This window comes from Apis laboriosa, unplaced genomic scaffold (genome assembly GCF_014066325.1).
Source record: "Apis laboriosa isolate Shangri-la unplaced genomic scaffold, ASM1406632v1 scaffold11_cov152, whole genome shotgun sequence".
Taxonomy (NCBI): domain Eukaryota; kingdom Metazoa; phylum Arthropoda; class Insecta; order Hymenoptera; family Apidae; genus Apis; species Apis laboriosa.
Genome location: NW_025221020.1, coordinates 4705595 through 4849773, shown reverse-complemented (window position 1 = coordinate 4849773; position 144179 = coordinate 4705595). Strand labels below are relative to the sequence as shown.

Below are 144179 nucleotides of genomic sequence, written 5' to 3'. Positions count from 1 at the left end.
TTCAATTTATCAATTAGAAGTTTGGAATGGACGATCGGCCCCCTCGTCATTAACACCGTTTCAGGGAAACGGTTTCTCTTCTTCCCTATGCCTCTAATTCCTCGTCCGATGCACAGACGTTGAGAAGAATGGATGCTCTTGTACCGTTATCCGGCCAAGAGTTAGCGAACATTTCGGAGGGCGGAGGGGAGGGGAGGGGAGGGGGTACGAAAAAAATGGGAGACCATTAGGTAATCAGAAAATCGTCGCTGGTAACGCTGGTTCTAATTCCTTTTCACTGGATAAGAATAGCACTATTTTTCATATTTCCATTTCTAGCTACCCCTCCTTCCCCGCATCCCGCTTAATTTTCCTACATTTCTCCTCTCCGAGGGCCACGATTATTTATTATACAGGCAGTTTATTGGCCAATATTTTACGTAATTGACGATTAGAACTGAAATATTTGGTTTTCGAAATGCGATTAACGTGCATGTATATAATCGCAATTAACGATCCGGCAAGATATTTAATCGTCCATTGAATAAACGAGAAAATTAGTTATTCGATAGCCAATTCAGATTAACTGTCGATCGATTATTAAAATTTTTTAATATTCATTCATTTAATATGTTACACTTTTCGTCGATTAATTAATTTCAAAAAAAAAAAAAAAAGAAACGTCACAAGTGCATCTTTTCAGAAACGAGATTTTACAAATTAATAATACATTTTTAAAGATCGTACAAAGTTTTCCGAAATTAAAGATTTTATCATTCTCTTCTTCGAATATCCCATTTAACTCGCCTACACGATTTCATTTACTTTTTCGTTTCATTTACTCCTTCGCAAACGTGAAGAAAAAAAAAAAATCTCCCACGAGAACGATTAAATGGCGAGACCAAAAGGTATTAAAAAAAAGACATAGATCGTTAAAAAAAAAAAAAAAAAAAAAAAAGTTCCGTGAAAACGGAAGAACGTTTCCTCCGGCCAATAAAACGCCACGTCGAGGGAATCGCGATTTAAACGAACCTACTCTCTTTCCCCGAACGAAAAAACTCCCGTTTAAAGTGCACGGTTGCATACCGGCTTAATATCGTCGACGCGTCGCGATGCCTTTTGAAAGCATGCGAGCCGCGAAGACAAGTGCACGGTAACGAAACGAAGTCGGTTATCTCGCGTCTTCGAATGTGTCTTGTGCACGATCGAAACGACTTTTCCGAACTTATGAACATTTTGCTTCGTTACTTTAATATTTAACACTTTAATATTTGCCTTGTATACTTCACGGCCATTCAATGAGCCAAATCAATGTTCCAAAGATGAAATTAGCTATTATTCCCGACCGGTTGACTTAATAATTCGATAATTCGATCGATAAATTCCCCCGTATTTGCCGATGCAACGATTATAAACTGGGACGGTCAGCCAGCTCGTAGAAAATTCGTGGCATCAGCCTCGAAACTAATCTAACGGGCGAAACCATTCGAAGCATCGGCACGTTCTTCTCAAACCATCTTCGTTCCAAAAATGAGCTACGCCCACACTCGCGACACACTCGATTTCGTCGTGAAGACGTGAAAAATGGAGAAATTCGTGGCGCACGTGCGAGAATTAATTGGAATTGGACGGAGCGGGACGCCTCTTCTCGGTTTCTTTGTGGAGGAAGCATTCGTTAGGCGATGCGCCGCAAAAGGCTTTGTGCATTCCAACGAAATCTGTCGTTCGTTACTCGTTATCTGACAATTATTATTAACGTTTGCATTCAGGCTTGGCTCGACGGACCAGTTGAACGGAAACCGCGTCGTCGGACTTGGAACAAAGAGCCGCGTCCTCGACTTAACTATTTCGATCGCCGCGTTTCTTACGTTCCTTTCGAGCTACGAAGGGATCAGGTGGGGGGGGATGGAAGCTATCCTCCTCGTACATGAATAATTTTATTTGTTTTTCGCTATTTCGATGGATCGTCGATCGCGTTGATTAAATTTCGATTAGGTTTGAACGAAGACACGTGACGAATTTCGTTCGTCAGAGGAGAAGAAAAAAAAAAAAAAAGGAAAGGAGTTTAATTAAAGTGGAGATGGCTCGAGCGCATTTGACGTCATTTTACCGAAATACGAACAGAGAGATGATTTCGATGTCCGTACTCGCGCGTAAAGCCCTATTCGCGGCTTCGTTTCCCGCGAAGATTTGTTTCCTCCTAACGGACAGCTACTTCTCACGTAGAGGCAGTAAGTTATATATTATGCGCATAGGAATGCAGGCTACCGCTATTATTGAGGATTTATATATATTTCGTTCGAACGTGTCTCGAAAATTTCAACGTGGCCAAACACGGAACCGAGATCCGTATGAATCTCCAGTATAGAGTGCTTTCCTATGGAGCTGTTCTAGCAATTCATAAATAAATCCTGTGCTGCTGTGCGATACGTGAACGTCATTTCTGATTTGATCGCTCGATCGAAAAAAACTCTACGTTTAATTGTTTTCACTCGTCAAATACTCAAAGTTTTCGAAATTTTTAATTATTCTCAGAAAAATTCACCAATAATCGTCCGCAACCTATCCACCTTTATCATGTCATTTTATATCTAAATTCCCCAGTATAAGATATCTTCCTATCTTCTAATAATTCATAAATAATTCTTGCGTTTCTGTGCAATAAATGAACGTTATTTCTGATTTGATCGATCGATCGAAGAAACTCTACGTTTGTTTTCACTCGTGAAATATCTTATTTTTGAAATTTTTAAATTATTCTCAGAAAAATTCACCGATAATCGTCCGCAACCTATCCGTCTTTATCATATCAATTTATATCTAAATTTTCGATTAACACGAATCTCCAATATAGGATATCTTCCCATGGAGCTCTTCTAATAATTCATAAATAATTCTTGTGCTTCTGTGCGATATGTGAACGTTATTTCTGATTTGATCGATCGATCGAAGAAACTCTACGTTTGTTTTCACTCGTCAAACATCTTATTTTTGAAATTTTTAATCATTCTCAGAAAGATTCACCAGTAATTATCCGTCTTTATCATATCAATATCGTTTTATATATTCGTTCTCGATTAATTTTGGAACCCTTACGGCGTCTTATTAGAAACACCCGGATTAATCGATTTCCATCACCGTTCGTTAACTCTCATAGCTCCTGTCTAGATTCAATAATGGAGGATCGGCGTTGTCGGACCGCTTTGAAACGATCCATTCTAAATTAGCCGGGCGGAGAACGCAATATATGTACACACACCGAAACGATATATCGGCCGACGATTGTTAAATGAACGGGTGCTCCGTTTCGATGGAATCGTATCTACCGCCCGTTTCCCGTGCCGGCGATGAATTCCGCGATGAAACGGCATCGTTTCAAGGAACAAAGGAGAAAGATAAAAGGCAAAACGTACCCGAAACGCATCCCTCAGCTCCTGCTCTTCCTGATCCTGATCGGTGGGGGCGGTTTCATTCGCACCTATGTTGCTCACGATTTCCACGAACTCTTCGAAGCTGACATTTCCATCTCCTGGAAATAACAAAAAAACCAAAAAACAAAAAAACGTATCATGCACGTCGCTCCTATTCTGTTTTTAGATGAATTTTCGTTTTCTTTTTTTTTTTTTTTTTTTTTCCTCTCATATTATTCTACAAGATGGCTGCCATTTATCTCGCAACGCCAGTCACCCAGAATATCTCCCATTTTTGCGTTTCTGTTTTTATTGTTTCTTTTTTTTTTTTTTTTTTTTTTTTTAATAAACAACACTCTTTATACGTACTTTATACGTATATTTTTTTCATAAACACGAGCACGCTATTCCTTTTGCCTCGATAAAATCTTTCTTTCTATTCGAGGGAAAGATTTTATTATTCCCTCCCCTCCCACCCTTTTTTTTTTATTTTTCAGCCGCTATAAGAAAAACTACTTGTTTCGAGCGGTAGAAGAGTAGAAAGAGTGATGATGAGAGAACATAAGCCGCGACATCGAGGGATTAACGAACTTTTCGACTCGGATGCGAGCGCGGAACGACGTTCTCAAACAAAAGCTGCTTTCCACCTTTTTTTTCGCATGAAAATCGCATTTTCTATTATTTGCATTTTTTTCTATCCCTTTTCTGTTACGTACCATGGGATATCTTGGGACCACGTGTGGAATTTTAAAGGGTGGAACAGAAAGGAGAAAGAAAGATTCCCTGGACAAAAGTTAAGAATTCCAGATAATTCCCGTGGGAATCAGGTTCGAATAAATTCCGACTGGAACGCAAGAGAGTCTAACTTGGTTTTTCAAGGAAGTGACAATTTTCCAGGAATGAGAAATCATTGATGTCAGAAGTTTAAATTTTATCTCTTTTGTCTTTAACCAAATAACTATTTCTTCGCCGAGAAATGTCTTTCTTGGCAATTATCTTCGAGCAAACAATCGAGTACTGTGTATACAGACTACGTAACTCAAGCTAACTGTTGTCACAAGGCTTAGATACTGAAGGTGGAGTTAAAAGATGGAAGAACGCGTGAGAACGTGTTGTGTGTACCTAATCTATTTGTCTCTCGTTTGCCAGGGGATTATTTATATCGCAATATTTCATCCAAGTGACATTTAATGTAACTGAAGATTCGAGAACAAAATTTCAATCTTGCGAGATGAATTTAACTATCATATCTAAGAAACTGCAGCTATGAATTAGAAATTAACTAACCTTGATGATTTATGAATAACCCTGAAATATAATCTGTCACCAACCTCTTTATATTCCTGGCAATGTTTTGTCTACGATAATTGCATCTAATTTTATAATCGAGTCTAAAAATACGTGTCTATTCGTATGGATACCTTAATTATCCTTAAAAGATTTACGCAGCGATGTAACTGTCCGAAAAATAGTTTGAAAACTATGGAATAAGCATAAATTTTATTTCCATCGAACGCTATTCCGACTCTTAATTTTATCTAATAATAAAATTTTCTCTCAATAAAAAATTTCGAAAATTATTCTCAAGTGGATTCTTCGGAATATTAAACAATATTCTTGAGAATTGTCCACTCGTAGTTTAAGAAAAATCGTTGTCTCGTCACATCGAAAGAATAATAGTTATCTCGTACGTGGAAACATGTCTCATTGGTAAAACCGAAGGAAACGTTGAAACGCAATCCATAAAATTTACACACGCGTCTTCTTCGAACTTGTAGCAGTAAATTAGTAACGTGGATATCGTTCAAACAGAATCCTTCATCCTCTCCCTCCCCTTATACGATCCAAATATTATTCCATCGTAGTATCTCGCGACTTAGACGCGATTAACTCTTGTATCTTATGGAGGATTTCGAACGCTTCTATATATATATATATATATATGTACATGAAGCGTGCGTAATCGCGTGTCTAACTCGACGTTCATTTGAACTTATGCACACGAAGTTATCGCGGCACGTTTACAAAGATAAGCAACGTTCGTTTGTACGAGCGATTAAACGTCCCGGCTAGGCGTGAAGAATTACTCTTAACGTCCTTCGCTTTTTTTTTCCACGACAAATTGGATTATCGCCATTCGAGATTCGAATGGAAATCGGAGGATTCCTTTTGTTCCGCCAACTGGAAACCTTTCGAAATCGACAAAACTGTTATCGTGTTTCCGGCTAACCTGTTCCAATTAAAAAAAAAAAAAAAAAAAAAATCTACCCGAAACACGCCGCAAAAAAAAAAGAAAAAAAGAATGGAGAGAAATGAAACATGGCCTCTTAACGATATGAAAATTATATTTTGGATTATACACATATTTGATACGATTAATGATTTTTCGCAATTTGTTTAATTAACGCAGAATTATCAGCAGAATTATTATTGATGAGTCATATACGCGCAATCGCGTAATTCTTATCGCCAATCACTCATTCATTTTTAAAATATATATATATATATATATATATATATATATATAAATACAGCTATTTTTATTTAGTTTTTTTTTTTTACGACTTGTTACTAAAAAAAGAATATTGTAATTCAATAAGAAACAGAAATGACTCGTCACAAAATCCGACGCGAAATCTAAATCTGAATCGTTAAGTAGGCGAGGAAATTTTAATTGGTGGATCATTAGGACATTTACCACGAGTTAGCAGGCTGGTAGACTCTCGGGTGTCGCAAAACCGGGCCCTTAAACCAGCTTGTCTTTGGATAAAAGTCTGCCATGCCAGCCGACTTTTGCACCCACTTGCCGTTACGTTTATTCCAGCTTTTTTTTTTTTCTTTTTTTTTTTTTGAACCACGCGTTTATGCTCGGACGCATTGGTATGCGCGTGGCACACATGGACCCGTAAAGTACTCTTGGTTTACTTATCCCGGAGTTTGGACGGGAAATTTCAGGAACGCGGCCAACGACATAATCAGAGTAACCGTGCACCACTTTGGAATCTCTCGACGAGTCTTGAGATTCCCCCGTCCCAGCTCGCCGAGTTCATCGACAAAGAGCGTGGCGGAAAACCGTGCTCTCCTTGAAAACTAGTCGCTTCGCGATCCTCAGCCACCTCTCACGGAATAAATTAGAGCTTGTGCGCAGCGTTTCCTCCAAAAAAAAAAAAAAAAAGAAAAAGAAGAAAAAAAAAGAAACGCTCGGCCGTACCCCTTAATTCCTTTTAAAACTTATATTTCATCTGTTGTCAAAATTGTTTACCGGAGAAGAATTATTTTATTTTATTTTTTTTCCTTTTCTCTCTCTCTCTCTCTCTCTCTCTCTTTCTCTCTTTGTTTCGTTTGTTTTCGACGAATATATAGATTTCGATTCCTTTCATATTTCATCGGGGGATTTTCTGCAATTTGTAAACTGCGTTAAACTCGTGAATAATTGCGAGTGAACGTGTCGCGGAGAAAAAAAAGAAAAAGAAAAATATGGAGAAACATAGTTGTACGAAGGTGCGATAGCAACACCAGGGATTACATCCGTTACAGATGCAGAAGCCGTAAATTTAAAATTCGTCGCGCGTTTCTAGACTAAGGAAGGATCGGCACATATAAACGGTAACGAAACGGATGGCGGTTGCACGAATAAACCGCAATTCATTCAACCGCATTTCCCTCGCATCTCCCGCAAGAAAAACGTGAAGAAGAAGATAAAGCGGGAATTGTTCAATTGCTTGTTCGTGCTTGTTCAATTTGTTCGAACCGTGAAGAACGGTTGCGTTCCCTGTCCATATCCTTGATATTAGCCCGGAATCGAGATCAATACATATAAAACCGTGCTATTTATTGGAAACGTCTAAATATTATCGTACGTATTATTATTATATCGTTTAGAAAAATTGATAACAATGATAATTCGAACAAGATAAATTATTGAGATAGGAGGATAGCTTCATCGATACGTTTCAGGGCGCGTGGCTTCTCAGGAAGTGACGTCAAAGGCGAACAGAGGAGGATCACGCGGAACCTAATACGTCTCTGACGGATCATGGAATATGCAGAGACCGTGCGCGTCTGTCCGGCGAACATGCAAAATTGCAATGGAAGGGATGGTTGTTTATTCAACAACGTCACACAGGATCAATTTGTCCGTGCAGTTAGTTAGAATTTTGATCGTTTTGTAAATCGAATCCACTCACGTAGTCGGTATCGATGGTGGTTCACTTTGAAAGAGTGATTCTCGTTTTGTAGGAAATCGAAACTCTACGCGCTCTCATACCGTACCGTTTCCATGTATGTACATAAGCTGTGTGTACGTTAGACGTGTATAATAGTTGTACACGAATGTTTTGCATTTCGAGCGAAACGTTTTAATCCTTCCTTTCCATGCGTTCAACAACGCAACGTTCGTTTGGAAATATTTCGCGATATATCCGTATTGATAAATGTTAGTCACCTCGGATGAAACGGGAAATTTAGATGTCGTCGATAAAGATAACGGTGATTCGGCGCGCGTCGATAACGATTCATCGATCGAAAAACCATCAAACGAATCAATTTTAATTGTGATTCGTTCCCCGGCCCGTCTGTATTTCAAACCTCTAAAAATAACACGTTACACGAAGCGTTTCAAAGCGTGGACAAAGCTAGTGAAAAATCGAGGTAGTCGTTGTTTGGCCGCTCGATTTGAATTTTCTGCGTATTCACGTATTTCCAATAAAAATGAATTTTCAAGAATCTTCGTACACATTTTGTAGTATCTTGATACTAGATGAAATTTGCGAAAATACATATGCGCGTTATATACAAAGTGTTGTGATATTAAGGCGAGATTTCGTTCGTTTAACAATACGGATCTCGAATTTCAAAACTCTCGTTCAGATGAATCAGCGTGCCGTGACAAGTATCTTGGAAATTAACTTGGACGAAGTTTCGATGCAACGTTGTGCACGCGCAGAACGTTATACAGAATAGAGAGACGAATATACTCCGCGAGCGAGCACTCGCTTACCCGCGCCCTTTTTCACCGATTCATTTAAAATTCTCGCCAATTTCCTACCCCGAATACTTTGAAATTCCACTCGCAATTTCTACTTCAAACTCGCAAACGCGTCAACTTTCCCTTCCACGTAATGACAATAGCAAACAACAGCGTGCAAAGCCGTGGAAGCGCCGTACGAAAGTTTCGACGTGATAAATTGATTCGCACAGGTCTCTTCGCGGATTAAAAATAAACTCGAAATCTGGAGCTGGAGATTCTCGTTTTCAATCCCTGGGACCAATATTCCTCCCTTCGTGACTGCAATTTATACGGAACCAACCTCCAAGCCAATTTCTCACGACCGCTAATTCCCGCGTAAACCTGGCGGACTCGTACGATAACAGGGATGGCGAAAATCAATTTGCGCCTCCAACTTTCTCTCACACGTGCACCGTTTCATGCACCGTGAATAACGATCCGTGGCTTCGAGTTACACTTCGAGCCACCACCGTCCATGATCCGTGCCGATCGACCTCCGCGACGCACGCAACAACGTCCGACACACCGATCGACGTGGCATCGTAGTTCGATTGACGTTCGATGCGTGGAATGGTGCGCGCTGGATCGTGGTAAGTCGAGACCGGCGGAGAAGTGGATCCATTCAAACGAAGCGATGGATGTCGGATCGAAGCGATGTCATCGTCGGTGGAATCTCTCTATCTCTCTCTTTCTATATATATATATTTTTTTTCTTTTCTCCGTTTTTGTCGATGTGTCCGTGCGCATTTTCCTTTCTTTCTTTTTTCTATTTCTCTTTTTCTCTTTGCGCGCACACAGGCAAACGTATTCATTCGTTGATACGAGATGTATGAGCACTGGTCTCGTTTCGCGTGCCTACTTCTAATTACACGTGCATCAGCTTCCGAATATCGAAATTCGAATTCGGTGTTGGCGAAGTATCGCGCTAAATCTGGGAACCAGACGTTGAAACTGGAATTCTTCCATTGTGCTTCCATTCTATAAGCGGGAATTGCATAAGTGCCATTGACCAAATATTGATAGTTACGTTTGCGAGTGGCGAGACGAAAGACAAATTCTCGTTAAATTCTTCAGCGAGAGGTGTAACGTGTTTAGAAACGGCAAACATTATTCAATTAGTCCTCGCAGCATGTGCAACGGTTCGTACAATCCAACTTGTAATCAAGCGCTCCTCTCGAAGCCTCCCAAAGCTGACGGAGAGAAACTGTTCGAAAAGTCTGTTGAGACGGCGACGAGCAAATAAACGATAAGAAAATAAGGAGTCTCTCTCTCTCTCTCTCGTTGCAGATTTCGTATCGAGATCAAGATTCAAAAGATTGGAGTCAAATCGTTACATCGATTCGTTGCGTACGCGTTGTTTATTCACCGGATCGTAAAATTAATAAAAATGGTGTGCGAACGCGATCGAGCCTTTCACGAGCGTCACACACGTTTCCTCGGCGCAAAGCTAACCGGCGTAATAACTTGGCGACACACGTCACATAGAGAGGGGAAATTTTACGCGCCGTAAACACGATTCGCAATTGACCACGACAGCTTTCGGATTCGTTACGGCAAATGGGCCAGCGTGGCGTTTGTTTAGGCGTGCGGGTAATTTCGCGGAACAATTTCCGTTTTTAACGAAGGCTTTTCACGGTTACGGCTCAAGTACGCCATTTTTACTCGATTCGTCGCGATTTGATTAAGGTGAAATCTCCCCCCGCCTACGCTACGTATTTCTTTGCGTCGATTTTAAATCTTCGAGTAAACAGTTAGAATCTCATTTCACGATTCTAGCGTGATATTTGACGAATGAACAAGCACCGAGAAGTCTGGAATAATTTGGATAAATGGACAGAGTCGAAGATTTTTAACGTATTCTCGATCTTTTGGTCCGAATAAATATATGAATATATTCTTAATAATAATGATATCTCGAAAGACTTTTATCGCAAAAGCAGAGAATCAACGACGAGGAGATTACCTTTTTGGCGAAGGAGGAATCAGCAACAGGTATCGATGCCCTTATATGCATCCCATCGTTGAGAAGAAGCGCGGTGAATCCGCACTAAGAGCAACATGTTCTCTCCGCGCGAACAATATCCACTTTCGTTTCGATCTTAGATTCGGTTCATGGTGATCGCGTAACATTTAAAAAAAAAAAAAAAAACAAGCATAGTTCAATTTTCAACAAAATCCTCGTCTTATTTTGCTATCCTCGTCTAACGTAACAAACTGAAAGGATAAGAAAAAAGGGAAATTTCAAATCGCTTCCTAGGAATGATCTTAATTCTCCACCATTTCATTTGGAAAACGTAATCAATGAAACGAAACATCTCTTCCTCGCTACTGACTCCCAAAAAACTATGTGGAGTTCGAGGCGAGAAGTGCATTCCTAGCACCGAGGAATAATTCTCGAAAATTACACGCAATTAAGACGTCGCTCGAACATAAGCGTAACACAATTACAGTTCTAGGAATCTCGATCCAGATATCGACTTCTTCCACTGATCTGTATAGCATCCGTTCCACGGATCCAAGTTCGTGAAACAACGTCAACAAAGCCGATTTCGAGAGCGTGCAAGGAGACTCGTCTCATCCAATTCGAACGTGCCTCTAATGAATTTAACCACGTGGTCGGAAACGACGTTACGAATTTTAACGAATCCTGGCCCCTGGTCGTATTCCTCGATGCGCCGCGTGCACGGTTTCGTTTTCGCTTGCAGGATCGTTGAATATTAATGGGAAGTTTTCGATTAACACCACGTCCGAGGGTGGCTTTCGAGAGAGGCGATGCATTTCGTTCGCTTCGCTTTCGCGATACACCCCTGTGTCCGGGTTAATAGAATAGCGTGCTATTCACCCACCGTTCAAAAATACAACGGAAAATATTTGGAGCGCGAAAGAAATGCTTACCGTCGATGTCGATCTCCTGCAACATGGTGCGCAGCTCCTCGGCCCTCGCGAATTGCCCCAACGAGCGCATCACCCTGCCGAGTTCCTCCTTCGTGATGCTTCCGTCCCCGTCCTTGTCGAACAGTCTGAACGCTTCCCTGAATTCTAAAAACAGAATAAAAAAAATTCGACGCGATTAAATAAATGTGAACCGATGTTACCGATCGAGACTCGAGTTTTCGTTCCTTTCACTCGTGGCGGGATAAACAGGCGGTCGTTCAAGAATGATTCGGGCGAGAAGGGAAGATTAAAGGCGAGAAAAAGTGTTTAAGGGACGTGTCACGGAGTGGCGCGCAGTGAAATTTCCTTCCGGTCTTAATGCATCGTCGTTCGAATAGCGCCGCTATACTTTAATCCAAGCCAACTCAAGGTTCGTACCATATTTAAAATTCTACTCTACGCACGATATTCTCGTCGTTGGAATAATACTCTTAAAGAATTCCTCTCGTTCCGAATCGAGAATAGATGAACGAGCGAAATATGTGTCTCGTGGTTAATTATGTCGGCGGGGAGGGGAGAACGATCGAAATGGAAGAAATCAAAGAATGAATTGGATGAGTCGCGAGTTACGAAGACGAGTCGAGGAAGCCCGATCTCTTTTTCCTTTGATGAAGGATTGGAAGGAAGGGTAAGGGTCATCGGGGATGATTAAACGATCCGATCGATAACATCCCGCGATGTTTGATGCTTGCCACGATGAGAACGATGAGGGAAAGGACAAGCTTGGTCGGACTTGGATCGTCGGTGCTTGACTCGACCGTTTAATAGCCTCGTTTCACGGCCCATTGATTTTGTACGTACCGGCGGGGCTATGGTTTTCCTATAAGCACATTCTGCACCGGCGTATCTGCACGCGCTATTGTGCTCGAGCGAGAGACAGAGAGGAAAGGGGAAGGGAGGAAGAGAGGGAAAGACAGAGAGAGAGAGAGCGCGATTTTGCGCTAATGGATAACGGAGAGAAGAAAAACCGCGGGGGAAGGGGCGACGACAAATAGATGCTGCTTAACCCGGTTACTGGTTTGTGCGGTTTTCTGATTTTTCCTTCCCCTCCCCCTCCATCCCGTTCGTCCGTTCTCTTTCTTTACTTTACGTTTTTCTTTTACGCGTGCAAAAAAAAAAGAAAGAAAGAAAGAAAGAAAGAAAGAAAGAAAGAAAAAATAAAGGACGAGAACGATTCGAAAACGAAGTTGGCAGATATAACAGATGGAATGGAAATTAGAAAAGAGTCGAGGAATAGAAAGACGGAATGATTTCTCTCGGATGATACGTGTAATTTAAAAAAAAATAGCGCGGTAAAAATTTCGAGGATATCGACCGACATAAATAAGGGGGATTAAGCCATTAGTTTCTATGCTTCGAGGAAAATCTTCTCGTTTGCCCGAAACGGTAAACTTTCGTCATTCGTTTCCTGGGGAAAGTAACGCGAGCAATTTCTCTCGAACATATCGCGGAATGTTTTTCGTGAAAAATATATCTATCGATATCTGTATATGTATCTATGAGTAGACTGCGGATTTTTATGCAGCTGAAACGTGTTCAATATTAATATATAGAAAATAGGATATAAATATCACGAATTAAAATATATTCAGAAGATAGAGGAAAGAATGCTATTGAAGTTTTCTGTTTTATCTCGGTTTGTTGCCGAGATATTAGGATTCAAAGTTTGCATAATACTTAAGATGGCGCGAAGATTATGAATAGATCCTAGCGACCTAGTGACCTACAATTTTTCCTGAAAAATTTTCTATGTTTTCTAGAAATCGCGTATCACGCGTTTTTCCCAGAAATTATGTCTGTCACTTGTCCGAAGTTTGGGATAGATAATTTAATGAAAAGAAACGCGAGTTTAAGCAGATAATAAATAATTAAAAATTCTCCTTTCCAACGATCGCTCGTTCGATGACGAGAAATCTCGTTTTAAAATTTTAATACACTTTTAATCGAGCTTCAAAGTGAATTACGCGACAATTTTACTGTTTATCTATTTATTAAGATATTTTAGATCGATTTTTAATTGCCAATAAATAAAAAAGAAAAAAAAAACAATGTCAAAAATACTTTTACTTTTACTTCCTTTTTTTTTTTTTTTTTTTCTTCTCCATATCAATCAATTTTTGAAATATTGCATACCTATTACGACCCTCTCTCTGTATCAAATATATATATTTTTTAATTAAAAGTTTACGAAGCGCATCAGTGAAAAGGGTCAGGCTTAGACGATCGTATTCCCTGTCGAAAACAAACGGTGAAAACCATAGCAGTCAGTTCGAATTCTAAACGAACGTACGTCACGATACTTTTGATTGCTTGTGACGTAAACGTCAAAAAAAGCAGTTGCCACGGCATCCAACTCGCAGTTAGAAATTTAGTCTCTCCGCGATCCACTTGTCAACGATATATATATATATATACGATACGTATGACGAGGAAACTGCTCGTTGCGTTTCGTATATTCGAAGTTTCTCCCCTGTTTTGACAGAGCTAACGAAGTGGCGGCTTGTAACGACGATTGAATATGCTATACGTATATGTATCTGATAACTGAAACGTGAAACGATTCTTTCCAATTTGCGTGCAAAACATAAGCCGCGTAACATCGTTCTTTTCGGAATTTCTTTCATACGAAATGTCTCGTATGAGGGATCATTGATTAATTAAAGGGGAAAAAATATGTTACATTCGATGTCTCTATCTATCCCCAGTGTTCTCTGTTTAGTATTATAATTTTCAGTGGAAACACAGTTGTTGAAACGCAACAACGCGAATACGCGAAGTGTATGTTAATTAAATTGATAGTAACAGGTCAAAGTGATATGAATAAATATTTGAAAGACAATGATACTTGCAATTCAATTTATAAACAATAGATTGTGATTGTCAGTGCGTATCAGTGAATTTTCATTCTCGCGGAATGGATCTAATTATGAATATAACGAAATGAAAATACTCGCTAATTAATCATGGCAAATGGCAGAGAAGTTTTGCGAACGCGAATATTTAAAATGGAAACAATTTTATCATCCCCGCGAATTCGACTATAAACTTACATCGAGTTTATTTAAAACGCATAAATTCTGTAATACGATTTAAAAAAACATTGCTGGATCATGATATTTATTTCTGATAAAATATCCTCAATACATGTAATTCCAGAAATAATATTCCATAGGATTCGTACCGTTATCGAAATATAATACAGAAGAATGAATCGTGAACGGATATTGTTAGGTTTCGCCAAATTGAATTTGTATTAAGCGTTACCCCCGTAATATCACATTTTACGCTCGAAATTTAAACAGAAAATCTTCATTTCGTTTGTTTCGTCCATTAAAATGAAATGAAAAGCAGCTTCGATTCGTAATTAACGCGAATCTCTTTCATTTCCTTCAAAAAAAAAAAAAAAAAGAAAAGAAAAAAATCCATCAAATAATTAGATTGATTTTAATTAAAAAAAAAAAAAAAATCTGATCTTATGCGATTACTAATAAACTCTTTATGAGAGCAACTATCTCGTATCCGATTAACGTACTAATCTCACTCACCTTTCATTTGAGATTTGGATATATTGCTCGGTATCTTGGTGGACGACTCAGAGGCGGATTTTTTCGGCGACGCAGGTAAGGAGAAGAGGACGTTGGTCGACAATTTGTTGGCCTCCGTGGACGAGGAGGCCGTGGTGAGGTGCGACGTGGTGGACGACGTAGCCGGCGTGGTGGTCGTACGGGGTTGTTGGGCCTGTTGCCACTGCCACCGGCATTGCTGCTCCCTCTGCTCTGTCGCGGTGGACGATATCGACGCCTCTGATTCCGCGGGCACGAATGGCGCGGCCATTGACGTGACAGTCATCGTGGACGTGGACGTGGACGTCGGTGTTGTCGGCGTGGTCGTCATCGTCATCGTTATCGTGGCCGTCGACGTCCTCGGGGAACAGCTGCTCGTCGTCGTCCCTTCTTGCCCCTCGCTGTTCCCTACCGTCCCGCTGCTCTGTCTCGTCTGCGAACAATTTTCGTCCCCTACCTCGTCAAACACCATAATTTACGCATTTTTTCGTTAACGCGCTGTGCAAATTTTAGAAAGAATGAATTCTCGCCAAGGAGAGGAAACGATTAGCACGAATTCTCCAGTCTCTCTCTCTCGAGCTAACGAAACTCTCTAACGAAATTTTTTCGGAGAGGAGGTTTTTGTACTCTGATTGCTCTTCGAGGAAGAACTGGAGGAAGGGAGGAAAAAGAAAATAGAAAAAAAAGGGAAATCCTTACGAGTTGCGAAAGCTGGTTCGCAATTGTGAGAGAAGGGTAAAAAAAGAAAGAAGGAAAGAAAGAGAGGAGAAAAAAGAATCGTGATTTAAATCGTTTTCCAATGGACGACTATGGATCGGGCTAGCCACAGGTGGCACACGTAACGATGGACACGGTTCACGACACGGGGAAAACAATGGGACGAAGAATGGGATATCGAATCGAGCGAGAGAGAAATTATGTTTCCTAACCGAGCAGAGACCATCTCTCTATTGGCTATCCCTTTTTACGAATCTCTCGATTCGTTCGCCAACGAAACGCGTCGTCGAAACATCGGATTTGGCCGGGAGAGCAAATAGTTCGGTTCGAGTCTATTGCTAGGCTAGAGAACTAAGACGGAATTGGTCCAGGTGGAAGTGGAGCGAAAAATGCGCACGAATCCGAACGGTAACGATCGCGAAATGTCAGGTATTCGTAGTTTCGTGGCTATAAACTTGCAGACACGTACCGCAACCGTATCATCGTGCGAAGTTTATCGGTCGTGCGGCTTAGAAGCACAACCACAAACGTGTTTTCGCGCTGTTCTCGGTAATCGTGTCACGCCTTGATGGCCGGCTTGACGTTCACCTCCTCCATACGACGATATATTGCCGGCAATATCAACACCCAGTAATTGATGGGAGTAATTGATGCGGTCCGTATCAACCGATCAGATTTCGACACGAGGATCTCTCTAAAACTATTATAAGATAATTATATAGATAATTTGCCCGATTTGAGTCGATTTTCATTTTGATCCCCAATTGATCATTCTCTGGGAGGGGAGGGGGTAAACGATAAATTTTAACTTTCTCTTGATTTTTAATCTTGTAAAGAAATTAAAAAAAAAAAAAAAAAAAAAACAAAAATGGATAAGTCGGCGAGAAAGTTTGTCAATTACGATTTTAATTGAAGTGTGGATTTAATAACCGCAATGAAAGAGCTTAACTTTGAGTCGAATTGATTTATGAAAGGAGCATGGCAGAAAATGGTGGAGTGTATTTCGAGCGGCAGAAAGGAAGTTACGAAGGCGGTTAACTCTATTTAAAGAATACGAAGCTCCGTGTTACTCGGCGTACGATAAAAGGATCTCTCTTTTAGACGTAGTAGAATATCGACATAATGCATACACGTCACGACGATAAACCTGGGATCAGACTACTCGTTGCAAATTGCCGTCAAAACGAGAAAAACATAGCTCGGGGGCGCGGATCGATCACAATCTTTCGGTAAAATCAAGCTTGCTACACGCGACCGCTATAAATTTCATATTCTCGGGCAAAGAGAAACGGGTGCTCGTAATTTTCGCGAATATTCTCGCGATAGAGCTCGAAATAGGAACGAATTAAATTTTTTCTTTTTTTTTTTTTTTAAAGTTTGCCCAGATTCCGAGGAGAAATCAAAATTTCGATTCGAATGACAAGGACAAGGAGAGGGACGTTCGATTTATTGAATTCCGCGCAGCTTTAACGGATCCTGGCCAGATCTGAAAAATTACACGGAACAGTATCCGTGAGAAGAATTTTCGAATTTCAAAGCGAACCGACGGAGAAAGTTTGAAAATTTCTTTTCTTTCTCTTTTTCCTTCTCCCTCTTCTTTTTTAATAAGTGAATTTTACTTTAACAAAAGGCCACGAATGAAAACTCTTCGCTCGAGGTTCCATCGTTGCAAAAGAGCGGTGATAAAATCGAATTCTCGTTAACTCGTCACGCGTTGGCCGATCGCTCGTGACAGTTTTGTGTCCTCCGAATTTCGACGATTCCTCGGATCGTGCGCCGATTTAAATTACATTTCATCGCCGCCGCCCATTGTGGACAACGTGAACGTAGACTATTTTCCCCTTTCCAAAGGGAAGGAGGGGTACAAATTCCATCCGAACGCGAATTTCTCGTTTCTGCCTCGTCTTGGCCGACCGCACAAAAGGGCGTGTCTTCGATACCTAATTATAAAAGCGGTTTCCATCCTTCCCCCGTAATCGCTCGTTAGCCATTCCTTCCTTTTTTTCTCTCCCCTCTCCCCGATTAACCCGATTATCGGACGGTTGTCTTTAATTAGCCGCGTAATTAAAATTCCTTTGGCCGAAACTCGAAAAGCAAATCGATGCAAAAAATAAAGCGTGGAGAAGCAACAAACGCCGGTTATCTCTCTCCGCGAAACCCGTTCCTTCACTCGAGCGATTAATGGCCTCAACTAGAAACTAGAAAATGGCAGGATCGAAAGAAGAATTATCGGTTGCCCGTTGCAATCTATCATGCAGATAATTCGATTACCCGTCTCCTTTCGAAGCCAGATGGTCCAGTTGCAGGCCAGTCGGTTAATGAAATAACAGGGGACAGGGCGATACACGCGCAAGTTCCATCCGCCAGACACGGAAATTGCATTGCCACCGATCTTCCAAAACATCGTTTCTGCCGGAATTAAGGCGGAAGTCGTGGGATTCGCCATCAGTTTTCTCGTCTCGATCCGTCTCGAAAGCGCGGCCGCGTCTCATTCACGTATATTGAAGCGGCGTGATGACACGCGCGCATCGTTGATAACCTTCTCGACACACGGACCGCTCTCCGATTATTTCCTCCCCCGTGGAAACTCGATTAGCGACAACGACTGGACTAATCGCACGACAAGTCGGAGGATCTCGTCGATGAGGAGACGTATCACACTCGTGCCTGTTATCGTCCCCTACTTCGTTTCGAAAGAGTGGCGAAATTCTAGTGGAAGGGCAACGCTCTGACTCGTATCGAGCCCCGCAATAAACGCTTAATTAACTCGTCTTAGAGGCGAGCAACCTAACGAGATGGCGAACGATTCGACAACGGGTGCTCGATAGAGGGAAGGAAGGGAAGGGAGACGATTAGATGGACGTGGGGGGGAGGGGTAAGTTAACGATCCCCCGAGGACGATGCACGAATCTTGGCGCAACGATCGTCGGAATGCGGCGGCGGCGGCGGTGATTAAAAGAACGCTTTCTTCGAATACCGATGAGAAAGGTGGCGCGCAAAATGGAATTTCTGATGATATCGCGGTTGCTTGGGGAGACGCTCGCGCAATTTTCTGGGTTAAGACGTTTAATTAAAACGCGCGATCGGAAACGGTGTCGGCCGGAAATTGTGCGAATTTCATCGAATTGGCGCGAATTGGGTGGATCAAAGTAAACGAACGAACGTCATGGAAACGTTCGCCTCGCCTCGCCTCGCCTCGCCTCGGGCGTAATTATTCGCCGTGGTTAATCGTTCCGTTTCTGAAATCGCGTCAATTAACGTGGTTAACAGGGTTTCACGTGAAACGAACTTCTAACCTGTTGTTGAAACAGACGTTGCGCGACGGAGTTGAATCGGCGAGTATCGAGTCTGAAGAAGAACCGAAGTAGAGATGAATCGTAGAATTAAAGCAACGCGCGACGAGCGTATCGCGGCGAAGGTGGAGGGAAAGCGTTGGAGATGCGAGGCGGTCGATGAGGGATAGAAAGGGGGATAGGAAGAAGGAAGTTTTCGAAGGGTTGAGTCGGTGGCGCGATAAGACTCGGCACTCGATCACTCTTGTCTCGTATTTTGATTGAACGAGAAACGAGAAAACTTCGACTGACTTGAACGCGCTGACGATTTGCATGCGACTACCGAGTCCGTGCCAGCCTGCATACGGGAGATAGCATTTTATGCGGCTATTAAACGTTTAATTTTTTTTTTTTCTCTCGCTGGAAAAAAGATTGGCGGAACTATCGAGACGCAAAAGTTACGTTAGTTTCTCATAATTGATCTTTGGTAAAAACGAGGAAAAAAGTAAAATGTTGCGATCGATTTCGAATATTCGTAAAATTTACGTAATTTTATGCTTCCCCTGTAAAAATCAACACCCTATTTCACAGATCATATTTAACGAAAAAACAAAAGAAGCGAAGGTAGCGTATCATCGATAGCGATTTATCTTTAATCGGAATGCATATATTTAAGAAATTATACACTCATATATATATATATATATATATATATATTCGACGAGAAATTTCATCTCGGATTAGTGCAATTTGTAGACGACGTGTACGCGTGATTACCGCGTCTTGCGAAATTTACATAAACGCAAACTGCTACGACAAGCTGGTATCTCGTGGTAAGCGAGTAAGCAACTGCCTGCTCGACATTATTCGATCAACGAGTCGACCACCGATTCCCCGAGAATTCCGCCTGCGCTGACCGCGTCTGGCAGAATCTTTCTAATATTCAAGAGCGAGATAACTAGATAAGACACAGGCCGAGTATATCAGCGGTTAAAGTACCGCCGTCCCATCCTCTCTTGTCGCTCAATCTTCTCTCCCTCCGATCGTTTTCCATTCTACCACCTTTTACGACCTACCTCCTTCAAAATAACGTCGAAACCTGTTTCTCGCGCGCGCGACGGGGCCAACGAACCATTTCTCTCCAATTCACGGGGAGGTGTTGGGCAATTTGACCAGTACTCGGTGCTAATAATAATAGGGAATTACCAAGAATTAACCGATTAATCGGCAAGCTGGAAAGGGAGAGAAACGCGTTGAGGGCGAACTCGTTAGCGTTGCGGCTGACCGCCCGTTTACGACCGATTTCGCGCGACACGCAGCCATAATTCAGCTTATGAGAAAGGAAATGATGCCGAGCTGCCGATATTTCTAATCCCTCGAATCCCGCAATTGGAACGTCGGTTTCGAGTCCTCGATCCGAAAGTTTTCCAATGGGAATTCGATTCATTATTTCGTTTATTTACGTTTACTTTTCTTTCTTTTTTCTTTTTTTTTTTTTTTTTATTACCAAAGAAAGATAATTCTATTCGATAACGAAGGTTATCCGATAGCGATCGATCGAAGGAAAACATTTTACACCTCACCCCGGTAAGGGTTGAAAGAACAGTTATCGCGATTTTCTTCAACAAAGATTTATCTTTCGACGATACATTTCTTGGAAGATGAGATGAGAGGAAAACGAGGTCGAGATCGAAAGAAAACACACGGCCTATTTCATACCTTCCCAAGATTTTTCCCTCTGTCTCTATTACCGCAATCTTTCTTTCCAAACGATCGTTATTTCTTTTTAATAAAGAAAGCGTTTCGCGAAATTCGATCATCGATATACGATAATTTATATTGTTCGAAATAGATAGAATCGAACAAAAAAAAAAAAAAAGAAAAAGAAAGAACAATCGCGGCTCGAGTAACGACGATAAATAATAGACGGATAGACAACTCTCTCGTCATTCCGCGCTTTTAAATCACGCGCTTGTTTCCTCCTGTATTGAATAGCTTGATTATTCGCAACGGATCAACGACACCGTTCATCGCCTCGTCCATTAAATCCTTTGTTCCGTTCGGACGCGTATCTCGCGAGCCGAATAGCGGCGAGGCGAATCGAGACAGGAATACATGATCCGGCCTCGAGGTCGGCGACAAACGCGAGCCCCTCGAAACACGGCCCACCCCGGCTGGGTGACGCATGGGCCTACGTGTCGAGTGCGACCGCATACTCGGAGGAATTTAGCGTCGCTTCGCGCACGTGGATTCGACGATGTTCGCCGAGTGTTTTTGTGCTTTTCGCACGGGGCTTGCGCGTGTCGCGATATTTCCTCTTCGGGAGCTTTCTTTTTCTTTCTTTTTTTTTTTTTATTTTACGCGGCGAGGAATACGTGTTTCGAGGCGCGGCATGCTTTTTCGAAAGCAATCCAACTCGACTACTATACCACGAATCGCGAATCGAACGTGCGTTGAGAAAGGGAGGAATGGGAAAGGGAGGGCGATGCGGCTGGCCCGATGACGCGAAGAGCGCCGCAAGAAAGTGATTAAATTTTCTCGTTTAATCGTTCCTCGTTCATCCATCTTCGAAACGTCGTATCTCGGGTTTCAAATTTGTTACGACTAACGAGAAGCAAACACTCGCGTCGAAAAAGGAGAAGCGTCTCGCGATCTGGAGGAGTCTGTCAAATTCTTGGGTTATTATAATATTTCGTTGCTCGCACGATCCGAAAATGAAGTACTTGAGCGATACCCGAGCACTTGAACGAGATAATGGGAATAACAAAAGGGAGTAACAAAATGTAATGGTTGAGCGATGGAATTTTGAATTTCACCTCGTTGGGAAAATTGCAAATCTGGAGGAAACACGATTCGATGTGACTGCGAGCCGACGAGGTTAGATCGAGACGGGGATTTACACGTGGGCACGTTTCACACGGAAAGAGAAACGTGCTCGATTTTTGTCCGGTATCCATCGGATCGGTAAGGAAGGGGAAGAAAATTTGGAAATCTAGCTGAATCAGCGTTTCTTATTACGCGTGCTTGCTCGTTCTTTTAAGTTAAGGATGCTCGGTCGTCGAGAAAACTCGTTACCTCCGTCAAATTGTACCCGGGTAGCTCGCGAAAATCGGGGACAATGCAATTCGACGCTGAAAACTGAAAAGGAAAGGACGACTCTGCTTATCGGTTAATTACAGAGTACGCTGTTGCTTGCTCGTTAATCGTTTAAAAGTGCTACGATTACCGAGAAGATTTTTAATTGTTAGCTGAAATCCTTTCTTTAAAGGATAAAGCTCGAGAAGGAATTCGCTACTCGCGAAGGAACACCGAGGGATCGCCCAGGCAGTTATCAACTTGTCCCATCCTTGGGATAACGTGCTTTTATTTTTCAAGTTTTGCCGTTCCTTCGAGCTACACGACACGTTGCATAAAATCCGAGACGTTCCTTCCTTTACAACCACGCCACCGTGGTTAAAGCTCCCAACAGATTTACCTTTACTCGATATTCGTGCTCTCGTTATTAAACAAGAAAGGCGTTTCGCGTTTCTTTTCCCCGCCATTATTCTTTTACGATTACACCTCGGCCAAAGAATTTTCACGGTCATAACGGCCGAACGTTACGTTCTTCCCGCCCCCTCCCCCCGGATGGCCCTGTTATTTTCTTCTGCTGTTGCTAGAAATAAACCTTCATTATCATTTCCCGATAAAAGCGGCACGAATTCCGAGAGAAAAGCAGTGAAAAGATCGTCGCGCGGTAAGCCACGATACACGGGAATGTTTGCATATTCAATCGATGGGCATGCAGATGAAACGCCGCGCATCGATTGGGACCGAGAATGGGTGAATGAAAGAAGTAAAAAAAGAAGAGAAGGAGATGAAAAAAAGTTCGAGTTAGGTTTCGTATAAAAAACGTAGGTTGAAAAATATTGATTCGACACGACTCGAAACGCAACGAAAATCGATCGGCCAATTTAATTTCACGCTGTTTTGAAAGAAAAGAAAAGAGAAGAAAAAATAAACAAGAGCGCGGATATATATACATTCTACTCAAAAAATTCCTCTTATTCCTCTTGTTTCCTCTCTTCGCAACGACGACGAGGCAGAGCGGAGACACGACTCGTCGTGTCGAAATTACGAAATTTATTCTCGTTATAAACGAGATCGATGTCGCACACTGTGTCTTAATTTTAAAATATTGCCGGTGGATGTCGCCTTATCGCGACGTCCTTCGCGTTAATTGACTCCGATCTATCTCGCGTTTTACTACTCGAACAATAGCTGACATTTACGAACGAACGGTGGTGTCCGTCACGTTAACGATGGACATGCCGGTTGCCTAGCTTCAGGGGTTTGGCTCGACAGTAGTTTAAAATTAGAAAGTGCCGGTCTGCCGCGTACGATCGGTGTACAAGCTACGTAATACATCGAGAATACGCATAGCCCTCGGGTAACATCTTATCAATGTTTCCAATATACTCCATGTAACAACGCCTCAATAGTAGATTTTGATAAAGTGGATCATGATTTATCGAACGATTCTTTTTTTGCTTCAGTTCAAAGACATGGCGCGCTTTTTGTTGGTCGATTTGTTCGTCCTCCGTGACGAACGATTGCAACGCGCGATTATTAGCGATCGCTCAACGCGAGATGAAATACGATTATGCGCATTACGAGGATCATTCTTCGAAACTTTGCACCGTTCTCCCGCGAAGATAACGCGAATTTTATGACGCGTTTCAAATCGCGTAATTTTATCAGAGGGTGCAAAGGTAGACGGAGTTTAATTTACGAAATTGACTTTGCTTTTGCGCATTTCTCAACGAGTTACGTAAATCATTAACGACCGGCCCGAATGCTCGTATATTTTATTTTAACAACGATAAATGGCCAGTCGCTATGATGAGCTATATCTTTACGGTTATATCGATGTTGTGTCTTTGTACTGGGATTCCCGCGATTAAAAATATTCTATTTACGAGATACGTATTCGATAAACGAGGCTTATACAACCTCGTCTTTCAATTTATCGCGATTCCTTTCCAATTTCACGTGTCGTGATATTACAAATAAAGATAAGTATCGCGAAAATAAATAATAATGTTTACAACTCTACTCTTAATCACCGTGATCTTTTATATCTTATCTTCGACGCAAGTACTATAATGAATGGGAGGATATTTCGTTTCCCTCGTAACAAACAGTTTAAATACATTTATCGATTAAACGTCAATTTCATCGCGTAATTACAAAATTCACTTTTCTCTATGAAACTCTATATAATATAATAATAACAATAATATAATAATAACAATATATATAATAATAATAAATCCACCATAGATCTCTGTTACTGTTACAAAACTCTTTCCTTTTTTCTTTTTTTGAACGATTAAATTTGAAAAAAAAAAAAAAACAAATAAATAAAACGGAGTATATCGACAATTTCTCAATTTCTCTCTGTTGAAATTAAAAGAAAAAAATTGCACGTTCCCGCGAAATCCTCTCTGTCTGCTCCTTTCCGAACTTTTCGTCTGGCGCAAGAGACACATAAATATAATTTAATTTCCACTTTTCCCCGAATCTTATTGTTCCACCGTAAAGCCTTCATTATTCGGGAGACGCGAAATCCCTGTCCCCTTAATTTTCCAGGTCCCCTTGCATATTCCTCGCTAATCCCCCGACCATCCCCTCCGTTTTGATACGGATAGTCGCAGATTTTTCCATCCGCCCCCTCGTTTTCCAGAAACTGGGCGCATGCACCGAGTTGGGCAAGAAAGTTTGGAACAATGAATAGAGTTACCATGCGAAGTTACCGCGAGACGTCTCCTCGCTAGCAGTCGTGGGAACGATACTGATTTAAATACCGGCTCGTTTCCCTAATATATTCCGGTATCGCGGTATAAAAGACAGCCGGGTATTTGCTAAAATGGATGACGAATGAGAAGAATATCTTGCTGTCGCGATTCCACCATTCAAGTTTGTTGTTGGTATTGTTACACGCTAGTATATACGCGAGAAAGCTACTCGAAAATCATAGTGTTTCGGGAAGTTGTCCTTCCCGACCATTGGATATTAATGATATTGGGCAAACTAATTATCCGAACAAATGCGAGAACGTGACGCGGTCAATTAGAATACACGGTACTAAAATAGCACCATTGCTGCTGCTGCTGCTGTTGCTGTTGCAAAATAATTTATAGAGGGACAGTGTTCGATCGACTCGAAATAAATAATTCTAGCTCGCCTTCCGTTTCCGTTTCGTTTTAACCCGGATCTCTCTCTCTCTCTCTCTCTCTCTCTTTCTCTTTCTCTCTGTCTTCCAATCGAAAACACCTTTGCGAGTTTGATTAAACGAAATTCGTAGCGGAGAAAAAAAATAATAATGGAGGAAAGAAAGAAGTTATTCACCGATATACGTTCGATGATAAGCGAAACGAAAGAATTTTTCATCCCGAGAAGGAAGGATCTTCGAAATGGAAAAATTGAATTTCGCGGGGGAAGGGGAAGCTCGCGGGCAAGAAGTTACATCGAGCGCTCGAACAGTCGAAATATTTCGGAGGAAAGTAGAGTTTTTGGCGGAACACGATGGCGAATATCGATATCGAGTTCCGAGTATCGAGGAGATTCGATCGATCCGTGGATTTTCGTCGCGGTTTACCGTATACACGTTCTCGAATAAATCCAGAACCGTTGGTATCGAGATCTTTGTTGACTCGAATTGGATCTAAATCCAATGGAACAAGCATCGCGAAATCTGGCTAGGAAAAACGCGAAGAAACAAAGCGATCGGCGGAAGAATGAAATTTACGCGTGGAACGAAAGCTTTTGTATTTCGCGGCATGAAGAGATAACTCGGCAGGTTATGAGAATCCATGAAATTTATGAGTCGATATCAATTAAACGCTTCGTCCTCGTAAACGTTACATCACGTCGAGTTTTATCTCGTTTTTATCGTTTCCAAGAATATAAATATATCGTGGATCATTGTCATCTAACTCGATCGAATGAAACATTTTTTACGAGGGGTTTGTTATTAAACGTGTTCGCTCTAATCGAAACATCTATTATCAGTGTTTTGATTGTCGATAAAAAACAGTACAGAGATAACACGCCAGAGAAGGAAAAAGAATTCGAGATATGTGATGTCTACGGTGGAAGAAACATCGAAGATGTTATTCTCTTACGCATTTCACCAGTGCCATTCTTTCTTGCTTTTGATTATTCGTTACGGGACGCAATAGGGAATGATAAATGGAAAGAATGGAAGTGGAATAATGGAAAGAATAGTATTACGTATCTAGCTTTATTCGGGAGGAGAAGAGAAAAATTAACGCCATCGTAAATTGTACATATTGTAATTTATAATGTAATCTGTGAAAAATTATTCTCAGAAAATATATTAATTCATTCGACATAGAAAAAATATTTTTGCATAATTATACCACGAAACACTCCTTTTTTCTTTTACGTCACGAATTAAATCGAGTTGGATGTATTGGAATGGACCACTAGAAATTCCTCTTTTCACCATAGAAATGAAATAGATATATATATATATATATATGGGAAACGAACGAATTAAAACAACAAAACGTTCATTTTATATATATATTTTTTTCCTTACAAATTATCGTAAAAAATGAGACCTGCCTAACTAAATTCGACCTTCCACACTGCTTTTTCATTTTCTATCTTCTCGCGAGCGCGTCCCTCCCTTTTCTCCGTGTCGGTATAAAAAGAAGCGGTTAAAACATAGTAAAACGCATCGCAAATGAATGAAAGAACATTCAAGTGTGCTGTCAAAGAAGAAAATGATATATGATTTCCAGGAATCACGATAATAACCAAAAGATAAAACCGTGTACATACTACGATATATATATATTTTTTGAATATCTTTTTTTTTCAGAAAACGTGCTCGACTTTGATTTTTCCCCTTTTCCCCATTTTGAAACCCGGTAGAGAAAGAATCTCCAACCCGCATATCACACAAATCGCGAAAGATATTTTTCCTCCCAAATTCCTAAATACACATTTCATTAATTTGAGGGAGATGAAGATCCGGTGGCGTTAATAAGTTGGCTCCCCTTGAGCAGTTCAAACACTACGGTCATATAATTATGAACTAACGGTTCGGTTACTTCCCTGGCTCATTAACATTTTCAAAGTAAACGTGCGCGCTTTGCGGTGACTGCGGAACGATGTCATCGTCGAAACGATGGCGGTGGATCTAACCCGGTTTTTGCGCACAATGCTCGGACAGGATCGCGCCACTACTCCTTTCTACGCGTACCGATGTCCAATTACACGTGGCTAATGCGTGGCTAATGCATTAAACATTATCGACCGATAATCTTAATAGTCGATCGATACCGAATCGAACCGAAAAACAAACATTTACATTTCTCGTTAACGTTGCTCCCCTTCCTTGATCAATTATAATTCACACCGGGCGGATAAATTTTGGACGGATGGGAAAAAAGATGAAAATAAACCGTATTCCGTCGAAAGCGATATTAAAATTTAACGACTGGCCTGGATCTATAATGTCGTAATTCGCAGATCGGTTAACCGAATAATTGATGGAAACTGATTCGACGAGCGTGGCACACGGAACACTGGACCTTCCAGGGATTTCAACGCGCGGGAAAATCCTGCTGAGATTTTCGATGGATATTTGGAGAGACGTTTGACAAAATTTCATTCTGACTGGAATACGATTTGCATTTCAACCGTACCCGCTTGTTGATTGATAATTGATCGAATGCGTGTCGTAGCGCGATACGATTTCCAAATGGCGTGATATTATGTGAAAATTCGCTTAAAATGTCGATCGAATATGTCGTTACTATATAGAGAATTTAAATATATATTTCGTGATATCTTGATTGATCCTTTAGTAGTAATCTTTTTTAGTAGAAAATTGTTAGATATCTTTGATCTGGATGTATAAAAGATAGATCAACAAATTATCTTAACCGAGAGAATTGTTCACAATCTCTGGAAGAAGCGGAGAGAAGAACGTGACATCGAAGCATAGAACTAAAGTACTCGATGAAATGTTTAAAACACGCTCGAGGGTAGTTTCTACTCGAGCAAAGTCAAACTTTGGTAATTTTAAAGAGGGGAGATCATTCCTCTCCATCTATCCGTAAACGTAACACGTGTCCGCTGAGTTCAAATTCAACGCATAAGACAAACAAAAAGACGGAATGGTAATCTAATGGTAATCTAATATCGTGCATCGTACTATAAAAAAAAATAAAAAATAAAAAAATAAAAAAAAGAAAGCGAGACAAAGCGTTGGATACGAAGTATCAAACTCGGGTTAACAAAATCGCAACGGCGCTTCAAGTGAAACAACACAATGCTAATCTCGCTCAGGAAGCGCGACAGGCTGACCCGTATCACTGTGTGGCTCGCGTAAACTGATAAAGCGGCGAACTTTACGGATGAAAGCGTACGATGGACCTTCCACTTTTCAACAAACGTAGCTATTCAAAGGGCCCGTTCGAAATCGAGCCGAGATGCCCACCTATGCATTCTTTCCGCCGGCGTCCCGTATCTGCCTACGATCTGAGCATTTGTCTCCCCACATGACACCATGTCTGCCCGGAATTTCGAACACTCGTCGATGATAATGGCATGTGGAGAATGGCGGAGAAACGCGGCAACCCCTACGAGTTCTATTCCGACAGAGGACAATGCCGAAATGTTCCCAAATGGTACTCAACCGAACAAGCTCGAGTGTTCCATCGAGAATTGTTACTTGTAAATAGGAGCGAGAAATATCAAAAGGTTGTGCACGAAAATTTAATTTCTTGACGCGAATCGTTCATACGAATACAGCTTCGATCTTTTCGAAATCGATGAATACGATCGAATAGTATTTGAAAATTCGCGATGGAAGCGAATTTTATTTATCGACTATCTCACTCGCTCTGGAAATAATCTATGAAACTTTTCCGTTCCCTGATTAAATTTGTTAAATTGAAATTCGGGATATTCACGACGAGCACAAATTCTTGAATCTGTATGATCTTGCATCGTGAGCACGACAGAGAACCGCGATGACTCGCGCGCCTTTGATCATCCCACTTGTAGTCGTTGTTACGTACAGAGAATTCCGACAGAGAATTCCGTGAAATTTACCAGTGACAAGGGAATACGGAATTCACTTGGAACCAATAATAAACATTTAGGATAGGACACCTCGTATCGGAAACGTACGCCGAGCAACAAGTAAAACAAGGGAAACTCGAAACTGTTTGAGTTTCGATTATTCTATTCTGGCAAACAAGTGATACGCATCTTCATATATATAATTTGACGCGATGTAAGGGCTATCACTGATAGGAGCATCATCGATTTGCATTAACTGTCTGTCCGTTATCATTCCATTGCTCCATTCTAAGACGCATACGTGAAATTACGTGTTTGGCAGAATATCAAATTCCAACCCCCTAAATCGAGCAGTAAACCGAGTTATTTTTACTAAAGATCTTCTACAGATTCTCTCGGGGGGTCGTGATGGGTCGTATCATTTCTTTTGCGTGGAAAATGCATTCTCGTGGGAATGCATTACATACGAGAGGCGTAATAATTCACTCACCTAAGCCCTGATAATACGAGATTCTTTAATGCAAAAGTTTCCACAATCGAAGATTACCCCGAGGCCCGAGAAGTTACCGGGAAAAGAAAATGAAAATGAAGCAAAAAGTTAGAATGGCACAAAAAGACGCCAAATAAGCGTGAAGCTAGATAATTGTGTGCAATTAAAGTCGCCACCCTGGACGTATTCATGGCTTAGAAGAACAAATTCGAAGTTTCCACGAGTCATTTCCCTGACACTAAATTCTCTCCACCTGTAAACAAAATGATTCTTTCTCCAATCCATTAAACTACGGAAAGATTACGATGTAAAATATATTATTGCTCGGATTATTGCTCGAATTTTTAACATTCCACCACCGCTATTCCCAGCACCATCTATCTATCGTATTTTTTTCATAACGAAACATATCCGTTGCGCATTTTTACTCCAATAATTAAGTAATGGAACGAAGTATATTATATTCAAAAAATATTTTCAAAAAATTCCAATCCCTCCCGAGAATTTTACCTTCCTTCCGTGTTTCTATCGAAATAAATAATCCGCAAATATATATATATATATATACTGCTTTTAATGCATTTTTTCCATTAAAATGATCGAGAGATTCATGGAGGTCCGATATGCAAAATATCATTTCCATCCGGTTCAAAGGTAGATGAAGAAGAATCTTATAAACGGCTCGAAATACAATTAAATCAGATACAACGATCTCAACTTTTCTCAATAAGGTTGAAGAGAAACGGGTCTGATGAAGAAGAGAGCGGAGGCGAGAAGAAGAGAGAAGAGACAGAAGAAAAATATATACTTACAATCAGTAACTTGATTTTGTTAACCAAAGGGGATGTCGTAAGGAACTTGTCGATGGCCGTAAATAGTTTCCCTTGCAGCATGGCAGCGTTTTCGGCGTCTCGTTCTTGCGAACATCCGGGCCTGATGTCCGCTTCTCCGGGGCTGGGCAACAACCCCCGGCAGTCTTGCGGGAAATCGCTCTTCTTCAGTCTCCTCGCGGGCCCTCGTGGCTCCTCCTCTCTTCCACCTGCCGCTTCTTCAAAGATCACGCTTTGGACGCCTTACTTCTATCCGCATCGAATGCCGAATCTCGAATGCCGATTCGATTCTCTTAAAACGTCCAACGAGACGAGCCGATCCTTTATTCTTCGCGGCACGGATATTTTTCTTTTCGGCCGAAGCGAGAAAAATGAATTGGTCCGAAAGAATCAGCAGAGGCCGCGCTTCTGATTTTGTCACGCACGTAAATGGATCTCGACGGTTTAAAAGATGCTTATCGAAAGAATTTGTCGTCGAGAATTTGTTCGTTTGTCGAGCTTTGGTTGAGCATAAGATAGATTCGAGAGCGAGGAGATTCAAATTTCTGGTATGATGGAGAATATCGGTTGCTCGACAGATAAATGTGTTGCGGTGTCTGTTTTATTCGAGAAGATTGCGCCGAGAAGATCGATCGACGATTTGGCGCAAGAACTTTGGCCGTGGCTTTCGAATGAAAACAGCTTGAAAATATAGCTTGCCTCGATACCACTGGCTCGCAAGATCTAAGGATTCGTGAATGTCGAAGGGTCCTTAGGGTCCCGGCGGTGGCGCGTTCTCGACATGGACTGAAGTCCGGAGCGGGCCGATGGATGCTGCGAGTTGCTCCAGAGGCAGAAGAACGCGCGCGCGAGAGAAAGCCGCGCGTGTCGAAGGGGGAAAGAGACAGAGAGCGGGAAGAGGGGAACGGTGGACGGGCGAGGGTGAGAGAAACGGCTAGGAGAGAGGGGTTGGTACGTGGAGATCGAGAGGGGACCTGTGTCTATTCAGGAAGGGAGTGAATGGGAGGGAAAGGAGGGTTCACCGAGGGTTGGGTTTCAACAAACGCCACTAGTTGCTGGTAACCCTTGCATGTTTACGCGGATGACGTTCTACACCGGTTACCTATTCTACTTACTAATATTTTAACGCTTAAATTTTAAACGAAAAATAATTGAAATAATTTCAAATTACGAATTAAATATAATTTTGTTAAGCAATGATCGATAAGCGAAATCAAAGTTTAATTCAAATAGATTCATCGTCGAACTACTGCGTGTATATAACAAGAAAAACGATTCTTTGTGTTCAAACGTACCGTGATTTTGTATTTATGATTTCTCTTTTTGTTTCGTTTTTTTTTAAATATCAAAAGTTGAACGAGAAAAAAGAAACGAAAGAATGGTATTCAGACACGAAATTCTATTGTTCGGATATTCAATGACAAAGGGAATAACGACGTGAACGACAAAAAGTTGCTTGCAATTTTATTCTGTTCCACCATAAAATGAAATTGTTCAAATATTATTCTCAAAAGTGTTTGAGATTCATGTAATTTGTATGGAAAACGAATGATGGGCAGTTTATATTTAAATGCGTAGGGGGCACGAGTTAATAAGCGTACGCATCAATATCAAAATACATTGTTTCGATGTTCGGTAAACGAACAACCCAGGTTAGTCGCATCGAATCGAAATTCAATTTATTTCGTACATTTCGTTAAAGAGATTTGGGTCAAAATTTCGTTTGAAATTGCTTTATATTCAGGATAGAGATTATACGGTATACGGCGACTGGGAAAGCAATGATTGCAGAAACCACAAAATCTTTTACTTTATAAAATTTTTAATCGATATTCAACTATAACAACTATATAAATAAATGAAGTGGATGTATCGTATTTTCGTTTCCTTTCGTATCCTAACTAAAAATGGGATGGAACATTGTGAATTTGGAATTTTGGGTGGATCTCATTATCTGCTATAATTAAATGTCTCGCATGAATATCTTGTTTTATGTTATTCTACAATAGAACGTCATCCAACGAAAGTTGGGAGGGCAGATAATTAAACCTAGTTGCGCTTGTTTCATCCTGTAAAAATAATGCGAGAAATAAAAATAAATGAACAATCTGTCTTCAATTGATGACACGTTGGTTATCGTGTTTTTTTTCCATATTTCAGATAAGGAACGAACGTTCTAACAAAAACATTAAATATTAATTATAGTTAAAACCCAACTTAAAATCGATTTAAGATTTAATTTGTTTTTAAGTAAAAAAGTATACGTCATTCCAATTAAAGATTATGACACTGAACTGCATTAAATCATATACTTAATTTTTGAAAGTTTTTATCATTCTAAAGTGATATTTAAAATTTCCTGAGCGTATCAAGATATAAATGATATTACAATTACTATTGCGTCATCATCGAATTTTTCGAAGAATAATAAATCGAAGTTGATACTTTTCCATATCAAATTTTTTATCATTGTGTAAGGAGAAATTTATGCGATTTATGATACGAAAAATGATTAAATAGTATATTCAATTATTCTTAGTTTGATAATAATTTTATTTCAAACTGATAAATAATCCATTAATTATACAAAATATGAATTATATATAATAATAAATCCTATCGCAAGTACAATCTTTAAGTCAGAAATTAAGTAAACATTTTAATGAAATAATGATTCAATTAAATATCTAAATATCTAAATTAAATTAAGTATTTCGATACTCCTTATATAGGGTATAGTTGAAAGTTCGAAATTGTGATACTAGTGCTGCCACCTGCCCACACTTGTCCAAACGCAAACGAATTTTGTATCGACGAAAAGTAACATTACGTTCAATATATTTTTCGTATATTCATCAATTATAATCTCACGCATCCACCATTCACGCATCATCCATATAGAATAGATATAGATAATATATCACTGATATCTATTTTAAATTACGAAAATACATATTATATCCTATGTCGAAGAACAATTATGTATATCATCTTTCCTATAGTAGAGTAGAAGGCATTATAAATTCTATTTCTGTTTCGGCATTTGTCAAAAGTAATTTTCCTCGCGTAATATCACAGGTATAGGTACTCGGTAGTTTAATCTTTTAAGTTATCGTTTTTTTTTTTACAAAAGCTTACTTATGTTCGAAACATTCTCAAATATTATCATTTCGCTATATTTACGACACAAATAATCTACGATCTACGATGTTATCAGATATTATCAGAACGAACTCAATCGAAGTGCAGTCTAAATATGAATATAACTCTCTTATTCGAAAGTTCAAGAGTATGTTGTGTGTACATTGAATCGATGAAATCATTGTCTATTTCCATACATAATTAACGAGAACGATAATAAAGAAATCATTTTTCTTGTATGGACTAGTATACTCACCCGATCTATAGCGTTTTGATTTGCAAATTATTGATCGTCAGAGCATCAGAATTATCATTGCATATCATCCGGAGGACGTATCGCCAGGGCCAAAACTTGTTGCATCTGTATCCGGACGTCGAGTTTCTTCTCTTCCGGTACTTGTCGGATGATCGGTAATAAGGAGAGCAGAAACATTTTGTCGTAGTCGTCCTCGTCATATGGAACGCGTTGGCTGCTGTGCGACGACAGGATATCGTGAATTTCATTATCGAAGGACGTGAACGACGTTTCGCAAAGCTGCTTCGGATAACGGGGGCACATTTTATAGGACGCGCCAGGTTGAAGATATTCCCTGCCTGTCGCAATGGAGGGAGCAGCATGGGCCAATGGTACATCGTATTCCTCGATCACCGGATTGTCAACTTCGCCCTCGCTTTCTTCGGATTTGCAATTATTTAACGTAGTGCCAGCATTTCTGTAATGTATACGAATATAACTATAAATGATGCGCCCTTTAAATATGAATGTTTGGACAATTGAATGATACTAACCGTTTGTTTTCCACCGTTGGCATCAAAAACAATAACTGATCAAAATACATATATTTCTTTCGTTTTCGACCAGCTGGCCCTAATTTTTGGGATTTCTGAAGTTTCAATTCTTTCATAAAATAATCACGGATATTTCTCCATTTTCCTCGTAAATTTTTTTCTGAAAATTATGAAAAATTGTTGTACGCGATAGAAAAGTTTAATATTATAAATATGGGAAATAGAATTGATCTCTAATAATCCTCAATCTTAAAGAAAATCTTAAAAAACAATCAATCATAATAAAAAAGCAAGATATTTTAATCTTTTTGTTCTTTTTACTTTGGATTACACAATTATTATTTCTTTAACCGATGAACGGAGGAAAAAAAATTTGTATCATCTAATTCTAAATGATTGTAGGTTGATTTAACTCGTGCTCGAATAAATGCGAGTCGAAGAATCCGGATCGATCGATCGCAAGAGGCTGTGTACCTTCTGCGTATCTCTCCTCGTCCGTCAAGAGTGCCCAATTCGGTACCATCACCTGGCAGACCTCGTCCCACGCGGTCATCTTGGCATTACGGTCGTTGTACTCGCTACGATTTACATCGTAAATTGCCGGTCGTTTCTCGATTTCCTCGATAAATTTTTCCGTATCAAACATATCGTGTGTCGCGCGAAGGTCAAATTCACCCTAGAGGTTTTCCGCTTTTTACCCCTTTCTTCTCCTACTTGTTTTTCGATAACTTTAAATGCTTTCTTTTTTTTTTTATTTCTTTTTTTTCTTTTTTGTAAATCAAAGAACAGAAATCGACTTAATAGCAATTGCAAAAAAGATATGGCACAATCTCGATTAAAAAGTTTCAATAATTGAACGAGTAAGATATGTAAGATATCGATTTAGATTAAGACGAGCGATCGCACCAATCAGCCGATTCGCGGTAAATGATTATCATGAAAACTCGTGCGTAATTAATGACGAAAATCGAGGCACGGAGATCAAGGAAAGAATTGGAAAAGAATTTTTTTGGACGGAACGTTATGATACCGCAAGTGATTTCGCTTGTGTACGCTACGCCGTCGCCGGCAGCTTGCGCGTCACTGCGGAGAAACCGTTGTACGGCTAGCTTGGTTTGGCATCATGGCGCTAGGCTGGCGTGCGGTTGCGGTTGCGGAGCGGAATCTATGCCGCTGCTATGCCGCAGCGTTGCCAAATCTACCCGAGACTGAAAAGACGGTGAAACCCACGAACACGTCGCGATTGCCTCCTTTCCTCTGCATGAATGTGTGTGCGACGCGTCCTCGTTGGCCGGTCGTCGCCGCCGCATTTCCAATGCGGTGATACTGGTGCGCATCGACCGCACCGGATTTATAATAATGCCGCCGGAGAAACCGGTGATCGGTTGGAACCGGTTGTAGGAGTAGTTCGATATTCATGCGCGAACAAATACGTAAATCGTTACTATAAATAGATTACCTATGGAATTATCGAAATTCGATGTGTAATAATTTAATATTGCATAAAAGAAAATACAAAAGTAGTTGATAACCTATATGTTTGTTTATATCTTTACGAGTACGAGGGAACGTTTAACACTGTTTTGTTAATATGAGATGGTTACCAATGGATTGCGTTTTTGACGTTGTTGATGCGGAATTCTCCGCAGGTTTCGACGTTGCCAGACATGATAGGCGTGCAAGTATACGTTGAAAGTGGCACGTTGCTACGCGATCATAGATACCGTGCTGAACAGGAATGGACGCGGACGCGCCGCGGTCACGTCGTCGCGTTTCCACCGCGCCATTATCGACCATGTCCGGCCGTTTGGCAAACGTAGCGAAATCGACGCCGGCTATCCATTGAATGAAACGTTATATGATCTTATCTTCCTTGTAGATCTTGTAGAAATATCTTTGTTTACAATGTTTTTCATAAATAGAAAATAGAAATTAAGTTTTAGGATGTATTTTAAATTGAATCATATGATAATGACGTATTATAAGTAAAGCTCACGTAATATATATAAGTTTTTGTGATGGAAAGTAATTAATCGTTTAATATGTTATTAGAAATAATTAAACTCCTAGTTTAATTGTAAAATATCACGATTATTTGACATATCGCGCGCAAATGCTCGTTATCCAATAAACAGCAATCTTCGACATAGTCTATTGAATATTTGCGCATGATCAGAAACACATTATGCTTAAAAACATATTATAATTAAATATTTAACAATGATTTTAGTTACAGCATTTAAATGATTAAATATAAATGTCAAAAAAAATATTATATATTATAATTAAAAATTCTTTCATAAAAAAAGCAATTTAAATAAAAAAATAAACATTTATTGTACATCAAATATTGTATACGTGACCATTACAAAGTTACAAAATTCTTAATTGATTTTTAAATATGTATTCCGTCATTTTCTAATATGCTATATTCTTATTTCAATATAATCCTACAAACCATTATGACCATACTACTACAATAGAAATGAAAAACAAAAAAGACGCGTAAAAAAAAAAAAGAAAAAGAAATTCCAAAGTTCATATAAGAACAAAAGAAAAACTTCTTGCAGCAGCTGCGAATATCTCAGGAGGGGACTGTTCGAACATGCGAGCTACGCGATGGAACAAAGATAAAAGATTTTCGAATAGGAAATGGAAAAAACATGAGGAAAGACGAGCGAGAAAGAGAGATCGATCGAGGGAACGGTGAAAAGGGGGTGAACGAAATGGAGTGAGAGAGGACATCGAAAGGAAAGAGGGAGGGAGAAGAAGACAGAGAGAGAGATATATATATATAGTTAGTTGAAACAGAGTGTACCTTTAACGCACTTCGTCCTCCCAGATCCTAGTCAGTCTAAAGCCGGCGACAAAACGGTGAGCATCGGCTAATTTTTTTATTATTTCTCTGTATAATCACAACTATCGTCCTTTCAGACCTATATTCCTTGGTCACGTGTTCGAGTCCAGACAAATTTGATCGATCGTCATGCCGGACTTCCTTGGAAAGAGATACAAGCTGTACAGCAGTGAGAATTTCGATGATTTCATGAAAGCGCTCGGTAAGTATGAATAAATAGTAAGTTAATTTGATTGTGTTTTAAGGCGGAAGAATGTTTCTTTGTGAGTCATACATGAATATAGACATGTTTTTAGAAAGTGCAGCGATAAATTCTATTTGCGATACATTACATATCATTGCACAAATTTTACACGAGAGATTACATTATCAACCAGTATCATTGCTGTCGAATAGCATACATTTTATATACCGCAATCAAAATAGAATATTCATAAAAAAACGTTACATATCATGTCATATTTCACAAAATGACATTAACGACATTTTGTTGCTTGATAAGATGAATATTCTAATGAATTTGATAAGAAAGTATTATACAAAATTATTATTGAAATATAATTATTGATATTGAGATTGCTTATAAAAATATTTTTAATGATTAATGTAATATGTTATTTAAATAAACTTATGATTTGTGTATCTATTATATAATATTAGATACATATATAATTAATGTTATTAAGATTAAAATAAAATAACAAATTTTAAAATATTTTGATATTGTCAGATAAACTTAAAGAACATGAACAACTAATGTTATAGAATGATCGGGAATTCCGTCACTAGAAAATTTAATTTGGCTACAAACGAACGATCTCATTTATAATATTAGATGTATTATAATGATAAATAAGATAATCAATTTTAATATGTTGAACTATGCTCCTATGGCTGTGCAACGACCTGACCTCACGCTTAATTCCCGCCATGTGCTACAGACAGAGTCCGATTGTACTCCAATTTAGCACTTGAATTAATTTACCGGCGAGATTAATAAATCGCAATTGTCAGTCGAATCGAACTAATGTATGGTACTTATAGAGTTGAGTTAATAAAAATATATTGACCGCATTGTAAAAGATGAAATAGAATTTCAAATAAAAGATAAGATACATAACATTAGAAAATTGTCAACAATAGTTGATGCGATGAAACAAACAAGTATAACATTAGAAAGTGCAAATAATTCATTTGTCATATAACTATCAACAGTTGTATAAGCGCGTCTGCAATATTTTCGCATTCTCATTACATTATAACTGGTTATTTCATAAGATTACCGGAAATTAAATAAAAGTACAAATTCATTTTGATCGACATCGCCCACACGTTGAAGTGTTGACGAATACGAATAAGGAATAAATTATTTCTTCCTCAAGTCAAGAGTGATTGAAAATTGTATAATATTTGGATATATAAAAATACGTATATTTTTCGCAAATTCGCAATGATTATATTTCAGATTTTGTATTTGTGATCATCTTTAAGAAATATGACTAAGAATATCAATGATATATAGTTATATAACATGAATCATGTTAAATATATAGTAGACTTTTATTTTTATAGACTACACATGTAAAAAATGTTGAAAACAAATATCATATATCCAGTGTAATTTAATTCGCGCAAACAAGATTACTGTAACTTTACAACTTTTGTTTTCAAAGATATGCGTGATGCATCGTAAAATCATAATAATCATAAATAATATCGCAGAAAAGTTCAAACTTCAAAGTTTAAGTATTTGCCATTTAAATTAAGATGCGAAATTATTTTCATTGTTCAGAATATAAAATATGATAATAGCACTGCTGGTGTTCAGTCTTAACTTTACTCTCATTGGAGACGCGTCACGCTTGATTCGTTCAAAATGCTGTCGGCCTTTTATAGAAAACGTTATAAACTCCAATCGAGTGAAAATTTTGACGAGTTTATGAAAGCTTTAGGTACGAAAATCTTTTTCGATTAAGTAAAAATTATTTTATATAAAATGCTTTCAATATAATTTAAAATTTAAATATTATAATTAAAATTTTTATGATTGATTTATAAATAATTAAGTTTAAAATGAGTTTTCAAATCTGTATATTTTTTAAACATAATTTTTTTTTTTTCTTTAGGTGTAGGTATAATGACACGTAAAGTGGGCAGTAGTGTGAGTCCCGTAGTTGAACTGACGGAGAATAATGGTCTCTATACGTTGAAAACGACTAGCCCATTCAAGAATACTGAAATAAAATTCAAGCTTGGCGAGGAATTTGAAGAAGAAACGGTAGATGGAAGAAAAGTAAAGAGCGTCTGCACTTTAGATGGAAATAAACTTATTCAAGTACAAAAAGGAGAGAAGCAGACCACAATTGAAAGAGAATTCTCATCAACAGAAATGAAAGCAGTACGTATGGAAAAAATATATAAACAAATTAGAAAGAAAAAAATTATTGCAATCTTTATATTTCCTTTATATTCCTTTAATGCAATCTTTAGATTTTAATCTTAGATTTAATATCTAATAGATTTTGATATCTTATTCTTTTATTATTATTTTGGTTTAATCATAAATATTGAATCTAATAAAAACTTGGAATTTAATAATCTTGATCATTAAAAAAATTAGAAGTTCAATAATTGAATTTCATTTTATGCAATAGAAATTCTAGTAGAGTTAAATGACACAACGAAAGATAACGGAGCGAACATCTAATGATAATAATGTCTATCATTGGTCAAAAGGTCCGCCAATTATTATGTGCTCTTCGTGACTTGAACAATGTAATAACAAGTTCAATAATAGAATTAATAATTGTTTCAAACTTGAAAGAGAGTTTTAAAAAAATATAGGATTCATGAAAAAAATGTATACTTAGATTCATATAAAAATAATTTTAAATATTATGTATAATTTTATATACATATATGAAAATTAATTTTTGTTTCATGTTACAGATCATGAAAGTTGATGATATTATATGTACAAGAGTATACAAGATTCAAGACTAAAAATTTTATTTAAGGAAATAACTTCTTCAATTAATGAATTATTTGATGATTTAAAAATTTTTTTCGCTAATGGCAATATAATATTTTTGACAAATAAAAAAAAGTAATATAAACGTTTTTTATACGCACAATAATACATGAATGTATAAATATCACTTATATTGTTTGAAAGATATGGTATTTCGCAATATAATACTCGATATTACGAAATATATGAAATATTACTAAGTAATTATATTAGTTTATATTCACATATATGACAAAGATTATTACATAGAGATTATTACATATTTAAAAATATATTGAAAATTTATATATTTTTTTATGCATCTTTAAATATCATTCATATGCTTTTATGTACATCATATTCATTGTGAGTATATTAAGCGAATTCACAATAAAGAATAGTTTTGAATTTCATATAAAGGCATTTTTTTTTTATGTGATACAATAAATGGAAAGCTTTAATTACAAATCTGATAAAATAAAAGAATATTTTGAAATAATTTTTAATCAATATTTATCATCTTATCTCCATTCCAAATTATTCATCAGGATCTATTACTGGAGAAATCTGAAATATTTTATTTGTATGTATGTTTATATTTAGCTTCACATTACATTTGTTAGTAAATATGAGCTTACATAATATTCTATGTAACATGTATGTCCTTCATCAGTCTTAACCATATATTGAAAACACAATAGTCCAAATGAATCAGTCCTCAATGAAACTTTATTTGCACAAGATAATGCCTTCATAGCTGGCTTAATATGTGTAAGTTTATAACTTGATGTAGCTGTTGAAGTACATTGGAAATTATCAATCAATTCACCATCATGTGGTAATTCAATATGACAAATTCCAGCTAAACCAGCTGTACTAATACGAAAGAAAGGTGGGGAAGGAGATAAAAATAGCTGTAATATTATCAAAATGTAAAATTATAGAGCTTATAATAGAATTATTAAACATTAAATTATGCTTTACCTCAATCAAATCACTACTTGAATCAAGCTCAGATAAGATATCTTTTAACAATTCAGTTTGAAGAACTACTTTATTCAAAACATTTTCCGGTTCAAGATGAAAATCTAACAATTCATCAGGTTCTTGTGTTTTTAAAGAACAATCTGTTATAATACCATCTTCTTCAATAAGAACTGTTACAGGATGTCCATTAGCCTATTCAAAATTTTTTTCTTATTAATATTTTTAACATATTTTAATTATATATATTCATAATATTTATAATGTATTTTAACTATACTTTATAAAAAAGTTGCAAAGCTACAGAACTTCCTTGGCAATTTATATTACTCCAAAACATACAAAGGCATTCCACTAATATATTTAAATTAACTTTAAAAATTACATCTTCTTTCAAATTGAATATTTGAAATACATGAGTTGGAATATAAGCACTAGCTTGCATACATTTTGCATCTTCTACAGTTATTTTCAAACCATTTTCAGTACCAAAACATGTAGCATTCTATAAATAAAATATAAATTTTTCAAATCAAATATATTTTATTTATTATTAAAAGTTTCAATAGAATATCTTAATATAATTGTACCTCTTTAAAATTAATTGCTTTTAATAATTGTACTATGGTTTTAAGATTTCCTAACTTTGCAACTAATGAATTAGTTTCTACTTCAGGATACATATTGTTTATTTGAAACTTGATATAATAACAAATTTTGAAATTGTTTTTCTGTTATATATTGATGAGATAATTTTCTTTTTGTAACTGCAGCTAACCAAGCTGCTAAAACATGTTTGCAAGTAAACAAAGATCTATTATTTAATACTTGACACCTAAAAATATTTCATTATTATTATGAGTATTTAAAAAATTTAAAAGTTCTAATACCTAAAAGAACCACAAATACAGTAGTTTATGTCAGGAAAGAGTATATATATTGTTCCTGACAATCCCTTAATCTGTACTAAATATCTGGAATTATTTCTATCACTATGAGGCGCAACATCAGGATTTTCAGAAGGAAAGATATGAGTTATACGTTCTTGTTCATATAATTCTAATGCTCTTTCAAATACATTACCAAAAATATTGTATAAATTTAATAACACATTATCTAAAACTGAAATTATTAATTAATATATAAAAAATTAATAATTATAAAATATTATATATATAATGCACACATTTTTGTTCTTTTTCAAAACTTTCAGCTGATTCTTTTAACACTTTATATACAAATTCTGCATATTTTATATCACATGTATTAAATGAAAAAGTATTTAATGTTTGATTGATTGATGATTGTTCAGTAACACTCATTGAAAATTGTTTGATTAAATCTTAATAATCTGTGTTAATATAAATATCCCTAAAGAAATATAAATAAAAAAAGAAAAATGACAAATTATAATCTCAAAGAATTATCTTAATATTATTTAATATCATTTCAAACAATTATACACGTTAAGAAATAACAATTAAGAAATATTCAAACATCTTCAGATTGTAATTATTTGTATTTCTATTTAGCCAACATAAATTATAGATTATTTCCTATATATAATTTTTTAATATGTTGGCATTACTGATAATTTAAAATTGGTTGATGGTAGCAATTCGTAACGTTTCTAACGGATGATACGTAGTGTTGTTTCAAAAAAATTAATAATAGGTGTAAAATTGAGTGCAATTAACACATTAGAATTAGAATATAAAAATGAGTCGACATAGAAGACGAGCTAATGATTTTATAGATTCCTTAGATAGCATTCGTAAGTAAAACACAGACTTACACAGTATTTAGTATTGTAATTTTTTTCGTAAATAATATATTAATCTTTTTTTATATAATAACCAAATAATATTCTTTTTTAGGACATTCTGAAATTGATTCTGATTCACTTTGTTCGATATCTCAGGACAATTCGAATGAAGTTGGAAGTAAATATATTAATACCAATGATAGTATAATCAGTGATATTAATAATAAATATTCTTCTACTCTAGTTAATAATTCTTTGAAACATTCCTTTACAGAAAATCTATCAATTTTTAAATCTGCCCCAGATTTAAATAAACGTATTGATTTTTTTCAAGTTGAACAATTATGCACTGAAATGAATGATAATAAAGAAAATGATAGTCCTCAATGTTCTATGAAAAACAATAATATATGTAACAAGTTGTCAAATACTATTAATACTAAAAAACAAAGTATAGATTCAAACATTAAATTAGAATCTAATCCAATAAATGAAAATTCAAAAAGGGATACCAATTACAATATAAACAATAATAAAACAAATGTAAATTTGTTCTCAGAATATCAAGATAAACATGTAAATAATGGAACATTTGAAGCAATTCTTTGTTCATTAGATGATCAAGTTCATCAAATAAGAGATAAAAAACAAATCTGGAAACGTTTATCTAACAAATTTATGCATTCACCAGAAAACTTTACTGAAAAGCTTTTAACTATCATCGAAGAATCTGTCATAAATAATGATAATGATGTAAATGAAACATCTGCGATAGATTTAAGTAGATTAACAACAGAATTCAGAAAAATGTGCAAATTTATAGAAAATGAATCTCAACCTGAATGGCCTGAATCACCAGTGTGTACTCTTTCATGTTTAGAACAAATATCTATAAATTCTACACATAATACACCTATTCATATGAAACAGAATAAAAATGAAATGTTATGTTCTCCCATAAATAGGTCTATATCTGTTACACCTATTTCTGGTATAGATATAATTAAAAAACGATTTTTTGCTAAAATGTCAAAAAATAATACCAGTGGAAGTATTGAAAATCTGAGTAGTACATCATTTGAGCATTTGGAAGCTCAATGTAACCAATTATTTCCTAAAGAAAAAGAACATTCTAAAACTTTATGTAGATCTTTATCAATGTCTTCTTTATTGAGTATGAGTGAGATCTATAATAAATGTGAGCAACAAATGGCATCACTGAATGTATCCATAGGTGATATAACTTCAGAAGAAAATATACTATTAAATACTCCAAAATCATCAAATAAATATTTATGTCAAAGTCCATCTTCAATATTTACAAAGAAATTAGAATTTAATTGTTCAACATTGAAAGAATTACACAGCAAATCAAAAGATGATCAATGTAATGATATTTCATATTCTAAGAAAAAATCTAGAAAAATAAGTGAAAAACCTGATTTCAATAAAACAATATCTGATAAGTTTAAAAGTAGTTTTGAAATATTAGATCCAGATGAATTAGAGAAAACACTTTTACAAGATATAGCAGAAAAAAGAAAAAGATGTCTTAATACAGCAAGAATTATTTCAGAAATTAATGCAGATCCTGAAGCAATAGAGGCACAAAAAACATTAAGAATATCTCCTGATAATGAATTAAATTCATTGAATGATGAAACTAAGTTTTTGCAAACTTTAGTATCTTGTAAAGATTATCAAACATATTTAGAAAAACATAAACCTCTTTTAAAAATACTTCAAAATTCGACTTCTAATGCAAATGAAAATAGTTTTAGAAAAACTCAAAAATCTGACATAAAATTTGAGGAAAATTCAGTTTTACAAAAAAAAATTTTAGGACTTTTAAGTCCAAATGTAAAATCTTGTAATCTACATAGATCATCACAATCAAAAAAACAAAAAGAAAAAAATGAAGAGAAAATAGAAAATAAAAAACCAAAACTTTTTGTCACACCAGGAGAAACTCCTCCAAATAAAAATAATAGAAAGAAAAAAGTATATTTCCCTAATATGCAAAGTCCTGTAAAACATATTGTAAAAAGTCCACATGCAGAAGGTTTATATCGATTAAATTATAATACTATAATATCACCAGTGGGTATGTATATAAGAGGTACTGATACACAACTTATAAAAAATATACATGCTAAAACAGATCAGTTATTGCTTACACCTGTGAAAAAAAATGTTGAAGTATCATTAAATAGAAATTCAAAACAAAATATTTCATCAAAAGGCATACATAAAACTGAAGGAATCACACCACTCAAGATTAATTTATCTCCTAAAGTAAATACAAATAAACAAGAGGTAAATATAAATTTTGTTTAAATACTATATTAATCATATTTTATTTTGTTAATTTTTTTTTTATTTTTATAAGACAACAAAAACTCTAGAAAATTTCAGTACACCTGAAAATCAATTTGTACTTCCTAGAGTTTCATATAAACTTCCTTTACAAATTAAAACGGTATGTTTTATTTTTTTATATTTTTTCTTTATTCTGAAAATGTGTTCATTCATTACATTTTTAGATAACGAGAAACAAATCATGTAAGCAAGGAACTCGCGTTAAGAAATTATTGGAAACTGCTCAAAGTAAAATTGTTATCCGACATCAAGGTACATATATATACAATTATGAAAGAATATATTAGTTTTATAATTTATGTTTACTTATTTAAAAAATTTTTCTACAGGTCGGATTAATTCGGTACAGAAAGGAAAGGACACAACAGATATTGGAATGTATGAAATTAATTATGAACCTGAAGATGAATCTATACATATTGAACAAACTGCTAATAAAACAAATTTTATTAATAAATGGAAAAATTAAACAGAATGTGAATTGCATATTTGCAATAATGTTGATATTTTATATTTTCATTATAATTGAAAAAAAGCAATTATTTTTAATAAAGTATATATAATCTTGTTTAATTTTTAATTATATTTTTTCCAAAAAAATTCGATATAAATTTTTCTCTCTTCAATTTATTAAGTAATATAAAATAATATTCATCAAAAAATTCTTCCTTAATTTATTCTTCCTTAATTTCATTTTATATTTCTAAAAGATTTCAAAGAAAAAAATAAAAATAAATATAATCATTCTAATTATAAACTGACCTATTATTTTCGTAAAATTTCTAGAATGAACTAAACTTAATTCATTTGAGCGTTACTGTTCTTATCTCGTAATGTTGTGTAACGTGCAACATTTCTCATTGGGCTCGTGCTGCTAAAGCAGGGATGTAAACTATACATTTGTACCTTTTATTTCCTAATCTTTAATAATAGAATTTGATAAAAATAAAAATATGTATTTTACACATAGATTGATTTAAAATAATAGAATTGTTATAGGTTAAAATTTTCTTTTATCAATAATTTCTAAAACTCCTATTGTTCTAATATGTATAATGCAAGATTTTAATATAGTAAGACAAAATAATATTTAAAAAATTATAAATATTTTAGATAGAACTTTGTATTTGGAAATATGTGAAATAGTTTAAAGTTATAAATAATATAAATAATTGCAAATATTAAATAAAAAAAATTAAAATTTTGAATAGTAAAATTTTGTATGAAGTTTGAATTGATACGTTCCTGATTTGCGCATGGCACGTTAGTTGCACACGACATTAAGATATGTTAGTATAAGAGCGTTCGTAGTAGGAGATGATCGATAAATTTGAACGAGTACGACCGAACTAACAAGTGATCAGTCAGCTTTCGAAGAATTTAAATCGTGATAATCATAATCATCTACAAGTGAAAATGCCGGGACCAGATTGCGATAAATGTGCAGGTAAGAATTAATTTAAAATATGAGAAATTTTATTTCTTTATGAAAGAATTTTCTTTCTATAATATATAAATTTTTATTGAAATTCTAATGTTCGCAATTCTTTAAATTATTATTAAATTTTGTTTATCTTAATATTTTTTAATGGGCCATTTTTTATTATAATATTAATTTGATGTGTAAATTTTTATACTTACTTTATATTATTTTTTGCTTGCAATTATTATTATTTATTATAATAGTATATAATAATAATAATATTAATATTTCGACATTTCATATTTTAATTAATAATATTAAATAATTAAAAATTTTTAGAAGATGCGAAATTTTTATGAAATTGATGATACAACAGTTTATGTTATTAATTTATAGAGGATATAGTGAAATAATTTATTCATTAAACGTTATTACGGGCAATATTCAATCCATGAGATTAACCAATTTATCTATATATTTTATGTATACTTAATAGAAATTTCCGCATTTATATTTAATAAAATAATTTAAGCTTTTTTTTTAAAATATTGATTTAAAAATCAATATTTAATCATCTTTTATTACAGATAAATGCCAAAAATGTCAATGTGGCGACAAATGCAAGTGTGGCGATTCCGGATGCGGTGGTAAAAATTTTTTATTTAAATTATTTTGAGATTTTTAATTTCAATTTTTTCAAATCTTTATATTATAAAAATTATAGTTTATTTCTTAGATTCTCTTGTAATTCTTGTAATTCTTGTAATATATAATTTATAATATATAAAAGTTTCATCGAAAGAATGTAGTAATAGTATTCTATGTTCACTGTATTCTTTTCTTTGTAAACGAGAGCAGTGACCGTTTAATGGTAACTATTATTCATGTCGGTTCTGCGTACAGTCCAGTTCAGTTTGCATTCCATGAAACAAATGATTTTTATAATTTTCACAAATTATTTATTTGAAAATTTTATATGCAAAATATTTTCATAACTTTTTAAGTTTTGAATTTTAAAAATTTATTACAAATAACTATTATTAAATATTTTCTAATCTTCTCTATATATATGCTGTTATAGACAAATGCTGCTGTAAATCTGGTGGACAATGTAGTTGCAAGAGTTGCAAGTGCTAATCTGCAAGCAGGATGCTAATAAATTGATCAGCATTAAGAATGAATATTCCAACTTTAAATATCACTATTATCTAGTTATGCTTTCTTTATTATGCTTATTCTTTAATATCATGAAAATTTATTGAAAAATCGAATTATCGAATTTATTATATTAGTATTATATGTATTAATAAATAAAAGTATTAAAAATTGTTTTTTTTTTCATATCTTTTATGAAATTATGTATTTTATAAAATTGTTAACTTTTTATTGAGTGAAATATAATAGAGACTTAACAAAATAAAATATTTAATTTTTTTTCTAAAATTATAATCAAACTTATTAATGATTTATTAATTTACTAATTATGACTTATTAATTATGAACTGTTTTAGCAATAGTTCATGAAAAATAATTAATAAATTAAGTAATTATTAACTTGAATAATACTTTTATTATTTTCATTGGAAGAAATTATACCGTAGAACATTTATATATAAAATTTATATAATTGTAGGAAATAAATAGAATAATATTTATCATTTGTTGATTTACCTCTTATAGATAAACTGATTAAATAGTAATAGTAAGAAAAAAATTTTTTTATGCCAATTTTATTTTTTTATTATTTTTTATCATTTTTTATTATTATTTATCATTTTTTATCACTTTTTTTCACTTTTTATTATAAAGAATGTTTCAAAATTTTTTTTATTCCTTTATAATAGATCAGACTCATTTGTTTAAATTTCAGTATTGTAATTGAGTGGTAACTCGTGTTAAAATATTAACGTTATATATCCGAGTATATCATATATTATGTGTTGTCAGATCATCATTCTAGAAATACAACAGAAAATATAGTATATTTTTTATATTAAAGATTAAGATATTGCAGTTTTGAAAGAAAATAAAACATGTTTAATTATATTTATTTTGTACTTTTCCTAATAATAAAAAATAATAAATAAAAAATAATAGTAATAAAAAATAAATAAAAAATAATATATAAATATCTTATAATAAAATAATGAATAAAAAATATATAAATATATATATTTTTATATATTATATTTATATATATTTTATTTTATAAATTGAATAACTTAAATAATTTAAATAATTTAATGACTAAATAAAGAAGTAAATAAATAAATAAATTGATATATATATAAATAAATAAAACATCTACAAAAAAATCTATCATTAAACAAATAAATTAATAAATGTATAAATAATTAAATAAACGAAGGAATAAATAAATAAATTGACGCATATATAATAAATGAAACTAAAAAGAAATCTGCAAAAAAGTTTCTACAAATAAATCACTAGATAAATAATCTAAATAAATTAATAATAAAAGAATATATAATATAAAAGTCAAATAAGTAAATAATAAATTAAAAATTAATAATATAATATATTAAATAAATTAATAAGCTACTCTTAATTTACTTTTTAATATATAAATATAATTAAAATATATTATGTAATATTTTAATTTTTCGCGTGATTTCGATTATAGAATTTGCTTACGCCAGCCAATCAGAAAGCCGTTAGGCGAACTGTAGCGTACGGCGTCAGTCTCCTGTGGAAAGTCATCGTGATAGGACGCGTATTTGTAACTAGCTTTGCTGATTTGAATACGCAATAGTAAGTAATTATATCATATTCTATTATCGAATTTATAAAATTTTATTAATTTTGTTTATTTAATAATTTATTCATTATTTAATATTTATTCATTAATAACGAAATTAATTAGTATTTTGAGTTTCTTTGTTCTTTTTGTGATTGAGATAGTTTATGCTTCGTTGAGATTCTTATTTGTTATTTTAACTTAATATAGTTTTTTTATACATTGTTTTACGATTTTGATTTTTATTTAAACAAATTGCTATTCGATTATATTAGATGTCGGGATTTTCAAACAGACTTCAAAAAGGAAAAATGATTTATAATACGTATTTATAATTTTTAAGAGATAATTTTGATATTTTATTTCTTTTAACAAAAATAGATTTATTTAGAAAAAATAATATAGTCTTTTTTATTCGCATTAAAACAGATGTATAAAAATTTTATTTTATCAAATTAAATTATATCAGTGATATGTATTGCGTTTCTAATGTACATCTAATATATTTAGAAACGCAATTATACTTATATCTGTATGATGTTTATATATTTTTCTTTCTTTTTCGTTCAATGTTATGCTCGAGGCTGTTGACATTTTTTTCATAATATGGCGTTTCTAAGCATTGGATTTGTTACGCTCGATATGTTTCGACATGTTTCGATTTGTTACCGAATTGCTGCGTATTTCTCTTCTCTAATTCATAATCGAAATTGTGAATATCGAAGTGTACATATTATCGATATTCATGGTGATAGTAATTTTATTGTATTCTTGACGTAATTTATTTGTTACGAAGTTATTACGTATATATTTTTTTTCTTAATTATATTTTATTATTTTATTATTTTATTATATTATTTTATTATTATTATTACTATTATTCATATATTATTATTCAACCAATACACGTTTATTACTATAATCTTATATCTTATATCTTTTGAGAACATTCTAAATTCGTTTTTTTTTAATTATCATTTATTTGACAATTATGATTTCAACTATTTCCGTTTGTTATAATTTTTTAAGATGGCTTTTGACTTTGATTATTAAATTAATAATTTTAATAATTTTCCTTGTAATGTTAATTAAAATAATTGATCAATTTTATACATTTTATGAGTTTATTTGACAAAAATTTTTTTTTTGTGGTTATTGTCTGATTACAACTGATCCAATTTCAAAGGTGAGAAAAGTTCCAATATGGATGCCATATTTTTTGAAAGAGAAAATTAATTTTTGTTGTATATATTTATTCTTATACGATCGATTTTTACTTTATTATTTCAAAGAATATTTATTCTTTCATAATGAACATTTATCACAAATTATTTAAATTATAATTAACCCTTCTGTTTAAATAATAATTTAAAAATATTTATTCTTATATGAAATTTTTTTTCATGAAAAATTGATAATTACTAATTTGTAAGTTAAAAAAAATAAATATTTTCTGAAATAAATAAATTCAGAAAGAATAAAAAATAAAAAGGAATGAGAAGAATATTTTTTTTTTGTAGATTCTCTTTTCCTCCTTCCTTCCAATACTAAATAGCTTTATTTTCAGAAGAATATTGTGACTGCGTATAATACAATCTGTAAAGTTAATGTTTGCTTCGTAATAGTTTTTTGATATTTTAAAGTGCATTGGTTTTAATTAAATTTATTTATTATAATTGCATAATCAGTGTTTGTTCGTCGATTGTAAATTAAATGGATGCGTAGTTTTTTTAATTTTATTTTTTTTAAATATTCGTTTTTGAAAATTATAGGATAGAGTCAGTGAGTTTTTTTTTTTAAGGAAAAAAAGCAAAGAAATAATTATTTTTATATATTTTTCATTTATTTCAATTTTTTTAAATAATCAGTAAAAATATTTAAATTATGGTATTCTACGTTTTGTTACAGTTTCCATTTCTTCGTATTCGATGGCTATTTTGCAATGATATTCTATAGATTACAGCAACATTGATGACAGAGTAGATTTTTGCATTTATTGGTAAGTCACATATATTTATGTTTTTCTAGTCATTCGATCATCGGAATAAAAAGTCCGAATTGACACGGATGACTAATTGTATACATAGATTTTGTACATAACCACGAATATTTATTATAGCCGTAAGTAATCAATTTTTTTTTGTGTTTTATCCATTAAATCAGGATAAATCTTTCTGAAATGTCATGTTTTTAACAAAATAATATTGAAAATTATGTATTTTAATATGTATATATATATATATATATATTGATTATTAAATTAATAATTTTAATAATTTTCCTTGTAATGTTAATTAAAATAATTGATCAATTTTATACATTTTATGAGTTTATTTGACAAAAATTTTTTTTTTGTGGTTATTGTCTGATTACAACTGATCCAATTATAATATATAATATATAAATATAATTTAAATAGTAAAATTATTTTAATATATAATTTTTTAATGTTTAATCATTAATGATATAAATGATATAAAAAATTTTGATTACCTATGATTGAAAATATATATTTATATTATACATTTAATGTACCAATACATATAATGTATATTATATACATATAATGTATATTATATACATATAATGTATATTATATACATATAATGTATATTAGGTAAATATATACAATCTTTCCTGAGTTGTGAAAATAAAAATATCAATTATTATATCAATTGTTATTATTTAATAATTATGATAGTGCATATCATTGTATTATAATAATAACAAACAATTTTTAATTTTATTTTCTGTTTTATTCTAATATTTAATTTTTTGGTTTTTAGTTATAAATTTAAGTAATAATTTGAAATATTTAAAAATATTTTATATTCCAGATTGTTTTTTCTTCTTTTTTTTTTAAATTATTGTAATAATTCTTTAAATAAATTTGTTTTAGATTAGATTTTGTCAGAATGCATGAGTCTATCATCAATTGGAAAATAATTATATTTTTTTAATATTTTTTTTTTTACTAATCTATAATCTTATTTGTTTCAGAGATCAATGTGGAATCAATGTGGAATTAATAAAGGATTCTTATATTCATATTATCTTCTGGTTTTATTGAGATTTTTTGGTAGATAGACTTCCTAAATAAATCTTTAAATTATTGTGTAAGAAAATTATTTCTTTTAGATTTGAGTATTAAAACGAGTATTAGTTAATTATGTAGATAGGGAATAGAATTGTAGATTTAGATGATATTATTTCAATATTTCTTAAATCAGGTCATATTGTAAATTTCATTTACAAATATTTTTAAATTTAATTAAGTTAAAGAATTTATGAAATTTTTCCAAGTAAAAGATTTAAAATATAAATAATAATAATAATAATATTAATAATATAATAAACTTATAGCACTACAGAAATACTGTTTAAAGTATATTTATAAATGCATGCATAATAAATGATAATAGTAATGATTGTAGCTGCTATTAAAAGTGATGGTAGTCAATAAAAATAAATATAACTCTGTGTGGAATATATTTGATTTTTTTTGATTCTTTAACTTTGTAATTGTCAATATTTTACATTTTACATTTTCGTGACAATGAATATATAAAATATTATACGTACGAAATAATATATTTGTGTCTTATAAAGTATATAATTAATACAATTATAATTTAATTTTTACTTTTAGGTTTAATTTATCTTGTCAGTTTTCCTTAGGATTTTATTTGTTATTGATTTTGCAGAAAAATCAAAGATCGATTTTATAAACAAACAGAAGATAACATTAATTTTAAACAAATTTTTCTGTGAAAAATAGCGAATAGGATCGTAAATAGGAACATTAGATCTATCATGTGACAAGATAAAGTAGGATAAGAATTGAGGAACAGTGCCATCTTTCGAGAGTGTACTATCAAAGGGTGGCGCTAATCCTCAATTCTCATTCTATTTTATTCTGTTTTTAAAGAAATGTTTCTGGTATTCAAAAGATAGCGCTTATAATCACTTCTTACTCTACTTCTACTTTCTTCCACTTTCTACTCTTACTTATATTAATTTCATTTATGATATTCTGAAGATGGCGTTGATTTTCATATTTTTATCATATCTTTATCCTTTTTTCACTATTTGCTCTCCTTATTTATATTTAGTTTATAAAATATATGCATCTTAAAGACTATCGATATTTAATTAAATTTATTGTTTTCTTTGTCTAAATTATTGATTAAAAATCATAATATTTGATCTTATTATTATATATAATAAGTATATATTTTACACATATCTCTTTTTGTAAATTCATACTTTTTTTTTCTTTCTTAATCATTTATCATATGCACAATCCTGATACGTGGCATTGTGCATCCAAAATTTAGTCGTATAAAAATTTATATTGTGTTTGCTTATAATATAATTTTATAACGCAAAACTATTTAAACTTATCATAAAAGAAGTTACATGTATTTAACACGAGAATCGCGTAATTTCATTTCTCTTTGTGTCTCTTTCTAATCGAAAATGTACGGGAAGGATTTGGCGTTCGCATTAAATATCGAGTAAAGTGCACATAGTTTCCTGTATTTACACAAACCGTGTTGGTCCTTGCCGTGTCGTAGAACAGAGAGAATGATTGAGTTCGCCGGTTTCAAACAGAGTTTACAGGATGGGTTCCTGTAAACGGTTTCACCAATGAGAATTCAGTTGATAGATTGTCTGTCGATCTTCTGTATCTTTATACAGTACACGAATTAATTCTAAGATTCGAATATTTCAAGTTTGACGAATATAATTAGACAAAGAAAACAATAATTTGAATTTAAAAATATTGATATTAATTTAGAGAATTCGTTAGAATTTCTAAATTAGAGATATTATTTAAGAATAATAAGTTTTTTCACGGACGGATAGATATTATCGGATGAAAATAAAAATCGGATTTAAATCGATTTGATTTCGATCGAGAAGCGATACGAGTAATTCTGTCACGCACAATGGACGAAACGCTCCAGAATCAGTTTCTATTTTTGAACAAATATCGATGTATAACAGCGATATTCGACTGTACGAAGCGGTTACGAATCGGCGGCGCTCCTTTAATTGATAACCCGATTAATTATGCATTCGGACTTTGAGCGCAACACCAGTTCACCAGTTCAAACAAGGGTGGCAAGTCGTCCGGAATGCGGCATGCAAAGTGCCGCTTGCGTGCGAAACGGCTGTGAGCTAACGTGGCTTTTGTTAAAAGCGCTTAAATTTATAATGACCACCGTTATCGGCCGTCGTGATCGAAAGGTACGACGACCAAATTTAAGGATGCAGGAACGGAAAATTTGATCGCGATTTAATTATTTCAATGTGAATATACTATATATATATATTAGAAATTATATTTTATCCGAATATCGTTTAAAATTTTTAAAAATTAGTAAACGTTAGATACGTTTTTCCTCGCGTTCAGATATCATTCAGTCGCGAAGTAGCGAGTTTTTCGTGAAATTACTTTCAAGGATTTTAATACGAGTTATATAACGCGAAGTCGTATAACTTGGTGCAAAGTAGGCGAATGGGAACACGTTTTTCTTCTCTCGTATCAAACAATATAAGAAGGAAAAAAAGAAATTATAGCTCACGAAGGCCTATAAACGCGAGGCGTTAAGAAAAGCGACGAGCAACGAGGGGACAGCAACTTCTAGCTCGCGAACGGGGAAAGCTCGAGACGTTAACGACACCCTGCGCGGCTTTAAAAACTAATATTTTCATCATTGTTAGTTTTTATGACAGAACGAGTAACGGTTCCTTTCGTTCATTTTAAATCGAGGATTTAGATGGAAGATGAAATTATTAGATGATTGAAAAATAATTCTTACCTTTGGAATATTTAATTCTTCTTCTAAATTCTTTATCGTTGTTAATCTTTATGAGGGAATACGTATTCGTTTCGTTCGTTTAAATCAGATATAGTAGCTGGAAGATAAAATTTTCATTAATTTATTTATTAAAAAGATAGTTTCGCTACTTTTGAATTCTTCAATTTTTCTTTCTAACAAAATAACACTTAAATTTTGCTCGCTATTCACATTCGTTAACGCATTCGCGTTAGTCGTATTTAAATATTTGTCGATATATCTTCCGGTAAAGTAACACTTGTATTTACAGTTTCTTCTTTATTCGTCGATGCATTTCTAAATCGCGACTCGTTTAAATATTTGTGGATATTTCGCTGCTCTTTCGCATTCTCTGCATCCCGCACCAGTTAGAACAGTTTTTCAGGGAGACGGTGGCACAAGTAGCTTGAAGCTTGAAGCTTGAAGGTGAGATCGTTAGCGCGAAGAGTGTGACTTCGCATTGTGACTTGAAGTATGTCTTAAGTGTTAGTTTATTGTTACCCGCTACCCGGTGGGCAGGCTTCTCTTACATATTTAACCTGGTCCATTAGTGCCCAGTCGCGTTTATGTTTCGAAATGCTGTAAAACGGTCGTGAAACGTTGCCGAGTTGTCGCGTTGATACGTTTTTATCGTGCATATAGTATAGTTTTAAAATGGATTTAATTTTTTTGCTAAAATTTATTAATAACTGCAATTTTTTTTCCCCATTGAATATAGTGGAAAGGTGATGACGAAGAGATATACAAGAAGAATCTGGATTGCAGATATGATAAATTATCGATTTAAGACCAAAAAAACAGTAGGATACACAATTGGATTATAAGGTACGATCGATAGATCCTATTAGATTTTCTGTTAGATCCGTGAGTGAATCGTTTAATTTCAGAGTCACAATTTATCTTCAAAGATCGAGGAAGATACGCACGTATTCAGATTACTATCAAATAAATCTCATTTCGATTTATTTTCTTCTATAACTTCTTTAATTTTCTTTAGAAATATCTATTCTCTTGTTGGAAGTTTCTATCTTTAACTCGATCAAAGAATCGACGGAAATAAAGGTCTTTAAGAGAAGGAAAAGGCAATTTGACCGACCGAGGACACGTGGTAGGCGGGCTCATTAAACTTTTCGTCGTTTCATCCTTTGGAGGAATCGTGTCGAGAGCAACGGCTCCCGCGGGAATACCGGTGTGGCGCGATTATACCGACCGCCAAGAGAGAGCCATCCCAGGAAAGGATTATACGGCGTAAGGAGGAAGGGTTAAAACAGTCCTCCATTCCCGCCACCCACCAGAACTTCGAATTCGAACATTTTCATCCAGCCAATCGAGCGAGCAAAAACTGACACTCTTCCACGATCGAAACTTCTCGAAACCGTGTTTTACCAGGAATTAGCAGAAAGTTGGTCGAGAAACTCGTGTTACGACGCACCAAGACGAATGCCCGTTATCCCCGGAACAAGCTGGGCGAAGGAAAAATAGCGAGTTGTCAGTTATAAGTTTCCGAGTTGTTCCGCCTCCTCTTGCTCGCTTGTCATCCCGTGTTTCTTCGTTAATGTAATTGACCGGCGGTGAAAGTGGCGATCCGGCAAGTAGATGATACATGAGACCGGTATGTACGGTTTCCTACGAGACTACTTCGGTTTCTTTTCGCCGACGTCTCGTCGTCCAAGCTGGTCGCGTCCGATTTATCGAATCGACGGTAAGACGATACGATACGATACGATGGATCGAATTATATACGCGAGGAGAACAGGCTCTATGCCAGCGTGCATTGAGTTCCAACCGCAGCGTCTCGAAACGCTTATTCTCTGATTACCGTGTTTCTCCAACCGTTGTCCATCCGCCATCGATTCTTTCCTTTTAATTTTAGCGCGCCCTCGAAAACGAAATATATTTTTTTTTTTTTCCACGCGCGGTTAGTCACGCAGAGTAGAAGAGAAGAATTATATACGTGTCGGATCGTCTCGTAAAGATAAATGTTGAAAACGTAGGGAGGGGGGGGAGGGGGAGAGGGGAGGCGCCTAATTAAAGCGTCTCTCGAAAACGATTTTCTCGGTTCTTCTCCGCGGCGGGGAATAAACCGAAGAGTCGGTTGTTACCATAAATTCTTAATTCCGAATCGGCGGTAAAACTGAAAGTTAACCAAGTTCGGTAACATTAGCCGTAACAATGCTCCCAGTAAGTTCTTACGGTAACGATGCTGTAACGACGGTTTCCGGACCGTGGCAATTTCTCGCGATAAAGTCACCGATGGGACCCACAAGAATTAAACTTGCTCAAGGGTTGGGTTTTGTCGTGGTGGTGCACCACGCGTCGCATAGGGATTAAAATTTTACGATCGTCGTATACCTCTCTCTCTCTCTCTCTCTCTCTCTCTCTCTCTCTCTTTCTTTTCTCTTGTACTTTTTACGCGCGAAAATCTGCACGACAATGGAAAATTCGATAATTTATCAAAGTAGATTTCGATCGAAAGAAAATTCGGACGAGAAGTCATCTTGTCCGCGACACGAGAGGACAAAAATGATTTTTCTCTCTCTCACTCTCTGTTAGCTAATAGCGGAGCGTAAATTAATCGGGAAATATGCAGATATCGCGTAGAAAATTTTATTCCAAATTCCTACGTAACCGTGCTATTATGGTTGAGGAAATTCGAATTGAAGCAGATTACCCGCGGAAATTAGTCAAAACTAACAAAAGCCTCGCCGACCCTGCGGTATTCAGCGGTCGCAATCGCGGCTGGATCGCGATCCGCAATTCCGCAAATGGGGCGGTTCGAGCCTTCGAACAAAAGATGTAATAATTCTGCCCCTGTTTTCCAGCACCCCCTTTTCACTTTCCACCCCTCCTTCTTTCTTCGCCCCTCGCTTCTTCGCCCCGTGCCTCACTTTCACCCTCCCTCCACCCTCTCCTTCTTTCTCTCTGCTCGAAGTCTCTCCAACCCTTACGAGAAACCCTTTGTTTGCAAAACAAACAAGAATCGTTTGCTCGCAAGAGTCAGGGAGCGTTGTAGTAGCTGGAGGAGCACAGGCGGAGGAGATGGAGGGCGCGGAATTTTAATTACACGAATATTATCGGTACGCGTCATAATTGTATTATTGGATTTGGAAATTGGCTATCAACGAGTCGTGTGATCCCTGTGATTCGTTCGTTAATATTCCATTGTATTCCATTCTTCGTGTATTAGACATTCTTTTTCTCTTTTTTTTTTTTTTCGCTTCTCCTTCACGATGTCGCCTTCGTCACGATGTTTTTTATTCACGATGCAACAACGGGCGAGTAGGCGATATTTCGTTGTTGGAAAGTTGTAGTACCGGTTGTAGTAGCCACCGATCCAGTCGTGATGAATGAATCCGCACCTTTTTAATATATCGACGTCATAAAATGCCGCCGGTAATCTGGATGGGCGACATTGTAAACATTTTAATTAAAACCTACGGAGGATATTTAATTTCGAATAATTAATGGTCGTTCGCCGAAAATTCATGCATCCCGGACAAAAGCCATCGCCCTCGCGATTACTCTTGATTTCATTACACGAATCAACAATCGCGTCTCTGACGGCTATTAAGCACCCCTTTTTTCGACCGTGCCCCCTCCCCCTTTACCACCCTCTTACCCATCCACCATCATCCCTCGCCGCCCCTCCTCCGTCTTCCGTTGTTTGTCGACAGTGATTTTGTTCGGTTCGAACATTCGAAACGACCTATCGACGTGCACTCGAAACTTATTGGAAAATATTTGCGTATCTTTTATCGTAGCACCGACCGGTATATCGGTCGCCTATCGTTTTCACGATAAAATATACGCACGCATGTAACGGAAATAACGGAAGAATAAATAAAGGCGATTCTTCTTTCCGCGTGTTGACATTGCTTGTCCGAGCTTTCCGCTTGATTCCGTGAACTCTCCTCCCTCCCTCCCTTTTTTTCCCTTCCCCCTTCGGGGAAACGTTCCTCCAGTGTTCGATGCCATACCGCGCCACCACAGATTTCTTCTCCTTCGAATATTTCCTCGCTCCATCCCCCGCGGTAACGCAATCCGGTCACGAACTCCACTTTCTTACATATTTATACGTTCTAGGAAACGAGACAATGCAAAGGGAGATATCGAGAACGGGACGGACCTTTGGCGGATCGTTCGATCGCGCAAGAGGAAACGACGTCGTTCGTATTTACAACGATCCCAATGCCTCGTATGTATCGCGAATTTTGTACGTCGTACGTGGAAACAAACAACGAGAGACGTTGGTCATCTCTCCACTCTTCAACGAGCCATTTTTTCGAATAACGATTTTACGATTTGCAGGGGAAAGAAAAAAGAAAAACGCGCGTAGCAGGGCGTGCGAGGAGATAGGGGGAAAAATGTAGCACGCGCACACACGGTTGTGGAATAACAGCGTACCTTTTGACCGTACTTACGCACCCGTGAAACTCGATTTCATCGGGCCGCGCGGGGTAAGCCCGCTGAAAGACGAATATATTCGGGTATTTCGAACTGCGCGCCAATTTTCTTTGAACAACGGCCACGTCTCGCTCGCGCGCAGACAATGCACGGCGGATTCAATAAAACCGCAACAATAAGGGTGAAAACGGTGGGGTTCTGGCAGGGGCGAGGGGAGGAATGGCAGCGCGGGGAGAAAGAGAGAGAGGTTGTAACGGCGCGAGAATGGGAAAGCGGAGGGTAATTTGAATGAAGAGACAAGAGACAATGCGTGAGCGAAGCCCAGAACAGAGGAGAGGAGGCGGCGAAGGTGGGTGAAAACAACCGCGGAATCAAATTAGAGACGATGGGATGGGCCAGGTGGAAGTACTAGCTGGCGTGGAGGGGTGGAGCTGGAGAAGAGAGACCGAGACAGAGGAAGAGAGAGAGAGAGAGAGAGAGAGAAGGTAATTATATTTACAAGTGGCAGATCTCGAAAACAAAGGACTCGAAGATTGCTCGATTCATTCGAGAACTCCCCGAAGAATCGTTCTTTTTTTTTTCTTTTTTTTTCCTCTCCCTTCCCATTGCCTTTTTGGGGAAAAATCGTAGCCGGTTTTAGTGCTCCTCTCCCTAATTTAATGCGATAAGATCTGCTTATCGTTGGCTCGCATTTTTTTTTTTTTTTCTTCGTTTGTAAGACGATTGGCAACGATTATCGGAATGCATTGAAACTCGAGACTCTTTTGAATCGTCGATGAGACAATGGCTGGTTATTGGAAGTTTCACGATTACTCGGTATACCATACGATACGACTTCGCCAACCTTTCTTTTATAAAGGTGAAATTAAACGACGAGTTCTCAAATTAAATTGCGTCACGCATAACGGAACAAATGTTGTTTCTGGATGGAGAGGGTAACGAGTTCTTTCCAAGTGTGATTTTTCTGAGGTTTCGACCGTCTTATATCGAAACCTTTCAACAGCCTCGTTGAAGTTTGCCAATATATCGTAATTTATTCTTTCTTTCTTTTCTTTTCTTTTCTTTTTTTTTTTTTTTCTCTCTCTCGATGGAAAGACGAAGGGCAATAGAGAATACTTTCGTTCCTCGAGGCAACGAAATTAACATCGACGAATAAAATAAATATACCATTCCCCGGCAAAAATATCCTCTCGAACGAGGCAATATACCTGTCACTAGGTCTTACCCTTGGCACCATCGACCCTTGTCGTACATTTTCATATATGCTCTCCAACCGGACAAAATATTATGAGAACATAGTTCGCATACCTCGAACGCTCGTTCCTACGCGTACTATTACAGGTGTGCCATTGTCATTTTTCTCCCTCCTTTCTCTCTCTCTCTCTCTCTCTCTCTCTCTCTCTCTCTCTCTCTCTTTCTCATAATGCTATTCTTCCCTTTCTTTCTTCTCGTGAAACGTGTTTCTGAAAATATTCCGGAACGGATCGAAAAACGGATTCTCCCCGCACCCTTCAAGTTGTTATATTTATTCCAAATATTTCTATATATACATTTTCTATCGGCATTATTATTTCATGATAGTCATCGAGCGGTACTCTCTCCAATACCGTGAATTTTTCGAGGTATATTTTCATTAAAAAATTAAAACCCGGTATGCCCACAAAGAGAGATATATAGTATATAGTGCGCACACATATTTGGTATCCGATTCGCGGCGAACGAAATGCTAAATTAAATTGGTGGAGGGGGGAGGGGGAGAGAGAGAGAGGGGGGGGGGGAGGAAGGGTAATCGTTATCGACGATGCAACGAAAAAGAGGTGCGAAAGAATGAAAAGGTTTTACTGGCCCGAAATAGAAATGGAAAGCGGCGAGTGTGCAGGGACATTTGACGCAACCCTCCTCCACCCGTCGCGTTATGGAATTTTTGCGGAACGGCTTTTTTTAATTGATGCAATTCAAACCAGCCAGCCAGCCAGCCAGCAGGACGGTTGGTTGCCGCTCGTAAAACTTTTCGTCGCCTTTCCTGCCATTTGAATTCGAAGTTTTCTCTCGGTTGCCTCCTTCCGCAACCTTTCCCCCTCTCTTCCCTCGTTTTTTTCTTTTCTCTCCTTTTTCCTTTTTCCTTTTTTTTTTTTTTGTTTGTTTTAACGTAAACAATACCTCCGGGAAATATTCCTTCTGTTTAGCTTGCAAAACGAATAAATGAAATGAAAACTGGGATGAAAAAAGATGTATTCTACTACAGAGAAAGAGAGAGAGAGGGAGAGAATATTTCTTCGATTTTTTCGCAACGCGGAGCGTGGAAAGGCGTTTAAAGGAATTTCGCGAGATAATCCGTGTAAAACCGGAAAGCGAAGATTGAAGATCATCGTTCGATATTAGGGGGTTAGTGAGGGGAGAAGGAGGGAAAGGAGGCTCCCAGCGTCTTCTTCTCGTGCTCATTTTGGCATAATGAAAAGCTTAGCAGTTGGTTTAACTTGGCCGAGGATTAAGTTTACCTCGTTCCAAGGGTGGCAGGGCAGCGTGGAATTTCTACCTCTTATTTTTCCGCTTCCTCGCCCCTTGCGTTGGAAAAGAGCGCTCGCTAGGTATTTCTTAATTAGCGGCAAGTATCTCGTTCCGCGGAAGTTGGCTTATTAATTAATATTACAAAAGTGAGTCCGGATGTCGTGCGGAGAGGGTGGATCTTTTAACGATTCCACATCTTTCCTTACACCGATTTTCATTTATCACAACGTGATTTACGAAACGGATTCAATTGCTCATCTATTTTTTTTCTTTTTTTTTTCGTTATTCTTCATACTTTCGTATTCTATCTCGTTCGTTGGTTCGTTCGTTGGAACGCATTCCTTCCACTCGTCACTCTCGAACAATACCGTTTAGAAGGGGTTGCTCGTGGGGGCCGGGAAAGAAAGTTTCTCAGAGACGCAGTAAGACACTGGCCGAAGACCGGGTTGGGGGATGGAATAAAGGAAAAGAAGCGAGAAAAAAGAAAATGGTTATTCGAGCAGCTAGCCTTATATACCTCGACAAAGAATACGAAAGAATGGTTACAGCCGAGGGAGAAGGAGGGCGTAGCGTTGAAGTGGGTCCCGGTACGAGCGAGAGGAGAAATATGTAATATCACCCGGGGCGTTTTAATAAACCGAGTTGGCCAATCAAAGCGGGGAGTTTAAGGAGCTTTCTTGCCTTTTAACGGCCACTTTTACGCGCGTTTAAATCACACTTCGCGCCACTCCTGCCCGCCTGTGGAATAATAGGGGGGGGAGGGGAAAAGGAGAAACGGAAAAGTGTGCAACTGTAACTAACGGAAGGAAGGAAAAAAATCTCGAGGAAGGCGTAGAAATATTTTTTATGACCGAACGGCTGTGAGATTGAATGAGTGGGGGAGAGGAGGCGGCGCGGGAGGGAAACGCGGCAAACAAAAGAGAAAGGACGAGGAATGGAACGGGTGGAGGAGGGTGGTAGCGATGGCCGAGAAGAGGAAAGAGAGAGAGAGAGAGAGAGAAAAGAAGGAAAAGACGGAGAGAAGATTGGTCGCTTTTGTAACCGGTGTATGCGCGATACGTTTAGGATGCCGGGTCAAGGGAATAAACGTACTCTCACCAACACCAACCGTGCGGTGGCGCGATAACGTATACCGACGGTGGGCGAAAACGTAAAAAAATGCGAAAACTTTCGCATTTCGTCTCCGGCCTCCATTTTTATTCGCATCGGTTTTTCACTGGGAGCATCGCGTCGCCCGGGACACGCGCGCTCATCGGCCGGATATTATTTCAGTCGGCGCATATTTCCGCAAATGAATTTTATGAAAACAGTTTTTGCTCTTTTAATTAATCGTTGTTCCGTCGCCGGACCCGAGCCACCCTCCCTGTCCCCGGCCAGGGTTGGTTGCCGGTCCACCACTCTTTTCGTCATTCCGTCGACTCACGTGGATCACCGGGCCGGCGCAAAGCTTTTAATAATAATATTGTTTCAAGGACCGCGAGGACCGCGGACGCGCACGTTCCTTCCCTTTTAATCACGTCCACCGGATGGAATACGATTTTCGGACGGTTACCGACCTTCTCCGTCCCTGCTTCGCCCGCGTATCCGTAGAAAAATATTACCAGAAGGGTTATTAACGTTCACCATTGTCCTTTATAAAAATATCTTCCTCGAAATTATTTTAAATCGACCGCGCTATATGATCGACTTTTTTCAAGAAAGCTCGTTTCGTCGTGAGATAACGATTTTTTTCTTTTCTTTTTCTTTCTTTCTTTCTTTTTTTTTTTATTTTTATTCTATTACCACTACGTTTCAACGTGTTATAATACAGGCGACGATCGGCACCTCGAACCCAACCGACGAAAACGTATTAAAACGTTCTCCGGTTAAGTCGTTCCACGGGTATCCGTGATCCACGCGCATTAAGCCGGTCCACGCGATTCAGCGAAAAGTTCCGCCTGTATTTGCGACCATGTAAACCGGCGCTTGTACCGACATTTTGTACAAACAGGAATAATCGTCGACCAATTAGACGGTCGACGGTGGGGAGGAAGGGGGGTAGAGGGGGAGGAAGAGGGGAAGGTTTTATAGTTAGGCAAACCTTTCGAGCAGCTAGGTGCGCCACGGATAATCGTGGCCATAAATAACATTTATCGGTAGCTCGTGGTCTAATTGCCAATGATTACCGTACGCCGCACGAGAAAAATTGCCAATTTACATCGAATGCTCGCTCTTTCCACCACCCTTTTTCCGCTTAGTTTACTTGCCCCAGACGTTCGATTCCAGATAAGAGGTTCCTCCTACGAAATCAGCACGTGTTTTATTACCACCGTGATCCTTTCTTTTCCTTCATCGAATCACGCTGCACGCGTTCGCGCGCAATTTCCCCCTCACCCTCCCCCGCGCTATAAATTTATTAGAATTTCGATACATCCTCGCGAGATCGAGGAAATCTTTTTTTTTGGCCGATCCTTCTCGATTTATCATCCTAGACCGTCCGATTTTTTCCGTTTTTCCCCCTCTTCTTTTCTTTTGTATCTCTTTCCTTTCTTTTCTTTTCTGTTCTTAGAGATAGGGCGAGGAGGGTTCGCGTTCACCACGGTGGATAGAGTTGGATCCCGCTCCCCTGAATACGCAATGCGATTTATTCGAAACGTGGCGTATAAAACACAAAGGACCGTGTATGATTGGTAAATTATTGAGGCATACCGGATTTGTCGGCCAATCACGTAGCGGTCTTAAATAATTCAGTGGAAGCGCGAGAGGATGGAGAGGAACCGGCAGGGAAAATCTCGAGGAAAACGGCGAGGATGCGAAGATATTACGAAATATTGAGTTTAAACTTGCGAAATCAATATCTTCTCCTTTTGGGATCGGGGAGTATAGGTATAAGAAAGAGAGAAAAGACGGATCGTCGTTAACATCGAAACAGTAATTTTATTTTAATTAATATTTCTATGGATAGAACTATGATACAAAACATATCTATACTAGCGAACGTACACACTTCCTTACGTATTCTCGTTCGAAGATTTTACATGCATCGTACATAGCGTATTTAAGACGAAATGGGCTAGGTGTTTTTTTTTTTTTTATTTTTCTTCTTTCTTCCGACGTTTACGTTACGTTAAGCAGTTTGGATACGTACGCCGATGGAGCAGATTACTCGATGATGCGGGTGACACGATAGTGTGACTAGAGATCGCCTACCGCAGTCGCTATTAATCGTAAATCTACGAGTGTTGTTTTTTTTTTGCTTTTTGACGATCGATCGATAATCGATCGAGACGAACGATACGGGTTTCTCCGCTTCTTTGTCTATTCTTCCTTAAATTTTCGTCCCAGAGACGCTTAAAACGTTAGGAACTACGTTTCGCGCAATCGTAAAATCGTGGAGCATCGTGGAAGTATTCGTTATGCTTATAAAATATCGAACGAAACTTTTCGAATAGTAAAAATTCGATAAAAACGATATATAATGGCGAACGATGATAGGCTCGTTTCGCAAAAAAAAAAAAAAAAAAAAAAAACGATTACTTTTATCCTGGCGTGCGAGGAAAGTGGAGAATCGTGTGGACAAGGAAGGGATCGAACTTGCGAACAGAAATCGCGTAGACGAGAATGAATCGGGATTGACGACCTTATGAAAAAATTTCTTCGAACAATTGTCAAAGCGACGCACGTCTTAATTTTTCCTACGTGTTCTTTTCAATAAAATTTTTATCGATTTCAATTACGTAGAAAAAAAAAAACGCATCGTCTCTTCGACGTCCCCTCAAATTTCTCGTCTCACGCTGGAAAAGTTTGGATCGCTTCGTTTCGTTTGAAATAATAATCGTCGAGAATGATCCGGCCACGTCGAACGATTCATCGCACCACATCTATTTATCGTCGAGAACTAGGAGAAAAGTATTCGTTTCCCGGAAAATTATCGTATCCGACAGGCATAAGCCTATTATCGTTCGAGGGATCGCGAAACTGTTTCCGGAGGCGTGCCACCGACAAATCTTGGCCGCGTCGCGCTTCGAATCGGGGGAAATAAAACATCTTATTCGGCCCGATCCGAGAGAAAAGAGAGAAGTTTCGGCATAACTCAGCCTCGTTATCTGACTCGCAAATAAGGCAACGGAAAAAGTTCGTGACATCAATCTGGCCCTCTACCGGGAGATTCGAACTTGAAACAATGCTTAAGTCACCCCTAACGTATGAGCCCCAAGGGGTGGTCGGGCTCGCTGGTTTTGGACGGCGAACCCACCGATTCGATCTGCCAACCGGAGCCCGCTCGCCAATTTCGCTCGGTTGCCCGGTTCCTCCAGTTCCACCTCCGGTTGTTGCCCGTTGCTGCTCGTCCAGTGGTCCAGTGGTAAAGCTAGATTTACCGGCGTGGCCCGCAACGGACAAGCAAAGTCGACTACAAGTACGGGCAAACTTTGATCACCCCTGAGCATTGTTTCCCCCCCACCGCGTTCCTCTTTCTTCTATCTCCCCTTCTTCGTCCCTCCGCCCTCGCTTTCCGCCCACTTTTTTCCACCCCTCTCGGTCCTTCCAAATCCTCGGATTTTTACGTTTCTATACATTATAACTCGCGAAATTCGAATTAAACTTCGTCTAAAACAGCACCAATCTGTCTTTCACGCGCATCACGACAGTTCAGTCGACTCGTACAGTCTTCAGGATTTTTTTTTGGGCAACCTATTACGTCATGGATAATAATAATAAATTGCGAGGATACGTACGATTCGAGGAAATTTGTTGGGAAATAATATGACGTAATAGGGACCGATTTAACTAGAGTACTACCTAGATTAGATTTTTTTTTTTTAGAGAAATAGAAGTTGCCATTTTGAAAATGTGTCTACGCGGAACGAATCAACCAACGTTCGTATTATTATATTGGTCACGAATCGAATTTTCGTTTCATCGTTGTCTCGACGAACGAATCTCGAACAGACTTTTCAGACACCAATAACGAACGGACGAGTTCCGAGTGTTACTACGATAGCGGCAATGATGATGACGATGATGACGATGATGTCGACGACGACGACGACGATAGAAGACGTCCGTGTTCTTGTTAAACGAATTTGGCAACGCGTTTGGATGATACGATCGATGGCAGACGCTTACTTCGTTTGTCATTTGGTATCGTAAGGTGCCTGTGCATTGATACCGTTTAAATTATTCATGGAGTTGAGGATATTATGGGCGCTCGAACTCGCGGGCGCGTAGCCATTGTGATTATGGGTCGTCTCTCCGTTCACTTGCCTCTGCGGATTAGGTGACATGATCTGAAAAAAAAAAAGAGAAGATTTGTCGAGTTATAAGTGGTTCGTTGAAACAAAGAACGATATAAATAAATTTTATATCACGAATCGAACGATAATCGTTTCCGTTTTCGCCTTTTTGGAATCTCTCTTTCGAATCGTTGGTGAATCTAAAGTGGGAAAGAAAAATGGACAATCTCCCCCTCCCCAGCCTCCTAATTACATTCGCAATCAATCGAGCGGGCAACGCCTTAATCTGATTCGAACAATTATTCACGACAGAGACTTAAAACTCGGAAGAGGGTCGGATTGGCGCGGTGAAAGGGGTTGACGCCACTAACGAATTCGTTTTAGACACGGCAGTTCCTGTTCTCGTTCCTCCAGAACCGTCTACTCCGATTTTCTACTCGAAAAACAAAGAGGCCAGAACAGAGCGAACTTGTATCTCGGCTCAGACGCGGAGCGACGACTCAACTTGGGCGTTTCCTCTTCTTCTTTCCTCTCCCTCCCGTTCGATATCCTCTCTTTCGTTCTTCCTCTCCTCTCCTCTCCTCTCCGTCATTTGGTCTCTCGGTGTTCGACCGTCTCTATCTTCGAGCCATATTCATCGGAACGGCAACGAGCGGAAGAGAAACGAAGTGAGGGAGAGGGAGAGAGAGGGAGAGAGAAAAGAGGGAGAAAGTGTGCTCGTGGAAGTAGCAGCGGAGGGTAGCACGAGGAACAAGAGATGCCGCTAGGATAGATAAGTGCCGTTGAAAACTTTAAACTTCGTATCTCTAGCTCCGTTGTTCCCTTCACCATCAGTTTCTCTTAGTTTCGCCGGCAAAGGTGTTAAATTATACAGGCTTAAAATTCGGCAGACCGTGCCGCGCAGCCCCCCTCCTCTCCTCCCAACTGACGAGATCCCTCCCTTACCATGATTTTAGTTCGCGAGTTGATCATGCCAACTTTCGCCAACGATGAACGAGCCTGGCATTCTCATGATTTCCCTCATGCGTGTGTGGTGAACTTGTCCGCAAAGTGGTTTGAACAGTTAGGGCGAGTCCAAGGGAAGGAAAGACCAAGGTCTCTGTTTAATAATTCTCTCGAATATGATACGGTTGAAGAGAGGCTTGAAATATGAAATACCCTCTTTCTTTTTTTTCTTTCTTTCTTTCTTTCTTTCTTTTTTTCTTTTTTTTTTTTTTTTTAATTGGAAAGTCCAAGGTGCGAGTGGCAGTGAAAAATTCGCACGGAGCGAATGGCGAGGGCCCAGTAATTAACCCGTAAATAATTATGATAAAAATGACAAAGCACCGCCGAAGAAACGCTTTATCACCGTTGCAAGGGAGACTTTTCTCCCTGGCAAGAATTTCTAAATCTTCTTGCCGCAACGAGAACCCTTTTCAGCTTTTCCGCGAGCCGACGAGAGCCAACCACCACCTTCCTTCCTTCCTTTCTCTCTCTCTCTCTCTCTCTCTCTCTTCACCCCTCCCTCCCTGCCTCCTCGATACAAACGCCCTTCCATTTTATCTCTTTTCCTCCTCCGCTTTCTCTCCGTTTCTTTTTCACCCCCAATCCACCCCGCCAGAGAATACCCCACACGTAATTAAGAAATCTCCATGGAAGGCTGCGGGCCGCTGTTGGTCGGTAGCACCACGGTTAAATTAAGTCTATGACTTATTCAAGTTTTATCTACAATTGCCAGAGATGGAATTACCGTCCCATGGATTTACTGCCGCGTCTTTGTAATCAAACGGCACTCGCTCTGCAAATCGTTTGCACAGATACCGGATTACCGTTTACATGATAATGTATTGCAAGATAAAGATCACGGTTGAGATTTCACGGGTTGGAACGAAATGAAATTTTAATCCCGCGCGCCGGGAAAATTCTCCTTTTCAAATTCACTTCCTAAAAAGGATTCTCTAAAAAAAAATTCTCGGAATCATTTCTTTCTTTTCGAGCGACGAGTTTCCATTGTTTCCTCGACTCCGTTTCTTCAGACAACCATTCTTCAAGCTTAACACACCCTCTCCCCCCCCCCTCCCCTCGAAGTTATCATTATACGTAATCTTATGCATATTCCACGCGTTCATCACTTCGAATCCTTCGCATATTTTTTCCACTTAATTATCGCACCAGACTGATGTATACACCGTTCTTTGGTTAACTCCGTGGCACGATTTACGAAGCGGTAAGCGGAACCTTTGCACCTCGGCCACGAATAAGACATTAATCGCGACTCGACGAGAGAAGGTGAAGGCAGTTTGTAACTGACGGTAAATGCGGAGAATCGGGGGAGGGGAGGGAGGGTTGTCGGTGGTTACCAGGAGCTACGAGAATCGCGTGTCATTTGTCCGTTGATCTCCCGCGGTTGGGAACCAGCCAGGTGGTAGCCGCTTCCTCCGCAACGCTGCTTTTCTTAAGCGCAAAAATTAGCGCCACCCTCTTGCGCCTCGATTCTTCGCCGGGCTCGATCCATCCGCTCGAGGCACGAGATGAGAATTAGCCACGTCGTTTATCGAAGGAGGATCATTTAGAACTGAACCTCGTGCCGTGAACCTCGTTATTTTACCGGGGATTATTACATCGCGTTGGATCCCCTTAATGTGCTCCATCATTCGGAATTTCCAGCCAGTTTTTTTCTTTCTTTCTTTTTCTTTCTTTTTTTTTTTTTTCTTTCGCGAAACGATTCTCAATTGACCGTGTCTCGCGTTATTAGTTATAGTTGAAATGAAAAAAAGGCGAGATGTATTTGGGAAAGTATTTCGATTTCGATATTTAAACTTGTTCCCGTGTTTCTGGAAAAGGGATCGTGCAATTTTGTCAGTCGATTAAACCAAGTGCGGGGGAGGCAGTTTCGTGTAATAAGTGGACGTGGAAGTAAGTCCACGCGCTACGTGTAATAATCGTTAGAAAAGAGAGTAGAGAACGCCGCAGAGAGTAGCGTTTCCGTTGTTTCGTAACTAAACTCATAATCTCGCATAAGCTCGCAACCTGGCCTTTCCCATGCGAGCTTTCTCCTCGTGCGTTATGAGAAGGGACTTCATGCGAAATGTAGTCAAGTATCTAATAACGCGTTCGTTAACGAAAACGATGCGTGTGATTCGATATCCTCCCTAGAGAGAGGGAGGAGGGAAGGGGATTGTAAAATTCTCCTATCCTCCATTTTTTTTTCGTATAATTTTTTAATTCTCTCTTTTTTTTTTTTTCTTTTCTTAGAAGATCGTAATATTATAAGTCAGAAGCCTCGCCAAGTTGCAAATCATGGTTCGATAAGAATGACGTATATTCGAAAGTTTAATTTAATTCAGCCTCTCCGTGCACGTTCCACCAACTTTCGAGGGTCTAATCGTCTGGAAGAAGTATAGAAGACGTTGTAATACCTTATTCGCCGTACGAATCTCGTACTGCACATTGATCCTCTTAAATTCCCATGTAGTCTCCGTCTTGGCATTAGCATATTATCTTCCGCAACCTCCTCCCTCTTCGCTTCTCCCCTTCTACCTTGTTCCACCCCCTTCAACCCTCTGATTCGCAGAGGACTTTGCAGACACTTGAGAGTTTGTTTTAAAACTCAGATAATCGTTTCGAACTCCTTCCCTCCCTCTCAGCCTATCTCCCTCCCTCCTTCTTACGCCTTCTCTTTCCTCGCGGCCTATCCCTTTCTCACGCAGCGCGTTCATCGCTCGGTCTCAAGGGGAAAATTAGACGAAAATAAGACTTCTCGCCAATTTTTAAACGCGTTACAGTTGTCTCTCGTGGGAGAAAGAAAGAGAAAGAGAAGGAGAGAGAGAGAGAGATCATCGCGATATGATAAAAAGACGCGATCGAGAATCGATCGAGAAATCGGCCTCTCGAAAACGCTTTTCCCTTCTCTAAACTCGCTTAAAGAATCGCGCGCGACACGTTCGACGGATGCGGATGGAATAATCTGTTTTCAACGAGGCGTAACTTTTTTTTTATAGGAAGGAAAGAGACCACGTAAGAAGAGGGAAAGGTTGGATCGTCCTGTGGAAGACGGTGGTAATTGAATTTATCGAGGGTGATGACCGTCCTATTTCTTTCCATTCCCTCCTTTTTCACCCCCCATTACCGGTTTACCTAGGATCACTCGCCACGCTCGAGTTATTCGTAAACGCCTCACGGCCAGGCATTATTTACAAGAGGCGAGGAGATCCTCCTCGGACTCGAAGCTCTCCTGGGCGCTGAGAAAGATTGGGACAGCTGTCTGTTCTCAGGCAATCAGAAAAACTACCTTCCACCTCCTCCTAGGGCCGGGCCAACTTCGCCATTCCCATAGCCATGGCTTAAGGAGAGCGTTAGGGCGGCAGCTGCCACGGCGCTCACCCCACTTCGCGGTTTTTAAGAATCTTAACGCCTCCCCACCGTCTCCCTCTTTTACTCCTGATTTCGTCAAGTCGAGATAGCACCACCACTTTGCATTCCGTCGCGACGTTTAATTCCACCAACGAGCCGGCTGGGCTTCCAAGGGTCGAATTATATCCTTTCCTTCCTAACTCCTGTTGATCGTCCTCCCTCCTCTCCCTCTAATCCGTTCCCACGATCTTTACACGGTTCGACGAAACGCTTCTTCCCTCGAAAGAAGAACGTCCCACGATACGATTGAATATCACGAATCGACCGTTACAGGCGCATCTCGTCGAAATTAGAATCGCGTTCGTATCGCGCTTCCAATCTCAACGTGACAATTAACGAGGAGAATACGCGTGGAGGAACGACGATCCGCGACCCGACATTATCTATCGCGTCAAACCCCCGCCGGAGGGGCAGGCAGGCCGCCTGCCTCGGTCGATTGTCTTTTCCATTCAGATGCTAAATGTCAAAATGACATTCACCGTTTCGAGGAAATGGTGGAAACGGGCCTCGATGTCGCCTGGGCGGACACCTTCGGGGATGTAGCCCCAGCGATCGAAGGTATTCACGCTCCGGGAACGACACGTCAAGAGGGATCCATCAGGCTTAAACGTAATAGATGCTCAAACTACATTAGCATGCCGCGTCGATTATTGGCATTAGTCTGCCATCCCATCGTGTTATTTCACGGCATCGGTCATTTATAACCCTCGAGTCGTAAACCTATCCACGGGAACGATATTGTTCGGGCTCGAAATACCATCATCATCGATCCTTCTTTCGCATTTCTACGAAGAGAAACGAAGAGCTACCAGAACTATGATTTTTCCACCATTTCTTTCGCCAACATTCGCGTTCGCTCTCGAATCGTTCTAGATCGTCGTTGCGTGCCCGAAAAGGGAAAAGGAAATCGCGGTGACACGATCGTACCACGATTTATGCGCCGCTCGACATTTCTCCTCTCTTTTTTTTTTTCTTTTTGAACGCGAGAAACAATCGTTGACCGGTACTTTGGCGCGTGATCCCTGTCACCCTTGATAGTGTCGCGTTACCGTCGCGGATTTTCTTTCTTTCTTTTTTTTTTTTCTTTCTTTTTTCCCTCTCTACGACACGCGGATTTCGCCCACACTTGGTCATATATATATATATATATATACAGCGAAGTGATATTAATTGAACGAAACAACGCTCGCACACGGGGATCGAGCCACGCATACGGAAGCGAGGACGCACGCAGAAGGCTTCCGCCCGAGAACATGAACACTCACGTGGTGTAGAAATAGAGTCGCAAGGGTTAGCAACCCCTGAATTACACGCAGCTCTCGGGCAGGACTGGTTGGTTAAGGGGAGAAAATTTGCATATTATAAGTAGTACACGGTGGCGAGGCTGATATGATCGGGGGCTGGGAGACCTCGTTATTCCGTGCATGCGTACGAATCGAGCGTGTGCACCGGCCACTCTTCCTAGCCGCTCTTAAAAAGTTTGTGTCTTGAAACTTCCGACTTAACGATACTTTTTACCAATTATGCGAATCGTGCCCCCCTCACCCCCGAAGGGAGGCGAGACCAAGGGCTTACGAAAATAACGAAGCAATCGAGGAAGCAAACGGGAAAATTTTGTACGTGTTTTGAATTTTCAAAATGTGTTGCGCGACGTTTTAGTCAAAATGGAGAATCTCGAGAACGAATCGCGCGATATGTATAACGGCGAGTTGTTAATCGGTAAATATTGCGCTTTGGTAAATTACGGTACGTGACGTGCAAAGCGTGCAAAAGGGACGTAAACAACCTTGCAAGACGGTGGCCGGATTAAGTAGATCGGATCCTGGTTGGGTCGGACGGGTCCTAGGGCTTAAGAAGATATTGTTTCCGGAGCACGGCTGTTGTCTCAAGATAATCAAGAAACTCGGACGGCTTAACACCGAAGACGAGTTTATAATTTCAACTTGTTGAAATACGTAACTTTTCATCGATCATCGATGGAACATATCTTTCATCCATGGAGAAGAGGAGACACACGTACATATATATATATATCCTTATTTATCGTACCATCCACGATACTTCAAATATCTTCCTCGTTTTCCTGCAGTTTTTTTCGCGAAAGGGAGGACGAGATTCGGAAATTTCAACCATGCTCAACTCCTCTTAAGACGCCGGCATCTCTGATCCAAAGAGTGAATTCTTTCGCACGTTCCAGCGTTGCCGAAGAGGACGGGATCGTTACGGTATGCGATGAGGCTTGCTTAACGGACGAAGCTTAATTAATAAGGACACGCGATATCCCGACTCGTAAGACGATGGCTGGGGCTGTAAAGCATAGCTGAAGCCTCGAGGGAGTCCTTTGTTGTCGGGGAGGGTCAGGATGAGCGACCTGCCACTTTAACCCCCATCTTAAGGGGTTACGTCTTAAGGAGTTTTCAACCTTCGCAGGAACATCCAGAACGCGGTGGATCGTGATCCCCCGCCGTGATTCAAAGCACACCCTGGCCGCGCGGTGAAAGTGATACGGTTGCATGGTCAGCATACATATTTGCGGCGGAACCATTGGGGAGGGGGGAGGGGAGGGTGATATCGACCACGTTTATAGCGGTATCGTTGTCAAAGCGCGTCAACCACCGGGGATTATACGGATCCCGGCATAATCGATGGATGCTTCGGATGGAGGAAAACGCGACGGAGGAGATAAATTTTTGAAAGAACGATGGGCGAAAGCATTTCAATTCGATTAACCTGTGGTTGAAGATGGAACACTTGTCTCTTGATCTGCGCCAATGTCGCGGTCGATGGTGGATGGACCGCCATGTTGGCAAAAACCAGTCTCTCCTCGTAGTCGCTCTCGCACAGGATTTTGTTCTCGCACAAGAAAAATTTGTCCCCCACGCAGAATCTGGAATCGAACAAGTTTAACAATTAAAGTTTAAATTTTTCGCTTTTTTTCTTTTTTTTTTTTTTTTTTTTTTTTTTTTTTCGTCGAAATTATCGTTGGATCTTGGGAGGCGCGACGATGACGAAGCATAGGGGGAACGGAGGAGGAATTTCCGGGAGAAATTCCGAAGAGGTTGAAGAGTTGACGGGAGATAGGCGGAGTAGTAAAGCGTGCTAATTCCTTTTAAGACCGTTTTCCGTTCCGCTCCGTCGAGGAAATTGCGAGAAAATAAAAACAAGCGGCGAAACGGCACACCGGGCACACCGTAGCTTCCGAGAGTGTCTTCGAGCTCCTTTAAATGTAAATTTCCACTCGATTCGCAGACGCTACGTCGTACCTGGATTACCGCCTCCTTCTCTAACCTTCTTCTTCTTCTTCCCCTCCCCCTCCGAACGTTGAATATCGAGATCGAGATCGAAATCTTTTCTCTAACGATCCATTCTCCACGGTATTGGCGCCTTTTTTCGTTTCACTTTTTTTTTCTTTTTTCTTTCTTTCTTTCCTTCTTTCTTTCTTTCTTTCTTTCTCTCTTTCTTTCTTTCTTTCTTTCTTTTTTTTTTCTTTTGGGAAACGCTCACGGACACGGACACTTACGTTCCGACCAACGAACGACCACCCTAATTGGAGTTTCGGAGGCCGGCGATATCGCGATGGAAATCACGGTTTTAAAATTCAACGAATGAGATCCACGGGTATTTCCCGGTGATCTCCTCTCCGCGGTGGCGAGCATATACAAGAGAAACGCAGATTTCGAAATGGTGGCGAAGTACGAACGTGCTTCGCTTGCGATATAAGAGAAATAAGGTTGCCGCGAGGGTTATACGCATCGACCAACTGTCGCCGGGGGTAAGAGGCGCCACTAAAATCAAAGATTTCGCATTTTTCCTTTTTTATTGCCGGCTTAAAAGTCAATTTTTCCTGTAACCGCGGTGCAAGGGAACAACGGACGGGGAGGGGAGGGGGGAGGGGGAAGAGAGAGAGAGCGGGATTCTTGTAGATGCCCGCATAAAGGACGATACGCCGGAAATGCTAAAGAACCTTTGGAAAACGAGGATCACGAGGGGTGGCTGGTTTCCAACGAGCACAATAGATCCTCACGGGATCCACGAGGGACTCGAAAATCGTTTTGTCAGGATACAGCGACGCCTTGATATTCTTGTCAGGTGCCGTGAACATCGCTCTCGGTGTGTTATACTCTTCGTATCGACCGCGTTACGAGGAGAGCCAGTTCCAGGGATTTGTCTTCCCAAAATAAAACGACATCGCCCTTATTATTTAATCCTGCCGTGTGTCGCCCACTCGTGTCGATCCTTTTCTCGTAGAAAATCATCATCCACGTTTACGAATTCGTTTTAAATATATATATATATATATATATATATATACATTTTGTTTCTTCTTTTCATAAGCTTAAAGTCTCGAGATCGAGGCACGGTGAAAAAGACGCGTACGTGTGTATACTTAAGGGGGGTGTATCTTGATATCGTAACTCGCAAGTGTTGAATAAAAAAAGCATTTCTTTCTTTTCTTTCTTTCTTTTTTTTTTTTTTCTTTCTTTTTCGAGAAAGGACAATACATTGTGTACGTACGAACGTACATTGCGTATTCAACGGATGATGTGCTGTCCCGTGCTCGGATCCTGTTTGAGTTTTATGTCGGGATTTCTGTCGAGTGGTTTATACCGCCGCTTATGTAAATGCAGACGTGATTTTTTTCACCACCTCTTGCACGGGAATATGCAGAGCATTTTGCAGCATTCGAAACGAGTCAGCGGGATCGCGATGTGAATGAAGGAATCAACGAATTAAATTTATGCGTATTTTTTTTTACGTATCTCGAGGCTTATAAATCGTCCTTCGATGATTCGTTCGATTCGTGTCGTTCCAATTTTTCTCGTTGAAACTTCTTTCTCTTTTTTTTCAAATTCCAATGGAAATGGGGCGACAACCAATCTTCGTACATCTAGAAGAAAGGTAGAGCGATTTCCGATACGCGAACGAGATCGATGAGGAGGGGGAGGGGATGATTTAGCATCATCAAAAATGAATTGAGATAACATCTGTTCGGGTAACCGACGTCGCGAACGGCGATGATCCCGAAAAACTCATTTCGATTTTTCCATTTTTTTTTTTTTTAATTCCACGATTTCGAACGTAGGAGGAGGAGGAGGAGGAGGAGACGAGCGTGGAAACGCGGGGAAGATCGGAAAGCGAGAGAGAGAGAGGGAGAGAGGGTGGGGGAGAAAATAGCGAGAGAACCGAAGAGCGATCGGAACATCTAGCATGGACCGCCATAAAAAGCAATGCTCCACCGTAACGGGGCACGATAAGTGGCATGGTGCGAAGTAAAATCGATCCCGGGGGCAGACTCGAATCGTGCGCCATAAAAAGGGAACATTAGAGCGAGAGGACGATGCGAGACGCGACAAAGAGAAAGAGGGATGAAAGCAACGAGATGGTGGCATAATGGTGTTGTGATTTTCTGGCTAGATACGTCGGGTATAGATGGTTGCCTCGGTGCAACGTTAAACGCTTCGGGCATTAGCGGCGTTAAATGGCGTCGAAACGTTCGCGGCAATATCGTTTCGCGGTAAATTTACAAAGAAAGTTTTGCTAATTCTTATCCTCTGGTATATCCTTTATATTTAGAATGGGCGATTAGTACGATTTTTCCTATCGAAAAATTCACGGTAAATATCGTTTCGAGTTTTTATCTTTGCAATTTCCACGTATTTGGAATAAAGATATTTTTCACGGCAATATCGTTTATAAAAATTGCTAATTTCTATCCTTTGGAAAATCCTATACACTCAGATGTTGTTGTACAATTTTAAAACGATTTTGGTGGCAATATCGTTTCTTTCGAAGGAAATCATTCAAATTTTTGCGTATGCAATGTTTAGACAAGTACGAGGATTTTTCTCCCCATATGATCCCATTGACGGATAGGGTAATCGGAGAGCGACGACAGGGACGATAGGAGGTTGTCTGGCAAACCGCGTCGTGACTTTGAACGTTGCTAAGTCGAGAGGAAGCCTCCGAGATTCGTCGGCAAACAGAACGAGTTGTCGAAGCTGGAGGGTGAGAAACCCCAAACGGCAACACTTCGCCGTTAGTAGAAGCGGGCGGTGGTGGTGGTGGTGGTGGTGGTGGTGGTGATGGTACACCCGGTTGGCGGTAAGGTGGTCGCAAGGAATAAATTTTGTGCTCGATCGCGGAATCCCTACCGGGAGAGAAAGCGCTTATATTCTTGGTAGTTGTCGGTGCTCCTACTCAATTTGCATCAAACTATGAGGAGAGACAAACCGTCCCCAACCATCCACCACCCCTCCGGCTTTTCTCAGAGCCACCGTTCTAGCACCTGATGGAGCTGTACAACCTCTCTCCCCCTTCCTCCCCCCTTCCAGAGTCGAGACTAACGCGTTTAGCAGAGACTCGAACCCCTAATCAGATCTTCCGCCGACACGGGGGTTTCTAAGGTGGCGCTAAGTGTGAAGTTAATGGAGTCAAGACGCTGCTCCTTCGTTGTCGGGGCGCTCGCCCGACATCGCGTTAGACGCGTCTCGTCTGTTTGAGAAACGGTCGAAGAATGTCGCTTCGTAAATAAAACGTTTCGAACGTTCCCCACGGAACGCCTCGCCTCGAAAAATATGAAACGATCCGCGATCGTTCTCTAGGAAGAGAAGGTGACAGAGGTTTGTCTCGAACTCTTTGAATATTGATAATTCCAGCCTATCTCTCGCTACCTCGCCCCCGCACCAGCCGGGGCTTTATTTCGATAATGGCTGCTTACCTAGTGCGTTCTCCTGTTAATTAATTCAGACTGTCGGGGTATCAGGGAACTGTGACGCGCTAATTCGATCAGAAGTGAATTCGCTCGGTTTGGTAGCGAGGGGTTGTGCCGCTTGGGGGAAGTGCGCTGCCTTTGCTTCCAAGACAGATTTACCCCGGTAGACAGTTGACGTCGCTATCTAAATGTCGGTGGCGAGGCGCGTCGGAATGCCACTCGATAATACACAACGCGACGTCTCGAATCCGCGGCTCATTGTCCGACCGTACCGTGCACGCTGACATGGAAATGTTCACGGGCTCTACGTCATGTCACGCGTCCCATCCACGTCGAACCATTCGGCTCCAAGATTTCCAAGAATGGAGTGGACGTTTTTTTTTTTCTATTTTCTTTTTTTTTTTTTTTTTTTTTCCATTAACGATTCCCGAATTAACGGTTCGAAGGTCGTGACGCGAGGGAGAAAAAGCTCGAACGCGCGAGCGGAAGCTTTGGAAATTTTTCGCGAGTCGAAAAATGGAAATTGGGGCGGGAGATCGGGGAGTTCGTTTTCCATTCCGCACGGGCGTTCGACCGTAAAGGGAGCATTCGTCTTTCTATTAATTTCTACGCGGCGTGAAATTACGCGGCTCCGCCGACCCTAAGCTATATTAATAACCCAGATTACGAAGGAAATTAAGACAACGATGGGCCGTTGATACCTTTAGGAACGCGGCTTTGTTGTTTCGGCCGAAAGGGTTGGACTCGCTCGGATGAAACTGCGATATTTCCACGCGTCGCCCCTCTCCCCCTCCCTCGTCTTTCGACCTTACTCTCCCCCTTCCTATAATACCGCGTCTTATCGAACAATTGCAACGTATCGCCCTCCGTTTTAACGGGGAATAGTAACCCACCCTTCGTGCGACGACGTTTCATCCCCTCCTCCGACTTCTTATATTATAATACGTATCGGTCCATCCGTATATCGTTCCTCCGCCGATATCGTTCGGTGTTATGCTAATGGGAATCGTATTAATATGTAACGAGTTGGAACGAGAGAGAGAGAGAGAGAGAGAAGAAAGAAAAGAAGGAAGGAAGGAAGGAAGGAAGGAAGGAAGGAAGGGGGAAGAAAGGAATGTTATCGTAAATATGCGTAGGCCGAGTAGAGTAGTTGGTCGGTCGGTTGGTAGAAGTTGTTTGAATCGACTGGGCGATATCACGGATCGATCGGTTTGCTCGCCCTCGTCGGTCGGAGAAAAAGTTCCGAGGCAAAGCGCAATCACATCAAAGATTATTTCCGCCAATAAAACGGAAGTCGAGTTTCGATGGAGAAGCGGCTAGAAGCGGAGGAGGGGAGGGTTGTACGAATGGTTCTCGGTCGCGGGGACAAGACGAGAGGGCAAGAACCGTGGTAAGAAAACGAGAGATTGGGGGGGGAGGGAAGGGTGAGGAGAGGGTAAAGATAGAAGAGGCCGGGAAGGAGTGGAGGAGGAAGCGGCGAGGTTAACCGACACAGGCTCGGCAATAAATCTACCGTTCGCCCGAAGCAGGTACTTATCAGTTCCCCGGGATCAGCCGCGACATCGGCGACTGCGAGAAAAGCCTGGCGGGCCCTCGTCTCTCGGAAATCGAGGTACAAGCTCGAACAACCTCGTCGATCTCGGCGCGGCTACGCGCGCGTATAACTCGCGTATACGCGTGTCGATCCGTCGTCACCGCCTTCCTTCCACTCCGAGGTGAGCGCACGAGTCGTTATTAGATGGAATAGGGGATACCAGATGGAAGGAACGGAAAGGAGAACCGGTCGGGCGAGGGTTTTTGGCGAGCGTTGCTCGAAGCGTTGGTGGATGGGAAAGGTGGTGGAAAGGAGGAGGAATCGCGGCCTCGATTCGACGCGCGATTATCCCCGTATTGGGTGGATATGGCAGCATAACCGTACGGATGGTCGCCACGATCGATGCCCATTTCGAAAGGCTAAGCTCCCACTCTGCATAATTGCCAGTTAACGGCAACGAACTATAATACGCTTGGCATGAACGCGCACACGTGTGCACGCATCGAGAACGCGTCGCGCGCGCGTGTGTAAGCCCGATTCACGGGCGGACATCGGGGGAGGGAAGGGGGAGGAGGGATGAGGGGATCCCCCTCCCACCCCGGAGCCATCGGGAGGCATCGATTTTTCCTTTTTTTCCTTGTTTGTTTTCGAACGCCGCCCGAACGAAACGCGATGATCCTTCAGCCCGCTGGAAATTGACAAAACAGTTTTTGGCAGAGCCGGCCGAGAACTTAATTGGTGAATGTAACGAGGGAATCTGCCAATTATGGCAGCGGCCGATAGTCGATCGATCCGCATCGGGAACACGTACTCGTTCGTGTTCGTGCTCGGGCGAGCATCGTCGAGAAGTACTCCGTAATTCCGACGGATAAACTCCGGCTAATTCGGACGGGCCAATGAGAGGCCGCGGTCCCTTCGGCCTATTCGACAGACCGGAAGCGGAGGAACGGGGTCCTCCGCTAAGTCACTTTGGTTTACGAGTCGTTACTAACCGGTACAAGGGGAAACCAAGGGGTTAAACACGTCGGCTCACGTCTCTAACTTTCCTACCACGAAGTAGCCCGTAGCGGCTTGTAGCGAGCTCGATCTTTCAACAACGAAACCTTCCGCGGTAGCGATATCGAATATCGAAGTTATCGGCCTGCCATCCCCGTAACCGTAACCGGGGGGCATTGTCGAGGTTTTGCTCTCGGCAAGGCACCGTTCGTCCTTTCGTTTCACCTCTCAGGAGTCTCTCGGTCCGAGGAAACGACGTGGATTATCGACGAACGAGATGTCGCTTCTTCGAATTTCATTTTCTCCTTAATAAGAATAGGTGATCGATTGAGCGGGATGACGATTATTGCGAACGCTGTGGGATACGCGATACGAAAATTTCACGTGTATTGTACATGAACAAGTGTACATGTTGGAACGAACGATCCGCGTTTTTCACGAAACGCGGATGGCGGAACACGGGGACGAAACGCGTAAAAGTAAGCGTGCGGGACGTTTAAAAAGCGCTGATTCAATTTTACACTCGAAAAGAGAGCGGCGTTACCCTCGATGCATAGTTGCGCATTGTGGATGACAGGGATACCAGCGATGGTGTTGACGTTCCTGTAATTTGGCTGGAAAATATCCAAATTGTTCACGTAATTCTACCGGAAACTGTAGATTGTTTCGATGTTAATTCTGTCGTTAAAATCAATTTCAAAGCAGTCCACCCGAGTCATTTACTCGAAACGGCACGATGCGTGGGTAACGGGAGGGGGTGGGGCGGACGATGAAAGCCAGCCGTCGCTCTGAAAAAACATTCAATCGTTTCGTGCCGTTAGGTTTTTCGTTTCATCGTTCCAGAAGCCTCCTCTCGTCGTCCTTCTCCTTCTCTACGACTCTCTCCGATATACCAAATCTCCTCGCCTATTATATCGAATCGAGCGTATCGCGGAACGGATTTAATAAATTGCACCCCACGGAAGAATAATGCGCGCCCCTCTTCCCGTGCAAGGGTTATGAATGTAAACCCTGAAATTAAGCTCACAATTAAAGAGAGATCCGATGGATGGAGCCGATTTAAGCGGATGAAACTTATTCGACGATTTGGACGCCTTGTTTATCCTCTCTAAGCTTGGTCGATTTTGATCGTATCCGAACGATGTACGTCTTCCCGCGTGTTATCAAAAAATGACACGCGATCTCGATACTATTAAATAACGTACTTTTAAATATACATCCGAGAGAGGAGGAGGAGGAGGAGGAGTTGGAAGCAGTGTCGGGACTCCTTGGAATTAGAAGGTAAGATACTTCGAAGGTTTAATCAACGAATTGGTCCCCCAAGACTCGCCTCGCGCAGGAGGACCGTGAACACGCATAATTCAAAGTTGCACGGGCCACGGTTTAATTACCAAATCTTGTTCCTTGAGTTTGGGTGCAGGCTGCGAACTTCTTGCCTCGGTTAATGCGCGCTCAAGACCCGCGCTTTATTATCATAGAGAGAGAGAGAGAGACAGAGAGAGATAAAGAGAGAAACATCGTGGCCGATGGTGGCGAGATGATAATTTCCCTTAATACGATTGCTGGTATTCGAAAAACACGGGATCAGCTCCTTATCCGTTAACTTACAGCTCCGACTAACAGCCTTATCTCGCTTAGGGCAGCTTGTTTGACTTCTAACCGGTGCCTCCTTCTGACCGGTACCTCTTGATAACTGAATATCCTGAATATCCAAGAGGGATGGAATAGAGCGAGAGCGGGGAAAGAAGCGAGAGCGACGGAGAGGGCGGAGTTCTGGTAGCAGGCTTAACTAGCCTAATCCTTTCTGTGGGTCGGCTTTGCATTAAGCAAAGTCCATCAACTTGGCTCGAGGTAAAGCTCGAGGAGTTTCGAAGACTGTATATAGTCGAGCATTAATACAGTATTATCTAATAATTGGCGAAAACTTTAATCCCCGAACTTGATGAACGAACATCACGTGTTCGACGTGTATATTCGATATCGATTCGTCCCGCTATTCCAAAATATGCCAGAATAAAATAAAACAACGCTTTTTGTCACGGCTACGCTTTTCTCCTTCCCTTGATACGACTGCGAAACTAGTTCGTCGAACGATTCGAAATGAGAGGAGGAAAAAGAGAGAGAGAGAGAGAGAGAGAGAGAGAGAGAGAGAGAGAGAGAGTTAATTCTTAGGAACGAAAGTAACGGCCATATTTCTCAATAAACGATAAATCAGCTAGGACGCCGAGTAAGGTATAACGCCCTCTCTTATAGATCGGATTTCTTCTTTCCTCTTCTCGTGACACATGTCTTTACCTCGCTTTTGGCCCTTTGCTCTTTCGTTTCCCTTCCGCCGTCCTTCCACTCTCGTTCGTTTGTCTCTCTTCCGTCGCCTTTCGAGTCTCCAAGCCCCATTAATCTATGGTTATCTACGGCGCGCGCCGGATAAGTGCGTCGGAATGAGCCATTTCACCCTTGGGAGTTCGAATCCATCCTGTACCCTCGAAGAGAAGCCCATCCATAGACTGGCCCCTGGGCATCCTTCTTTACCCTCGTGATGAGCTGTGCGAAACTTTCTCTTTAACGAGATCATAATGACGGTGCCAACTGTGTATACAGAAAAGAAACACTTCTTCTTCTCCTTCGAACTTGCTCTTCGTCTTCTTCCCTTTTTTTTTTTTTTTTTTTTATGGAACAAGAAAATTTTATCCTCCACGTTTTCGCTTAAAGTTACGCGTGTATATAAATTCCAATACCACGTGGCGATCCAGGGAAGAAGGAAGAGGGCGATGATACCAAGGGGCGATCAAACGGCATTACGTCAGCAGGTTGCCATCGTGGCGAATCCTTGAACCCGGTTGTAACAGCCGTGGCTCCTTTCCAATGCCGGTGAATAATGCCTGTAGGTTATCTTTTCACCTTCGAGGTTCATAAGTAAAGCGGAAAACCGGCCTCCCCTGGCTGTTGTCGGTAGATCCGACCTAACGAACTAAAGAACAACTTTACTTTTCGCACGCGTTTCGGGGACCTCTCTCTCTCTCTCTCTCTCTCTCTCTCTCTCTCTCTTGTTCCTTTAACAGCCACGTCCTCCACGTCGAGGCTGCCCTTATCGCAGGGAAAGTTAAGTGGAAGAAAATGCGTCTTCTAAAAACAGGGAGACAGCGAGTAAAGTTGAAATTGATGCACTGGACGGGACCCTGAACCCACGAGGTTTACGTTGCCAGCGTGTCTGCAAGCTGCTCCCGAGAAACTTTTCAAAAGTTCCCTTCGATGGACGATCCGTTATCGTGATCTAACTGTTCGCGACGAGTCTATAAACACTCTTGATCTTTCGTATCAATTCGTCAATTCGTCAATATGCGTAAGAAGGTTTGTTGAAACGCGTTGAAAAATTCTCTTCTTTTTCTTTTTTTTTTTTTTAATAATTAGAGATCTCGAAGCATCGATGTATTCCAGGAACGTTAGTTCCTCGGACGAAAATGAATCGAACGGACAAACTGTCGAGAGAACGACGCTCGTTCACCTGTAGACAGTGTTATTGCAACCGTACAAGCAACCGAACAGTCTACAGTTTCCGAACCGACGTTGGACGTGACAAGTGATATTACACCGAGTCGTCTAACTCCGTTGCAGGCCGCTAGATACGGGGTGTCTGACACAGACACCGCTCGGTAACTCAGAAACCAATGTGTCACAGAGGAGAACAACAGGAACGCTTCGGATTGCGCCTTAGTCTCATTGTGCCCGACCTGCCCGAGACAGCCGACAATCGCGATTATTTCGCCTCTTGGTTGGTTTATCATTCCGTAACGGGGATACAAGGCGCGTAAAACGTTCCGTTTGAACAACGCGAGAAACGCGTTCTTGGATTGCTTGGCGAAACGCGCGGCAAACATCATTTTTCCATTCGTCCATCCATAATACCGCGACCCATTGTTTCATCGCGACGAGCGTGACGAAGCATCGGGGATACAGATTATAAATCGCCGGAGGTCGATGGGAAAGGCATCGTTCGATAAATTGGGATTTTATTATCGCTAATAACCGCCCCAAATTATTGTCTAGCGATATTTACGCCGAGGCTAACCTCCAGCACCACACGTTCGACCGCGCGGGAACACGGGCGAACGAGGGTCGGCGAGTGTGTGAATGCTACGCCGCGCGTGCTACACCCACACGTACGCGAACACGTACGCGCGTGGTACACGCGCTTTTCGCGATCGTATTTTCACCATTATTTACGCGTCGCGTGCATACGGTTTTCGCTTCTACGCGGGCTTACGAATGTTTATCGACAAAAATTAACGGGCAATTTGTACCGGGCGCATTGTCGCCGGTAATTATTATTTTATCGACGGTCACGCGCGAGAGCACGGCCGATCTCTCGCGCTCTCATTATTTATTGGCTCTCGTATTCGATTCGCCAACGCCACCACCACCACCACCACCACTGACCCGCACCGACCTTTTCCAAGAATTTGCTTAGCGGACAAACGTGAATTCGGCGCGATTATTATCGGCCGTTTCGCTATTAAACGTTCCTCGTCGCGCCGGTCCTATCGATCTAATTTAAATCAAACGTTTCCTTCTATTCGATTCTGTTATTATACAGCTCGATCCTTCCCATTTTTTTTTTTCGATAACACCCTACACCCTGCATCTTCCTTCCATTTTCTGGCACATCGAGTAACGCGTTGGCGCGTTGCACGCCCGTTGTTTTCCCAAAGATCGGGATTCAATTGCGAAAAACTCGAACATGTTTCGGGCCGGGCGTACGTACGGCGTACGTACATGCGTGCGTAGATGGCGACCGCCGTTTTTCGTAATTGGCTCGGCTCATGCCAAGTCATGCACGGGGAAAAGAATTACATTTCGTGGCACGCCGCGCGTTGTTTATAAACGTGTATGCACGCCGCTGCGTGGAAAACAAATGTTTGTAAAACACGGAGGCTCGGACACGGACGCCTGGCACCGGCCTCCACCATTGTGCCCCCGCGTAAGCCCGCCAACCACCCTTGCCCGCTTTACAACGGTGACGCATCGAAAGGAATTTCGCAACGGGAGACAATGACCAGAACAGAGAGAGAGAGAGAGAGAGAGAGAGAGAGACGGGTTACACAGAGACGTGGATCACGTGTATACGTGCACACACAGGAGGAAGAGTCGCGTTTCACGCGCGTCACGCATCGCGGATGCACTCGATTATATTTCGATTATGGTTATAGTAAATCTAAGCGGGGCGGGGGGGGGAGGAGGGGGTGGTAGATAGCCCGAGGGAAATCGCATTAATTTCTATAACGACATTCACCGCGGTGCGGCAATTTCGGTATCGTTTTATCGGCGACCACGTAACGCAAATACGCGCGCCCTATCCGTGTGCGCGCCCATCCCTGAGTGTGTGCGCGATACGGAGGCAGATGTGAGGTGTGCGCGCGCGCGCGCTCGTACCGCTCTCTCCGCGTATACGTACACCACCCCGCGTATCTACCGTCCGCTTCAGCTAATTTCGTGTTTGCTCGATTAATTTCCCGCGTTTAACGGAATTTGATGTTTCGTTAATTATTCTGTCGTGCGCGCCTCATACCGCACGCACACGGACCGACACGCATCCAGCCCCCCTCCCTCTCGCCCTCCCCCCTCCGGCCCCCTCGCCCTCTCTCGTTCACTACTTTTGCACGCGGCCATGTCCGCCGCCCTATCCTATACTCGTTTCCCGGAATACGCCGCGCCGCGCCGCTGCGATCCGCTAATATCGCCGCCCCAATTGACAGCTGGCGCGAATGTAATTTATACGTATTGTTTTTCCGCCGTGTGTGTGATTTTTTTCTTTTTTTCCTTTTTTTTCTCTTTTTTTCTTTTTTTTTTTTTTCCTTTTTTTTCTCTAACGGAAATACGGTATAAACGTCAATTCCCTATCTACGGTCGCCCCCTGCCCTACTCGCGTATCTCGCGTTTAAAATATATCGTCGAAAAAAATATGTCCTATGGAGTTCTATGGACGAAGGGGAGAGGAGGGTGGAGAGAAAAAAAAAAGGAGCAGTCGCTGAGAATTTTTCCTCGAGAGTCGGATCTTCGATCGGATTACTTTTTTTTTTTCTAAGAGGGTAGTACGTTTTGCTCATTTCTCGGTTGAAATCGCGAGGAGAGATCGGTGCACGCGACGATGCACGCGATGAATTATTAAAATAGGCAGAAGTGGTACGAGGCGTCGTTAAGACGGGTAAAGCTGACATTACCCGAGGAGAGAACTAATCGCAACTTGTCAGGGTGATATAGGGCATGCGTATGCCTTATACGAGAAGAGTTTAATGCCCCGTTTAAGCCACGCGAGGCTCAGCTACGTCCATTTTCTAACAAGCCTCCTAAACCGGAGATTAAGTCATCACTTTGCATGAGAGCGCTTCAAAAATCCGAGGCTTAAGTCTAGACACCGGGAACCGGCGTAAGCGAATTAATTACACAACAAAGAGATCGGGATCGATATCTCGATTTTCATTCTTATTTCTTATTTATTTCGACCGAGCGAAAAAAACGAAATAAAATTTCGTTTCGAATAGAAATGATAATTTCGCGATGGCAGACGATGGCCAGATCTCATCGATTTATCGATGTTCTTATTTTTTTTCACCGTACCACGTATTGGAACTACGTATCCTCCATCGAGGTTGATCCAACGAAAACAAAGATCCGGCGTGGCGTTGCATACGCGGGCCAAGTTTGCAACGTTGCGTAGCCTATTATACATACACACGGATCTCTCGTTTGCCCGACTGTCGGGGATTGGTGGGGTGGCGCGGGGGGTTTGTAATGGGTGACGGTGTGGGCGCGGGTACACCGTTGTTGGCGTGTGTGTATGCATTTACGTGCTACGTTGCCAATGATTTATGTATACCGCTAATTACCAGCATGCACTGCACTGTTTTATCCGGCGATCATAGTTTTATTAGGCCAACCTGTGCATTGCGGTATTGTCAGCGCCAAAAGCACCGCCGGCGAACAATCCGTGCCGGCTGCGTGAAATGTGCCACGTTCACGGACTGCGCGATCGATTAACGTTTTCGTATAAAGATTCCCCGAGTTGTCGAGCCTTCGATCGCGATTAATTTTCCTTTCCCGGATTATAAAAAAAAAAATATTTCGTTCGAAACTCGAGAATTTAACGGCCAAAGAAATTTCGATCTTGAAAACGAATCGGCGAGGATACGACCGAGTCTATTCATCTCTTTTCGTTTTTTCTTTTTCTTTTTTCTTTTCTTTTTTACTTTAAAAACTTTTAAGAGCTTGTAAAAAAAAAAATTTATATTATATCCGCGAACCTGCTTTTTTTTTTCTCTCCTTCGTTTAGTCGGATCACCGTGACCTTTTATTCGATATCTTTGGTCTAGCTACGCGCCCTTTACCGAACCTGTTGCCATTTGACCGCAATGTTCAATTTGTATCGGTTATCGCGTTCAATTAAACTCAGAGAGTTTTTGGCTCGGATTACCATGCATAGTCTGAGTGTACGTGTGCTACGTCGTACAGTGGCGTCGACGTTACAACACAAAGATACACGTGTAACGTGTAAAATTGTCACGATGGACGATCGTTTCGTATCGCAGCGTCACCTATCAGCCCACCGTCCATATCGTTCGTCCAAGTTCGACGTACAAACAAACAAATCGTTCCCGAGGAAAAATTATTCTCCGATATAATCGGTTTACTTTCGAATAAATCAAATTTTCTCTCCTCCCCTCTCTCTCTCTCTCTCTGGTAATCTCGTTTTTTCTCGCGTTTTCTCTTTTTTCTTCTTTTTTTTTCTTTTTCTCTTTTTTTTCCCCCCCCCACACATCGAAACAACGAAACGCGTGAATAATGATACACATTTTGACGGCACGGACAACAAATACTATCTCGTTACGATGGAAGCGCGCAGCTCTCGATTTCCCACGGCGCGACCATCGTTCTGCCAGAGAATCCGTTGATCGTTGAAGTAATTCGATCCCGCGTGTCACGCGTTTCATTTATAATCGCGCTGGAACGTCTATTACCACGAGTTTGTGTATCGTGTGTGATAGAGAGTGTGCGGAGAGAGAGGGGGAGGCTGGATTGCATGTCCGTAGTGTTCAACTACAGAGGGCCTCTGCTTTCGAAGGCAGTTTCGGCGAAGGGGATGAAACGGGTTGGCAAAAGGGGGTGGTGGTGGAACGCGGAGGAGGAGGAGGAGGAGGAGAAAGAGGAGGAGGACGAGGAGGAGATGGTGGAGGAGGAGCAGTGACAAGGGGTTGGGAACGAAGAGAGAGGGAGTGGGAGGGGTAGAGAAGGAGAGAGAGAGAGAGAGAGAGGGAGGGAGGGGCCGTCTATCGCTGCCGCTACCGGAGCTGGCAATGCGAGTCTAGGTTATCCGGTGACAAAGCTGGTTCGGTTCGTGCAACGAGGCCCTCGGCACGCCGGATTATCACCATTGAAAATGGTGCAACTGAAACCCCACTGTTCGGATGCAGCGGCGCTTGAACGCGATACGCGCGGCAAGCTTTGCATCGAAAACCGGAAGCGAATTCCTTGTCTGACGCGCATTTATTGGCGTGATCACAAAAGTCCAACCGGTGTTGTTTTTCTCCCCCCTCCCCCGTTATCGAAATCTCGCCTCTGATCGATACCTTTGGTGTACGATTACCGGTAAGCGTCGATCTATTTTCGAAGAAGATTTCGTCGCCACGCGCTATGGTGACACGCGTGTTTGTCCTACCAGAGATTGGAGAGTGGCGAGGGTGGGGGAGGGGGAGGGGGAGAGGAGCTCGAACCCTCCTCCAAAGTTTACCCTCCCCATCAAGTCGAGTTGGTTGAGTTTTTGCGGAACGGGCGATTAACGCGGGTTAGATAGATAGAAACGGACGGATTCTTGAAGTGAAGTCGGATGGTGAGGCGGTGGTGAGGCGAGGTAAGGCGAACCACCGTCCGGGGGGTTGTAGCTAAATTGGCGGCAGTATATTACCGGTCAGACTCCCGCATTTAATTTGAATATAATCGTGAAAGGAGATCTCAGGAGCTCGGGGGCACTTCGCGACGCAGAACTGCGTGACGGTGACCGGAAGTGCTCCCGGGACACCGGAAACAAAATGGCCGCTCCCTTCTACGCGACTTGCCTCTTTCCACCCCGCGCCACCTTCCTACTACCGATCTACTATCCACCTACCTAACAATCTACGCCTCCCTCCCTCTCTCTCTCTCTCTCTCTCTCTCTCTCTCTCTGCTTCCAACCCTTCCAAAGAGCGTGAATTCGAGACTTAACTTTGCATTGTTCAGTCTCGAACATCGAAATGCTCGCCCGTCTTCGCTCGTACGCGATAAGGGGACATTCTTTTTTCTTTTTTGCGCGCGGAGGCACGCATTCGCATAAACTCGCAACGCGTATCGTTGCCGTTGGCTTCGTCGCGCTTCGTTCGATTTCCAACGCTTGATCGTTCGCGTCGTCGGTGAAGAGATTATTTCGGAAACGTTTCTATTCGCGGTGCGCGGTCGAAGTGGAAGTTTAATGATTTTCGAGTAATTACGAGGGCCGGGCGATGACTCGCGTGGGAATGCAGCAGAGCAGCGTGTTCGATAAGCGCCACGGAACAGTAACAATTATATCAGGCTGACTCGTAATGCCTAAATACAATATAAGCACGAACAATGGACTATAGTCCTACTAGGAGCCGTACACCCGCTCGTACAATACCTGCTGTGAATTCATAGACAAAGGACGAGGTCGAAGCTTTCGTCAACTTTGGATCAAGGGGTCGAAAAAGCTCTTCCGCTCGAGATGTCTAAGCTCGTCTAATTGACACCGAATCCGCGTAGAATGATGACTCTTGAAAGAGATTTTATATATATATATTCTTTTTTCTATTTAAAACAGAGTATCATTTGTCGCAGAAATCGAGATACGCGAATTGAGAAAAGGATTTCGTCGATCTCTGATCGTCATAAATTGTGGCGGTCAACTCTCGTATATACAGATCGTATCGATCACTTTTATCGATAACGGAACATACCTGTTAATGGATAAACGGAGTACTTTTATCCGGCTATACGTCTCTGCGAAAGGAGACGAGCGGAATGGGAAGAGAGCGATGAGAGGAAGAGAGAAGGAGACCTACCCTCTCGAGTTTACGATGTACGACTCGGGTTAGGAGCGTATGATTAAACAACTCAGGTGTTTTATGCTCGACTCGTGGAGATCGCGTGACCCAACGGCCACATCCGTTTCCGTTTTGCCTACGGTCAACCGCTTCGACCCCTAACCAATGGTTCGCCTTAAGGGTTGCACGTTACCTTCGACCACGAAAGAAAGTATACTTTCGACGTATCTTTAACCAGTAATCGGCTTCGCTCGATAGTCACGTGCTTCCCGTAGGAGCGCGCCGAGCTAACCTTTACCCGTGCGGCTCCATATCCTTCCGTTCTTTCTTTTTTTCCTTTCCTTCTTCTATTTTTACTCTCTGCCCTGATGATCGCGATACCAGGCCCGTTTACATGCTATAAAAAAATTCTATTTTTAATAGCGGATTATATTTTAAATTCAGAGAACCTTGTTGCCTCGTTCGAGCCTCTCGACCAATCCCTTAGCTCGAGCAATCTTTCTCGATCACTCGCGTGCACGTCCCTTTCGTTGGGTGTACCCGAATAGGACCCGAGGATACACCCAACAAGGCGTACGAGGAAGCGTTCTCAGGCTGGCGAAAGGTCGGAGAAATGTCGCGGTTTGACATTAGACTTAAATGCCGAGTCACTCTTCCGACCAACTCTTGCGACTCGACCTGACCGAACCAATTCCTGCATTTTACCTTCCACCCTCTCCCGTATTACTTTCGAAGCTTTCGAGCGCGATCGATGCGCCCTCTCTCGTTAATTTCGTGCCCATAGGATTCGAATATTGGAGGAATAATTCCGGCAGGAAAATTAATTAATTTGCTAATTTCGGATTATCGAAACGCCGGTTAACGCGCACAACGAAACGTCTCTCGACGGCGGACGGCGCGGGTGGATATTTGGGCCGCGCGCCCTCGGGATTCGTTAGTTTTCCGGGAAATTAGTGAGCATGATTTGCATCTGACGTACACCTCGAGGCGTCTACACGTCGCTCGCATAGTTTCGCAACTCTCGACTTTCCTCTCGCGATCTCCTCTCTCCTGCTAGATGTCTCAACCCCCTCCCCGCCCCATCGCGACGCCCTCACGTCAATTATACTCACGTCAAGGGAGGAAAATTTCATTGGACTTGTTCGTTACTTGGTTGTAACGGATCCATTTTTCAGGAATTTCAAATTTCCACGGAAATGGAATGTTTCGTAGCTCTCTCGAAAATTGAAGAGATCGTGTTCCGTATTTGTATCGTGCGCTTTCGATCAAAAAATAAACGATAAAATATACACGTATTTGGGGGAAATTGACAAAGGAGGGAAATTACGAGAAGGGTGTAATTAATCCGATTTTATTGCCGAACGATAGAGAGAGAGAGAGAGAGAGAGAGAGAGAGAGAGCGACTCTTACTCGACGGCTTCTCGATTCTTGCGCCGATTATCTTCATCCGCCGGATTCACCGAGGTGTTTCGACTTAAACACAGACTCGAACGAGCTTCGAGCTTAACTTGGTTGTTGTGAATAAGTAAGCGAAGTGTTGCGAAGTGCTGCAGAAGTTTAGCCAAGCCCCCAGGCGCACGGCCGGGTTGGCTCGAATTAAATTGTTATACGGATGAGCTGCCACGACGAATACTTCGCAGAAACCAGTGACTTTCCCACCACCATCCTCCCGGGTGTGAATGTTTAATCACAGCCTCTCCCTTATTATTTAATAACATAATATCGCTGCCGCGCCTAAAACTAAATCTCAACGAGGTGGTCTCGATTGATGATTCGCAACGACGAACCATTTTTCGCGAGAAAAATTTTCCTCGATTTCCTAGATAGAAGAATTCCTATTTTTTCTTTTTTTTCGAAGTTACGAAGTATTTCGATCCGGACGTTGCAATAGCTCGAAAACGTTGATAATATTGCGCGTTGATAGATGTTGTAAGAGATCGTAACACCTCTTACCTGTAGTTACATTGTTGACACGCAAAACACTCCAAATGGTAGACGTTGGTCCTCGCCCTCATCACCATCTCGAAGGCTGGGATGGTTTTGTTACAGGCCGCGCAATGGCCAGTGAGTCCAAACAATCTGTCACAAATTGAAAAACAAGAGGGCTGGTACTATCGTATCGGCTTGTTATTGCTGTAAGAAATTAAAGAAAGTGGAATCGAGGAAGAATCGTTTCATCCACGATATCTTGTATTTCTTTCGATGTATCCCCGCGAGTTATCCCCGCCAACGATGACGTTGGGGCAGACTTTTAGCTAGGTTGGAACAAGAATCAATAAGCTTAAGGACGAGCCACGAATATGCCATCTTCAAATATTGGGCCATTAATAAAGGGCATGGTGGGTTCGATGGCGAAGGTTCCTCGCAGACGCGCCACCTGCGCGCGTTCCCTCGGGACTTTGTAATCTCAACACGGTTTATTTGCCCTCGCCTGTTTATATGGGACGTGGATGTATTCAATAAGGGAAACTCATCTGTAAAATTCGATTTGTTGCTTCCGTTCGCCGCGTCGAGGACTGCCCGTACGTGGTGGTGCTTAACGTCTCCTTTTCCACTTTGCCCTTTATTGACGTCCCAATGCACCACGACACAATGAAATATGAAACGTCAACGTTGTCGGAGGGCAGAATGGAATTATAATATTATAACGGATTTTCGATTCTTTCGCGAATATATATATATATATCAATAGATCGAATGAAAAGGAAAGAAGAGAAAATAGGTGACGTAGCTTACTTTAAATAATCCTTCTTGCACAATATCAGATTGGATTTTATGTAAAGCGAGGGACCAGCTTCCACTAGTCTGCAATTGCAACTGTTGCACTTTAAACAATCCTCGTGCCAGAACATATCCAACACTTTGAGAAGATACCTGTGGGATTTGGAGAAATCGTGTATGTTTGAACGAATATTTTTGAGAAATGCGTTTGGAAAAGAATCGCGGGTAATGATAAATTTATCCGAAATATTTACCTTTCTGTAATTACCTCTCCGCAACCACCGCACTCCCGTTGCACAGCCCCGCTCTTGCTCGGCTCGCTTTTCGTCCCATCCATTGTGGCTTCACGATCACTTTTCGATTATTATTCCGGTACCCTGAAACACAAGCGAAACAACCTCGATTGATCACCGCGCCAATTTCAAACAAACAAACGAACGAACCATTATCCCGATGATAATCGATCGATTAATTTTAGTTCGTTGTCGACAGCCGATTAGCCAAGAATGGATCGAAAGGAATCGTGGAGCGACAGGATCGAACGGGTAATACGCTTGATACGTGACAAGTTCGTACGGCATATGGCGGTCGAGGAGAAACTTGGCCTCGTCTATCGAGCAATTAGAGTTACAGGTTGAGAATTTAACGGCGCGGTTAGTGCCATCTGTGTCCATCGTGGGTGCGGGTGCTCCTGTATTTTCCCCGCCCGCACCCTCCGCCCGCCTCTTTCTCGCGCGATGCGGTCAGAGTTTAGAATCGAATTAGTTTGACCCTCTCTTCTCTCCACTTATTGCGCGTTTAAGCGGCACCGGTCCCCGGAACAACCGCCGGCTTGTCGGGTAACGGCTGCGCGAGCTTCCCGATAAACATTAATTGTTTTCGCCCAAAGACGTATGTATAATCCACCCCTGCCCTCCGTTTAAACGAAATTTCGGGGTTTAACGTTTATTTAATCGGCACCGTTTGCCTTCTCCCGTTCCATTTTATTTCACCGGCCCGTTCCACGTTATTGAAACGAATTCGAAAATATCGGCCGGTTTTTCGCACGATAAGTTGTAAATAAAAAGTACAAATACCGGTATTCCAAGTATTCCGCGCGATATTTGATTTCGCGTTTTTCTTTCTTTTTCCTTTTTTTTTTTTTTTTTTTCGATCGATCGATCATTCTTCCCGTCGATCCGAAAAATACGACGAGATCCGAGGCGAACCGAGGGGGATGATGGTTATTTTAGAGATAATTTCGTAAAATAACCGTTGGACGGAAGATCCGTCGTTCCGATTCCGATTCGTACGTGTACGCTCGTTACGATTAATCCGGGCAGACTTAAATTGCGCCTCTTCTGTGTCCACACGGATCCGTTCGATCCCGAGCCACCCTGTATATATTTACGAGTACCCGCGGATGCTATGAGCAAAGTTTGTGCGGTTTCAATATGTCCTCTCCCTCTAGCCTGGACACAATATTACAGGGACGTTAATATCTTCTATGCGGTTGAGACTGCGAAGCAAATATTAATATCGTGTCCTTTGATACGTTAATTAATAGAAGACGAAATATATTCGAAACTCGTGCGGATATTATAACCGCTCGATCTTTTGTCCACCGTCGCGTCTCCGTCTTCTTTCTCCTTTCTCCTTTCCTCGATCAATCCTCCGTCGTTTTTACGCGTATATTTATCACCCCTTCGATCTCGAAACCTCGAATCTCGTCGATGGAGACGGGTCGATTAATTATGTTGAAATTATTGCGTGCCGCCCCGATTATCGATATACACCGAATATGATCTAAATAATGGTACAATTATTATGCGTAACCTTATACTCCTATAAGTGTAGAGTGATTAATGGAATAACTAACTAGCCAGGTAAATTATGCAAACTATTAAATTCGAATGCGCGCAAAGTTGGCCACATAATAATCGCGTTAACGATCGAGTCCCACCTTCTCCCCCCCTCCCTTTCCTCCCTCCTCTCCCTCTCCCTGAATTTATACGTCGGACGTTAATATATTTTATTGTTATTACAGGTTGATTAAAGTCATCGTTAATACGTCCCTTTCGGAAAGTATGAGGGTGGCGTACGTTTTGTTCCATCCCCCTCTCCCCTTTTACGTACGCGCATAGAATTGTATACGTGTCGCCGATCGATGACGATATTTAATAATTTGAAAACGCGATCGCCGCCACAATTGGGGTGCGCGACACGGCCTCACTTTCGAGCACGGGCTCGGCCAGGGATGGAACGGGAACGGGGGCGAGAAACCATTCGGATACGATCCTCCTTCCGGAGATCTTTATTCCGCGTTAACAGCGAGCGAAAACGAGCCTCCATCCCAGAAAAGTGTTTTCGAGTTAGGCATAGCGGAATTCGACCGCGGGAATTCCTGCGGGAGCCAACCTGAATACCAGCGACGACCTCGAAAACCTTTGCCAGAGACTGCTACGCTACGCTCGGTCGGTCAATTTCCACTTTGTTCCCTGCAATTTTCGGCCCTCGTCGCGTAACTCGTCGACCTCGACCAAGGGAGCAAAGGCAGAAGGGCAGAAGGGGCAAAGGGAGGGCGGCGCGCGTCGTCGTTCGAAGAAAGAAGAAGAAAGCGGCGTTTTTTAATTCGTCGATTGGCCGGTTTCGGTTCCGATATCGATATCGCGCGCGTTGCCTTTTCGCGGTTCGCGTGGCAGATTTAATCGGTCGGTAGAAGTTAGGTATCGTATTAGGGTGGAGAGGGGGGAGGGGAGGGGGAGGGGCACGGTGGTAACGGTTCGTTGGAACGTAACCGTTGAAGGGTCCATAACGAGAGCCGCTTTCCCTTCGAGAGCGGCTCGCATCGCTGGCGATCTGTTCATCAGGTACGTGATCAGATCATCCACGGGCGCTGCTCCTCAAAGCGACGATAATTCGATTATCTCGTACATGTTGGACAACCGCCGACATGTCCTCCAATTGCTAGATCTCTTCTTGCTCAACCATCTTCCTGAATGTAATTAAATTACTTCCGTGTAATCTGCGTTCACCCATCGGGACCACCCCTCCCTCCTCCTTCTCTTCCTTTTTTCCCCTCGCTTCGAACCGATGACTTTGAACTTCCACTTGGACGTCATTGCTCCACGTAATTATCTCACGCAAATATCTCCGTCGTATTATTCGATCTCTGTTAATTGAGAATATTCGGTTTCGAACTTTGAGGGAAATTTTATTCTCTTTCATCGCTTTCTTGGACTTGGAGGATCGTCGTTCAAGTTCAATCTTTGTAACGGAAACGTGGAACTGCGCATTGCGGAGAACGGTGCAAGATTTCCACCGTGGAAACGAAAACCGTGGAAAGGAGGTCTCCCTCCTCCCCCTCCCCTCTCTCTCTCTCTCTCTCTCTATTTATCGACGTAACTGGGCAGTCTCGATGCAGTTCTCAAGGCTCCGCCCTCGCAGCATCCGCGACACTCCCAGAGCGCCACCCCTGCGATCCTCTTCAACGCGGAAAAACAAAATTTTTCCTCGGCACGCGAAAAAGCGCGGAGATGCCTGTCTCGAGACGCCTCCGTTCGCTCCGACGATGACCGTTCCGTTCCACCGTTGCGAAAGGGCGCAGCCTCGTTGGAAAAATAAATATTCGCAACCGAGTCTCGCGCTTTTGTCTTTAATAATGCTCCCGCGGAAGCGTTATCTTTTACTTTTAGGACGAGAGCGCGGGCATCCGGTGAGTCGGTCCATTAATTAGGCGGGCCGCATTAAGCCGAGCATTAATATACTCCTGTGGCTGTTTTGTTTTATCCCGCAGGAAGGACCACCTCCCTTCTCCTCCCCCGTGGAGGGATGGTGGCCAGGCGGAGGGGAAGCGGGGGAATTATTTCGACGGCGGCAGCCTGCTAATCCGAGCTGCCATGCTACCACCTTATCCCTCGAGACTGTTTAAATTCTGTAAATCGTCCCGAATCTTCTCCCTTCCACTCGTTTCAACTCGAGGCACGAGCCGTTGTTACTCGCGTTTCCGCTAGAAATTAAAGGAGTACGTTTCGATGAAAAATCATCACATTGCTGTCATTGCTGAAATATATATATAGATAATAGGAAAAATTTTAACTCGAACGAGAGGTTTCATTTTTCTACGAGGAATGTTAGAAATGTTAGGAAATCGCGTACGTTTCAGGCGAGGTTAAGTTGGCGGAGGTGGACAGAAAATGGTGGTGGAGTGAGTCCGTAACGATGTAATTTAACGGGCCAAAGGAATATTTCCTACGGAATAAATCTCGCGTAACAGCGCCACTGAAATCCTCGTTTACCCGGCATTCAGCCCTTGCTAATGGGGGTAATTTAAGGGATGTTTTAAGCGGGTCCGTGGCACACGTGAGTCGCACAAAAAGTTCACGTATTACGACCGTGGCCGCGCCGTAATCACGCATTAGCATTCCGAACGGTCGGTGTCGACCGAAAACACAGCGGGCTGAGAACACACCGCTTAAACTTTTCCTAACGTTTTCAACGTTCAACGACCGACGAAAAACAGCCCGCGGCTATCCGCGAAACCGTCCAAACTGGCCGGGATTTAATAAAACGAAACAAAGAAACGATTCGTTCGTTCTCCCTCGGATCGATTTATTAAAGCGATGATTCGAACATCGATAAATAAAATTCTCGATTTTGTCTGTTTGAATCGGTGATGCTCTCGACCGGCGATGGAAATAACGTTAACAAACGTCGTCTTGAGCAGTCATCCTCCCGGATAATTTTCGCCCCTCCTGTGTGTGTGTGTGTGTTTTAAGGACAATGGAAACGGCGTAACGGACAAACGGTCTGTTTAACAAGTTCTTTCGCGCCGATAAACGCGAGGCCGCCGTGCGTTCCTCTCCACTCTTTTTTCTCTTCATATTTGCCGTCCCCTTCTCGGTCGGCGGACCGCGGTTAATGAAATTCTAGTCAGGTCGCGGCATTCTTTCGTCAGGTGGCAATGCCATCTACTCCTCCTCCTTCTTCTCCTCCTCCTTCCACGTCGCGTTTTCGTCGTCGTCGTCGTCGTCGTTGTCGGTCCTCCACGTTTCGTTTCCTTTTCCACTTCGCGTCCTTCCTCGTTCTTCCACCTGTTTTTTCTAACACATTCGTGGCCGCATCTCCCCCTCTCTCTCTCTCTTTCTCTCTTCCCCGCTATCTCTCTATCTCCGACTCACCCATCTCTGTCCCTCTTTTCCGGCACAGAGAGACAAAGAGAGAAAGGAAGAGGGAGGGAGGGAGGAAGGATGGTCGCAGTCTTGTGGAGTGTAGAGGGCAGGGGTAACGGGGTTTGCGTACGTCGTGACGCGGAGGGTTGGTGGCTGAAATGGGGTGGTGTGCAGTCAGATTACGCTAAGCTATGCCCGTACGTGCTCGCATGGAAGTTCCACCCCTCACCGGGGTTTGCCACCCCGCTTGGGAAAATGTATTTATTGTTGTTTGTCCAGCGTTCTGTGTATGGCCACCAGCGAACAGAGAGAGAGAGAGAGAGAGAGAGAGAGAGAGCTGGTGGGAGGTTGGAGGGAGTAAACGGTGAGCGGCGAGGTGAGGCGGGGGTGTGGTAGGGCAGAGAATCGCCCGAGGTTGAAGTTGAAAAAAAAATTGCCCGGGGACGACCGCTAGGATGCCGAGCATAAATTTAAGCGACACTCACACCTCTCCGCCCACCCTCGCGGATCCCACCGATCCTTCTTCCCTTCTTTTTCTTTCTTTCTTTCTTTCCTTCCTTCTTTTTTTTTGTTTTCTTTTTCCTCTTCTATTTTTTCCGATTTCAATTCCACCCCGCCGTCCGCTTAAATACATCGGGATTATGCCGCGCCGGATACCTATTTCAGTCAAATGGAGAAAATCCTCGTCATCGAGCCTCTCCAAGTGAATTTTTTCCCATCTTCGTTTCCCTTTAAACCCGACTGTTGAGGATAAATCTCCTTTCTTTTCCTCCCTCTTTTCTATTTTTCCACCCTTTTTCCCTTTCTTTTTTTATTTATTCTTTTGGACTTGGAAATCGTCCCTCCCTCCTCTTCGTTTCGAAATTTCTTCGAAAATCGTTCGCGATTCTCTCCGTCCCTTTCCCTCGTTTTCCACCGGTCAACGCGATTGATGGCCGTTCAACGAACGCTAATTACGCAGATAGGAAGCGATCGAAACGGTCCTTATCGTGGTGGAACGGTCGCGGACCGATACGTGGCCAATGCCGACGACAAAGGGGCCGTAACTACTTCGAAAACTTTTATCTTGCAGGATTAATGGACGGATTAAAGTATTTGCGGCGGGATGCGGGCTGATTGGGGTAAATCGTGGTGGGATTAGAACTTGATTGGCTAATTTGTAAGTGTCCCCAGCAGCCGGGCACGAACTTAACGATCGATCGGTGTCCTCCTTCCACGTACGTGCTCGGCAATTGACACGGGAGGGACGAGCACGGAGAGGGGGAGGAAGGGCCTGTTACGCGGATAATCTTGCCCGGCCAATCGGTTTTTTTTGCCTTATTTATTTCAGTCCGAATCGTCGTCGCGCGTAGTTGAAATGGCTACTTAAACTACTTACTTTGGTCGATCGAACGATAACTGGAGAAAGATGGGGATGACGCTGCCATCTCCGAACCTCGAAATCGTTATTCTCGTTTCGTTATAAAGAAATATATAATAATAATAACGCTGTCCAATGAGTTTCGAGATAATTGCGTCAGAGCGATAGAAGCAAAGACGATCGATTTATCGTGTTTCCTCGTTGCGGAACGAAGAACCAGTCGGACTGCGAGATTACGTCGCTTCCATCTCGAGCGGTCAAGGCTACTTAATGTGCGGTCGGTGCATGCGGCCGGGCGTTAGACTGATTTACATCGTATCCCTTTACCGAAAGCGAGTGCCTGGCAGGGAACTGTGGTCAGCCGAGAGATGTAGCCCGTGATCGAGAGGCATCGATTCGCATGTTCCGACGCCATTCTACAACACCTACCCACCCTACCCACCGACGAGGGGTAAAAATTAAATCGATCGAAATTAAAACGAGTTCTCCAACTCGAACGAGAAGACGTTATACGAAGAAGGTGTTGTGTACACCGAAGAAAAAATGGAGGGGAGGGAGAAGGAAAGGAAAGAAATATAAAATTCTCAGAGAAAAAAAAAAAAAAAAAAGAAGAGAACAGGAGGAGAACAATTTCGTCGCTGTTTCGTCGCTGTTTAGATCGAGAACACGCCGGATGGAAAGACACAAAGAGAGACAGAGAGACAGAGAGAGAGATTGGCGATACTCTTGCCGCGCACACAGAAGCCCCATCGCATAACTCACGACCCTTGTTTCGCGGCTGATCGACGTTTCGAAATATTTCCCAACTGAGAGGCGTCCAGACGTTGCGCCACGGCGTGTCCAGCTTCCTGTCTCCTTACAATTCGCAGACAGTTCCTAGTCGCCAGAACCGGCGAGCGTCGGGACAAAACCGGTCTCCGGTGATGGACTCGCGGAAGATAAGGGAGCATTCATGACAAAGACAAAACGCGTTCCACCATCGGTCGTGGTATGAAACACACGTACGTACGTACGCCTCGTGCTACGTTCCTCTTCCCTCCTCCTTCCCTCGCAACCCTCCCCCCTCCCTCCCTCTCGCGATCGTTCGTTTGCCGTTTAGCGCGACGCCGCGAGACAATGAGCGAAAACTTTTATTATTAATGTTTGGCCGCAAGATAAGGCCGCTCGAAGCGAGCCGCGCCACCCCTCCTCCACGCGATTCGTCCCTGTCCGACTCTCCAACCCTCTCCCCGGCTTCTTCGCATTTTTTACTTTACGCTCGCTTCTTCTCGTCCCGTACCCTTCCAAAATATGGGATGAAATCAGTGTGATTCATCGCCCGACGACGAAAATTATCGACGATCAACTTATGAAATTAGCATTTTGACAGTTTCGTGCCGTTTCGTGGTACGCAGATCCCTGAATTTCGGGGAAAGTTTCCGGAGAGAAATTTCACCAACGATTTAATTAGCATTCCTACGAGTCCGTCCGTAAATCAAACGCGAGCGCAAAGGAACGCTCGCCCGGGAAAGGATCTCAACCCTTGAAGAATGTTTATTAATTGTTTTACCTCGTTCGGTGTATATATACACAATATATATACACAAAATATATCACTGTACATAGTGATTATTATTCAGCTTGAAAACTCGTATGTTTAACCGTCGCTTAGGCGGTATGAATATTCGTTGTATCCGAGCGAGGAGGGAGAGGGGAGGAGGGACGATTAACTTCGGCCGGCCTCGGTTTCGTTCCGGATAACTCATTCAAGACGGTCTCGCCGCAATAAGACGAAGGTCCGGACGCTCGGGACATATTCTCGGTCGTTGCGCGTGAGTTAGGACCGGTCGAGGAACGGTTAGCCGTTAGCAGTTGGTCGGTAAATAACGTAGACACCCTCCGCAGACCACCACCCCCTCCTGCGCGTGGATAGACGCGCTATCTTCAACGTTAGACCCGCGTCTAACTTTGAACTAGATCAGATTCTCGGTTTCACGAAGGTGGAGCGACCGGACAAATTACTAATAAATCTCTCTCTGAGCGATCGATCCTTCCCTTGGCCGGCGACGTTGACCGTTTCGTCCTTCTATTCCATCCCGTGCGAGAGGGAGATGATTAAACGGCTAGAGATCGCGAGAGAAAGGAAAGCGGTTCCATGGATTTTTCCACGGAAGCAACCGTTCGATGTCGAAGACAAAGCGATCGCCAGTGGCCAGAGGGGATTAGAGTGGAAGAGAGAGAGAGAGAGAGAGAGAGATCTCGGGCAAGCATCCCTTACGGCGCACCCTTTGTGAAGTAGTTTCGCTATTGACCGGTCGAAGAGTACAACTCGTTCCACGGAAGCGGGAACACTTAATTCGAGCGGTGCTCCGTTAAAGCGATGACAGGAAACGTCAGGCCGCCACCACGGTTGGTGATATATCGATATATTCGCGCAGAAGTGTTTGGGGGGATGGAACGCGCGCAACACCGAGCGTCGGCTGGCCTGGCCAGGAAGAAGACTGGACTCTCCGTCGCGTGTAAACGGTACTTGTTGATTCTTCGACGAGATGATCGATCGATGTTGAGAATTATTGCTCCGAAATGCTTGGGTCAAACTCTTGATCGATCTCTTCGAACGGATGTAATTCCCGTAATAAGAAAGTTGATTTCGTTAAAGTAAACGGGAAAGGGGAAAAGATAGAATACTTCGTATTCGCTCGATTCGCATAATTTGAAATTATACAGGATAAGGATAAACAAAGCGGTTGGATCGATATTCTTCTTAAATTGTATCGGTCAACGACGGATCGTCCCCGTTAATTAACTCTGAAATCGCTAATTTACCGGTGATAATGTACGCGCGGCTCTCTAACAGGCTTTATGGAGTAGAATGGGTACGGAGAATAATCGGACAGGACAGAGCAGTTAGGATAGCCTGTGAACCAGCCGATAGCGGCAAATGACCATTGCTGACACCAACATCGTCTCGGTGTACGCTTCGATAATTATATACGCGTCTACACAAGCGAGCAGGAGTGCTATGTCAGCCTTTACTTAGGACTCTAATGACCGGGGTTCGTCGGATACCGGTCAGATAACGTAATTACATCAACAAAAATGGCTCGAGTGATGATAAACAAAGTGGTTTGTCCTATAACGAACCGTTCCGCTGTTATGCGAAGATAACGCGGACTTTTGACGTTATACAAAATATCCTCTCCTTCCCTCTCTCTCCCTCCCTCTCTCTCTCTCTCTCCCCCTCTCTCTCTCTCTCCCCCTCTCGGTACGCGACATCGAATAGCGTGACACCTCGTAACGTAGGTGAGGGTGTAGTACGTATATCGCTATCTATGTACGATTCCTGTGACGAGGATGACTTTTGAAAAAGCGTGAATGGTAAACGGATCGTACGGGTATAGGAGTAGCCGGTGGATCGAACGAGCGCCAATCCTGACTCGAATGGAAAAAGAAAGGTCAACCGAGTTATTGTTTTCGTGATGAATGCACATAAAATAATGAAACCTCGAAAGTACACCGGTCTGGGAGAGGGGAAAAAAAAAAAAAAAAAAGAAAAAAGAAAAAAAGAAAAAAAAAAAATATATATATATCGCGCGTAATACGAGCGACAGCGCCATAGGGGTTCCACACGGTTCACGTATCCCCGGCCCGAGTATTTATTGTCCATGGTCAACGACCGAGATGATACGGAGCCCGTTAAACGTCACGGACAAGAGATTCGCCCCCGCCTTCGGTACTTCGGATTTATCGCAAGTTTAACATTACACAGAAGTTGGAAACGGCGCGAGGGATTCCGCCCAGGATATTTATACCGTTTGAATGCGCGTACGAGGATCATTCTAATGGTTTTATTATACTGATACCCGCGGGATTTCTTGGTGGACGCATTCGCACCCCGATCCCCCGCTCGTTTCCACGAATTCAATCGCGGACTCGCTTGAATATTTCCGCCGACAGAGAGAGCTCGCCGCGCCCGCCACCACCCACTTGCAAACGCTTCTATTTCGCCGTCGAATTCTCCGTTCTTCCTCTAATAAATCGTCGAAATTTAATTTCCAACCGATGATTCTTTCGAGAAAAAAAAAAAAAAAAAAAAGAAACGGGGGTATTGTATATAAGAGGTCACGGTTACGTAATCTGCCGATATATCATCGGGCGGGGTGTTAACAGGAGGCGAGGAAGAGAAAAGGCGGTGTTAAGACATTATTGGCCACTCGAATGGGTGTGCGAAATCCCCCACGAGCGAGCCCTCTCTCTCCCCTATTGAATCGGAACGGGGCCAAACAGACAGTATGACAGCGATCCCGATGGGGTGGCTGGAGTCCGTGGAGGTGAGAGCCGATGGAAGGTCCTGGAACGTGGTTCCGGCGCATCTTTCCTATCGAGGAGGACGATTTATCATCCCGAACGTTCCATAGGAATATTGAATACGACAAGATAATCTCTCGACACCCTTCTTCGTCCCCGCCCCTCCCCCTTTCTGCCACCATGACCGACAGCATCCCCGTTTTGCGGTAGCGCCGTAGTAAACGGTCGTGCTTAATGTACCGCACCGACCGATAAGCCGCTATACCGTCGTCGTGACGTGGCCTCTAGTTTTTGCCTCGCAAAAACGCAAACGTGCACCCTTTCTTCGTTGACGATCCTCCTGGTTGACAGCGTGGCACCAGTCACTGACAGAACTCGTTATCGCTATCCACGTGTACTCTCTCTCTCTCGCTCTCTCTCTGTTTCGCCTCTGTTCACGGTCAAACGTATACGCACGCTACGCACGGGTTATACGTGAAAAAGGGTTCGTTCTCTCTTCCGCGCCCTGCGCGTCACACCGCGCCTCTCTCTCACTTTCCAAATATTTCTGCGCGATATCATCGCTGTTATTATCGCGACCCCAATTACACCGCGGATGAAGTAGAACGTGGCGGCGTAATAATTGAAAATTTTATCGTTCGTCCATTACCGAGGAATCTAAAACGTTTAAACCGAGATACGTACAATACGGACAATCTGTCTGTGAAAATTCCTCCTTTTCCCCCTTTTTTCTCCCCCTCCCCTATCTATATAAGTGGAGCCCCGTGGTGTTTCACTCCACGGTGGTATCCGCCGGTGAAACGTCGCGAGTCGAGCTTATCTCCATGCGCCTCCTGTTAGAAATTCCAACCGGCTAAGATAGCGATCGGCGAGTTCGGCTTAATTATGCGGAGTTCGGCCGGGACGGATCCGCGGTAGCAGTTATGCTAATCCGACTCTATTAATAAGGACTCGGAGCCAAAGTGGAGATCGTTGTAGGAAACCGTTGTGGTACCGTAGCCTTAACCCTTTGCCGGCCTCTTCGAACCACCACCACCACACCCTCTTTGAAATCGCTACGATGTTTCGAGAACTCTTTACCCCTCCACTACTCGAATCCACTCAGATTTCTCGCGATATAATCACGTTTCATCCTTCGCTCGCCGATCTTTTCCACCGCCTGGGAAGATTCGCACGCTTCGTATCATCGTTGAAATATATAATCGAGAGAAATTAAGGGATTGAAGATTTGGAATTCGTTCCCGTCACGAATAGTTTTTTTCCCCCCGCTCTTCTCTTTCTTTTCGAAAGTGTGACGCGATGACACGACTTATATATATGTAATACAAAAATTGAACGACGAAATTGAAAAAAAAAATAGTGTAATCGCGACGTGGTCGATATAAGGGATATAATTAATATTCTTTTGGATATAATATTCTTTTGGATATCGTAAGATAAAAATGACGAGACGAGGCAAGGGGAGGAGGGGAGAATAGTGAAAACTAGAAAATGAACGACACGATCGTCTAAAGAGACTGATCAGATGATCGGAACAATAATATTCGACGACTCGTACCACAGCTCGGCGCTCGAACGCGACGGACAAAGGTGCTGTCATCGTTTTGGACGACACGCCGCCGGGCTTTGAATAACCGGAAGTGACACAGGTGTCAAAACAAGTGGATTGTTCTGACAGCCAGTTATCGGTTATCGGCAATTTTCGAATTTATCGGTGCTTCACAAGACGACGCGATCGCTTCTTCCATTAACGCGAAATACACTCGACCCGACAACGATGATCCAATCGATTCTTTCCTATTTTTATATTCGAATTTTATCTCTTTCTTTCTTTCTTTCTTTCTTTCTTCTTCTTCTTTTTTTCTCCTCCATTTGCAATAATTCCACGTTCCACGGAGAAATATCGCGCAAGCTAGTAGGTACAATCGAGCGGTTTCGAGAACTCTATGTCGGTTAATCGAACGGGACAAACGTAAGATGGCATCGAAGCAAACATCAACGGAATACGGATCTTGTGTTTCGCAGTTGGCGAGAAAGGGGAGGAGAGAGAGAGAGAGAGAGAGAGAGAGAGAGAGAGAGAGAGAGGGTCGCGAGCGAAGGGAACGGTGTTAGTTTCCGTGGCATTGACGTTTCACAATACAGGCCTGATGCCGTTGACACCCCCATTTGCAACCCCCGGCCGCAATCTCTGCCGTCGCGGAACTGCGTGCTGAAAGTGCGCCAGGGTGAATCTTATTCATCCCCTTCTCACGGTGTTTCCCCCCCCCCCGCCTCGCGTGATTTCGCTTTTCAACCCATTCTCGCCCCGAGATTTCTTCTTTCACGTCTTCCTCCGCTCTTATTATTCCTCCACGGATGTCCGTTCGAACATCGATAAATTCGAGAAAAGGAAAAGCAGGAGGAGGAAAAGAGTGTAAAGGAACGAAACGGGGACGGAGAGAAAACGACGAAGGAGCGGCTCTCTCGAGGAGTTTTATCGGCCTCCCCTTTCCCCCCCGTGTGTTATTGGCCCCGCGTATCGCCATTGGCCAGAGGAAACGGAGCATGAACTCGCCCCGTAAAATCTATTATCGGGCCGTTATTATCGGCAATACTCGCGAGGACAAGCGGGATAATATCGGCGTTAACCATCCTCGAACAGTGCGCGATCGGTGGCGTCGCTATCAGTTGTTTCCGGCTCACCAACCCGGTTTGGGACGCGAGGCAAGATGGCGTCGATTCAGGCGGCGCGCACAGCTGGTTTTTCGTGGGACGCATATGCGCGATCGTGCGCCGATGCAAAAATCGAAGGATTGGAATGGGGGAGGGGGGGTGGGGAGGGCCGCGCGATCGGTGGAGAGGAAGCGGAAACGGGGAGGCGTCGGTAGAGTGGCAAGAAATATGATCGCTATAATTTAAATTCAAACGAATGGCCGGGCAAGCGCTGCGTCCATCGCGATGTTCGTTAACACAACAGCGGTGGGACCGCTGTTATCGCGCAATTAAAAGGGATTACGGGGTTAGAATTTTAAGCATCGAATTAACGCCCGGGCGTAGCTCCCGCCCGCGTTAAAATCTCGTCGATAAAGGAATGTGATCGTTGGTACATGAAATGCGACGGGGTAATACCGCCGAATAATAATTAAGCATCTCTTTGTGTGCGCTCTTATATAGCCGGTGCAGCGTACGCGTGTGCACTCTCGTTCAACTAGCGGGATATATTTGTATAAACCGATAACCACCATATTTCTCGTAAACTTATTTTTCTCTCTCGCACACTATCGAATCGAGAGGACTTTATTAATTTCTTTTTCTTTCTTTCTTTCTTTCTTTTTCTTTTTAAATAAATTTTAATCGATTCCTTAATTTCGAGAATTTGTAATCGTCTGTTTGAACGTGTTCGTTTTCGTGATCGTTGAGTTGAAAATTTATATATATATATATAGATATTTCGATTTAATTTTGCGCGAAAATTTGAATTATTTTTAAACGGGAAGCGGCGTCGAGACACAATGTCTGGACGAGCGTGGAAGAATCAAAGCGCTCGATGATTTTGTTTATAGTAAATCGGATGGAGCGATGCCGGGAGCGAGAGAGGAAGGGGAGGGATATTTTTCCGTTGCCCCCGGGTATTATCGTTCGCGCCGGTTCATACCGATAATGGCGGGTAGTCAGTCGCGTATGATGCGGCAGAGATAACCGGGCCGATAGGCGAGAACGGAAAATGCGGGCTGCGACCGAAATCCGGCTAATGGTTTCACTGAATCAAACCAGCGCCGCCGTTTAACGGAGCAAACAGACAGAAAATGGAGCGCAACCGCATATAAAGAGTCGATGATAACGAAATGATATATGACTCGGTGCGAATAACAGAGGAGAGAACCGAAACCGACGAGTCTGCCCTTCCCTTCCCTGCCCCGCTCGCTCCTCCCTCTCTTTCTCTCTCCTCTCCTCTCCTCTCCTCTCCTCTCCTCGCCCACGTTGCCCTCTGGCTTTCTGGATAGGGGTTACACGGCTCCCTTCTGTGATTGATCGGCTCCGAGATATACCACCGGGATATTCACTACGGGATTAAGTGAATGCGCGAACACTTAATAATCCGTATAATATATATCTTTCCCTATCTTAGAGGTGTTGCGAGCCACTGTTAGTTATCTCTGGACTCGCACGCGTCCACCTTTCCTTCTCGTCTTTTTTCACTTCGATTCCAACGCGTGCCTCGAAACGATATATTTCTCTTTCGACGCAGAATAAGAACGACTCGATATCTTTCGCGATGGACGTTGGATACGATTTGAACCTCGGAAACTGGGAAGGTTTGGTACAAGGATCGTTCCATCCACTTGTGTTTTCGACGAACGAATACCGTTGGATTACCGTTGAAAGCGTTTTATGGCCTGTTTAAACGAACGCCGCGTTACGAAGGTACGCAACACATATTTGTCCTCATATACGATTATCAAGATGAATGCCTGCGATACGTGCTTATGACATCTTGCGAAGATAAAATACGATTAAGCGAAATAAAGATCAATACCTTGCCTCCCTCCACCTCTCCCGTTAATAAATACGATAGTGTCGAAATTACATTCGAAACGGGCATTATCCCCGGCATATAGCCCGATAAATCTACCTTACCCTACGGTACACATAAAATTCCTTCTCGCCTTCTAACCGCCAGAAACCAGAAACGGTAAAAATATGCGTTTCCGGCGACGCGCGGTTTACCCAACCGTCCCGTAATTATCCTTCCAGTCGATGGCGGGATAATTCGATAATGGGATCGGTTATCGATTCAATTAGCTAAAAGTACCATAAAAAAACCGGTAACTCCGTATCTGGCGCCTCGATTAACACGCTTTAAGAGTCTCGTATACATCTCGATTGAGAGAGGACACGTTTCTTTTTCTCGTTCGATCCACGGAACGTTGAACGCGAGATTATCGGTCGATTCGAAGATTCGAAGAGTAAACAGCGGTGGCGAAAGGGGGGTTAGCCACTAGCCACCCTCGTAACCGTAAACTACCCCAGTGTCGCAATGTCGTACGAGAAGCCGTTCACTGGCTGGCGGGGAGTTAATTCAACGGGCATTACGGGGAGCAAAGTGGGCCGTTAACGGTAAATAATACTGCAACTATTACCGGCAAACGGTGCTCTTGCAGAAGAAATACGGCCACTCGTACGAATCGCGCTTAAGAATCCGAGAGAGGCGTGCGCGAGGAGAGAGGAAAGTTCGAAGAAGACGGGGTATCCCCTCCCCCTATCCACGACGATTCGTACGTTCTAATTCCCGTTCTTTATCGCTTCCAGCGCCCGTTGAAAAACGTGTTTCAAAACGAACGAGACGAGACATCTCCTCTCTTCATCCTTGTCCGCTCGGATTACGAGCGATAAATTTCCTCGCAGTGGAATAGAAATAAGACGAGAAGTACGAGGGGAGTGGCAATCTTCCAATCTCTCCACCGATTCCCTTCGTTCGAAAGAAGCGAGCCTCGAGTGGTGTCCGTAAACCGTGGCGATCGCGTAACCACCGCGCAGAAACGATCGCTTTAATATTCAATGTTGGTAATAGCCGGACACGAGGTTTAGAATTCGTTCAATTATTCAATCTCGCCAGCTCGTTAGCTCGAGGTCTAAATCGAGATCTAGGCTATGCCCGGAATTTCCCAGGGAGGAAATCTAAATTTGCCCGGCGTTGCTTTGAATTTTGCAACGTGCGCGAACGAACCGCGCGACGCGGATTTCTAAGCAAAATCCCCCCCTCGATCGATCGATCGAAGTTTCGAACGCGCGAAACGATCGAACTTCTTTTTTCGAATCCCCCCTCGAGAAATTTTCCTGAAAAATAATCGATCGAGAGGGGCACGCTCTCGTCTCGTGAAAATTGAAGCGAGAGGAGAGAGAGAGAGAGAGAGGGAGGGAGAGACTTCAACGCTGGTTTCCAAGGTCCGAGACTTAAATAATGCACGAGGCGGCGCGGCGGCCGAAAAATGAGCGGCGGACAGAGCCGGAAGGCGGTCCCTTTCTTTCTTCTTTCCTGTCCATCCTGTCGGAAATGAGAACGGAGACAGGCAGCGTGGCGCTCATCACTGATTCAGGCCGGACGTCCGCCGGCAGAGATGTTGCACGGATACACGGCGGCCGTAATTGAATCGTAAGAGCGGGCCGAGTCGTGGCGTTTTCGCGCTTGTAAACACGCGGGTTCGTTCCCCTCGCGAATTGTAGGCGCGTAAACTCACAGTCAGCCGAGTCAATGCACACGGCCCGCTCTGGAACTCGTCGATTAGCAAGAAACAATTATCGTCCGTTTTACAGCCGCGTTCACGTGGCCGGCCATTCGTTCAACGGTCCAACGATCCGCGTGCGAATCCAGCCGGCTAACCAAGTCCAACGCTTCTTACTCCCGTGGAACGAGTTGGCCCAAGAAACGAAGTTGTCCCAATTGAAATAATAAAAATATAAAACGCGTTTCGAGGCGAAGCGTAGAGAAGGCTTTACTCCAGGTAACCAACCCGACCAGGAACGGTCGAATTAGCGATCGATGAGGGGAGAAAAGTCGTGGCCTCCGGCTCGTGGGTAATTCTCGTCTCTAGGATTGCCTATTAGGCGTTTAATCGATCCCGGATTAAAAATCACGCGGGCTTAAAGGTGCCTTCCGGGAGTTTTCGAGTGTGGCTGACCAAGCTACGGTAAGTGAGTTTCGCGCCGACCCTCGGGCCACGTTGACCAAATTTCTCCTCCAGATAATTACGAGGGTCGGATATAACCCTTGGAACTTGGGGGCCAAGGGTCCGTGAGAAGATAATGCACTTTCGGACGGTGCCAGCCAACCTCGTCTTATTTAATACCGCTTGTAACCGAGGAGCTTCGTTCCTTCGAGATTCGCGACACATCATCTCCTACTATCGTCGCTGCTCCCCCCTGAGATCGGGGATCGACGGCAAGAACTCGTTCGTTCTTCGACAAAAGAACGATAACCGCTTGCTTGGCAACGGCGCTCGGTGTGTGTATAATTAATTGTTGGCGCGAGTATAGACGACGGAACGCGTAGCCTGCCCGCTTATTTAGCATAAAATGTAAAGTAAGCCGTGGCCAGGGAATAAATTGTATTCCCATTAGGAGCGCCACGAGGAGCGGCGAGCCCGGCCCGCATTTGAATACGCTCGGATTAAAAATTAAATATTACCGTGGGATACGCCGCGGCGATTAGAGGTTGCGCGAGTAAAAAATCCATGGAAAAAAGGGGTCGAAGTTACGGCGATACGGCCAGGCGCAACCGCTGCCGCCGCGAAAATATTAAATACTCGTTAATTATACGCGATCAGGGTGAAATTCATAATAACGTCCGTATTGAATAAGCGTTCGCGTCTCTCGGGCCTCGCGTATCAAAACTCGTTTACGAAAGTCGCGATCAACGATCACGAATCAAATTTTTATAGGAATCGGATCACTTGTAACTGCGATTAAAATGTATAAAGATTGTAATTATCGAGATTTCTCTCTTTTGTTTTTTTCTTTTTTTTTTTTCAAGATGAATAGCGCGTTTAACGAGGAGTATGGAGTCGGTCAGAGTGGTTTGAAACTTTTTTGCAATATTGCTTGCTGTTCGAGCGGAAAAGCGACGCGAAATGCGCGCGGCGGCTTTGATTTGTGAGCGCTCGCGGGATCGTATCGCGAGCACGGTGCACCATAACCATCCCTCACAATTTCGGGGGCGAAGCGAGGAGGCCTGACACAAGTGGCCGCGTATCTCTCGGCCGCCTCCTTCCTTTTTCCTTTCTCTCGTTCGTCGGCGTTAAAGCCGTCTCGCCGGCACGGTTAACTAAAGCGCATCAGTCATAATACGCGAGACAACCGGATGCGAGGGCAGAGGTATAAAGGGTCCCCCGTAACTTCTCGTTTGCCCACCTTTCTAATGCCTTCTCTCCTCTCCCCCTTGTACAGTTATTCCAACTTTCCGCTACAAACGTTCCGTGCTTGACGCTTGTACAATCGTTTCGTAGAAATTTTTCACCTAATTCCCCCCCACGAGCTTTTGGTTAAATGCCAAATTGTCGATCGGCGGAACGAAGATTGCGGGGCCGACTGATTTTCCACAGGCGCCGTTTACCACGCTCGTAAGATAGACAAATGTGCTCCGGCCAGTTGGGATAGGATCTAGCCCCGCGCAAACCAGGGAGCCAGGACGGAGAGATTTACAAGTTTAGTTAGCACCGATCACACCCACGGGATTCGAGCCGATGGGACACGCGGACCAGTTCGCCGATATGAAGCTTCCTCGAATCTTTTCACGTTTTGTTCCAACGTTTATTCCCTCCCCCTCTCTCTCTCTCTCTCTCTCGTTCTCGTTCTGGTGATTCCAACGTAGTAATCGGATACGATAAAATTTTCCACTATCCATGCATATCCTGGGAGACGAGGTTAAAGCGTCGCTTCGTTTATCTTGGTGCCCGTTATGGGTTGGTGTTCAATATTGGGCGCGATATCGGCGCCCAACGTCGAACGACAGCCTCCAGGAGAGAAGATTTCTTCTCCCTTCCTCGGCGGTGGCGTCGACAAATCTCCCCACTTCCTAACCGTTACAGATAGCCGTCCATTAGAGCCATCACTTTTTTTTTTTTTTTTTCCCACGTATATGAATGACCGGACGCGGATAAGCTCGAAATATATATATCGGTGGCAGTAACGTTCTTCGTGCGACCGCATTTGTTTGAATTATTTTATATCCCGCGATTTTTTATTATCAATATCTCGCGTGGCCAAACGGGGAAAATTCCCGATATCGCTACACACGCGCGATAAACCTATTTTCTGGATTAGCAGTTCTCACTTCGTGGGAACACGATTATTATTCGCGTATATTGTTATCGTTGCAGCGGCGCTAATCGAAATGAAATATTGTCAAACGGGCAATTTTTCTGGACGAGATACGACCGAGTGAGTAAGATAATTTCGACCAAGCGTTTGTTTCGAAGATAGATGATTTTCACTTGTACGGAAGGACGCGAAGGTGACGAGCGAGCGAGCGAGCGAGTGGCGGTTTCGAAAAGCCTTAAGCACCCTCCCTCCCCTCCCCCGTAACGGTGGAGAAAATGACGATCGTTCCGAAGCTCGCCGGGATCGTTCCGTTCGGCGAGCCAAAACCGCGTCGCATAATGGGAAAATTTGCGTAAACGGCGGGGTCATTAAGCACCCCTCTTACGCGCGAATGTGCGTGGCGGTCGCCGATGTGGAGACGGGGCTATAACTTGCGGTAATACCAACCTAACCGTGTACCCATGATTATAACGCTACCAATTAGTCAAGCCGGCTTAGGATGGCAGCCCTGCAGCTCGGAACAAGGGGCCATATATACACGTATATATGCCTGCCTTCAACGCACACGCGAAACGGCCACGGTCTCTCTCCCTCTCTCTCTCTCTCTTTCTCTTTCTCTCTCCGTTGAGCCATCAGCTCTAACGCTTAAGTGCCATTCTAACACGATGAAATTTCTTCTTCGTTCTTCTCTCGTTGAAGACACGGTGTAAGGGGATTATTGATTCGGGGATGGATAGGGGTCTAGGTTGATTTTTTTTTAATCTGGAACGGAAAACGGAGCGGAGGGAATTAGAGTAGCGCGGTTTTTCGAAACGATACGAGAGGATCTAAATCTCGCTGGAAAGAAGAAGAGAGCGACAATGGCGGTGTGCGCGACTCCGTTACGAATGAAGTTTCGTCGGATGGTGGCAATGCGTCGTCGGCCACGGGCGAGGGAGGAGGGGAGCAAGTTTGGTAATTATTTAGCTAAATTGCGAGACAGTTGGTGGCGCGCGGTAACATGTGTTCGCAACCGGCGAAAAATGTCTGAATTAATGCTCCGCCATTAATTATGTTTATGAGGCCAAATTGTCTCGGGGAGGCGCGGATACGTGCAAATGTAATTTGCGAATTCGGCGTGTAGGTAAAACACGCGCTATTAGGAACGGCGACCTCCCCACTTCCCCTCTCGTTTGCGCAGACAAATCTCCTTTCGCCCACCATTTCCGCCAACCCTCCCCCCCCTCCCCCCTGTCTTTATTAAAACGATCTTCACTCCGCGTACCGCGATACGTTACACGCGCGCGTTTCTTTCGTCGTCGAAACAACGAAAACGACCCGTCACGCGCTCATTAAATCCTCTCGAAACGAATACTCGATAACGAAGCACTAACGAGAATATAACTCGAGAACTTTATCAGACTCTTGGCTCTTGGTTGGTGGAAAAAAAAAAGGGGAGCACCAATTCTAGCGTGAATATCGCGAGCCAACCATCGTCGGTTGCATTCGAAAGGGATAGTAGATAGCCAGATTGCCTGTATCTACGCTTTCCATCGCGCAGGGATTGGAACGGTTAGAAAGTTGTTGCCGCGATTCGATTAACTTGGCCAACTCCGTTTGACCGCGGATCGATTTTTCCACTTTGTTGCACCACCGTTGCGGCGGTCGCTCTCTCCTTATCGCGGGGCCCGCGTTGACAGGTATGCACGCTGACGTATTCCGCGCGACGGAGCAGAATGCACCGGGGGTAGGGAGAAGCGCGTTTTTACATCCCCTTAGCAGCAGCGTAAATTGAAAATCTCTGGTCTGGAGCCGGGTGAACCGATTTCCAAGAGGGGGAACGTGTTTGTTTTCGCCAGAGGGTGCCCCGGGGGCAGAGAGGCTGCACGAGATTCCGTTCTGTACTCTGCGTGTAGTACGTGTAGGCGTGACGTACACGTATATCAGCTGTTTAATTAATTTTACGTTGGGCGCAAATGAAACGAGAAGAAATATAATATCTCGCGTGGCCGATTTAAACGAATCTCGTATCCCTTCGAGCGTTATAACGCTGCTTATGCTCTCCTCCTATTTCCCTCTTTCTCTCTCTCTCTCTCTCTCTCTCTCTCTCTCTCTCTCTCTCTCCAATCTCTTCCAATCCTTTACCCGCGATTACGCTTCCTATTAGTCGCGATCGTCCCTCCCTCCGCCCCCAATCTTTGTGTCCTTTGTGCGCCTGCGTTTATTCCGCGCACAATGGATATTTTGATTTCCGTCGGACAATAAACCGAATTTCAATGCACCGAATCCGAGGATTAATACGCGAGGAGTAACGCTCGACTATGTTTCGCACGGAAGGAAGGAAACGTTCCGTTCGTCCGGCCAACTTTAAAGACTAGAAGATTCCCTTTAAAGATTCCCCGGTACGATCCTACCAATCATCTCTGACTACCAATTTCCTTTTATCTTGGTACACACACGAGACGAGTTCGTTTGCATTTTTAATTCTCCCTGCTAAGCTTCCACAGGGGTGTCGTCCCCGCCCTCTTCCCCAAGAACGTATTGCTTGTCGCGAGAGATTCGAATCGTTTGTCCCGAGGACAAATGGAGGAAATCGGGTAAATATCGATCCGGCCAACGGGATATTCGTCAACGGAACGTATCGGCGAGCCCTTAGGAATCGCAAATATACGATCCGCCAAATTGGGTATCGCGTATCGGGTTTTGCCATTGGCCGATTGATCGAGTTAGAAGGATACGCGAAAACCGTGCGGAGAATCGATCGAAATCACGGTTTCGGAATCGTCGAAACGGCGAGTCGAGCGAAATCTTATGAATTAACGGGGAGGGGATTTTGTTCGCGGATCGGGCCGGCAACGATATTTTGGGCGGCCCGTTCCGCGGTTTCGTTTTTTTAATTTCGTTCTCGTTCGTTTCTGTCCGCCCGCCACCATTTTCCCGCATTACGGGATCCGCGTGAAAAATATAAATTTCCAACGCGGTGGCGGAAAACAAAAAAGAAAAAAAAAAGAAAAAAAGGAAAAAAAGAAACAAAAAACGCGAAGAAGACACGCGACGGGCGAATACGAGCCGTGACAACGAAACTATTTTCACGGGGCGAGAATTAAATTACGGCACGGCTTGGACAACGTCGAAACGTGCTTCCAGCTGTGCCGGCCGAAAAGTTATTGATATTCGATCCCCGCCGAATACCGATTCGAAATAAAAATATCGCCCGAATTAAACGTCCGCGCTCTCGATCGAGCTCTCGAGCTAAGCGAATCAACCGAGGATTTCTGAATTTTCAATGGGGGAGGGGGGAGGGGGAAAAAGGAGAACAGAGAGAGAGAGAGAGAGAGAGAGAGAGAGAGAGAGAAGGATCGGTGGCAGCCACTAATCCACGTTTCGCGTTTATCGGCCACAGGTATCGCGGTTGATCGTCGCGTCACACATTTCGGGGCGGCGCGTAACGTTGACGCGACATTCGAAATCACGTTGCGCCGCTTTTGTAAAGTATGGATTTGAACTAGTCCGCGATACAGCTACCTATCGGTTGTTCCGTAGAATGCCGCGGGCCACGCTCGATATTGGCTTTATTAGTTGGTGGTAATAAATCAGAAGGCAGATCAATTTTGCGCCGTTCCCTGATTTCCGTCCCGCCCGGAAAATCAGATATAAATTTGCGACTACGATCGTGCGCTATCGCGCCCGTACCCGTCCGACCCGTCCACCCGCTACCCGCGGAGACGCGCCGGATATCGCGGCCCAACCATCTCATTCGATGCTCTTAATTTCACCAAATCGGCCCGGCTTTGCCCCGTTTCCTATCGCCTCGATCCGTCCTGCCGTTGTCGTCGTCCTGCCCCTATCCTTCTCTTCTCCCGACCCAATTCTCACCCCAATTTTCGCTACTCGTAAGCGTTTCGTCAGGGAAAACGCGACGCTCCCGGCCACCGAGTGTAATTTGAAACAAGGAATACTCGTAGGAAATAGGGTTTTGAGAAAGAATGTCCGTCCGAATAATCGATAAGGGAATTTTGAATGCTAAATTGGAGGTTGAAACTGTGAAATTGTTGGAGTTGGAGAGGAACCGATAAAAAGTTATTTATTTATTTGCACGAATAAAATTGGTGAGAAAAAAGTAAGATGTAAGAGAAGGTATATATATATATGTATGGAGGGTGTCGAACGTTTTTCGACGGTGGGAACACGTCCGCTACAGAAATTAGCGTTACCGCGTGCACTGTTGACTAACGATAGAGGGGCCCCGAGTTCACGAGGGTGACCAGGCGAATGGTTTCCATATACATATATACGTATATATATATATCTATATATAAATATATATATATATATATATACATATATGTACATATATATATATATATCGACAGGCGCACATCGATTATATGCTCGATTAATTCGCGACCGTACCGACCCTTGATACGCTCGTTCGCTTACTCGCCCATTCGTTCGCGCATTCGGTCGCAACGATCGATAGGAGAGTGTTGCTCCTGTGCAAACTTGCAAAATTTTCTTTTTTTCTCTCTCGCTTCCCGACCGAGCTACCTCCCCCCTCCCCCTCCCCCTCCCCACCTGTCCGCCAATTTTATTTTCCCCCTTGAAACGCGGGGGCGATTAATTTGGAACGAGGTTGGGAAGACGTCGAGGTCGGAAGATTCGGCCGAACGTTGTCGAATAGGATCGTTAACCGAAATCGCGCGAAATCGGCATCGCGAGGCCGCAAAACAATTCGAACGATCCTAAATGGAATTTTCTCCCTTTTATCGGGATCGCATTGATACGGGCGCACGATCGGCGGATAGACGAGGCAATTTCGAATTCTGGTGGACCGCCTAGTGAAACGCGGATTCCCCCAACTGGTGGGGAGGGGGAGGGGATAACGGGTCGGTTTCTATTCGCGCGGGGCGCGCGATCGATGAGAAATCTCGATCGGCAGTTGCGTGCAGTTATTCCGGTCGTTCGCCGAGAAATTTCGTTATCATACACACGATACTCGAATGTATGCCCGCAATTCTGAAAGGACCGAGAGAGTATCGGCCGTTACGAAGGGATGGATTTGGATTTGAAGGGTGGCAGAACGCGGAGGGGAGGGGCGGCTCGGAGGATTAGAGGTTGGTCGAGCAATTAGCGAGCCGTCAGTGGCACAGTGGCTGACAGGGGCTATACAACCAACTACTACCGGCTACTACCGCCTCTACCTCCGCCGTTTCTGGCCTCGCCATCGGCGTTTCCACCTACAATCTCATCGGCATATGCCTTACTCAGCTGCCCAAGTACCGGCTCGTGTTACCCTTAATTAGAATATCTAACGGCCGATCGTTCCATTCCACCACTCGTTTCTATCGACGTTTCGAGAACCGCTTTGCCGCCCCTTGCCTAGAAACACGCACATACAATCGTTCCTCGTTCCTCGCCCTACTCGTGCCCCCCCAAGATTAAACGAACGAATTTATAACGAAACAGGAAGGAGTATTTTTATATTTATATTAACCTTCGATTCTGTTTCTTCTTTTCTAACGTAAAGAAAAAAAAAAAAAAAGAAGAAAAAAAGGAAAGAAAAGTTAAAACAACGGCTACGTTTCAACACAGAAATCGATATACTCCCCCCTTTGATCCGAACGATCTTTCCCTATTTTTAATTCTCGGCGAATCCTCGGCCTCGGATAGGAGGGCCCGACTGGAAGAGGGGAACGACCGGGCAAAGAAGAATCAGCGCGCAACGAGGCAGGCTGTCGAGGCAGGGGGATAGAGCGAATGCAATTATAATTTTAATTTCGATGGTATTTAATAAAGGGGCGCATTGCGTAGCCTGCACCGGCAGCCGTCCAACCCTCGAGCCTGCCATACAGACCTGTATGCGCTAATTAGCAGTTACGGCCCGCAGACCGCACGAATGCATTCTGCTGCTTGCTCGCATGCTGCCACGTTGCACTTTCGTCCCGAACTCGTTCACCCCTTCGAAATCATCCGCTTCCATCCGATTCGTCCGAACCGATCGTCCACCCACCTGATCATTCCATCCCTTCCGATCGATCCGCCCAACTTAAACTTATCGCGATAAAGAAAAGAAAAAAGAAAAGCTATATATACTCGTAATAACAGTGTCGATCGAGTCTCTTCCTCGCGGAAGGGAATCGGATCGGAAGTGGACTCGATCGAAGGACGCCGTTCATCGAAGCGGACATCGGAGGGCGGTTAATAATTGTCAAAGAATCGGTTAGCAACGAGCGAGAATAATTAGATCATCGCGTCCTCCCCCGTCTATATATGTAATACAATAGAAAGGAATTCTTTCTTCTCCGCGTGCACGTTTCGATCCCCTTGGCGCGCGGACGTCCGCGATCCGCTCGTTCCGGTTAATTTGCGTTCGAGTCAGGCGGACACTCGCGGCGGATTCAATTATACACCGACAACGAAGTTTGTTCGCATCAAATGCCGAAAGGCTGAAAATCAATCCGGAGTTGCGATCGGTTTAATGGGGGCACGCACCACGTGCCGCGGCCATTACGTGCCCCCCTCGCCCCGCTCCATCTCGACCTCCATCTCATCCATCCTCTCTTTCATCCTCCCTCCGCGTATCCGCAACGCGCCACTACCGATACCGATACTTACGTGCGCGCAAAGGGTATCGCGAAGAAAAGGGGGGAAAAAAAAACGGTGGGAAAAAGAATCGATCTTACGATTACGTAAGATCTCACGATCGATCGATATTCTTTTTTTTATCCTCTTTCTTATCTTCTTTTTCTTTACCGTTTCTTTACTCGTCGAAGATTCGAATAAAAGGTTTCTCGATAGAAAAGAAGAAAAAAGTTTCTCTCTTTCCGCGATATTTCCGCTTCCTTGACCGTGACGGATACGCTTTCCTCCGCTCTCGCCCGCGAACGACCATTACCCGTTCACTTATCGCGATTCACGAGATCACGGATATTCGGTCGATCGAGGGAACAACACGCACCACGATCCAAGATTCATCAATCGGGCCGCAATCGAAGCCCCTTACCCCTGTTCGGAACGTTTAATAACCCCCAGCTGGCCGATCAGTCCGACGCGAGCGGCAACGTGCGCGGATATGGTTGGGGGTGGAGGAGGAGGAGGAGGAGGAGGGAAAGGTTCGAACGTGCGGAGGGAGAAAGAGACGGAGGGGCGAAACAAAGAGTGGAGGGGCGAGAGAGAGAGAGAGAGAGAGAGAGAGAGAGAGAGACGCGGGCGATCGCGAGAGGGTGAAACGGTAGGATGGACGAAGGGAAGGAGGCGTGTGGGATGAGTTTGAAGGTAGGGAGGGATGATCGCGGGGGGAGGTAGGGGGCAGTTGCATATGAGCGATTGCCACACACGGCGTGTAACGCCGGCCGTGGCGGCGGCATTTACGTTAATTAAATTTCCCCAGGCCGTAGGACCGATCCTCTAGCCTTCCTCACTTTCACCCCTCCATACAGGCCGGCCTGGCATCAATCATTGCACGCTCAGCCTCACTAGCCCGGACTCCGCTATGCCGGAGGATCGAGTCGCCGGAGACTGTTTAAAATTGCTAACCCTCGTCCCTTCCTTTTTATCCCCCTCCCCATCCCTCTCTTTTCAGACCGGCACAGCGCCGCCAGAGATCCGTCAACGGCGCCTTTCGCGACCTTCTGCACCCTCGTCTCTCTCTCTCTCTCTCTCTCTCTCTCTTTTTCTCCCCCTCCGAACCTATGATTTTTTCCTCCCCGTTAACCACTTTGACGGCTATCAATTAGAGGACGCGATATCTATTGCTCTTATTCTCTTACGCTCGTGTTTCTGATTTCCCGATGAAAAAGTCGGCAACCGATTCGTACGTAATCGGGTTCGATTGAACGCTTCTTCGATCGAACGGAAAGGATTGAAGAATAGCGATGATTTTCAGATTTAGCGTGATTCGTGGTACTGATTTAACTCGGATAATTTTACGATTCTTTTTTTGAGCGACTAAAAGGCGAAGGAGGAAAGGAACGTGGAGGAAGAGAGAGACGGAGAAAATAGAATAATTTCCTCCTTATTTAGCTGTATTCGAGGGTGAAATGGACGAGAAAGTTACCCGAGCCTTTGATTATATTTTGCACGCCCCCTCTCAAAGCTAGCTTTACCGCGTTTCGCGAAATCCGATAAATTCCAGCCTCGCAGAGGCTTCGCGTCTTGAAAACTGCGGGGCTACTTCTTCGTCGTTCGCCCCTGCCCGTTCCAATCTCGTAATCGACTTTGCCAGCCAATTCTATAATCCCTTAAACCTAATTAGGAGGGGAGAGGGGCGAGCGAGCCACGGCCGGAACGTAGTCGGAACTCGAGTTAACTTCGCTACAAACAAGAACAATATCTTCGTTCTCTTCGGAACTTCGTTACGGTGGGGTGGATAAGGCGGTGGCAGGGCAGATCGTGGATCGCCGTTGATCGTCGTGAGGAAAATAAGGTCGCCCCGGAGCGATAGCCAGCGGCTGGCCAATGTAATCGCTTGTAAAAATGTAATAAAGGATCAAAGTCTGCCGTTGAAGCGGCTATTACGCGCGCGGGACATCGTATATTCGAAGAAGAAGAAGAAGAGGAAGAAGAAAAAGAGCAAGACGAAGAAGAAGAAGAAGAAGAAGAAGAAGAAAAAGATATTTCTTTTTTCGAATCCGTTCCTCGTTTCAGTTTTCTTTCCCCTGAAACGATTACTCTCTCTTATTATTATTTTTAAGAATTTTATAAATCACGAGGGAGAGAAGGAAAAAATTCTCTCTCATTCCTGGTTCGAACAAACTTTCTTTCCTTCTTTTTCCCTAATTTTTATCGTATATATAAAAAAAAGTGAACGTCATTGTTCGATTCGATACGGAATGGCGTTCCATCGAACGCGACTTCTCGAAAGGAATTCAGACACGTGACATTCGGGAAAGATGCAAACATTCCGACGAATATTCGTAGCTCTCAAAGACTCGAGGCGGAGTTGGACTTGGAGCCCCTTTGCCGACGAATACCTCGAGACACGCGAAGGAGGAGGAATGGATATCGCCGCTTGATGCAGTCCGACGAGACGCTCGAGCGCACCCTCTAGCATCACTGTCCTCGAAGGGCCACTCCTCGGACCCAAGAATATTTCATATTTCCGACTATCAAAGAGTGGAGCTTTGTGCAGTTTATATTAAATCACGGCACGGTTACAGACAGCTGCCTTTCTCCTTTCGCTCTACGTATCGTATCTGTCTTCTGTCTTCTCCGGTATCGTCTAAAAGAAGACAAAATTCTATTAAATCGTTCTCCGACCGCGTCGAGGTCGAGAAAATCCCCGATACCCTGTTATAACTTGGTAGCGATTATTTTTGTCGTGACCCGAGGATAATGTTAAAATCGATACGCAATGCGGAGAAAAAGAGAGAGAGAGAGAGAGAGAGAGAGAGAGAATATATGATTAATTAAATCATCGAAGTGACGAGCCCGAGTTATTTTAATCGAACGCAGACCTTTCCCGTTTTTCCAGACCGATCCTATATCCGATATGAAAAATAACTCGTTCGGGGATTATTTTCGCCTCGGTACGATCCTTAATCTTGAATCTTTCAAGAATATCGAGAAAATTGCTCCGGTGATCCGATGAATTATTAGATCCGCGGATCTAAATCGTTGGAGATTAAAATATTCGGTTTCGGTTGAAAATATCTTGGCACTTTCCCACCATAAATGATCGGGGGGAGGGGGGGGGAGGGAGGGAGGAAAGGAAATCGAGATGGTCCTGTATGATACGCGCGGGGCGTGCAAACAAACGGGACCCGCAAACGCGTTCAAGTACGCATGAACTTGAATCGGGAGCGGGCGAAGTCGGTCGGAATTAACGAATGAAATCAAATCAGTCCCCGTTTGTTGATTCGCTACCGGTCGCTACGGAGGTAGATCGAGTGCACGGAAGAGAGCTGGCTGGGAACAAGAGGGGTCCGTTGTAGATTCCAATCGATATGATGCACACGGCCGGATACCGACAGCGTTATTACGTCGAGTGCTATTAAGACTTCCAATTAGTTCGATATACCAATACGCGGCTACGCGCGTTTCAGTCAGGGAAATCAGCGGAAAATCGGCCGGTTGTTTGTAATATTCCCCGGGACGCGAGGAACGAGCACCAGCTGGGAACAACGTGTTTTTATTTTCCACGAATCGAGCACCGTTCGTGTTTTCCAATTTTTTTCCCCAGTATGTTTCTCTATGGTAACAAAAAAAAAAAAAAAAAAAAAAAAAATGTACAAATTGGATAAATTATATGAAAATTGTAGAGTTTAAATATTTTGATTTTTTTTTAATTTTTTTTTTTTTTTTATCTAATTTTTTCTTTTTTTTTTTTTTTTTTTTTATTTTACGCGCAGAGTATCAGCATCATCCCCTCCCCCTCCCCTCCCCCCCTCCCCGGATGGAGGGATACCAACGTGATGGTTTTCGACTCGGGAAAAGGAAGGAACTGGACGAGACGCATCGATAATGCCCTCCACCACCAAGAATCTATTCGAAGCTTATCTCATTTATTACCCTCCCACCCCTCCTTGCTGTTTTGCTCTCGTTCGACGGTTATTTTACAACCCCCAGATAGGGACGCAGTAACGTCTTTGTTTTCACCGCGCAACATCCTTCGGCCAGCGACCCTTACTCTCCCGACAATCGTTCGTTCTTCCAACGGCAACCCGTGCTTCGAGGGAGCTTGCTCGGAGATAAGGAGCATCGTACCTCCCGATTTTCCGTATCGCCACCTTCTCCACTCTTCACTGTGGATTCTCGCGCGGAACCAAATTGCGCCATTGTTTCCCAACCCTTGTTGCTGTCTTTCTTTAAATTCGACGAGGAGAGGGAAAGTGAAAGAGTGAAATTCGCTTCGATTTGCGGAAAAAAACTCTCGCGGATGGATAAATTATCCCCGTGGAAATGAATGTGTTTTATGGGAAAATATATTTCGTTTTTTAACATTTCGTCGATGCAACGAATCGATTTATATTCGACGAGAAGATTTACGTTAATGATGATGGGAATTGCGACGAGAAGAAAAATTCGTAGAAAAGAAATTACGTTTCGTTTGACATTTTAAAAATACGACGGTTCGGGAGGAAATTGAAATAAACCCGGGGCAAAGTGGAGAGCGTAGGAGGCGAGCGAATGAAGCGACAAAGCGGAGATGCGGTGGTGGAAGCGAGAGGGGAAAACTTAAGGTCGTTTTGTTCGAGGAAGGAGATTGGCTTGGAAGAGAGAATACCTAGTTGTTAGCAAGCACGAAGCAGTCCGGGGTTGCTAGATAAGGCGTGGGCATAAACGTCCGCAGATAAGGGTAGTTTGCACCCCCGTTGTGGACAGTTAGCCTTAAATGAGCCGGTGGTGGGGAGGGCGAGACGTGTAAAGGCTTTTGTTGCGTTGGATCCCATCTTCTCGCTTTTGAAATCAGTTTTCGCCGATGCCAGTTGGCCCCGATAACAGATCGAAATATCCACCATCTCAACGTGACAAACGATCTTTCCTCCCGTTTTTTTTTTTTGCTCGAGAACGATTTTCAAAAAATATCAAGAAAAAAAGAAAAGAAAAAGTCTTTCTCCCTTATCCCCTTGTTTCTCTCTGTCTTCGGCTCGTTTCGTTAGGCCACTTGTCGAAAACAAAGAGAAGAGAAGCAGAGCGAGGATTAAAAGAAGGATCTTCGCGCTCCAGACGCAAAAAAAAAAAGAAAAAAAGCGAAGAAAAGAAGAAAAATAATCCGCGACGAGGCTGGCGGTTCGGGTGATTTTTCACGCGCGTCGTCCGTACAAAAATCCTGTCTCGCCGTTCTAAATTCCGCTTATCTAATGGGGTTTCGACAGTAATGTGCCGGCGTATTATGTAGAACCATCCTGCCAGGACCATCCCTTTTACGTGGAAGACCACGAGCAGCGCTGCCGTTTAGCGTCAGATAGCGGAAACGTATGAGGGACGGGGTGAAGCCACCCTTATCTTAAGGGTAGCTACTCAATAGCAACCGAAATTTCTACCACTCTCTCGCACAATCGTTTCTATCTTCGATCGCTTTCTTCTTTTTTCTCCTTCATTTTCCATTTCCTCTTCCTCTCTCTCTCTCTCTCTCTCTCTCTCTCTTCCATCGGGAAAATTAAATCGAACTTGTTTCTTCCAGTTTTTCTTCCGCTCGTCTCAGATTCTCGATTAAAATTACAGAGTTGTTGGCAACAAAGGAAGGAACGCCTCTGATTCGTACCTGGAAGGTACACGCGCATAATTTAACGCACAAGACATCGGGAGCACGAAGAGGTTGGGCTTTGCCACCGCCCGCTTAGAGTTACTTATACTTCGGAAAAGGGCTATGTGTGCAATGCGCAGGGAGTGCCTCGGGGGTAGGTGCTTGCGGTAAATCTAATAATGTTGTAATGCTGTTACCCCCCTCAAAGTTGGCCCGTAAGTTTCTGCCGGGCCTGTTGGCTCCGACTCCCGTGCCGAGAATTCCTAACGCGCGCGCCTTGTTTCGCCTGCATACGCGACACGTATATATACCCGTCCCTCTTTCGTTCCAACGTTTGAAACGAAGCCTCGCGTTCAACGAGAGGGGAAAAAATTAGTAAAATATCTTAATTAACGGAGCAAAATCCAAGTTTCGTATTCGTACCTTCCTTCCTAGGCTTCTTCGGTTTCGCGTTGTAACATACATTACGTAACGTATATATGATATAATTTCCAAGACGGAACACACGTGTCGACGGTGCGAATTTCATTAAAAGGGCAGGATTATCGCATTGACGTGTCCATTGACACGGCGGTGGCGGGCAACAGGTAGGTGATACGAAATTGCCGACTTTTCCGGAGGGAACGTTGGACGTCGAAATCGAAAGAGAGCCACGCGCGGTTGACGCGTTCTTCCGCAAATTTCGCCCGTGCCCACCCCTCGCAAAACTCCGCGTCCGCCCTCCGCTTCGCCGACGGTTTGTTAGAACCATGTCACGAGCCAAGGTAAGCCTTCCAGTCACCCGAGGGTGTTCCGCAAACTATTCTCGCGAAAAGTTCAACACAACTTCATAACGTCGGTGTTCCGTGGCGGAATTAGGGGGGGTGAGAGGGTGGTAGAGAAGGACTCGAAGTGGATGAGGGGGGAGGGAGTGGGACTCGGCTCTATCCTATAGGGGGTTTCAGGAGGAGGGGAGGAGTAAATTTGTTCTAGCGTGAGCTTACACGGGTTACGTTAAGTACATAGGTGTTTGGGGGTAGTTAGTTGCACTCACCGGCGCAAAATACCGGGGCCGGTGTCTAACTTGAAACGTCCCGTACACGCGAACGACAATCCTCTCCAAGTGAATTCGCCAAGTTTCCACGCACCACGCGTGATAGCGATTGGATGGCCATTAAACGCCACGGGCTTTCGAATTATTCGGTTATCGCTAGGTGTGGGTAATCCTTATTGCAGATGTTGAGGATATTCTATTGGAACATGGTCGAAGGAGAGATGCGATAAAATTAAGAGTTTAAAGTACATTTCGATTACGGTGATAGGGTTAAATTTTACGGAGACAAAATTTCTCGCCCACTTAAAATCGCAACGCAAAGCCGTTTGCCATTGATCCCCCCGAATCCAATTCTTTTCCTCCGCCTAGCTCTCTTTTCGTTCGTCTCTTTAGCTCATTTTTTTCTTTTTTTTCTTCTTCTTCTTTTTTTTTTTTTTTTGCTCTTCCTCCTTCTCCTTCCACGGTCGAACGACTCTTTCTCGCAATACCGACTCGCGGAGATAAAAATCAGTAATTAGCCGGGACCATTATGGCGGCCGTTTGAAAAATTAGCGGGTCGTGGGGTAACCGCCCCTCTGGGTATAATCCCGCATCGGGAACAGCGCATACCAACCTGCATCCAGCCTGTCTCTGATTTATACGGGTTTGCTATTAATTACACCTACCCGCTTTCCACCAACCTCCAAACTCTTGCAATACGTATTCCCGATCTTCTTCCGCTAGGATTTTTAATTTTTCTTTCTCCCTCTCCCTCTCTCCCTCTCTCTCTCTCTCTCTCTCTCTCTCTCTCTCTCTGATATAAAGAATTAGTATAGTTTTATATATATATATTTTTTAAAATTTAATCTCTATTATCGATTAGGATATCTCCACGATTTTCTTCGCCTCACTTGATCTGCTGATATTCGTTTCTATTCCTCCCCAACGTTCATGTGTCGCAGTTTGATTTCGCGCGGGCGGACGCGCGTGTATTTTTTTTTTTTTTTTTTTTCGGTTGTTTGCATACGAAAGAATTCGAGTCAAGCGCGACGAGCCGAAAATTCCGGCCGGGTCTCGCATCGGTTGTTGTTTCAACTGACGCCGCCCGGTCTCGACGGGCTGCGGCGCAATTAAATTAAATGCTTCGGATTAATTGTTCGAAAGCAGTTAAATTAGTTGCGTTTGTTTTGCCCGATTTTTGCGCAATCTCGCTGCGGAATGCGCGAGGTGCACGCACACACTGTGCCACGCCGAGGGGGTGGCCGGCGCGGAGTGAAAGGGTGGAAATTTCGTCCGCGGCCGCCTATTACCCATCGCGCGTCCTCGAAATCTCGCCGGGTTAACGCAGCCAAAGCGTCGAAATACGCGCGCGTGTTCTCGCGAAAAGGACACTTAAAAAATTCATTTGCGTGCGCCCCCTTCCTCCCCCCTCCTCCCTCCGCGTTTGTATGCTAAATGGGAATTCGCGCTTCTCGTTTTTCTCGTTCCCCATCGAATGTAGTGGAATCCGTTGCGAGGGGAATGGTGGAGCGTTTAAAGGTGAAGAAGTGGCGACACCCGATTTTATTTCCTTTTTTTTCTCTATTCGAATTCGAGAAAATCCCTCGTCAGGGGGATTTTCTTTAAATTCTTTAATCGTTCGTATCTTTGGGCAGTTTTCTTTTTTTTTTTTTTTTTTGGAATTCCAACATTCCGTCATAAGAAAAATGAAATATCGAAAGGAGCGCTCGTTCAAGGAGCATAGGCCTGAAGAATTCCTCGTACTGCTATCCCTTAGTCAGCATCGTATTCCACCTCTACGTACGCCAAGTCACGTTTAACCTCCGTGAAACATCCACTAGCCACATCCACGAGATCGAGTCGACGACGAAGGGGGCAACGGAGAGGCGCACGGTTTACCGGGGAGAGGTAAACGCTGCATCTTGAAGCGCATCGTCAGCGGCGACGCGGACTCTTGAGCCGCATTGCTCGGATGCTGGTGATGCGTACGAGCGTCTGGCAAGCTTGCCAGTAAGTAAACGTACGGTTAGACATGGTTAGACTGGCATCCGGCCGCAAGCTCTCAACCTCATTGCGACCATATACACCACCCCGATTCCCAGCTAGCTTTCGTGCTTCTCCCGTTGTTCCATCCCCCCTACCACCATCTCCCTATACGGGACCGATACCGATCCGCATACAGATATCGCATCGTCGAGACATTCAAGACATAACGGGCCGAGGAGAGATATGCATCATTAGGATTGCCGGACAGCCGACACACGCGCGTCCACTCGGCGCCGCGTTCCTACTATCCTTCGATTCTCCATCGGTCGAGATCGTTGGGATGCCAAGGGGTGCTCGCTTCCTAAGATGGCCCGCATACCCGCGTACGCGTATTCCTCCTCGCCGTGCACCTCCTCGTGCACCTCCGTTCGCTCTTCGAGCGCGCCTTCCGAAAATTTAATTGAATTTTTATTAATTTTAGGTCTGGCTAAATTTAAAGTCTCGAACGCGAAGGACAAAGAATTCTTGAAACACATGCATCACATATATTCCACGTCCTTTCTCTTCCACTTGGAATATTCCAAGAAAGGACATCCCTCTCTCGATGATCGTACTCGCTCGTACGCGAATTCCTAAATAAATTGCGTGCCTTCGTACATACGGGCTGGAAACGAACGAATAGGATTGTTGGAGCAGCGTACAGCCTCCGGGGAGGAAGAGGGGAAGGGGGATGTAGGTGAGCGAAGGGGTTGGCAGAGGGATATATAAGCGCGGAGGGGGGGGGGGAAAGGGAAACGCGGGATACGGGACAGGGAGAAAGAAAGAGAGAGAGAAAGATAGATGGTGATAGGATGAGGGCGGGGGGAGGGGGGTAGATACGGTGGTGGTGCCGATGGCGGTGCCAGTGACTCGGTCGAACGACCAGGGGTTTGGAAACCGTAATCGTTCTAACCCCGCGCCTCGACGAACCAACTACCCCTACGCTTCGTACCTGCCCTCCCTCCCTCTCGCTCTCACACCCCCGATGGCCCTGTGGCCGGTCGTGCGCTCGCTATTTATTGCCCGCACTCGGCCGGTTCACAACATAAATATGTTACACCTATGGCCACACCTACTGCCCACGGATCGCGAATTCCTCCGCAACCATCCGGACGTACCGCGAAAAGAATTACCGCGGATAAGCGGATAAACGCGCCGTTCCGTTGTGTTTTTACGCCCGCCGTCTGCGCGTTCCACGCCTTCCTTTTTCCTCTTTTTAACCGTTTCGAGATTTGTTTCCCCGTGTTTCTGACATCTTTTTGTTTTTTAATTTTATATATATATAAATATAAATATATATATATATTTATATATATGTATCTTTTGATAGACGAGAGATGATTTTTTTTTAAAAAAAGATACAGTTGAAATAATGTACACATTCTATGTATATATTTTTGTTAGTAATTGCAAAATTAAGAATATCAATCGGAGGCGCGATATTAACGTTGGAATAATATTATCCAGAATTTCAAATCTGTTTTATAAATGGAAGCTTTCGAGGGTTCTATAGATAGGGCTTTCTGGTAGAAATTCGAGGGATGGACGTAAGAACGAAGAGTCGAGTTTCGAAAGATAAAAGAAAGACCAACTGTTGAATATCGGCCAGTCTCGATCGATCCCTACGCCTATACCCTTAATCGTAAAAGTTAACCAATTTTCTTACTTACGTTCTTGGCGATTCTCTCGGAATTTTTCGATTGCCTCTCGATCCCACTCCACGTTCTTGCCTCTCAATCTGTCGATCTTTTCCAGGCCAAAAAGTACCTCTTCCTCTGATTCCTCGCCCGGACAATTTTTCTCTTCGGCATTCGAGACGAAACGATCCAATATATATATATCTATATATATATATATATATGTATATATATGTATATATAGTTTTTATATATATATATATATACAAGGATCAACGATGACGAGAATAAAGGGGCGAACGGAGAAGGAGGGAAAGAGCGAAAAGGAGGGTATAGAACGCGTTTAGGATAAAACGTTTCGGTTGGAAGGCTCGATTCGCGGCCACGACGCGCAAAAGCTCGACAGCTCCGCGGACGCACGTGCAACTCGGCCGCGTGGCACGTGGTGTTTGTCGGAGTGGCTCGGCTCGAAAGCCGCTCACCAGAGCTTGCAAGCTCTCGAGCTTTCATTGGCCGATGGGTGGAAACTGCGCATGATTGCGGGTGTGGCCAGAACTTAAGGGGCGGAATAAGCTCGGGGTGACGATAGGACATCCCGAAAGGGGCACGTCTTCGTGGGTGTCCACGTTCCTCCGCTATCCCACCCCTAACGTGCTTTTTCCTTAAGCTTCTAACGAGCGTGAGAACCGGCTCTCTCCCGGTCCGAGAGAACTTGCGAACTCGCTTCTTCGATCCCGGGGAGACCCGTGCACGGCCGAGGCGGGCCGGGTGGGGCACAGGGGGTGGCCGCGCTAATTAAGGAAAACTAATGACGTCGAACGTCCTCTCGCGAGGACACTGCCCGATAGAAGTTAATGCCACCGTCGCGGTATTATTCACCCAACTTTTTCTTTTTCTCTTTTTTTTTTTTTCTTAAACGAACGAGGCGAACTTTTGCGCGGAGAGGGATGGAAGGGGGAAGGGGTTGGTATCGGTCGACTCGAGCCGTCTTGAATTTTAACGAGAGAGCGAAGATTCGACGAAGCTGAATATATGAATACAACGCGCATCAACGGAGATCGTAGATTTTTTTTTTTTTCTCGTCGCTAAATTTTTCTCATCGCTTCGAAATCGTATCGCATCGCCCTTCGTCTCGCTTTACGAATTCTCGCATATATTAATCCGCGCGGAGGGAAATTTCTTGGCGCGCACGAGAGCCACGAGCCAAGCATCGTTATCGATCGACGCAACGTATTTTTCTTTTGTAGCAACAGGTGGAAGTTATTTTCGCATTAACGCGAACGAAAAGAAGAAAGCGAAGCGAGCGTTTCTCCCCACCCCTCCCCTCTCCCCCTGGCGGCGTTTCCGACGTCGCAATCGGTTAACAAATCGGTCGGATCGGTCAATGTTCGACGAGATCGCGTATCCGTGGTAAAGCGAAAGTCTAATCACGGCCGGCCGATAAATAAATCGGTCTAGCTAAACAGCGAATCGGTTAGGAGGATGGTGCGATTTCGGGGAAGGGCACGCGACCGATGATTCGCGGAGGAGGGGGGTCAGGGTTGGGGATCCTTCATCACGTATTTACACGGTGTGCTTGCTGATTGCAGCTGCACCAACGGTTTTAATGATTTACACACTCGGAGAATGGCATTTAACCTAGAACCTAGAGAGTTACGTCGTCATTTATCATCGATCGCCGATTACAAACGACTACATCCTCTTTCCACCGTGGAACGAATAGAACGTTTCGCGCGCGATTTCGTAAAATTATTTCGACCCGGAGTAAAGTTGTAACGACCGTGATGACTGTTCAACCGCGTTGGCTAAATCGTATAATGATCCCGTCCGCTGCTCCCGAATCTTTCGCCTCGATTTCTTCTGATATATATCCAGAAACGTCGGGACGAGAACCCGTAAATACGTAATGGGCCGTCGTCTCGACCGGATCGTCGTCGTCGAATTATATTATGACGCCAACTATTGATTGCAATTATGACACGACCTGTGCAAGATTAGCGTGGGTAAGGGAGGGGGGGAAGAGGGGGGAGGGAGCGAGGGACACAGCACCGATCGCTATTTCATAAATTCGCAATGACGCACGGGTTGGTCGTGAGTGACGTGTCATATATCGCGTAACGGCCAACATTTATGCGCACTAGCCGGGCACATAATTGCAATTAGAGCGGAATTCATTTACATCAGGACGTTTCGACGTTCGATTCGTTCAAGGGAGAAAGCACGGATTTACACGGATGGCGCGCGCGCACGATTTATTTTTCGATTCGCGTCGATCCCAGGTGTCCCAGTATCGGTATCCGTGTGAATGGAATAGAGGAGGAACGAGAAGATCTCGACGGTGACGTCGATCCTTCGAAACTTGATAAGGAGAAGAAAGAAAAACTCTCGAGTTGCTCGGATATAATCGGAAATATATACTTCCATCGACAATTCTATCCTTCAAAGAGATAGAAAAAGAGAGTCGACCGAATTTTCGTGAAATTGACGCGAGAATTCCCTCTCCTCCCGGTTGACAAATACCGTTCGATTTTTAAATATTTACGGTGCCACGCTATTTTTCCACGCATCGGCTATTCCATTCGCGATATGGCGCTTCCCCCCCCCCCCCCACCGTATCGATGAGAATTTATCGTCCGAAATACGATTTTATGAAAATTAACGCTGCTTTCGTCGGTCGGATAGATAAATAAATAAATAAATCCCGCGTTTATTATTTTAGAAGAGCTTTCCGCGTTTAAGTGGACTTGGCGATACGCGTTTTTCGATGTACGGGCACCAACATTGGTAAAAAAAAAAAAAACAAACGAACGAACGAACGAAAGAAACTGTTAAAACTCGTTCGAAGAACATTTAGAAACGGTAGATTTAGGGAAACGAGAAAGGGAGGGAAAGAGATAGACGCTCTCGTTTCTAAAAAATTTCATTTCGATTTTTTTAAACGTTCAGCCCACGCTGAACCCGCGTCCAGGATTAAAAGCTAATTCGAGCGATCCAGTTTAATTGAGCGATTAACGGCTAAATAGAGCCGGTCCCTCTCTCTCTCTCTCTCTCTCTCTCTCTCATTCTCGTACCATTTGTCCCTCCGCCCCGCCGCTCGCTCTCACCGATCCTCCTCCCCCCGCTACCACCTTTTAGAACAAATCGTTCGTGATGGTGTCCAGCCCGGTGGAAAATATAATTCAAAGATATTTATGGCTGGATTACCGCTGGAATTGGGTATCTAATATACATGACCGGTTCCACCGGGTCCGGCCGGACTTTAACTGTCCACCAGGGGGTTACGTTTCGCCCTTTTAAAGCGATACCGGGCCCGCCATTACCCGACCGTGAACGCCGCCCAATTACCCGACCGCACGTTAGTGAGCGCACCGCGCCAAGATTCACGTGCGAACGCGAAAATTTAACGAGGCGAATTTTCGCCGGCGAGCCGGCGAACGGGACACGCTCCCCGAGGAGAGGAAACAACGGGAAAAGGGACAAGAGTTTTCCCGGTGATCGTGGAAAAGGATTAGCCGCAATTGATAGCCACGAGCATGGAGGAGCGCGCTCGAACGTGGCGTTACGCGCCGGAACGTTGTCCAACTATTCGCGTTTCGCTCGCTTTCCAAGGTTTTTGGCTGCCACTGTTTGCGTTTAGACCTTAACGTGGATTCGATGCTCGCGTTGAATAAAAACGTGGGGCGAAAAAAGAAAAAAAAGGAGGAGGAACGAAATCGCGGTAAAAAAAAGATGGTGGAAATTATTTGATATCGCCTCCTGCCCTCGGTACATTTCGCTTATTCTAAAATACGCACAGTTTGGAAATAAAAGATTTATCGCTCGTTAAGAGGCGATCGTTTCGAGGTCGTTTAAGGGGTAAAGCGGATAGAGAGAGAGAGAGAGAGAGAGAGAGAGAGAGAGAGAGAGAGAGAAGAGAGGAGCACGGTCGTAGAACGTGCCGAACGCGGAATTAATTAGAAGCAGCTGCCGGCGCGGAGAGACTAGACGCGATCGCGCAAGGGTAATTTTGATCCTGATCCAGAATTAGGGCCAGGGTGTAATGTCCAGTGTTGAACGTTGCGCAGTGTCCGGTGGTTAGTGCCGGACCAGATGTCGCCACGGGCGTGACGTCACTGGTTAACTACCCTTTCGCAACCAACACCACCACCACATGGCATCGCCACCGTCAACCAACCCCCTTCCCCCGCGTTACCTTCACCGCACCCGACCGACACGATATACGGGGATGATTCTGATTAATTACCGATAGTTACACAAGCTGACGCCACGCCGTTGACAACCCTCGTCAACAGCGGCGGACCTTCCCCTCCCCTCCCCTCTCCTATAACCCGCTTGCCTATCGAAAATCGCATATCCGATTAACTTCTTCGAGCCGAGGGTCGAAATCGGTATCGCGAGGTATTTTTCTCTTTCTTTCTTCATTCTTTCTTTTTTTCCTTTCTTTTTTTTTTTTCGAATTAAAAATCGAATCAGTACGAGAAAGATTAATGTTCGAAAGGAGAAAAAAAAAAAAATGTTTTCTCGATAGAGAAAAGAATCCGCGTGATGGAAGGAAGATTTTGAAAATATTCCTCGCGCGATTTCTCGAAAGACGAGAGAAGACAAAGTGTATCCGGGAAATACATAGACGTACGTCAAATCCATTTATCGATTCGTCGAGGTTTAATTCATTCGGAGGGACGCCGGGAAGGATTGTTATGCGAGAAGGGATGAAAACGCGCGAGAGCAGTAGCATCCCCTCGCGAGATGCATCGAGCCACGACCGACCGATCGGACCGCCAATATTTGGCAATTACGAAATATGAGTTTACATTTAATAATTGCGGTAAACACCGGCGGACGCGGCGAGTGGCCACAGGGGGTGGGCCCAACGAGATATGGTCGCACGTTCGTTCGTTGGTTCGTTCGTTGGTTCGTTCGTCGGTTCGTTCGTCGGTTCGTTCGTCGGTTCGTTCGCTTACTCGCTTCCTCGCATTTCGGGTAAATTCCGATTTACTCTCCGTGATAGGCATTATTCGACGCAGCCCGCGACTACGTTTTATTCGCTCCAACACGCCGCGAACCTCTGTTTCCCTTTATCATCGTCCGCCGAGATAAATGCCCGCCGCGTCCCGAAACTTTTTGTTCCCCACCCTTCCCTCCACCCTTCCCTCTCCAATCTACAGGCACACGCTCTCGCGCGCGTTTTGTGAACTTTTCACGCTTGCGTCTGCCTTCGACGCGTGTACATTTGTTTCTCCCCCTCGACGCCTTCCCTTCTTCCCTCCTTCTGCTTCGAACGATATTACGCGACCACCTTCGCGTATCGCTTCGATCAAAGCCGCTGGAGGAACGAGCGGAGCGAAAGGTAGCTCCGTCGAAGTCTCGCGCACGATAAGAGGGCAGGCCTCTCCGCCTACTCCCTGGCGCTACCTTCCCAAATCTGTATACTATTAATGAGAATATGATCGATATTAGCAAACATTCCCTATGGGATATTTAGTGCGCGAGGCAGTTCGCATAGATCGATACCGTATTTGCGATCTGTCGCGGTTATCGACGCCGACGTTTATTCAAATGTAATATCCCCGGCGAAGATTACCTGCTTGGAAAATGTGTCCCACAGGTACGCATCGATTTTCCTTTGCGCCTCGACGACCCGCCACGCTTCTGTTCCGTCCTCTTCTCCTTCTTCTTCTTCTTCTCTCTTTTTTTTTTTCTTTTTTTATTTTCCCCCGTACGCTCGAATTACCCTCCTCTGGACGAGCATCGATAAAAGCCGAGCTCGGTATCGGTTCTGACATTTCCGCGAACTTCCCATCCGAGCGATCCATTTTCGAGACTTTATATAACATGGCGGATTGGTTATTTTTATAAAAATAAAACGCTTTCAGAGGTTTTATTTTCCTCGACCCCGTCCTCGTTTCCCCGTCGAGTATCGTTTAATTTGTCAAGAACACGGAAACAGATTCGCAAGATTGCATAATTGGTAAACGACAGATGCAAGGGGCGGTCTTGAAAGAAAGGTGAGCATCTCGTGCGAGATACGTTCGCGCTATTACGTAAATCCACGGCAGCCACCTCGTCACCTTTTATTCCGTCCCTTCTCCCCCTCCCTTTTTCTGCCTCATAGACGTTCTTCTCGGAAAGGCTCGGCCACGCACACCGCTGTACCCTCGTCCACGGTTTCGCTCGCACAAACGCGCGAGCGAGCCCCCTCCTCCTCCCTCCTCCTCCCTCCATTCGCCGTCCCTCGCCCCTTCCCGCGTCCCTTTCTCCCCTTTCCGCTCGGTGTCCTACACCAGTAGTTCAAAAAGTTCTCAAGCCACTCTCGACGCAAGCTGTTTCACCAAGGATCTCGCGCCTTTTTCCAATTTCTTAAAGAGCTGCGACAATTTATGTGAAGCGCGTTCATAAAGTACCGCCGCCACCATCCCCCCTCATCACCCAACTACCCTCGTGTTCAAACCTCGTAGTCGTGTTCCATCGAAACGCCGGAGAAACCTGGGAACCGAGACCCCTTCTCTCTCCCCGTCCCCTTCATCCCCCTCACTCACTCCTCCCTTTCTTTCTTCTCGTTGGTAGACTTCTTAAAAGTTACTTGAAACTTCGTGTTTCTCGATACTTATTAGCTCGAGACGGTCGATCGACGGCACTCCTCGCACGTTCACGCGTTTCGAGAAAGTTTCGCAATATAGGGACGCGTGCATGCGTCCACCACGATACTTACGATTCCTGATTCCTTTATTTTCTCCAGAGAGGAGGAGGAGAAGGGAAACGAAGCGAGGAATAAAATTCATAAAATGTGAAAGGAGCATGACGTGAAATATTTATACATTTGCTTTTTTTTTTTTTTTTTTTTGGTACGTTGTAAAACGAGAGGATGCGAAAGTTTCCCTAGATATGGAGATAGGGAGAGGTTGTTCCATGTTTGTCCGCGCGTATATTATTTACGTGTAGCGATAACGTAATAATCTTTTTCTTTTTTTTCACGAGAAAACAGAGGGCTAAGAAACTCTCGATGAAGGAAGATCGTGATCGTATGTGGATACTTTAGGAAATTGATTACGGGGGTGGTAAGGGGGTGGCTAGATGGTTTATTGTTCCTCCGCGACGTGGCAGCACCCGTGCCTTGCCACGACGGAATCCATTTTAAAACGATCCTTTAAAACAACTAAACGTTTATCTATCTTCGAACGTTCGATTTCGATACAAATTCAAATCCTTCTTCCTCTCCTACGATTAATATCGAATCGTTGAACCATAGAACGAAACGATCGTTATCAAAAGATAAATCCGAGATCCAAGTTACGTATCTCTCATCGTCCAGATACGTAGATCTTTCTTCGACGAACAAGAGCTTGAAAGCAAGAGACAAAAAATTAAAATTATTATCTATCCCAACGCAGTAAATCGAAAGTAAATATTTTCTCCTAATTTCGTCAAGCGTTAAAGAAGAAAGACAAAAGATCATCCCGCCTCTATCTAAATCGAATGATTTAGAAGCAAGGAAGGAAGGAAGGAAGGAAGGATCGGGCAAAAATGAAGGAAGGAACGGTAGGGGCCGATAACTCTGAATAGCTAATACCGTGATTTGCGTAAGAGATTCAGCAGGTCGCGATTAATCGCGAGACTTAATGGGCGCGCGCTCCTGGCCGCGGGCTAACCCCGTGAAATCCTCTCATTTCGAATTCCCCGGGTAACCAAGGAGAAACCTGCCACGGACACCGTGGAGGAGGGAGCACAGAATGGTGGAATCGCGCGCTCCCGCTCCCGTCAAGAACAAAACCGGACCATCGGGGCGTCAAACGCGGCCGTGCACCCGTGTACTCGCCGTCGAATCGTCGGGTGTTGGGCGGGATGCGCCGATAGAGCCGGCAAAGAGGCTCCCTGCTCGTTTCTTTTCCAATTAAAATTCAACGGCCGTCGGACAGGCCGCGTAATTGGCCGAGATCTCTTTAAGCGGGAAAATTACCCCAGAAGGGCTTGTCGAGCCCGGCAAAGGTTTAACAGCCGGCTGGAAGATGGAAGGAAGGGAGGAAGGGAGGCCGGTCCGGGCCAGTCCCCTCCCCCCCTTCCTCCTCCCGACGACACCCTCGCCGGGGCAAAAATCCTGCCAATAAATAAATTTAAATACATGAATATCTCTAACCCATCCCGGTTCTGCTCCCCGCTGCCCTGATCGCGGGGATCGGGGGTTCATCCGGCGGATACCGATGGATCGGTGACTCGACGCGCCAACGTGATCACCAAACTGGTCTCTCTCTCTCTCTCTCTCTCTTTCCCTCTTTCGTTCGATCGACCAACGATCTCGCCATCTTCTTTCTCTCTCTGTCCAATCGACTCGTTCATTCGAAATTTTTCTTTTCTTTCTTCTTCGAGCAAATTTATTATATATTGTAGAAGAAAATGCGTGCACGCGCAACGAACGGGATCGTTTCGATCGGCAGGGAGAGGAGGAAAGGGAGGGTTGATGGCGGGTAATTAGCGCCACGATGATTCCCCCGTCGATGTCGGGAACACTGCGCGTATCTTTTTTCCCCGGAACGACATCAGAGGCTTGCCAAAGAAACAAACGCGTGCCTCGATTGACAAAGTGCGCGGCGTCGACGACGCTTCGTCGTCGTATCGAGGCGAAATAAATGAAAAAAAAAAAAAGAAAGAAACGAAGAAAGAAAGAGGAGCGAAGAGAACAGAGGAGATCTGCGAGAGGACAGGAGGGGGGAAAAAATAGAAAAGATAAAAAAAACGAGGAGAAAAAGAAAAAAATATTCCGCAACAACCCTTCTCCCCCATTCGACTGCGATCCTCTCCCTTGCCGGAAGCTCGGCTTGCGCCGCTCGCCACTGACGTCACGAAGCGTCTCTGAGCGTTTCTGTGCCGACGCAACCCCTTTTCGACCCTCTCCCCTCGGCCCCTTCCCGACTCCCCTCCCCTTCCTCCCCCCCCCGGACACCGCTATAAAATCATGTAATTAGCTATATACCTCTTGTCCGTATTGCTCTGTCAGTGGCGCGGTGCGGTGCACTTTAGCGGGACGGGGAGGGGTGCAGGGAGGACGAGAGGGTGGGTCGACGTGGAGGAGAGCACGCGGGGGAGCACGCGGGGAGGTGGAGAGTTCGGTCCGGAGGAAAGGGGGACGGGGCGACGGTAGGCCAGGCTGTCGGCAGGGGGGGGGAGAGGAGAGGGGCGCATGAAGTACCCGCTAATTAATACCCTTAATTGCACCGACCCCAGCCTACAGCCGCTGCCAGGGCTGTAGGTAGCTGGAATGCTCGACGGTGAACTCGTTTCAGCCGATCGTCGCTTCGCTTGTCGTCTTCGATGGACTTTGTCGGTGTGGATGCGCCCTCCCACTCGAACGCGGCTTCGATTCAATTCTATACCCCTTCGATCCGACCAGCCACGGGTAAGCTGGTTAGGAATCTTGGTCGGATCTCGTGCTATGCTGAATATATATATATATATACGTAAACGACGTTATTCCTGTTACACCACGTCGAAACGATTGTCGCGATGAAAAATTTCTTTCTTTCCCTTCGTCACTTTAGGAAAGATCGAAAGATCGAAAAGACTACGAATTTTTATCGTTTCCTCTCCTGCATCGAATCCATCCGGTGTGCGAGAAACGAAAGTTCTCCTTTTCGTTCGTTCGTCGAAGGTGTCGACGACGAGGCCTGTAAATCGGCGCGACGATATTTCCATCGTTTGGCGAAAGTATGGCGCGCCCTTAGGTTCATTGCTATCGCGTACGCGTTACGAAGGGACGAGGCTAAAATGTGGACAAAATGGAGAGGGGAGGGGAAGGGACGGAAGGAGGAACGGTCGTCTCCCATATCGACGACGGCGTTAAGTTATGGCGCTATCGTGGCAACATGTCGCCGGTCTTGTTCGACAAACTTTTCAATGTCGATATATATTTTCCGCGGGCGCCCTTTTATGAGCTGTTGAGCTAGTCTTTCGAGCCGCTCGGCCGCCAGCAAACCGATTCAACGTATCGATCTTTCGCGGCCCGCCTTTCTCTTCTCCATCTCCCTCCCGCCACCCTTTGTATCGTGTTCGTTTCTTGCTCTCGCCTCGTAAATCGCCCATTGATTCGGCTAATACTCGTAGGAAACGTTTCAATTTTCCCAATCTTTTGACCTTGGAACGCTGCAAATACTCCGATAAGTTTCCAGCCAGGGAGGAAGAAGCGATAAATTTCGATGCGAAAATTCGCTTGATTTTATTGATTTTATTCACGGGCGTGAAAATCGTGATCACCGTCGATACGATAAATTACGATAATGCGGGGAGATAAGGGTAAGCAAGAGGAGCGCATAAGTTGCAATTCGACAAACAAAACGCGGACCGATGTCGACGGAGGCGGCGCGTTATGGGGCGTTTAACGAGTGCGGTTAACCGACCCGCCGGAAAACACCGATGTCGTCCTCTAATATATACGGGTCGCGTTCGTGGCAAGCCTGTCTGAGCATATGTTGCCACCTTCCACTAGTCTTGGCATCGTTCTTGCCCTCCTCGAACCCCTATTTCTCAAAGAAGATTCTAATAATCTCCGTTTCGCTTGTCACGCGATAAATAATCTCGCGGTAATTGCGCGCTAATTAAACGGGAACCCGTTTTTTTTTCTCACTCCCGCGATAATACGAGATAAAATGTAAACGGAAAACGGACGAGCAAGAACGTTTTTTTTTTTTTTACTTTAATATTTTTTATACTTTATATTTTAATACTTTAATATTCGAACACCTCGAAACCTGGACTATCCTTCGTTTAAATCGGTCGTCCGATTCGATTTGAAGGAAATCGGCGGATTCCATCGATCGTGAAAAACGGAAAGATCTCGTTTCGGGACGAGACGAGGATGAAAGAGTGGGCGGTCCGCGGTGGTCGATCGTTAGAGGATCCCTTTATTGGATGTGAATGTTCACCGACATTTTGATAAATTTGCGCGCACACGCGTGCACGCGCACTTCCAGCAGACGCAATCAAATAGACGCGATTAACGACGCGATCGTTAATTATCGTTCGGTAAATAACGAGAGCGATCGCATTGGCAAATTGTTCGAGGCGCTTTAATTGAACGCGAATTCATTTTCAAGTGCTTCGTTGGTCCGATTTTATCCTTTCCCCGGCCACTGTTTCCCGTAATTGAATTTTTCCCCGCGAGATAGACGCGCGCTCGCCTAGACGTCGTCGTCATCCAACCCGCGACGCACTCGGATCCGCTCCGATCCCCACCCACCCACTACACGGCGAGCCTTACATCCTCGCCCTGGGTGTTATCCTTCCATCGTCGTTGTAACGACGTCGGTGAAACGTGAGACCGATTAAATTTCCCTGGTGCTCGATTGCGGCTTATTGTTCATGACCATGTGCGACGTACCGTGCCCCGACCGTGCACCGAGTTCCAATTTCTCAACGAGCCGGTGGTTGATTATTAATTGATCGTAACGAAACGCGACCCCGGTCAATTACGTCGCGGTCCATTGTCGACGAAGAAAGATTCGAGACTCGCGGAGAACGCAATTACAGGTCGATCGATTGACCGGCCGATCGATCGATCGATCGATCGATCGATCCACGTTTCGCCGTTTTGTTTCTACGGTTGGCTCGTAAGGGGCCGTCTGCGAGATTACCCCGAACGCACCACTTTTAACGGCCAAAGTGAATTCGATTCGCCGAGTTTCCGGCGTGAAACCGAGCCACTGTAACTCCGCTCCGTATATATTATTAACATGTAATTGAATGGCGTAACTTTGCACCGGGTATATCTGTATATACTCATATATATATACATATATATATATATGTATATATATATATATGTATATACACATATACATATATATATATGTACACGTACATATATATATATATATCCTATTGTACGAAGTCGCGTGAGCGCCGCAAGTTAATTAAGAGTCTCTAATGAACCAGCCGCACCGCAAACGACGGCAGCCCCGACGCTGGCGTCTCGATCGATTAATTAAAAATCTTGCACAGCATCGTCGAGGCAGGCGACGCCGCAGACGCCGCTAGCCTCGAAACTTGGCCGCGTCGCGCGTGTAGCCACGATAATAATGGACTGGTCGTTAATCGTGTCGCTTTGTCGTCCGTCATTCGTTCCTCGGAAGCGGAACACCCGAAAGAAATTCCATCCGCCCGCTCTCTTGCTTCCCCCACCCCTACTCGCTAATTACACGGAATCCCCCCTCCGTTGATTCCTTTGGGACGCGTAATTAACAATCGGTACACGTAAACGGCACGATTAATAACAATGCCCTTTACGCTTCGCGGTATGTTTATATTCGAAATATATTCGATTCCGTCGTCGGTGTTATTGTTATCGTTATTACGTACGTACGAGATTTTCGAGCGTTTATTCGAAGTTCAGTGTACGGGAGAGTCGCGTGTCGTACGAGTCGGTGAACGGGCAGCGTCGAGAACGGTTGTGGATACGATCGAGATATATATCGTGCGTGGCTAAAAATAAACGGCGCCGTTTAAACAATGTCCACAAACGGTTTGATCGAGAACGGGCTCGCGCAGTTACGCGAGTGCACGTGGTAATTTTCTGATAGGAGGCGGATTTCGAGAGGGAAATGTCGATGGGTAAACGGGACGTATTTACGAGGAGAAAAGTGGTGGGAAAGTAGTATCGATCCGGATAATCCTATATAATTGGAACGATAGGATCTGGCGAGTTAAGAGGGCTAATCGCGATTGTCACGCGCGACCGGTCGACGAATCGATGCTCCCCTCCCCTCCCGACGTACGTATTACGCGTCACGATTCACGGACAACTCACGACGTCGGGCTGAATCGAGTGTCTCCATTCGAGGACGAAATCTTTTTATCGCTTTAGCTTAGCTGCTCGACCGTTATATTTTTTTATAACGCGCCGTTTTATCGCGGCAATTTCTAACTCGATGCACGAGCGAGGGACGAAGATGGAACGCGGCCCAACCGAGAAATAAGAGCGGCGGGATGGGCGCATTTTCTTATATACATACGGTTGATAAATATCGCGCGTATAAGGTTACGTAATAGGCAAACAGCGAGTTAAACGCGTACTCATAAGTTGGAAAATGGTGTCGTTTATATATGGCGTCGACGATATATTCGAGAAGAGGTTGAGACTGATTTCGAGAAGAGATCAGATGCTCTTGTAATCATTTCTCCAACGATTGTTTACCCTCCTCGGTTATCCTCGTGTCGTCGATTTTCGTTTCGACAAAAAAAAAAAAAAAAAAGAAGAATTTCCAACAAGAAGACAGCGACGAGAGTTGGCGCAACATCGTTTTGTAGCGCAACTCGGGCTAAAAGTCTGTAACGAGGACTGTAACGAGGATCAAAGTGCCGTCGCGAATTATTCCCAGGCAGGCAAAAAGTAAGAACTATACGGAAAGGAGCGAGTCACGAAGGCGAGAAAGGAGGGTGAGGGCAAGGGGGGTGGAAATAAAAGCTGGATGTAGCCTCGTGCCTAAGCCGAGCCAAATGAAGTAAATAGTCCGAATACCAACGGTGCTAATTAGTTATATAAAGGGCTCCTTACAGGCCCGTGGCGCTTGGGAAGCTTATACCGTTAATTAACATACCGAGCAAGAGTGCCAGCGGTGGCGTCACTGCCGAAGCCTTAACGTAAAGCAAACCTCCCTCGAGACCGAAGAAACGTTATCGAAACAACTTTGTCATCAGCTTTTCGTCCATCGATAGTAATACGCATCCACTGTTATGTAAACATTATATTTTCTCGCGAAAGGAAATTATCGTCGTCCTACTTTAACCGATTTTATTTTACCCTCCCCGAGTTAAAACCTCGTGAAAAGAAACGTATTTTTTTTCAATCAATCTCTTTCAACCCTTCTTATGCCCGCCTCGAATCAAAACGATCGTTTAACGATCCAACTTAACGGAATTATATTAGTGTGGCGACAATAGTC

The 144179-nt window shown here is 42.8% G+C and overlaps 6 protein-coding genes and 2 long non-coding RNA genes across 16 annotated transcripts in view; 4 read left to right on the top strand and 4 right to left on the bottom strand.

Annotated features, from left to right (window-relative positions):
- The window catches only part of LOC122720163 (probable calcium-binding protein CML11), a 50104-nt gene extending 19447 nt beyond the window's left edge, over positions 1-30657 (bottom strand). The window contains exons 1-4 of one of the 3 annotated variants that reach the window (XM_043946693.1): positions 30290-30657; positions 14877-15327; positions 11293-11436; positions 3393-3508 (exon numbers count right to left, since the gene is read on the bottom strand). In XM_043946693.1, the coding sequence (XP_043802628.1) occupies positions 3393-3508; positions 11293-11436; positions 14877-15327; positions 30290-30370 (792 nt within the window). In that variant the 5' untranslated portion in view covers positions 30371-30657. Of the gene's footprint in view, positions 1-3392; positions 3509-11292; positions 11437-14876; positions 15328-17882; positions 18204-30289 lie in introns of those variants that run through there. The other 2 variants (XM_043946692.1, XM_043946694.1) reach the window with 2 other exon arrangements.
- Positions 30658-32325: 1668 nt separating this feature from the next.
- On the bottom strand, positions 32326-35461 carry LOC122718258. Of its 2 annotated transcripts, XR_006347350.1 has the most exons (4): positions 34712-35461; positions 34238-34397; positions 33705-34161; positions 32326-32376 (listed from the first exon to the last, which is right to left on the bottom strand). XR_006347350.1 is itself a non-coding variant. In XM_043943139.1 (3 exons), exons 1-3 carry the CDS (start codon positions 34881-34883, stop codon positions 33759-33761), a joined length of 735 nt encoding a protein of 244 aa, XP_043799074.1. In that variant the 5' UTR covers positions 34884-35461; the 3' UTR covers positions 32954-33758. The 2 variants fall into 2 exon arrangements, 1 of the variants encoding a protein (XP_043799074.1); XM_043943139.1 differs by lacking the exon at positions 32326-32376 and having other exon boundaries at positions 32954-34161.
- A 1522-nt stretch (positions 35462-36983) lies between these two features.
- On the top strand, positions 36984-40233 carry LOC122718267 (probable fatty acid-binding protein). Of its 2 annotated transcripts, XM_043943166.1 has the most exons (4): positions 36984-37111; positions 37172-37296; positions 39221-39492; positions 40044-40233. In XM_043943166.1, the coding sequence occupies exons 2-4, from the start codon at positions 37224-37226 to the stop codon at positions 40095-40097; spliced, it is 399 nt and encodes a 132-aa protein (XP_043799101.1). In that variant the 5' UTR covers positions 36984-37111; positions 37172-37223; the 3' UTR covers positions 40098-40233. The 2 variants fall into 2 exon arrangements, with proteins under 2 accessions (XP_043799101.1, XP_043799093.1); XM_043943158.1 differs by lacking the exons at positions 36984-37111; positions 37172-37296 and adding an exon at positions 38890-39046.
- Positions 40234-40422: 189 nt separating this feature from the next.
- On the bottom strand, positions 40423-42456 carry LOC122718232 (cell cycle checkpoint protein RAD1-like). Of its 4 annotated transcripts, XM_043943131.1 has the most exons (7): positions 42275-42456; positions 41979-42210; positions 41679-41923; positions 41369-41593; positions 41089-41283; positions 40743-41018; positions 40423-40671 (listed from the first exon to the last, which is right to left on the bottom strand). In XM_043943131.1, exons 3-7 carry the CDS (start codon positions 41769-41771, stop codon positions 40642-40644), a joined length of 819 nt encoding a protein of 272 aa, XP_043799066.1. In that variant the 5' UTR covers positions 41772-41923; positions 41979-42210; positions 42275-42456; the 3' UTR covers positions 40423-40641. The 4 variants fall into 4 exon arrangements, with proteins under 4 accessions (XP_043799066.1, XP_043799041.1, XP_043799059.1 ...); XM_043943106.1 differs by having other exon boundaries at positions 40423-41018; XM_043943124.1 differs by having other exon boundaries at positions 40423-41018; positions 41679-41873.
- Positions 42457-42697: 241 nt separating this feature from the next.
- LOC122717866 (tyrosine-protein phosphatase 3-like) lies at positions 42698-45799 on the top strand. Of its 2 annotated transcripts, XM_043942338.1 has the most exons (6): positions 42698-42862; positions 42966-43031; positions 43128-45169; positions 45243-45332; positions 45397-45484; positions 45562-45799. In XM_043942338.1, exons 1-6 carry the CDS (start codon positions 42808-42810, stop codon positions 45699-45701), a joined length of 2481 nt encoding a protein of 826 aa, XP_043798273.1. In that variant the 5' UTR covers positions 42698-42807; the 3' UTR covers positions 45702-45799. The 2 variants fall into 2 exon arrangements, with proteins under 2 accessions (XP_043798273.1, XP_043798263.1); XM_043942328.1 differs by having other exon boundaries at positions 42966-45169.
- Positions 45800-46534: 735 nt separating this feature from the next.
- LOC122719096 lies at positions 46535-47984 on the top strand. The gene is made up of 3 exons (XR_006347500.1): positions 46535-46679; positions 47243-47302; positions 47737-47984. It is a non-coding gene; the product is annotated as an uncharacterized LOC122719096 (long non-coding RNA).
- A 1221-nt stretch (positions 47985-49205) lies between these two features.
- LOC122719264 lies at positions 49206-52902 on the top strand. Its single transcript, XR_006347551.1, has 3 exons — positions 49206-49427; positions 51322-51412; positions 52414-52902. It is a non-coding gene; the product is annotated as an uncharacterized LOC122719264 (long non-coding RNA).
- Positions 52903-66701: 13799 nt separating this feature from the next.
- LOC122717549 (LIM domain only protein 3-like) lies at positions 66702-130660 on the bottom strand. Its single transcript, XM_043941753.1, has 6 exons — positions 130288-130660; positions 94076-94198; positions 93837-93974; positions 93054-93179; positions 74507-74663; positions 66702-67438 (listed from the first exon to the last, which is right to left on the bottom strand). The coding sequence occupies exons 2-6, from the start codon at positions 94156-94158 to the stop codon at positions 67286-67288; spliced, it is 657 nt and encodes a 218-aa protein (XP_043797688.1). The 5' UTR covers positions 94159-94198; positions 130288-130660; the 3' UTR covers positions 66702-67285.
- Positions 130661-144179: the final 13519 nt, after the last annotated feature.

What these genes read in the sequence shown, in the direction of transcription:
- LOC122718258 (XM_043943139.1), bottom strand. Translation starts at nt 34,883, where the DNA reads ATGTTTGATACGGAAAAATTTATCGAGGAAATCGAGAAACGACCGGCA. An exon ending in CGAGGAGAGATACGCAGAAG is followed by an intron (nt 34,398 to 34,711) that starts GTACACAGCCTC and finishes CATAATTTTCAG; the next exon opens with AAAAAAATTTACGAGGAAAA. An exon ending in CCAACGGTGGAAAACAAACG is followed by an intron (nt 34,162 to 34,237) that starts GTTAGTATCATT and finishes TATACATTACAG; the next exon opens with AAATGCTGGCACTACGTTAA.
- LOC122718232 (XM_043943106.1), bottom strand. Translation starts at nt 41,771, where the DNA reads ATGTATCCTGAAGTAGAAACTAATTCATTAGTTGCAAAGTTAGGAAAT. An exon ending in CTTTGCAACTTTTTTATAAA is followed by an intron (nt 41,284 to 41,368) that starts GTATAGTTAAAA and finishes AATTTTGAATAG; the next exon opens with GCTAATGGACATCCTGTAAC. An exon ending in CAAGTAGTGATTTGATTGAG is followed by an intron (nt 41,019 to 41,088) that starts GTAAAGCATAAT and finishes ATAATATTACAG; the next exon opens with CTATTTTTATCTCCTTCCCC.
- LOC122717866 (XM_043942328.1), top strand. Translation starts at nt 42,808, where the DNA reads ATGAGTCGACATAGAAGACGAGCTAATGATTTTATAGATTCCTTAGAT. An exon ending in AGATTCCTTAGATAGCATTC is followed by an intron (nt 42,863 to 42,965) that starts GTAAGTAAAACA and finishes ATTCTTTTTTAG; the next exon opens with GACATTCTGAAATTGATTCT. An exon ending in AATTGTTATCCGACATCAAG is followed by an intron (nt 45,485 to 45,561) that starts GTACATATATAT and finishes ATTTTTCTACAG; the next exon opens with GTCGGATTAATTCGGTACAG.
- LOC122718267 (XM_043943158.1), top strand. Translation starts at nt 38,971, where the DNA reads ATGCTGTCGGCCTTTTATAGAAAACGTTATAAACTCCAATCGAGTGAA. An exon ending in CGAGTTTATGAAAGCTTTAG is followed by an intron (nt 39,047 to 39,220) that starts GTACGAAAATCT and finishes TTTTTTCTTTAG; the next exon opens with GTGTAGGTATAATGACACGT. An exon ending in CATCAACAGAAATGAAAGCA is followed by an intron (nt 39,493 to 40,043) that starts GTACGTATGGAA and finishes TTCATGTTACAG; the next exon opens with ATCATGAAAGTTGATGATAT.
- LOC122717549 (XM_043941753.1), bottom strand. Translation starts at nt 94,158, where the DNA reads ATGGATGGGACGAAAAGCGAGCCGAGCAAGAGCGGGGCTGTGCAACGG. An exon ending in GGAGAGGTAATTACAGAAAG is followed by an intron (nt 93,975 to 94,075) that starts GTAAATATTTCG and finishes CAAATCCCACAG; the next exon opens with GTATCTTCTCAAAGTGTTGG. An exon ending in TGCAAGAAGGATTATTTAAA is followed by an intron (nt 93,180 to 93,836) that starts GTAAGCTACGTC and finishes AATTTGTGACAG; the next exon opens with ATTGTTTGGACTCACTGGCC.